Source organism: Ctenocephalides felis, unplaced genomic scaffold, assembly GCF_003426905.1.
Source record: "Ctenocephalides felis isolate EL2017-DRISC unplaced genomic scaffold, ASM342690v1 CF-g0.4_SCAFFOLD_01886, whole genome shotgun sequence".
Lineage (NCBI taxonomy): Eukaryota > Metazoa > Arthropoda > Insecta > Siphonaptera > Pulicidae > Ctenocephalides > Ctenocephalides felis.
The window spans coordinates 131,536,538-131,670,464 of record NW_020538040.1 but is presented as its reverse complement, the minus strand read 5'-3'; the positions used below and the strand labels follow the sequence as shown (position 1 = coordinate 131,670,464).

General features: G+C 29.6%; 5 protein-coding genes across 6 annotated transcripts; all 5 read right to left on the bottom strand.

Moving 5' to 3' along the window:
* Positions 1-2,655: 2,655 nt before the first annotated feature.
* On the bottom strand, positions 2,656-9,654 carry LOC113377816 (phosphofurin acidic cluster sorting protein 1-like). Its single transcript, XM_026618241.1, has 7 exons — positions 9,393-9,654; positions 8,811-8,992; positions 8,505-8,721; positions 5,738-5,927; positions 5,202-5,507; positions 4,797-5,127; positions 2,656-2,755 (listed from the first exon to the last, which is right to left on the bottom strand). Exons 1-6 carry the CDS (start codon positions 9,503-9,505, stop codon positions 4,849-4,851), a joined length of 1,287 nt encoding a protein of 428 aa, XP_026474026.1. The 5' UTR covers positions 9,506-9,654; the 3' UTR covers positions 2,656-2,755; positions 4,797-4,848.
* Positions 9,655-12,445: 2,791 nt separating this feature from the next.
* LOC113378082 (sodium/potassium-transporting ATPase subunit alpha) lies at positions 12,446-47,687 on the bottom strand. Of its 2 annotated transcripts, XM_026618594.1 has the most exons (15): positions 47,498-47,687; positions 31,559-31,582; positions 31,426-31,437; positions 27,583-27,660; positions 24,802-24,936; positions 24,572-24,742; positions 24,240-24,377; positions 22,424-23,767; positions 22,138-22,349; positions 21,879-22,062; positions 20,937-21,152; positions 19,741-19,835; positions 13,849-14,023; positions 13,412-13,644; positions 12,446-13,337 (listed from the first exon to the last, which is right to left on the bottom strand). In XM_026618594.1, exons 2-15 carry the CDS (start codon positions 31,580-31,582, stop codon positions 13,217-13,219), a joined length of 3,138 nt encoding a protein of 1,045 aa, XP_026474379.1. In that variant the 5' UTR covers positions 47,498-47,687; the 3' UTR covers positions 12,446-13,216. The 2 variants fall into 2 exon arrangements, with proteins under 2 accessions (XP_026474379.1, XP_026474380.1); XM_026618595.1 differs by lacking the exon at positions 27,583-27,660 and having other exon boundaries at positions 31,426-31,582.
* Positions 47,688-64,673: 16,986 nt separating this feature from the next.
* Positions 64,674-73,638, bottom strand: LOC113377183 (syndetin). The gene is made up of 14 exons (XM_026617406.1): positions 73,559-73,638; positions 73,297-73,497; positions 72,603-72,917; positions 72,272-72,460; positions 67,815-68,021; positions 67,475-67,749; positions 67,144-67,333; positions 66,789-67,034; positions 66,449-66,712; positions 66,025-66,345; positions 65,797-65,955; positions 65,577-65,698; positions 65,057-65,246; positions 64,674-64,951 (listed from the first exon to the last, which is right to left on the bottom strand). The coding sequence occupies exons 1-14, from the start codon at positions 73,604-73,606 to the stop codon at positions 64,832-64,834; spliced, it is 2,847 nt and encodes a 948-aa protein (XP_026473191.1). The 5' UTR covers positions 73,607-73,638; the 3' UTR covers positions 64,674-64,831.
* Positions 73,639-76,707: 3,069 nt separating this feature from the next.
* Positions 76,708-84,280, bottom strand: LOC113378501 (DNA mismatch repair protein Mlh3-like). Its single transcript, XM_026619041.1, has 9 exons — positions 84,267-84,280; positions 84,018-84,209; positions 82,677-82,789; positions 82,381-82,536; positions 82,182-82,320; positions 80,116-80,327; positions 78,647-78,766; positions 78,393-78,551; positions 76,708-76,831 (listed from the first exon to the last, which is right to left on the bottom strand). Exons 1-9 carry the CDS (start codon positions 84,271-84,273, stop codon positions 76,775-76,777), a joined length of 1,155 nt encoding a protein of 384 aa, XP_026474826.1. The 5' UTR covers positions 84,274-84,280; the 3' UTR covers positions 76,708-76,774.
* A 43-nt stretch (positions 84,281-84,323) lies between these two features.
* On the bottom strand, positions 84,324-94,316 carry LOC113375910 (DNA mismatch repair protein Mlh3-like). The gene is made up of 8 exons (XM_026615851.1): positions 94,180-94,316; positions 92,009-92,125; positions 88,561-88,791; positions 87,975-88,418; positions 84,810-85,023; positions 84,646-84,701; positions 84,394-84,462; positions 84,324-84,332 (listed from the first exon to the last, which is right to left on the bottom strand). Exons 1-8 carry the CDS (start codon positions 94,273-94,275, stop codon positions 84,324-84,326), a joined length of 1,236 nt encoding a protein of 411 aa, XP_026471636.1. The 5' UTR covers positions 94,276-94,316.
* Positions 94,317-133,927: the final 39,611 nt, after the last annotated feature.

Here is a 133,927-nt window from a genome sequence, read left to right as displayed (position 1 = left end):
GTATATAGGTTTATTTCATAAAAACCTATAAAATGGCCATTTTATACTTGTTTATCTTTGAAAATGACATCAAAATAATTGAAATACCAAGTTGGGGCCAATTCTATATGGAAACACGACCATACCCTTTAATTAATTAATTAAAGGGTATGGTCGTGTTTCCATATTTACTTTAAAGTAATAAATTATTACCGATAATAAATTGTTAATATATCAATAAAATTGATTTTTTACAAGTCAAAACGTTCAGAAAACTTTCAAACGTAAAAATATGTAAAATTTTTGATTTTTGCGATTACTGTATTAGTTAAAATGTTTAACCACTTTCAAAAAAAAAATCCTAATACTTTATACGTATTCTCTGGTACAGTATGAATCAAATCAAGATGTAGTTTGGCATGACGTATTTGCCATACCAACCGATATCCGGCCCTAATCAAAAGTCCTGATATTGTCATTGTTATAATCCTCGCATGTGAGAAAAAAATCTCAATGAACCTTTAATGTATTTGTCAACTGTCGGTACGTCGGCTGTTTCGTGCATGTGTTTTGTCGAGTAATACCAGTCGTAGAGCTTTGTTTTCTGTAGTCTGTAGTTCCAGCAAGTTTGCCTTGGATGTCGAGTTCCATACTAGAACGTATCGTGTCGGTCCAGTGTGGAACGCGAACGTATCTTAGGTTAGATGGCCGAGAACGTATCGTTATGATTAGAGTCAGGTATAGTGTCCATTTGTTCGTAACCCTCAACTAGTCTTTGTGGCTCAAGAGAGGCCTCAATAGATTTAACATCCCAAATGCTTGTTCTCGTGTTCGAGGTTGAGTCTTCGGCACAGGTTCAGGTTGGTCAAGGTATTTGACTTTTGTTGGACCATATTTTTACTGGGAAGCATATAGCCTATACCTGAACCTATACTTTCAGGTAAAAGCAATGTCTGTCCGACGCGAGTGTCGTCGAAGGAATCTCCGATTCGAGGTTCATAGCTGTAATCACTGTCTAGAATTACTAGGAACTTAATATTAAAGTGTTACAAAGTTTGTTACAAAAACTTAATTTTACTACAAATAATTCTTTATTATTTGTTTGAATAATATTTTTTATTATTTGTATTATAAATAACTCAATTTAAGTTGAGGGATGGATGTTATGGTTTTAGGTGATTCATTTTGTCAACATTAACTATAACATTCCTTTTTGAAAACTATATATCGAGTGTACACAGATATCTACAATTACAAGACCTACACTATTTGTACAAAAATCAAATTATTTATTGTAATTAAATTATAATTGCATAATTGCAACTACCTCTTTAGTGTAAGATCAAATAACAGTTCATCTGTAAATTTAACATCACACTCTTCCCTGCGGTATTCCAAATTCAGTACTCATATTCGATTTTCATTCAAAATTTTCTATTATACAAAAATGAGTATATATAATTAATAATATACACAATCTTTATGTTAAAATATTAAGACTTATGATACACATCCAGTTTATCTGCTTATATATTTACAGTGTTGAAAATTTCCTAAAATTAAAATTACACTAAAGGTAAAGTTAATGAATATTGTCAAAAATGATAAGAATCATTGCAGTCAGTAAATTTTATCTCAATACTATTATCGAAAAAAAAAAAAAAAATCAGAAACCATTAATGAAAAATGAAGCTTTGTGCAGATCCATTCGCAACACTAAAATTACTGGTAACACAGAACATATTTATAATAAATACTATAATAATGATAATACAACACATATTTTGTATCTTTCAATATATTAAATATTTTGAATTATTTGAATCTTTATGTAAAAATCAATGTATATATGTCAAATAAAACAAATTTTCAAATTAAAAAAAAAAATTAATACAACACATATATCTTTATACTCTTCTGTTGATGTATTTTATAAAAATTCACGGGCATTTCATTATTTAGCAGATCTCCCATAATGAAAATCTCCATTTATAATTTGTGGCACTGAACAAATATTATATAAATGTTATTAAATCAATTGTAAGAACTTCTTTAAACAATTTTCATTTGAGAAATTATCGAGAAAAAAAAATGGTTTACCTATTAAAAAAGTTTTAAAAAAATGCTGACTGTTAGAGAAATCATTATGGTTCCAACAACAGTAATAACAGATATTAAGTAATTAAGGCTTATGTGACCACATTGTTTGTGCGTCACCAATTCAGAAAACATTAGTTAAAAAATATTAACAAACACTTTTGGTAAATTGCTTTTTAAAACATTACACATAAAAATGTCACTAAACTAACATCAAATATAATATGTGCCAATAATTATATGAGTTTCACAATATAACTACATGAATCTGACACAATCCAATAGCAAATGAATGACACAATCGAATAGCACTGTAATTGTATATACTTAAATCTGTGCCAGCTCGTTCATATTTACTAATATCTGTTTTACTTATATAGAACTCATCTCCGTTGGTTCTGGTTATCCTCAGTATTTACTTGGGGTTGCATCATATACATTTTAACAATTAAATGTACATAGAAAGATTATGCTTTTTGTTTGCTATTCGTTATTCTAGTATGAAATCTTCCATTCACATTTTTCCATACTCATTTGATCAGAGGAATAAAACTGTGACATTCTTTTTTTTTTCAATTTTTTATTTAGGATCTCTCTGCTCGAATTTTATACCTCATTTATACAAGTCCAATGGCCTCATATTTGAAGTCAGTATGAACACTTCCATTATAAAATAATTCTGTAATTGTAAAATTTAATGAAAGAAGAGGCAAACAAACAATACAAGAAAAAAATATTCCATATTTAAAGTTATATATATATATATATATATATATAATATATCTATAATATATTATAAATATATATATATATAATATATATAATATATTATATATCTATTATATACCTATATTCTACTATTCTATATATATATATATATATATATATATTATCGAGAATTTTTTGTTCGACGTTAAAACATATTGAATCGCATAAAAACAGCCAATGCGTAGAAGATGATTTGAATGAAATGTATGAATTGCTAAAAAAAAGCAAGAGAATAAATCAGCATATTTATAACTCAAAGAATCTAAAACAATTTAAAACAATGCTTTACAAACAATGGACCTTAGAAGATTTTCCGAATTTTGTTTTATCTTTTTAAATTCAAATTGTGTAATTGAACGTAGTTTTTTTTGCCTACTTTCAGAAAGCTATCAAAATGTAATCTATTTCTGTAAATCTGATTTCCTATTATGCCCCCGATTTATTACCCTTCCTCTAAAACATACAATTAGTTACTTAGGTTAGTCATACAATACCACTTGTCGCGCTTACGTATGCTTTGCTTCGTGTATATTGTGCGTCATAGAAACTTGTTTATTACGTTTACCTTATTCAGTTTTATTTCAAATTGTTTTTGTTTTCCTGCAGTAGTATAATGTGACTGTTGTCTTAGTTGTAATTGTTAGCATGTGTGTTTTTCCGCAACCCACAATTCTTTTCCCACACGGAAAAGCGTGCCGTTGAAGAATGTTGTGGTAGACTTTTTTGTCCATTATACCCTCAATTTTCACAATGTCCTCAGCAAATCATCACCAGACTAACACTAATCCTCGACGTTCAAAAATCGTTCTCTCACAGCCCCCGAATTCGCGAAAAACTCAACTCCGCGCGCAAAGCACAAGTATGGGTTTCAAATGTACAGCGTCTACAAAATTACGGCTTCAAAGGATGCGTCGCCTCTAAAAAAAACATTACTATGCAAGCAAAAAAAAGTGAAAATTGAATTGGGCTAATAAACATAAAAATTGTACAATTGAACGATAATCTAAAGTCTTGTTCACAAACGAATCAAAATTTCAAATTTTCAACAAACGACACCGAAACGACGTCGTCGTTTTGGTTGACGAATGCATGATAAAACAATGTGTGATCCCCCATAGTCAAGCATGGTGGTGGTTCAGTGTTAGTCTGGGGATGATTTGCTGGGAACATTGTTGGTGACATTGTTAAAATTGAGGGTATAATGGACAAAAAAGTCTACCACAACATTCTTCAACGGCACGCTTTTCCGCATAGGAAAAGAATTGTGGGTCGCGGATTCGTTTTCCCGCAAGATAATGATCCTAAGCACACTCCTAAATTCCTTCTCAGTCAAAGAAAAGTAGAAAGAACTCAAATATATGGAATGGCCGGAGTCGCCGGATGAGTTGCTGTGGGACGTGTTGGACAGACAAGAGAGAAAATTGCAACCAACTAATACGAAACAGCTTTGGACGTTCCTACTGAATCGCTGGAATGAAATAACGACGGAACCATTGCATAAATAAGAACAGAATAAATTGAACAGAGCATAGCAAAATATTTGTGAAATATAATATGTTTTGCACGTTTCCGAGGCAATAATCATTATTGCTCGGATTATTGCCTCGGAAACGTACGCATAAACTACTTTTTCCGTGCAAAATATATTATATTTCACAAATATTTTGCTATACTCTGTTCAACTTAGTGTATATATGATAGTGCAAAATTATGTGCCATGCTCTAGTTACTGATGTAAGACCATATTAATATCCACTGATGATGACATAAAATCCTATGTCGAAAAGTTTGGAAAAAAATTAAAGATTAACTTCTAAATCTTTGCCTTTTATTTGATGTATTGCCCTTGAAGAACTTACTCATTTTTTCAACATCAAAACTAACTTCTTTAACATATATATATATATATATATATATATATATATATATATATATAAATATTGAGAACTCACCAATTGTTGCATGCAAATGCAATAAAAACTATTTCAGTTGAAACATATTGAACTATCCAAGATTGGTTGCATCGTAAAGCAAACTTCGAGAGCTGGAAAAGAATGGCCTGAGAGAAGGTTTTGGTGTTGAACCAATTGACATTGTATCCAATTCAGGAGCAGAGTCATCGGCTTCTCCGCAAGACAAGGATTCTAACTCTTGAAATAATGCATCAATTTCATGTGCACCCTCTAGAGCTCCCTCTTCTCTCCCTGCTACACCAGCCTCTAGTTCCTCTGGTACACGAAAACGTCGTAACAGTGCCACAAATTTTTGTTTGAGGTTACGTTGCTATTAAGATGAATTTATAAATAAATTCTTGCGCGCATATAGATGTATACATGAAAATAATCTTTGATCTTTACCCGGCTACTTGGCAACTTTGCACCCTTTCTTGAGTGCTCAAACTCGCTATCACTATCAACAGCATGCGCTCCCATAGCTGCATCATCACCAGTGTGCGCACCATGTTGTAATTTTCTGTAAGCCAAACCTTTACGAGTTTGGCTAACACTAGTACGACTGACATTAGCATCATATAGCTGCTCATCATTATCTTCTGCCGAACTGAATTCAGCTTCCTCATCATCATCTGAGTATTCAGCCACTCCTCGATCAGCTGACATAGCACAACTGTTTTGTTTGTCGTGATCCACTGGTATTGATGATACCTATAAATCAATAATCTACATGTTCACTGTAAAACATTTTAATACACTTACTTAATAAAATAACTTCTAGCCAAATATTCATAGAAATTAAATAGTAAATGCATTGTAGAATCAGTCAAATGTTTTACACAAAAAATTGTATTCTTTTGAAACATTCTATTAAAAAGTGGATATGAAAACCAAAACTAAATATATTGCTATTCCAATAATATATTTTTAAAAATAACAACCTGGTATGCAGTAAGCCGTGCGAGTGGTCCACATTTTCGGGCACTTTTTCCATCACCTCCTAAATCAATCTGCATATCGCGAGATCGTTGTAAAACCTGATCCATACGTACTGAGCCTTCACACAATGTTTTGTACCCCAGAATAGTACGTGACTTGTATTTTTTACGCCGTTGAAGAAGAATCTGTAATCTTAAAGTAAAGGATAATATGCACATTAAAAATTCATAATTATATTTATATGGTAGATTACAAGATTTTGATCAATAAACTTTTAGAACTAGGAGTGGAAAGCATTCTTTTCAGCATTCTAAAGGATTTTCTGAACAGAAAGAATAACCAGGACAAAGATTGGAAATTCCACAAGTGAAATATGCAAATTAACATCAGTCCTGGGGCCATACTCTTCTTTTATCTATGCCTGAGGCCCTTGTTATACCTTGTATATACAACCAACTTGAAAAAGGAAACTTAAATATACTATACGCAGACGATACGGCGATAGTATATGCAGACAAAGACCAATATAAGCTAGAGCAATATATAAAAAAAAGGCATGGAGACATACTCAAATTGGCTATTTAAGAACAAATTACCATTAATACTAAAAAAACAAAATACATATACAAATAGAAGTAAAGAAAAAAATAAATTGAAGCTTAAAGTTAACAAAACTGAAATTGAAGAGGTAGACAATATAAAATATCTAGGACTCATAATCAATCAATAATTAACTTGGACAGACCACATAAAGAGAATGAAAAAAAAAAGATAGTTTCACTAACAGGAGCACTAAAGAGATATACACTACTTTGGAACTAAATGCAAAATTTTAGTACTGAAAGCGTACATAATGCTTATAATTATGTACGGAATTGCAACATGGAGTCAAACCACAAAAAAATATAGAAAGCATTCAGAGAATAATAAATAATAATAAATAAAGTATTAAAAACAACTTATAATCTCCCCTATTTCACCCTAGTTCGATATGTAACAGATAACCTACCATTAAATAAAATTTTAAAAATAGAAAAGTGCAAATTAATACATAAGATAATAATAAATAAAGTATTAAAAACAACTTATAATCTCCCCTATCTCACCCTAGTTCGATATGTAACAGATAACCTACCATTAAATAAAACTTTAAAAATAGAAAAGTGCAAATTAATACATAAGATTAAACATAACAAAATCAAAACATGCACATCAATAACTATAAATAAGGAAATACACAAGTACAATACTAGACAACAGGAAAATTATCATCTAAAGCAAACAAAAACAAATAAAACACTATATGAAGTGCTATAAAATTATTCAATGGGCTTTGAAAAAAATAAAGATGACTAAAGAAGAGAAACAATTTAAAACTATGTTAAAAGAATATTATAAAAAAATTAGATAAATAAATTAGACCAGAACATGAATGTAAAAATGAATATATGTAGTATTGTATGATTGAATTATAAAATAAATGATATAAAATGTTGTAATGACCATATCATATGTATATATATATATATATATATATATATATATATATACACCTAAGTCTGTTTTTACACGGTAGATTGGTTCCAGAAGAAGCCGTGTAAAAAAAAAACGTGTAAAAAAAGACATTGATCTTATACAAAAATGGGTGATTTGTTCCTAATCTCTAAAACCTATTAAAATTAGTCAAAAACAAGAATTTTTAAGAACAAGAATTCATGTTTATTTTATTAAATCAAATATATAATGCTTATTTTCACAAGCATAGTAATTAATGATAGAAAAGATATGCACTCTAATCTTAAAAGTAATATAAATTAAATGTATGGCAAGTTCAGGAACTAAAAAACGTTGTAAACGAAAAGAATAGGTTGTTCAATTTTTAAGGTTTCCCTAAATTAGTGCTATTTACATTTGCTTTGAGCAGTAAAAATTGTTTGTACGCGCTAAAGGGGAATTCACGTAAATCTTTAAGCTAGTGTTCGCAAACTATCGATACTATCGATGGTTTCAGACTTTTTTCTTTCATAAATACTTTTTTGTGATATGAACATACTTCGCAAAAATTAAATTTGACAAAAAAATTTAAGTACATAAAATTTCAAATCGTGCTAAATGGAATAAAATCGTGTAAAAAAATTAAAATTATTCAATTTTCAAACAGTGTTATATCAAAACCGTGCACAAAAAGATCGTGTAAAAACAGACTTAGGTGTATATATACACTTTGTATAGACCAGTGTTTCTCAAAGTGGGCCCTCCGGTGGGCGATTGTAATATCCTGGGGGGCGATAAGAGGCTCCTAACTAATTTTTTTTTATGTATACATTGTTTTAAGTAGCGTTTTATTTGTTCTCACTAGTAAAATTTTCTAATTTAGAATGTAAGGTTACATGAACTAATATATCACACTATAACTATATTTTTAAAATTTAAAAAAAATGTTTTTTAGAGATTTTATAGGTATAAAAAATTTGGTAGGAGAGCGCTACAAAAATTTTGATCTTCAAAGGGGGCATTGGAAGAAATAAGTTTGAGAAACGCTAGTATAGACATTTTGTACGATCTTTCATACCAAGCACTTCTGCCTGTCTGATATGTATAAAATTTATATTAAAATTCAAATAAAAAAAATAAAAAATTATATTGTTAGAAATATATGTATCAAAAATAATGTTTCAATGGTACTCACTAGTACTAGTACTAGTACAGTAATTTTGTAAAACTGTATATCTGCAACAATTTACAAAACAATTATTACAATGTACATACCTGTTTCCATCTCGTTTTATGAAATGAGGATACTGCAAACTAAAATGTAAATCAAGTTCTGCTTCTAATAAAGTAGATTGTCCAGCTAAATTTGAAGATTGCAAAGAAGGTTGAAGTGTTGACAACAATTGTTGCTGGTAATTTTGATTACCTCCAGTTGCATTTACACTACATTGTTGATTTGCCATTATTGAATTTTGAACATTGATTGAAACACCTAGAATGATTATCAATTATTACTACACTATATACATTACAAGAAAATTCTGTAATATTTTAAATCTATATCAAGTGTCTATTACTTGCCAGAGCTTTGTTGTGATGGATTGTACGATTGTGCTGGCTGTAAAGCTACAGCACCTAAGGATATCTCATGTGATCGCAAAATGCGTTTTGAACTTTGCATTTTTACAGCCAAAGACACGCTTGTTACATCAGCGGGAAGTGGAGTTAGAAGTGTGAGTCTTGTAACAGTCAAAGAGCACAACCTTAAATTACAAAAGAGCAGTTTCTAAAGCATTTCAAACATAATCTATAAGTTTCAGAATGATTCCGTCACAATAATAATATATGAAAACTTCTAAACTTCTTCCAAGTAAGTGTTTTCTTTCAAATTTTGTACAAATTTTATAATAAATATTCGCACAATATATACATATACAATGTTGTTTTTGGAAGAATAAAATATAATCGAATTTCATTGAATTCAATACAATAAAAGCCCTATATTAAATATGGAACAGTAACAACAATATAACATAAAAATCATTAAAGTTGTAATACAAATAACATTGCTAAATTATTATTGTGTGTATACATTATATGAAGTGTGTATGTGTGACTATATTTATCTGTCGTGCATTTGGAGATTGATTGATGATTTTTAACCTGGGAATACAATTAGAAGGGGTCCTATCCACTTCCCAGGCTGCAAAAAGTTTCATAGGAACAGGTTTCATTGCGGTGTTTGACATTTTATATTCAATAAATGAACACTTCATTCGATCAATCTACATCGTTTTTACAACTTTTATTGAGATCAGCACTTTGATCCATACTGCGCTTTGAAATTTCAATGAAACTTTCAATTCAAACTTTAAACTGCACTACAAAAATAATGATTGTGATTGCACTGTACTGTTATATCTGATAGCTGTCAAAGGGCTGTCAAAAGCGATGCTACGCTAATCCATAGAGAGAGAAACACGTTCATGTAGCTAACAAAGCACAGCCCGCACAGCCCTTAGCAGAGCATTATCCAGCCGATAATTTTGCTGGTTATTTAAAAAGCTAATATCTTTTTGGTTCATACTTACTGTTAAAATACTAAAAAATATATGCAATTAAGGGGTTAGGAGTACTTAAAGTTTTTGAAAAAACAATTTTTGTCGCAGTCGCAATCGCAAAAAAATCGAAAATGAAAATTTGTATATATTTTTACGTTTGAGAGGATTCTGAACATTTTGGCATACCTTAGAAAAAATTGATGTATGTGTATGTGCATAGATAAACATGCATAAGTATAAGTGTGTATGTATGTGTGTGTGTGTGTGTGCAGATACAAATTTTTATCGACGATTTCGGGAACACGGTTCAACAGATTTCAATTATTCAACTAGCTGTAAGTGGAATTCTGTCTTAAGGCAATTAGAGCATCGTGCCTTAAGGCAAATTGCTGGAACTTCCCGTACCAAAAATTATTATTTTTTTTAAAAACGATTAACATTTTTGAAAAAAATTTACTTCGAAAAAATAATATTTTTGAGAAACTATAAATTGGACAAAAAATTACTTTTTTTTTTTGAAAAAAAAATGTTTTCTTTATTTTGACATATTTTGGAAGATCTGAACTTTTTTTCAAAGCAATCGTACTGCTTTAACTGCATAGGGACAAAATATAAAGCGCGTAAGCGCCGCGTCGCTGTCTAACGCATAAGCATTAGTACGGAACCCATAGGAATGTTAACAAAATGTATACTTATTGTTAAAATCTCTATAAAATATCTGATAATTTGATGTGCATATGTCTAATGATCATTTTTGACCGCCAAATGGCTCATTTTTTTACTTTTTCCTCCACATTTCCGAAACCGCTAGACCTACCTTCATGAAAATTTTATCGATTCTTCATCTTGTCAATACAAGTTTTTGAATTATTCAAATCGGACGCTCCGTTCTCTTAAAAACTGAGTTACCGTTTTCGGCACTTCTTGCCCCGTATCTTCGGAACGGCTAAACCTGCCTTCGCCAAAAACTAATCAGCACGTCTCCTTATCAATACGAATCGAATGTTTTTTGAATTATTCAAATCGGTTGATTCGTGTTCCCGAAACCGTCGACGAATATTTGTATCCGCACATACATACACACACGTACATACATACACACACACACACACACACACATACATCCATTTTTTCTAAGGTATGCCAAAATGTTCAGAAACCCTTGAAACGTAAAGATATATACAAATTTTCATTTTCGATTTTTTTGCGATTACTATAACTTGCCCTACGGGAAGTTAAAAAACATTCGATTGATTATTGATATTGTCTAGGGCTGTTGATAAGGAGACGTGCTAGTTTTTGGCATAAGCAGGTCTAGCCGTTTCGAATATACGGGGCGAAAATGCCACAAACGGTAACTCAGTTTTTAAAAGAACAGAGCGTCATATTTAATAATTCAAAAAACATTTTACTTGTATTAATAAGATGAAGAATTTATCAAATTTTCATGAAGACAGGTCTAGCGGTTTCGGAGATCTAGCGAAACAAGTAAAACTGCCATTTGGCGGTCAAAAGTGATCATTAGGCACATCAAATTATCACGTATTTTATAGAGATTTTAACAATGAGTATAAATTTTGTTTACATTCCTATGGGTTAGACGACGACGCGGCGCTTACGCGCTTCGATATTACGTCTCTATGCAGTTAAAGCAGTACGATTGCTTTGAAAAAAAGTTCAGAATTCCCAAAATATTTCAAAATAAAGAAAACATTTTGTTTCAAAAAGTCTTTTTTGTCCAAAAAAAGTCAACTTTTGACAAAAATTTAAAATTTCTCAAAAATCTATTTTTTTCAAAGTATTTTTTTTCTTTAAATTTAATCTTTCTTAAAAAATTAATTTTTGATACGGAAAGTTCCAGCAATTTGCCTTAGAGCACGATGCCATGCACCACTGAAAAATACAAGCTTGGCCTGAACATTTTGCTTTATGAGTTATTTTAGGCAAAGTGAATTTGTTTGTGGTATTTGATAACAAAATTATAAACAACTAAATAATTTATTAATAGTTTACTAGCAAAATTGAATACTTATATCCTAAAACAATTCTTGAAAATCTATTCATTTACCAAAATATTTGAATACACACAAATATTAGCTACCTTTAATTAAATTTAGAACTGAATAAAAGCCCTTAGCACATAACGAAGTAAAATATAAATTTAAAAAGTCAAAATTATTCTATAACTTAAACAATTATTCCTACAGAACTTTGCATACAAGTACATCGCTTAAAAAAAATGCTATGAAATAAATTTCTAATGATAAAAGTAATATTAATAAAACACAATTTACAGCTCTCATTTTCACTTTATTTTAACCATTTGCAACAAACCAAATGTTTTTCAAATTGATATATTCCAAAGAAATCGAAGTGGATCTTGAATTTTAACAAATTACTGATGAAGGTTGTTTATCAGTACACATTTGTGAAGTATGATTACATTACAACATTAAATGAAGAGACAAAATAAAAGTTGCGCAATAATATTTACAGATAACAATAAAACTATGATGTATGATCCCTTGCTGTAACATGGCTTTGACTCTGCACTTTTCTGCATATTTTAAAATCTACTTGAGGACCATTGCCCTTGGCTTTTTAGAAATAGTATTCCATTCACATCTAATCTATGAACTATGCCTTTTATGACTATCGACATTTTTTTTTTTATTGAAGATTCTTTTTTTTTTTATTGAAGATTCTTTTTTTTTTAAAAAAAAAGAGAAAAAGAAGAAAATAAATTTAAACATAATTAAGATTTCACATCTTCAAAAGCATGAACTCGTTATATTCTACATGGTCTAGTAAAAGTTCAGAAATGACATTCTTACAGTGACTTTATATCTATATTAAATTTTTACCTTAGATCCTAAGGACCGAATACTGCACATAGCAAAAATGATCTAAAATGAAAATGGATTTCAAAAACTAATGCCTAAAACAGAATTTAATGCACTGTTTGTAGCAGTGAGTTGTCTATTTACATGCAATGCATTAGGAATTGCATTTCAATGAATTTACTAATGCGTTGCATTTAATTGGAAAAATTTGTATTATTGCCTTATGTGATCAATAATACATTGAACTTTTTGCTCATTTTTTCTGCTCTACAAATCAGGTATAAAGGTAGTTGTAACTCAAAATAAAATAAAAACCCAAAAATGTTATCGTTACTACCTGCCTTTTTATCATCAAGATTTGCAATGACATTTCTGAAATATGGGTTTTAAACGCCAAAACATGTCTTAAATCAAAAACAATCTTAATTTATTAACAGAACAATTTTTTTAAAATAATAGCAACCATAAATTGGTATGATTGAACAACAATTAACAATATTTCAATGTTAAATTGGTTGCTATCATATTACTGCTCAATGAGACTAATTTAAAAATTTTATATATTCTATATGCAACATTTTTCTTAATAATATGTTTCTTGTTCTAACCAACCACCAGGGTTGCGACGTAGGTAAAATCTTCTAGTCTCATCATAGATGAAGATGGAAATCATGAATGGCAGAGCAGGCAGCCACCAAACAAACCTGGAGAAAAGATATTACTCAGTGCGCTGCTCTATTTATTATTACCTCATCTGCACCATTCACACAATACATACTTCAGTGGGAACATCCTCAGTCCCTTGTCCATTCCTGGTGTGTATGACAGGAATGCTGCTAAGGCAGTTTCAAAAACTAGACCAAAGTTGAGAGCCCAATTTCTCATTCCCTGGTGTAACAAGGAATTACGGCGCGTTTTGCAGACAATCAAATCAGCCCATTGTACAACGACAATAGAGACGAAGAAGGCAGTGTGGCAGGTATATTCAAGAGTCTTGCGATCTCTGTATGTCTATAATAATGTAATTGATTATTCAAATTCTAAAACCTATCTCATTTAATATTGTTTGAAGATTTTTCAGCTGAATGAATAAGGTAGTTGAATGAAGAATGTATTCAAACCGGATAAAAAAAAAATAGAAGATATGAAGTTATATGAACTGTTGGCCATGAATGGAAAAAAAAATCAAGCTAAATCTATTAAAGACAAACTTACCCATTCTTGTCCATAAGAATCTGTTAGATCATTGACAGCTTTCGAGTCCCATTGTTTTCTAATTCCAAACAATTTCATGGGTAAGAATCCATTTTCAGCCATGATTACAAAGTATACAAAGAATCCAGCAGCTGCTTGAATCATTCCGATTTGCCCATAAGCCATAGAGATAAGTCTGTGAATTAGTAATTACAGTAAAACAAATGATTCCATAGGAAAAAAAAAAGAAGAAAAAAGTCCTAGAAGATCCAATTTTACGTAAGCGTGATTTTGCACAGATGCAATAAAATTTAGTTATTCTTGAAATGCGATAAATCGGTTTAATTCGTGATAGTGAAAAAGTAAATAAACCCTTACAAATCATGGATCCCCCAGAACAGTGCCGATTTTTTCATATTCAAATATTGTAAGCACAAGCACAAATTAAAAAGTATTATTACACATACCAAATACAACATATATACATAGCAGCATGCACAATAAATAAATGTACTCACGTTTTTTTTGAAACCATTATGTACTAAACCTTTTTTTTATATATAGTTACATATTGTTAAAAGTACCTTCACCAAGGATCCCAGTAACACATAAAACCAATATTAAACGACGGGTAATTAAACACTATCCATAACATATTGACTGAAAAATTTGACTTAAATTGAGCAATTTTATAGTTTTAAAAAGTTATTTAAAAAATTTGGTTTCGATGCTGACCGAAGCGTCCAATCACAATCGTTTATGTATACAAAATGTCTCCAATAAATCATAAAAGATAAAATAATTTGAACACAAATATGTTCAAATTTTACATCTTACCTTGAATCTCAACATGTCAGCTTTACTAAAAAAATGAAAGAAAAAAGCATCAAATAGTTAAATTTCCCACTATCTATTTGGACAAAAAAAAAAAACAATCAGACTTAAATAGTCAACATCGGAGCAGAGGCAGGAGTTTCGTTCAGGATAGGAACTTAAAAAACACAATAAATTTAATTTTGAAAATGGTAAATGGTAAATCATAAATGCATTAATAAATGCATTTTTCTCCTCCGAGTGTCACCTTGTGTTGTGTTTCTAAAACGTTGCAAATTTAGAATTGTATTAAATGATACAATTTGCAAACCGAACTGGGAGGAAAGTAACTACAGATTAACACGTCAACTAAATGTGGCTACTGTATTATGTGCAAATAAATAAAATCAACACAGTTCCCTAACAAATGCAAAAAAAAATCTAATCGTTAACTAACAATGACTAATCGTTATTAAAATTAAATTGAAAATTCTAAGTATCTTCTACACGCCAGTTATTTGGGGATTAAGGATTGGTGACGAATATTGCATTAGAGTGACAAATTTCAACCCAGTGAATGCTTTGAAGTTTACTCGTCTACGAAAATTTTAGAGATCCTTAAAAATATAATTAGAATTGCATTCTTTCATAGACATTCAATATTTGTAAAAGTTTGATTCTACGAAATTAGTAAATTATCTAAAAACAAGTATGCTATAAATATTAGAGCTATACGAAAAGTCCAAAAAATCGTTCTAATCATAATATATGCGCAGACGAGTACACTGTGTTTTTTTGTGTTTATTTTATTTACATAGAACAAACATCACTGTTTTTATGATGTAAAATAATGATTTGCCACAATAATTCATTATATCACTGGTCACCAAAAATCATGAAATCAAAAGAGTCAACCATGTTTGTATAACTCACAATAAAGAAAAAACATCAACATGATACTATTTACATGAAAGACGAACGCGTCTGTGAAAAAACTTGGCATGAGTATCTCACTGTCATTTGACAATTTTCCGATGAAGTGTAATGAGAAGCATCAATGCATTTCAAATAGATTTTCTTTGTATTTAAATCTAAAACCACTCTATTTGAGTCATTGTATCAGTAACAAGTATTTTTTCAGTAATCATTGACACTTCTCATTAATATTAGAAAAACATTAATGAAAACAATGAAATAACCGATTAAAACTATCGTTCAAATTCGCATGATAATCCAGTTAAAATCTATAAAAATATTCATTAAACCCCAAGCCTTTATACAACATTTTCAGAATGCGCTAGTGTTTAAAAAAAAAAAAAAAAAAAAAAAACTTGAACCATGTTAAGCTGGTAGATTGAGTAAAATTCGCATAACGCAAATACAATTTTCTGCATGTTAAGTTTGTTCGAAAATTATATTACTAAAATGTAATTATCATTATATCAAGTAAGTATTTTTCTTGAAACTCTTCAAACTCTTAAAACAAACCATAGGTTTTATTAACGCTTTTTGTATTGTTTATTCAGGAATTCTAGCAATCGCAATACTTGGCGATGTAAAAATTTTAGTAAAATTTTAAGTGTTATTTTAACCGATGCAAATGTTACATACATGCATGCACCAACACAGTTACATATACAGATACTCATACACCCGCATTATATATATATATATATATGTATATATATTAGGGTGGACCTTAATATTGATATTTTCGAATTTTATTGCTCCCAGGGATTTAAATGTTTCCAAATTGATAAATATTCTCTAAAAGTTTTAGCTCCTAATATTAATTTTTAGATAGTGCGCAATTCAATTAAAGCTTCGTATGAAAATAGCATGGAAAATTATGTATAACTTAGCGACAAATGAATTAGAAGTGACAATTCGTGTCATCTTTTATTGAAAATTCGACGCCCTATAAAACAAGTTTTTTATAATTTGTTTTGTAGAGCGTCAAATTTTGAATAAAACTCATTCATTTGTTCGCTAAGTTATATCTAAAAAACATGTTTAAAATTTTCGAAAAATTTTCCATGCTATTACAAAACTTTGATTGAATTGCGCACTATCTAAAAAACAATATTAAGAGCTAAATCTTGTAGAGGATTATTTATCAATTTGGAAGCATTTGAGCCCCTGGGAGCAAGGAAATTCTAAAATGTCCTAATATATATGTATTATGTGTAATATGTATGTGTGTGGTTTCAAATATATAAAAAAATTAACTCAATAACAAATCACAGCAAATATGGTAAATTCTCAACCTGTTATTTTTTTAGCGATTCTGAAAGTGTACACAGGCTTGGGGCTCGTCATGTTAGATGAAAATTATTTAAGATGTGAGAACCAACAAAAAAAATTGATCATTCGGCTTTACAAATATAGTGCCAGCTACACAAAGATAATCAACCATCGAAATATGGACTCGGGCGTGTTTATTTTTTTTGTGTTTTACTGGGGGCTGTGCAGGATCTGACCTTCTATTGACCAAGTTATCCCTGTACGGGTCGCGAGGCTGCCTTTTCATAATGTCACTTTCAGGAGCTTCATAAGCCAGAGAAATAGCAGGCACCTTTGTCGAAGAGAGGGTGCAAACAACAGAATAGATGTTAGTCAATAAAAAAAAATAAGCAAAAATCTCAATTGCATTAAATATACCACACTACTGTTTAATGTAATTAGCTCCCGCGCACATCTCACCAAACTTGATTGAAGAGTATCGAGTTTGGCAAGAAGTCAAGATGGCCAAGGATCGCGCAATACACAACGAGTTTTCTATCAGAACAAAAGCGTCTCGATATTATTAAACGATTTTGGAAAACATGGTTATTCCTGTATAAATCTTTGTCATGCTTTCAAAACCAAATATGGTACACAATAATATTAAAAGACGCAATCATTGCGACAAAATCGTTGTGCAGAACGCGAGCCACCCGCGATTTTCAAAGCAGTATTACTACTGCTGAAAACAAAAATTGCAAACAAAAATTAATGAAAGATTTTAGTTTATAAGAACTAAATGAATTCTACAAAAATCCAGAACTATTCCAATATTTTCAGCTAATAGATGAATCTGCAATTCAAACAGTAATGAAGAATAATAAAGTTTACTAATCATGAAAATTATCAAATTAATACGAACAAAGAATTTGCAACTTTAAATATCTATAGTGTAGTTGATTTAAGTAGAAGTAGTAATATTTGTGAGTATATCAAGGTAGTGTGTGGATGTCTGAATGTATGTGGGCAATTAGGAAGAAAATAAACATTGCACAGGTACATTAAGGAGTCAAAATAGAATTTAGATGTGAAATGCATGATAAAATATGATTTTACATGAAACGAGGTTCTGTAATGTTTCAATCGACTATTGAACAGATCGTATTCTGCCCCCCTTTATTGATCAACACTTACCTTAGTCTACACAGCAAATTAAGTAGTATACAGAAACAAATATTTCCAATTCATACTAATATCCAATCACGAAATTAAGACAATTATTTTGATAAATATTTGATATTGAGCATACCAAATTCTGTTTCATCATTACAAGTTGATAATGAATAACGATGTGAAACATTAACGGAATGATCAATATCAATATCACAATTTGGCATTTTTTCTCACATTCATGGAAAATTTCCATAATTGCCATCTTTTTAGTCAAAATTTTGTTCATTAATCTGTTTGGTTTCTAAAAGTGTTATTGTTGGGATCAACAAACATCAATTGTAAAAATAGAATATTAAGAAAAAAATCCTATGTAGAACGCTTTAAAACGATACTAAATAAAAATTTATATTGTGAGAGTCTGTAAAGTAACATTAATACTTTTGAACAAAAAAGTGATAAAGATGACAACTATAGCAATACAGTTACACAATATTGAAAATACACAGATATACATCGAATAACAATTATGCTGTTCACTGAGATGATTGAAGAAATCATGCTTGAATAGAAAAAATTAGTACAACGTGATGAAATGAAGAATGCAAGTTGTGATGAAAATTGAAAGGCCAGCAAAATCAAGAAGATCGAAATCGAGACAAGATGTTGAAGAAAAACCCGTTGACAGTAGTAGTTGTTGAGAGTTCAGATATGACATTTACATGCATTTAGCATTTAGCAAATGTTTAATACCGAAAATTAATCAATTGTAAGAAATTCTCATTTTAAATCATTTTAAGTTTGAACGATTAACACTTGACACCGTCGACATAGAGGACTGTTACCTCTCGTTAACCAGCTTGTCTGTGAATGGATTTCTGGGCTGGCGCTTCATAATATCAGATTCGGCTTCCTCGTAAGCCAATGAGATGGCTGGCACCTTTTTGTGAATTCATGACATTGGCGAACAGAAACAATTAATTTCACACCAATATTTGATATAATTACGTTTATTATAAAAAACATGCGTCAAATTCATCATATATATTAGAATTGTCCGAGAAAATAGACAGGATATGAATTATCACTTCATAGAATAATTATTCTGTGTATTATCATAACAATTTTCCTTTGACAAGTCTAATATAGAAGAATGAACATGATTGAACATTCGGATCGCCTTTCATTAGAACTATTCTGCAAAACATGGAATGCATATAGAGTTCCAACCATATTTGCTTTATATATAATTGGTCTAAAATCGTAATCTCAATGATAAATGATTTTGTCGATAATGAAAATGTTATTCAATGAAATGAGTAATGGAAATAACGATGAATAACTTAAATTGGGCAGAAATAATCAGAACTGTTTCTTGTGGTGTTGCGTATTCAGTTTGTTGTTTATGTGTGATGCAAATGTCAAAATATTGCGTTCAAATACAATTCAAGTCAAATAATTATCATCATAAAAGTTCAAACATTGGATATATGTCACCAAATATAACAATCATATGCAAAAATGCATATTCATTATTCTATTGCCTCCACCTCGAGCTCCATCACCTGTTCATAATTATGTTAAGCATTAAAATCAAGCAGTAGAAAGTTATGATTAGTAGAAGGCAGTAAATGTGCGCACTCAAATCACAATAATATAGTCTTATTAATTTGTTATTAATATCAATTCGACTGGACTAGTTCACACCTGGAATTTACAAGTTTGTCATTGACTGGATCTCTAGGCGGCCTCTTCATGATATCAGCTTCAGCATGTTCGTAGGCCAATGAGATGGCAGGCACCTATTTACAAATTGTTATTTGACAAATATAATTTATATATGCATAGAGGAATGACAATCATCACGCATTCACACAAATTGTATAATGGATTCAAATAACATACCTTTTTTGATGGTAATGTAATGGGGAATCATATAGCACTAATTTATTGATCCATACATACATTACATTTGCTGTAATTGTATGCATTACGTTATTCACAAACCCTGCAACTATTCATAATTCTCGAGATCTAATTTGTTTTATTTATAGTTATCTGGGCTCGGTATGAATATATACTGAATGTGCATAGAATCGTGTTGAGATTTTAATATTTGTGCTTGTGAAGAGTCAAAATTGCTTAGCCATATGTAGAAGTCTGACATGCATTATCATTTTAAAGTATCGCTTGTTGATTTCATTGATATAGCCGTTTGTTGTAAGTGAAGGTTCATAGTAAAATGAAGCTATATTGCAGTATGAGAGAAATTCATATAAAAAATAATATTCTGCATTATCCACAAGTTGTACTAAACAAACTTATCTTTTCAGCTACAGCTAGATACAGTAATGTTGGTAACAACGAAGAAAAAAATTAGACATTCCGAGAATTGAAAATCTATATAGAACTATCTACATAAAAACGCTAAAAATTCGTTCATTCTAAAGTACTATTTCATAAACTTTGCAAAAAACATGAGAATGGCAGAAATAAACCATACACTAGATAGAACCACACAGTGATACAAACCAGCATTATAAAAAAAATATATATATAAGAAATAAGTACTAGTAGTGATAAATTAAGAAATATTAATAAAGATAATGCGATTTTAATATAGGAGCACCTCTCATTTACAAGTTTGTCGCTGTAGGGATTGCGGGGTCTGCGCTTCATAATATCGGATTCGGATTCTTCGTAAGCCAACGAGATAGCGGGCACCTAGATGAAATCCGCCAGTTTATGGGTTAAAAACAACCTGATCATCTCATCAATAAAACATTTCGAAACTCTTTGATATATAAAAAACCTAACTTGCCAGAAATTTAATCAATTTGTTCTGTTCTATTCTTTTCAATAATATTATAACTTATTCTAGTATGTTCAAAAGTAAAACTCACCATGTCAGTTCCCAAGTCAATGCACAAGATTGTTACAGTTCCCAAAGGTAGCGGGATATCACATAAGATGAATGCCAAGAATGGTGAAATTTCTGGGATATTTGAAGTCAATGTGTAAGCAATAGATTTCTTCAGATTGTCGAATATCAAACGACCCTCTTCCACACCAGTGACAATAGATGCAAAGTTGTCATCTAATAAAATCATGTCAGCAGCCTGAACAAAAATAAGAGGACTGATATTAAGGATTTAGTAAATTGTATGGAATATAGGTATTGGAAATACCCATATAATATATAAAGTTACAAATGACAATGTGCCATTTAATAATCGTACAATGTCATTTTCATTAAACCGAGTTAATAATTTACATTATTAGCTATTGTATATATATTGTATAAGTAGTTTTTTTTTGTTTTTTTTTTTGTTTTTAATTGATATATGAATAGGGTAGAAATAAAATAAAGTCAAACAAGAATTTAAAAAGAAACTTAAAAAAAAAAATATTTTCATTTTTTATTTTAAAAAAACAACTATTCACGGAAAAGCAAAAATACATCAGATCGCAAAAATCACCAAATCGCACTTTTGAACAATTATATAATAATTATCCACTTAAAAGTTCAAACTTTTAAGCTCTATGAAATAATAATCTATATTATTTCTATAGACTATAAACTCGATATTTCTATAGTCTATAAAAAGCATTGTTATGCTCACATGCATAGATATATATGAAATACAAAAGAGCTAAAAATTATCGCTTGTGTATGTAAATAAAGAGGCGAGAAAACCGAATATTTGCTTGTGGCTCGGCTCAGGCGAGAGCAAATCGGAACACTTTCGGCGCGAGAAGGTCTCGTTCAGGATGCTTAAGTGGTTAAATATATAATGATTTAAATCTAATATTTATTAAAAAGATTATGTTTTAATAGAACTGACCTGTTTTGATACATCAGATCCGGCAATACCCATGGCAACACCAATATCAGCCTTTTTCAAAGCAGGTGAGTCATTCACACCATCACCAGTTACGGCGACAATAGCACCCATACGTTGGCATCCTTCAACAATAATCAGCTTTTGTTGAGGAGATGTCCGAGCAAATACAATTTCAGTGTGATACCTAAACAAAGAAGTTTCAGTTTTGCTACATTTAAATCCTATCAAATGAAGAAAATTGACTTTTTTTAAATCTTACCTAAGAATTTCATCGAGCTGATCAGAGTTGAGTTCCCTAAGCTCAGTTCCATGTACAACAGCTGCCTTGGCTTCTCGTGGATTTACCTCTGATACAGGAATATTCAATCTTTGCGCGATATCTTCTACAGTTTCATTACCCTCTGAGATGATACCCACTGATTTAGCAATGGCTTTTGCAGTGATTGGATGATCTCCTGTAACCATGATAACCTACAAGTACAATAATATCATCGGTGACAGAACAAACATTTGTGAGCACTATCAAAAAAAAAAGGAATGGTCACCTTGATACCAGCAGATCGGCACTTGGCAACAGCGTCAGGTACGGCAGCTCTAGGAGGATCAATCATAGACATGAGTCCAACAAATCTAAGGTTTTCAATTGGGAAGTTGGGATCATCGCTGTCGAATTTGAAACCTAAGGGGAATTTGTCTGTAGGCAACATGAGATCACAAAAGCCCAATACACGCTCTCCAAGACCGCCCAATTCCAGATATGCATTATTGAAAGCTTCTTTCATCTCTTCGTCCAGTAGTTTTTCCTTTCCTCCAATGAAGATGGTGGAACATTTTTCTAAGATTCTTTCAGGAGCTCCTTTCATAACCATTACATGACGGGGGTCTGACGCATCTTCAGTTTCGTGAATGGAAACCTGGTATTTGTTTGTGGAGTTAAATGGAATTTCACAGACTTTCTTATTTCGTTTTCGAATAGACATAACATCTCCTAAAGCCAGTTCCATACATTTGAGAAGAGCAGCTTCAGATGCATCACCACTGACTTCTTTTTTCAAGATGGGTACACCTTCCTGACCTCCTTTGAATTCTGCTCTGTTGCACAAAGTTGCAATGCGCGCCAAAGCTTTGAAACCAGGGCTGGTTCTGTCATATACGACTCCAGATTGATCTTCAGTGGTGTCGGCTTCAATAATCTGGTTGTCAAACCACATGTGGGCTACAGTCATTCTGTTCTGGGTCAGTGTGCCAGTTTTGTCTGAGCAGATAGTTGAGGTAGAACCAAGAGTTTCTACAGCTTCAAGATTCTTGACAAGACAATTCTTGGATGCCATACGCTTAGCAGTAAGGGTTAGACATACGGTTACAGTAGCCAATAAACCTTCAGGGACATTAGCGACGATGATACCAATCAAGAAGATGACAGCGTCTAACCAATGGTAGTTCAAAATAATTGCAATAACAAAGAATGTTACACCTAAAAATACAGCGACTCCAGTGATGAGATGAATGAAGTGATGAATTTCTTTAGCGATTGGAGTCTCCCCAGTGTCCAAGCCTGAAGCCAAGCCGGCAATACGACCCATGACAGTGTTGTCTCCACAGCTGATAACGACACCTTTGGCAGTACCTTCGACGGCGTTAGTAGAGAAGAACGCCAAGTTCTTCGTTTCTAAAGGATTTTCATTTGTAAACTCGGGACCTCGAGATTGAGGTTCTGATTCACCAGTCAAGGAAGAGTTGTCTACCTTGAATCCTCGGCTTTCAATAATACGGATATCTGCAGGTATCCTGTCGCCGAATTTCACTTCTACGACATCTCCGAGTACTAAATCTTCCGCTCGTAAGGTTAACTTTTCACCTTCACGTAATACTGTTGCAAACTGTGGAACCTGTTTTAGAAGACAAGACATAGAATCGTATTTACCGAAATTATTGATTCAATTCAAGCTACATTTCGGCGAATGTTTAAGTGTAATCGACTGCATATCAGTAAAAAAAATAGGTTTTTAGTTTTGATTAAAAGAATCTATGTTTAACTTTTCGAAACGAAACCGGGGTATTAGAGCGAAATGAAACCTGAGAAGCGTATCGTAAGCTCAACAAGGTACCATAAAATACGCTCAAACCGGTTCGTCAGTTTGAACCAATTAGAAGCGGTTTGATCCGCTGTTGACATGATTTCAACCAAAACAATGCGGTTCACACTAGTTAAAGAGAAGCTGTCACGTCACACTATATACCATATTTGCATATTATAGAAAATATTATTGATGTTTTACAGGTTCTTCTGTAATGCAGGACTTAAATAATTTTCAATCGGTATTAAATATAAAAAATCACATTATCAAATCTTCAGCTTACCATGTTTTTGAAACTTTCCATAATTTTGGAACTCTTGGATTCTTGGTAATACGAAAATATACCAGTAACTATAACTACAGCCGCCAATACAATACCAAGATACAAATTATCATCTGCTGGTTCTTCCACAGTACTAGCCTGTTAAAAAAATTGAACAAGTAAATTACATAATTAATAATTATCTATCTAAAGCAGTGATTCTCAAAAGTAGTATAAATTTAAAAATTATATACAGGTACTAATATATAAAGGTAAGAAGAGAGATACCACTCAGTGAGTAAAACTTCTCAGTACCAGAGCAAAGTAATTAATTTAATTAGCATGATACTAACTTGGATGGAGTATGCGACAAAACATAAAATGGCACCGATCCACAACAACAAGGCGAATCCTCCAAACAAGTTCTTGCAAAATTTGACCCATTCTGGTGTTTGTTTCGGCGGGGTCAAAGCATTCGGTCCATCTCTTTCTAAGTTTTCTTTCGCCTTGGCGTGACTAAGACCCTAAAATTGCCACGAGCGTTAGAAAAAACAATCGAATTATACAACAAACTTGAACCTACATTTTCGGGGTGAGTATTAAATCGTTGATATAATTCTTCGGGTGATACTTTGTGAAAATCGATATCTAATTCTTGTTTCAAGTCATCAAGCTCTCCTTCCTTCCTTTGCTTTTTCGTTGGCGTTTTACGTCGCGACTGTGAAAAAAATCAAATGTATTAAAAATCCTTGAATTGTATTTGTAATATTAGTCATATATAATTAATAATATACATTATAAATACAAATTTACATTAACATTACAAATATATATGCTTTACAAATATCATAAATAATACATTAGGTTAGATAATTTTAGATGAAAGTTATATATGCAATATTCATATAGTCAACTTTGAGCAAAGTTGATGTAAAATTGACAAGGAAGATGATTTAAATCAAAGATAAGTATATAAGCTGGATGTGCAGTAATCTTCGCAATCTAACTAATGAGTATTGCATATTTTTAAATATACCCGAAACATTTTTAGAAGTAATTAATAATGTACAGAATATAACATGCTATATTATTTATTATAACTGAAGTTTTTATTACCAAATACCGATCAGACGATCAAAAAAGCTAGATGTTAATCCGTGTCGTACAAACAGGGAATATAAAATCCAATTTTAAAAAATCTACAAGTAATTTCACCCTGTGACAAATTACAAATATAGACCAGTAATTCTTAAAACTACATCGTGTTTTAACAAATTTCCAGTATTAAAACATATGAAAGTTTCGAATTATTAGATGAGTAAACAAAAAAGAATCACTGCTCGGTGTTAGTATAAAAGTATGATATACACAAAAGTTTTCAAATTATTATTCTAAATACTTTGAATAAAAAGCACAAATTTATTTGAGCTACATATACCTAAATACAGATTTTTTTTACAGGAGTATACAAAATTATTCTTACATCAATATTTACAAAGAATTGACATAAAATACTTGAATAGTACTCTGATTTAACTCTTTGGGACGGGACGGTTCAAAGTGAACCGAGAATTGCCAGCGCCAATTTCTACTTAACGACAGCAATTTTCGTTCGTAGCCAACTCGAATTCTGGACATATATGTATACACACAGATTTTCTACGGAATACATAAAATGTTTGCTTATTCCTGTTTATTACCCTCGTTCATCGACATGTATTTAAGATGAGACATCCATGCGTTTTTTAGCTCTAGCAACTGTCTCCGCCAAACGCATATTCGAATTCGGTCAATTTGATAATTTGCGTTAAATGCATATGCGGCCCTCGTGCCAAAGAGTTAATTTGAACTTTAAGGTTCTTTCGTATGATGCAGTCAACTGATTTTGCTTGCAATAAAATTATTAATAATTAACAACCAAATGTATCGCATCGGACGAAAGAGCTTTAAATATTTTAGTATTTAGGAAATACAGTTATATAAATAAGACTAATACATAAAGGATTATATTCTACAATTATAATTTAGCCCTTTATTACTGATATTTATTGTCTAATATTTGCAAAATACACATTAATCATCATTGCTCATAATGATCGCATAGTAGATGATTTCTCGGAGCTTAACAGCAAACTCTTGACAAGCGTCAGTTTACGAACTAATGAATTTGACTAAAACATTGCTTAAAGTTTTGATCTGTAAATGCATAAAAACTAAAAAAAAAAACTGCAACAATTCCAATTTATGGTTAATGTTTAGGATTGATTAAGGTAGGACAAATAAAATTGTGAACTTGTCTCTACAGTAACTAACCTTGTGCTAGTATAACAATTACTAGTCACTTCCTCAATTTTTAATTAAATGTGTAACAGTAAATTAGCACTTCCTTGAAGCAATAATAAGTGAATTTTTTGATAGAATTGAATTTATTCGTCTCTGGAGTAATAGTACATTTTAAGCAAATTCGTGATAGTACTATAACTCGTGATGTCGAAGCACATACATATTATTCTTTCGTTGGTGTTGCAAAAATAACTTGCTTAAGGTCTTGTCTCTTCAATAAATTACACGTGTTACGTAATGACTTGTACTGTATCTATTGAGCATCAAAAGAAACGTTAACATGAATACGTCTTCAACAAAGAAACAATTACATTTTCAGATAAAATTTAAAAATAAAGATAATTTTAGCCATTTGTTTTGAAAGAACCTGCTGCCTACGCTTGCATTGTGAAAGAGGCAGCGGTACAGAGGCGATTAAGAATTTCGACCCTGGATCGGGGTGCCCCGTAGAAACGATTCTGATTGCAAGCCATGTAATGAATGATGACCCTTTAACCGGTCTGCTCACCTTATTCGTGGCCAATTTAAATGTCGTCTCGTTAATTCGTAAATTAGCCTGCACAACGAACGGACGCCATTATATGTTACCGCATGCGCGCACTCGTGGCCTACGATCGATAATGTTTCGAGTGTGATCCGTTTTAAGAATCACGGAAATATTGATTTTTATACGATGGCTATTAGACACGCACTCTTTATTACTTCGGATAAATCTTTAAAAATAGGAATAACGGCGGCGGTGCAGGCGAGAGAAAAGTCTCGCGCTTCTCTCTGGCGATATTAGAACAGGACACGTAACATACTTTTCCACGTGTCACAGTCACGTATTTGTTAATTTTGGCACCTATATCATGCAGAAGTAGTACTATTCGTTCCCCAAGATTAATTAAATAAATTTACACCTTTAAGCAATGTTAATTCCCACAAACGTCGTACATTACGCAGCTGAGAGTGTTAGTAATGGTTTATCAATAATTTTAGCTTCCGAGTGTTAGTGCGTAAGTTATGTTAAGAATTCTACCTTGTATTGACCGTCTGCTGTCAAATTGTCATCTATGGTAGGTACTGTAGCCACGCGATACGAATCGGAACGCCCATGCTAAAATAACAAAAATGTGGGAAAAATAAAACACACTGAAAAACAAAATTAAAAAATAAACAAACAAAATACATGCTTAAAAATAAAATGATTGAAAAAAAACAAATAACATACACATACCTTTTTGTATATTACGTGTATGTGTTCATACATAAAAATATATGTGTGTAAAAACTGTAATGAATAAGCACAAACATGTTCACATACATGCATACATTCGCATACATTCACAAACGGACACACACACAGATATATATATATATATATATATATATATATATATATTAAGGCGGGTCGAATTAAAAGCCGCTGAGGCACATGATTTTCGGATTCTAGGGACCAATATAAGAAAGTTAAAATTCCATTTTAACCCATTAGAGTGCCGTAGAATCATATATCACATTTATGTAGTATATTTAATAATACAGTAGAACCTCGATTATCCGGACCTCGATTATCCGGACCTCGGTTATACGGATTCGCGATTATCCGGACATAATCGCGTCGGAACTTGCATATTCCGCCCGCGCCGCGGTTTCGCTGCCCCGCGCGGCATTATCGCTTTATGTAGTTCGTTTGCAATTTTACTAGTGTTTTCTGACGTATACATACATTTTTAAAGGGTGGTGTTATACCTTAAAGATAAAATAAATATTATAGAATCATTAAAAAAGGCGAAACCGGCCGTAAGTTAGCTGATAGGTATGTTGTAGGTACATCCTATAGGCGATATTAAAAAGAATGCCGATTCTATTTTGTCGCACACTTGCACAAGTTAGATAGTGAAGAGGGTAATGAAAATCGGAAAATGATGAAGAGACCGAAAAATGAACTCTTAGAAGAAGCTCTTTATTGTTGGTTTTTACAAAAACGATCAAGAGAACAACCGATATCTGGACCTTTGCTCTGTGAAAAAGTGGTAGTTTCAGCAGTCTTCCACGCTGTGGGCCAATAATTATATTGAAGGATGGCGTTGAAAATATTTGTTATATATAAAATACCTTTTGTAGGCAATTCTTTTATCATTTTTGGAGTAATTTTGTCCATACCCGGTAAAAATCTGTTTTTCATCTTTTTTATTTCACATAAGACATCATTTGGTGAAAAATGTCCTAGCGGTGTTGAAAGTATGGGTTGATTTACGAAATTGTTAATTAAATTATTCTGGGAAATATTTCGAGCGCTAAAAATGCTACTTAGATGAAAAATTAGTCGGCGATGAATCGTTTGTGGCAAGTAGTGGATTGAATTTTGTTGATATTTAATGTATGTATTTGTTATTTTTGATAAACAAAACATTATTCTTCATAATTTGGATTATCCGGATTTTTTTTTATCCAGATGCCTATCGACAGCAATTAGTCCGGATAATCGAGGTTCTACTGTAATTATAATATTTAACCGAATGTGAAAAAATTTAGAAAACGTGACTCTGGCGGGGTTGGAACTTGTGAATATGAAACGTGAACATTTTGTTCGACTTGTAGGCGCATATATACATAAACACACACACACACTAATATGCATACAAATATACACACATATTTACGTACATGTTCACTAATCTTAAAGATGTATATAATCGAACTTTATATATGCCATGTATATGTACGTGTATAACTTATACATTTATGCTAATTCGTATGAATATATATATAATATTATGCATTTGTATGAAATCCACTCGCATATTGGAAAAAAAATCTTGCGTTTATGTTATGTATAAACGGGTGTAAATCTATGTGGGATTAAGAAAATGCATGCAGAAATTTACTAATATTTGCCAAAAAAAATTAGTAATTTTATATTCCGATATGATTATTATGAAAGTATTAAAATCAAACTTTATCAAAAATAATATTTTTATCCCGTAACCCAGTGGTTTCCAACCTTTATCGCCCCCCTGCTTTAACAAAAAAAATGTTGCGCCACCTCTTAATTTTTTCAACAGCTTAACTATTTAAATACTTAACTGACATTATCAGACTACAAATTAATATGCCATATTATGTAAAAATATGCATAAAAACTAATAAATTTTGTTTATTTTTAATATCGTTTCAAAAATGTTGGGCTATTTTTGATAATAGTATTCTTGCCGAGATGTATGTGGCCCCATTAAAACAGCCAGGCGACCCCCCTGAGGGGGTGCGCCCCACAGGTTGGAAATCGCTGGTTAACCCTTTCGCTACTGGAGTGCTTTCCGCAGGAGTGTCGCCGCTGTACGGGAACAGCGTGCAACTGAGTAGAGCGCACTGAACGCACAGGCACAACGGTATTTTTTATACAGCGAAAGGGTTAAAGATCATCTCACAAGACCAATAAAAAATTGTGATATTTGTATTAAGTAATATTGGTAAAAAGTTAATTTGTTCATTTCGTCGAACATTCGAAATTATAAAAGTATTTTTCACTAGGCAGGAATACTCATATCGGAACACAAAAAAGTAAAGTGGAATTTGCAGGCGCAGAAAATCGTTTAGATTTAGTTGTGTTTAAAAATTGTTCTTTCACACCTCAATTTAATTAAAATTAATTAATTATAAATTAATTGCTTCTAACTAAATGTAATTTAGTAATTTTAAGCAAGGGTTACGACAAAAAAAAACAGACAGCCTACGCTAAACCCTGCTTTTCGAGGTGCAAAGCACTTGAGACATACCTGCCAATCCTCGAGATAGTTTTTCGGCTTATTAAAATAATTCTTGGTATATAACTAAATGATCATAATCACATAATGAATATATTGAACAAACAAGCTAATAGAATTCACAGAACAGTACGCAACGATGAATAGAAAACCATTAACCGGAATGACAAATGACACTTGTAAATAATATAATGCGAAAATTAATGAAAAAAATAATGCTCTCTAAGTAATGTTCACAGCTAACCATAACCAACAGAAAAAGCAATCGCGGTGTAAAATAGTCAGCAGTCGTAAAGTAACCATTTGGAAAACCGTTGTCAACAATTATTAATTGAATGTCCCGCTAAGGCATCAAGTAGATCATTACCATATAAAGAAAATAATTATCAAGGCTGATTTGTTGTTGTTGAAGTCCTTGAGAGCTTCCTTTTCATCTATTAGAAATCGCTTAAGCTTAAATTATCAATTAATAGAATAGAAATATTCATATTCAATACACTCATTCATTCATAATCAACTCGGTTATTGGATACTTTTTACTATTTATATGAAAGAACTATCACTGCTAGTCAGCCAGTTGGAAATAAATAAGATAGATAGGATGAGTAGCCAATTGGTCAGTCAGTCAGATCTACATAGGTAGGTTAAAAGTCGGTCAGTCAGGTATGGGCAGTTAGTCGAAGATAATTAGGCTGTTAATTTTGTGCGTCGGATGATAAACACATGCTCAGAGACGTATTTATCACAATCAGGACACAAGGATATAAATAATATTCGTACTTTTTTGGTAGTTGAAGTGTTAAGTGTCACCGTAAAACTTCTTGTAATTAGTTCGATATTACTTCTTCAGGGTCAGAGTTGATTATCTTTTGCATAACCATACGCAATTATTATATAACACATACATCGCATTAATATTCAATTAATATAATATAGATTTACAGTTAGAAATAACTGAGACAATCTATAAATTCATATTTTTTAATAAGAATTATAATTATTGACTAACTATAATATAGATATGTTGCTATATATATATTTAAAAGATGCTGAAACAGAAAGATCAGTTTGCAAAATTTTAATTGGAAAATGTTAGATATTTATTATATTCTTACCTTATCATCCATGTTTCTGGATAGCTGACTCACAAACTAACTTCAATGGAACCCCAACTCACACGTCAAGGATTTTGATTAAATACACGTGCAAATTTGAATAATCAAAATTAAACTTGTCTTATAATAAATGTTCCACACATTTGTCCTCCTGCATCTGAAAAATATTGATTTTATTAGATTGTGAAATTTACTTGAATTAATTTACAAATTGTTTTGAATTTTTTTTTGCGATAACCTTTAATTAAACAATTGAAATTCGCTTGTACAATTGGCGACTACGATTATATAAAAAATTAAAAATCAAATCTTATTTAAAGATAAATCAAAGGATATATTTAAAAGTACTATTAGCCTAACAGCGAATATAGTAATTAATAACTTGAATATAATTACTATTAGGCACATTATATATATATATATATATATATATATATATATGTATGTATATATATATATATATGTATATATATATATATGCGACACTTTCGTACAACTCGTCATACGACATTTTCGAGATAGAAGCCTCCAAAGAAGCGGCTCATTTTCTTCGTCATACGAGCGAAGTTCAAGATATGGCGAGTAACAAGCGAAACGTAAAATTATGGGGATGCGAATGAAACAAGTTGGATTTTCGTATGTGAAGTGGCATTTAACTATCATAGTACAGTCATTTAAGCTTAAATTAGGCAAGAATCTCGAAATTAGAGATACCCAGGTCTCAAAACCTACATATGGTAGGGTATCAATACCATATGTAGGTTTTGAGAGAATTTTAGAGTGTCAATATACAAGTATTTACAGACTTACAGCTGGATATCTCGAATTCTGAAGTGAACTTACTATAATGACCGGACTAATCATACAAATATTTAAAGTAAATTATTTTAAAATTAAAAAATTCCTATATAATAATGTGTATTTGATGCAATGTGGGATAAAGTTGAAAAGTTTGTGTATAAAAATCACCCAGAGAAAGATGCAACTGGTCGAGCATCAGAATTCTTTGACAAACATGTTCAACTCATTTTCGATATACAATGCTATAGTAAGTTAAAAAGAATAATGCTCAATAGATAGTTTTTTGAATGCAAAAACTAGATTAATTTGGTAATTTTTTTATTTGCTATTTGTTATTCTTATTTGCTATGAAGCAATAGAGATTCATTTATTTTTATCATGAAAAAAAAAAACACTGCGCTGGAACGAATCAATGGCATTTCAATGTATTTATATGGTAGAAACTGCTTTGAGATACAAGATATTAGACATGCAAGCGTGATTATGAAACGAATTAACTCAGAAGGCTCAGAGGTACCATCTATGATAGCTTGTGTTTGATTCAATTAATGTAATCAAATGACTATTTTAATGTAACAATCTGAAGTTGTAATTAAATTATTTCAAGTCGATATTTAGTGAAGATACGATTTTCTCCACTAATATCTCGTGTCAAATATTCTTATGTAACAATAATGTAAATTTCGATTTCAACTTTTAATATGTCTAATTATGAATCAATTGGCATATAAGATATTAGTTACAATATTGAAAGCTATGACTACGTTGGATTAAAAGAACGTATGCCGTCAGAAGCAAATCTTATATTTGAGATTACTTAACTAGCGTTCGTACGCGTGACACTGAAATAAATTAAGACAAGGGCGTATTGCCAAAACGTCGCAGTGCTATCATTTCATATTACGAGATGAAATTTAAAAATTAGAGCAAGGATTATTCGTATTTAATATTTCCTCTCGGCTAGTCAATCGGAATCTCAATAAGAAAGCCTGTAATATTCCGTCATTTATATTTATATTACATTTGATGTGATATATAACTTATAACATATATAACTAAAAGTCGAAGAATGCGCCATTTTTTGTACATTTAACTCGGTATCTTCAAAATGGCTGGACCTGCCTTTGCCAAAAACTAATCACCACTTCTCCCAATCATTACAAATTGAATGTTTTTTTTAGATCATTCAGGTCAGATGCTCCGTTCTCTCAAACTCAATTTCTATTTTCTGCACTCTTCGCTCTTTATCTCCGTAACGGCTGAACATGCCTTTGCAAAAAAACTAATCAGCACATCTTCATATCAATAGGAATCGAATGTTTTTTAAACCATTCAAATCGGTTGATCCGTGCGCCCGAAAACGTGAACGAAAAAATGCGGACACACAAAACACATTGTATTCCAAAATGTTCAAAAACCTTCAAAACGTGGAGAAATGCAAACCATTACTATAATTACCATACGGGAAGTTAATAATGTACACATGTACCCTGCCAGGACTTAAAGACAAGTCAGACTATAAAATATGTTTAAGAAAAACCGATTTGATTTAACCGCAAACTGGTCTTGGATCATTACACTTGTCTACCCCAATTTCATATTGAGAAACTTGTAATGATTATTTAATTCAATCACAAATTGATATCACCAATTAAAATTTATCAATATTGAAAAATGTTCTAAAGTGTAAGTACACATTTAATTTTCCGAATCAAAACTTTGTATCAATTTTCAAGGCAAAGGAAGAGATAAAATTTATTCTTATCTTGAACAATATCTCCAACCTCTTGAAATTACGCGAGTGCATAGCAGTAATTATCGTAATAATATCTATAAATCGTTTTATTATCTATTAAACGATGCAGATAAATCGAGCAATGGAAAATATTTGCAGGAAGATTTAAAGTTAAATGTGATAATTCGGCAACCAACGCGTACATTATAACTTCAGTGAAAAATTTTATATCCTAATATTTGTGTAATTTAGATCACAATTTGTATCAAGTTTAGTCACAAAAATGCAGCAAGATATTGAACGCAAAAGCGTCAATTATGATTTCATATTTTCTTAATAGTTTTAGTATCATGTTATTAGGTCTACCTGAAAGTTCTGTCCAAAATTGTCATTTTCGCCAAGTTTATGGCATGATTTTTACAGCTCAATTAATACATACCAGTTTTAAGTGGTAATATAATCGAGGAGACTGACTAAGTTCATTTACGGCACTAAATTGTAAACGAATTTTAACGAAGAAATGCTACAGAATCATGTAGACATTTATTAAAAATGATTGGTGGAGATGTTTTTGATAGGATAGTCCAGTCATTATAGTAAATTCACCACGGAATTCAAGATGCCCAGCTGTAAGTCTGTAAATACTGTATATTGACACCCTAAAAGTTGTCTCAAAACCTACATATGGTAGGGTAAAACCATATATAGGTTTTGAGACAACTTTTAGGGTGTCAATATATAGTATTTACAGACTTACAGCTGGGTATCTCGAATTCCGAGATTCTCACCGACAGTCTCAATGACTGGAGACTAGGATATGCAAAAGATAGTATAAAAAATTCACAACAGGTCGACATTTCAGTTCCGGGAAAGCATCTTTGATCGACGACGATGTTGTTAAGGTAATGTTGAAGCAAGATTCTTTTCTGACGACATCGTCGATAGAAGAAAGGTTGAGCTCAAGAAACCATTTCTGACCATATATTGATCAGATAGGATTTTTGTGTAAGTATTCAAGATGCGTACCAAATGAAAGTGTCAGAAAAATTTGGATGATCGAGCTGCCATATTCTGGCCTTTGCTTGTTCAGAACAAAATCGAACTTTTTTTGGACCCGGTGATAACTGAGAATGAATCACATTTTAAACGGGCAAAAAATTAAGAAATGGAGAAGATGTCAAGCACTGGTTCAATTTTTCGCCTCTAAAAATGAAACATTTTTCGAAAAAATGATAAATTACTTTGACGCTGTCCAGAGATCAATACTAATAACGGCAATTATATCATTATTAATGTAGTTATTTGGCGAAAGAAAAAAAGTAAAAGCTTATAAAATATGGCAATACTTCAGATTGTTATAGAAACTCCTTCATTGGCTGGATTGAATGTTCACTAAAAATTACAAGTTCGTGATTTTTTCATTTTATTAATAAATAAATTTAGTTTTACTTGCATAGTAATTATACGTTCAATTTTATAACGAATTATTTAACAACCGCAACTAACAAAAATTACAATCTTGTACGCAAGAAAATCAATAATCGATAAACAATTATATCTTGCATTTATTTTTGAATAATCATTCAACTCATCTCATTCATCAATCACTCAATCATTCAACTTCAATAAACTGAAATTAAAAAAGCTCACATCTTTTATATTTATATTATAATATTAGTTCATATTATTCAAATTACTATAGTCAAAGATGTTACTGTATATTTTATATATATTATTTGTATCAATTCAATTTGAATTTGTAAGTTGACATAGAAATACTCGGTTTTACAAAATGTATACTATGGATGGCCTCGTGATATAACTTACTAAAAAATAAAGTGACAATTACATTTAATATGAATTTAAAAGTAAAGCGAGTAGCACTTTTGGGGTTCCTGAAACTACAAAGGTTATTTTGAAGTCTTGTATACCAATATATATTGATCAAATACTAAAATATATGAATAACTAGTGGGGCGCATGGCATCGTGTCTTAAGGCAAATTGCTCTAACTTCCCATACCAAACACTATTATTATTTTAAGAATACTAACATTTTTGAAAAAATATAACTTTGAAAAAATTAGATTTTTGAGAAACTATGAATTTGACAAAAATTACTTTTTTAATTTTTTTTTTTTTTTGAAAAAAGATGTTTTCTTTATTTTGACATATTTTGGAAATTCTAAACTTTTTTTCAAAGCAATCGTACTGCTTTAATTGCATAGAGACAAACTGTCAAAGCGCGTAAGCGCCGCGTCGCCGGCTAACGGATGAACATTGGTACGGAACCCATGGGAATGTAAACAAAATTTATACTTATTGTTAAAATCTCTATAAAATATCTGATAATTTGATGTGCATATGTCTAATGATCATTTTTCAACGCCAAATGGCAATTTTTTTACTTTTTTTACTAGATCTCCGAAACCGCTGGACCTGCCTTCATGAAAATTTGATCAATTCTTCATCTTGTCAATACAAGTAAAATGTTTTTTGAATTATCAAAATCGGACGCTCCGTTCTCTTAAAAACTGAGTTACCATTTTTCGCACTTTTTGCCCCGTATCTTCGGAACGGCTTGACCTGCCTCAATCGAATCGAATGTTTTTTTTAATTATTCAAATCCGTTGATCGTTGTTTCCGAAATTGACGAAAATTTGTATCAGCACACACACACACATACACGCACACATACATCAATTTTTTCCAAGGTATGCCAAAATATTCAGAAACCTTTGAAACGTAAAGATATATAAAAATTTTCATTTTCGATTTTTTTTGCGATTACTATAACTTGTCCTACGGGAAGTTAAACATGCACTTAACTCGCTCAGATAAATTATATTTTCAATTGTTATTTTGAAAATAATCCGGTTTACAATAGAGCATTATAGTAATACATATTTAATTATATATCAATTTGAAATTCAAATTACGTCTCAAGACAAGACAATTTAAATTATTCTTATACCATTAGTTTAATCTTACAATTGGTATATAAATCTGATAAATGTAATTCTATTCCGGTAATTATTGCTGATTGAAAGTAATTAACTAAAAAATTACCATAGTAAGCATAAAATTGTTTTCGAAGAACAAATATTGATTTAAAACGCTAAAGGTTTTTATTGTAATTCCAAAACAGTAATTTTCGATGCCACACCTTGTATATACTGAAACATTTAGCACGTTAATGTAAATTTGCGTCAACTTTGAGAACCAATGTATTTACGAGGACGAGATCGTGTTAACATAATTGTCACGACTTCCAACATCCGAGTGGATAATGAGTTCAAAAATGCGACGAAGGACTAATCGCAACGTTCATTAATGTTGTGTACCAATAGGTATCAACAAAAACACAAACTTGCCTTTAGAATAGAATTTAGATTAAAAAATAGCATATTAAAGCAATTTTAACAAGTAACATATTAAAGCACCAAAATAAAAATTTAATGATAATTCTCAGTTTTTTTTATAACAGAGCGATATTTTGATTTATTAAATATCAAGTAACATTTGGGATGTATTAAATATTCTGCGCAGTTAGGTTACTAAAAATTGTATTAACAAGTATGGCGAGGACATGTCACGTAAGGGGAGTATTCTTACGTAATCTCAAATATACAAAAATAATTCATAAAAATATCTCCGTATGATAAATTCGATTTTATTTATTTACCGTGTTAACAGAATGTTCTGCACTAATAAGTAATAAAAATATAAGAAGTCGGTCCTTGAAATATACCTAAAATATATAAGATTTCACAATAGGCTTTAGTAAACGTATCAAAATTGATCTACACATCAGAACCGATGACTATCCAAAATTATAATTAAAATGATAGAATTGGTTGGTTTTAATGTACAATTCAGATATTTTTATAAATTCTAGCGAAGAATATAGTTAAGGTTACCATAATTATTTATAGTGGTGGGGAATACGACATCTCAAACATACAAAATGTATAAATTTTAAATTTATTGCAATAAATTTAGTTACGACACCCTTAAATATTAAACTGGTACTTTCAACTATAAAGATAACATTAAAATGATATTTTTGAACATTATAAGATTAATTTTTCAAGAGTCTATTTCAGTGTTATTCTTGTTATTTCTAATTCATATTTCAGCTTTATAGAATGAATAGTCACGTATGCTTATTTAGTTTTTGATAAAACAGAAAATGCAACAAAATAATCAAACGTTCTACTTTTACAATTAGTAAAAAAATGTCCAAACAATTCGTACAGTATGCAAATTGCAAATAGTATAATTAAGAAAACTCAGACAGATATTAACATAAATATTTCCAAAAATTGTTTCTATTATACACAGACAACAAGCAGTGTTCGTAAACAAAACGAGTTTCATCTGAAACCACTTTTTTCGCTTTTCAAATGCGATGGATGAAAAAAAATCAATTCATGTTATAGGATTTAACGAGCACTTTGGAATAATGAAGTTGCTTGAAACACCACACCCGAAAATTGATAATGTTATGTAACACAATCGTAATGAAGGTGCCTGTTGTACAAATCAAGGTAGTTTTGCAATTGTAATCGAATAGTTGCGAATTAACGTTCACATAACAAATACACGAACTTACCAACTAATTTAGCCACTTTTTAACAACAATCAGTCTAAATGTTTAAATTTAAAAATGTCTTGTACGTGCATTGACAATTAGATTTCACGTGTATCACCATAAATATTTTAACAATTAAAAATTTATTTAAAGTTGCTAAAAAAACAAAAAAACACGAGACTCTGACCCCATAAGCAACGCGTGATGTAACAACTCGCCTGGAACTGGAGTATGCCATGTTGAAAATATCGACCGAAATTTCTACCCCACTTTGGTCCTTTTTAGTGAGATGGCTAGTGAATATTTTACGAAACCCTCAAGTTATTGGAAAAAATATGAAAACGTTTTCCCTAAAAAAAAAGTGCTAAGAAATTATGAACTTCCTGCATTTTCTTGTGCTGGAACAATTTACTATTCACGAAGAACTTTTAAATATTTTCTTTGAAAATAAACGTTTGGAGTTGGTGCTGATAAATATACGAACTGCGATGTGAAAAATGTTTGGCGTTTTGCTTGAAATACTACACATGAGTTATGAATTAACTTATCTTTTCCATTCCTATGGTTTCTGCGTTACCAAATAGAAAGAAGAAACAGGAATATTTATATGAATTCGTTTCCTAGATTAAAAATTAGAATGTATGAATTGTAATTGTATGAATGTATGAATTGTACGAAAAACCCGATTGTTCGGCATTTTTTCAAAAATTTCTATTTTTTAAAACTGTTTCTTCAAAGCAAATAAAAACGTTCGAGAGTTTTATAATGTTTTCGGGGTGGTTCGGAATGATTCGAAAGGACTTGCTATTGTTCGGTAATCATTGTGTTCATGGTAAATTGCGTCGTGTCTAGGTTCATGAACAAAGTATGTTCTACGAAATACGTAGCCCCTACGTTCTACAAATAATTTGGCTGTTTTTCTTAAGTACATAATACTTTTACCTACTGGATACAGGGGCACAGAATACATATATCAGTAGATTTAACCACCTAACTATGCAGTAACCGTGCTTTTAAAACTTGAGCCTTGGTTTGAACACCAAGAGAGAAGAATGCACCTAACACTAACTCTTAATCAGAAACGACAAATCATCAAACGTCTAAAAATCATTTCTGTTTTTTGCAAAAATTAGAATTGTTTTTAGTTAAAAATGTGAAAATATTTTAAATATATATTATAATAAATGTAAAATAGGCTTTGTTTTTTGTATTTCCTACTGATTTTGTAGTTCAATTATTAACCTAATTGTTTTTATAATTACCGCCCTATAGTCCGACACAGAGGTCCTAAGCAAGCCGGACTAAAGGACTTCTGTATAAACTACATGCATGCAAGCACCAAACAATAATGAAGGACTGAAGGGAATAAACGCATACGTTTTATTTAATACGCAATAGCACAATGTAATAATAAAGTAAGAAGGATTACAATGTGTTAGCTCTTCTATTATATTAAAGGGTTAAATACACACTGAAACCGAATGACGTAATCACAAATAAAACCAGTAACGTATATACAATGTACAATCGAATTAATACTGCTGTAATTAATCTATTTTAATCACCTCAAAAATAAGACATTTAATTACTTTTGTTCCGATATTTATGGATTAGATTTCAACAGGTTACGTGCATGTATCATCGCTTTTAATTATGTGTACCAAATTTAAAAATGATATTAACACTTTGGGGACGGCTGTCCACCTCAGTGGACAAATATACTTTGCGAGGCACAGGCTATTTTATAAACTGTGACTCAGTTTGCATCGAAAAGTTGAATAAATTACATATAGCATTGATAAACAATATTGTATTTTGAAAATAATTTTAAGTTATTTTAGTAGTATTTTTAGCCTTTTTTTTTGCTATATGGTATTTTTTTTAATATTTAAAACGACCGAGCGCTTTTAAATATGGCAAAACGACTGGTAAATTTTGTGAATTAATCAGTAGTGAAGATGAGATTCAAATAGACATTCATACAGACAAATTTTACGAAATTACTATTCGCACCGAAGATAGTAATGAATGTGATGATGATATTATCCAACCAACAAAAAGAAGTTCGACAATTAAATGAGTTTGATATACATCAACAAACACCCCGACTACAAATACCAAGCAATATAAGACATCTAAGAGATTATTTTACTTTATATTTTACAAATAAATTATTAGACAATATAATAGAAAAACCAAACCATTATGGCAGCAAAAAAATGACCAAATATACTGACTAATGGTATATTCTAAATGCGAGTGAAAGAAAAAGGGATTGTATTGTCTGTTCTGACAGAAAAGACACCAGGAAGAAGGCGGCAAACAACATTTTATTGTAAAACATGTCAAAATCAACCAGCTATGCATTTTGGAAATTGTTTTGAACGTCATCATTCTTTATAAAATGATCAAAAATAAATTAATATTAAAAATGTATGTCCTTCAATAACCGCAAATTTTTACCAAACAAATTGCATAACATACACAATGAAATCAAGTTTACAGCCGGTAAAGTATATTGTTTTGAAATCGGTGCCGCCCCGAAAGTGTTAAGACTGCAAAGCTTCATGGACTTCGAGAAATACCAATAGTATATTTCGTATATTACCGTTAATTTGTATTGTATGAATCCTTCCAGATGTTATAGCTCTAGCAGAAATTTAAATATGCAAATTATGAATTAGAATCGTTATCACGATCGCAGGTTGTGTAAGATCCCGAACCACCGCCGCTCGACTCGGTAGCCGCACCGGCTCAACGTCATAGTCGCGTTCGCGCGTTATTCGCGCTCTTTACTAAAAATGTATTAATTGAACTACCGAGCGAGAATTATTATTAACTAAATAAATAATTAACTAAAATCGCTCTTACGGTATAACACACAATATTAAAGAGCCGTACGACATCGACAAATCGACGCTAAGTAAAAATCATTTACTTTTGTTTATTCAACTTAATGAGCGACAGACGCAAAGTGGATCTTAATGGAATACAAACAAACAAACAAATATGGAGGCGCAATTGATTTCCCATAATATTAACTATCGACCTTTTACATTTATGCATTTTAGGGACTGCATGGTTTTGCAACATTTATTTATTGTAATTTACACTCATCGCCAAAAGAGATATACATAAAGAAACAAAGTTCCACTTTTAGTAGTTAATCTGGTTTAAAATTTAACTAGCTGTAAGTGGAATTCTGTCTTAAGGCAATTAAGGCATCGTGCCTTAAGGCAAATTGCTGGAACTCCCGTACAAAAATTATATTTTTTAAAAGATTAACATTTTTGAAAAATTTTACTTCAAATTTGACAAAAAATTACTTTTTTGAAAAAAAAAAATTTTTTTTTTGAAAACAAAATTTTTTTGAAAAGAAAAATGTTTTCTTCATTTTGACTTATTTTGGAACTTCTGAACTTTTTTTCAAAGCAATCGTACTGCTGGAACTGCATAGAGACGAAATGTCAAAGCGCACAAGTGCCGCGCCGCCGTCTAACGGATAAGCATTGGTACGGAACCTATAGAATTGTAAAAATTTTTCATACTTATTGTTAAAATCTCTATAAAATCTGATAATTTGATGTCCATATGTCTAATGATCATTTTTGACCGCCAAATGACATTTTTTTTACTTTTATCATTAGTTCTCCGAAACCGCTAGACCTGCCTTCGTGAAAATTTGATCAATTCTTCATCTTGTCAATACAAGTAAAATGTTTTTTGAATTATTCAAATCGGACGCTCCGTTCTCTTAAAAACTGAGTTACCGTTTTCGGCACTTTTTGCCCGTATCTTCGGAACGGCTAGACCTGCCTTCGCCAAAAACTAATCAGCACGTCTCCTTATCAATACGAATCGAATGTTTTTTGAATTATTCAAATCGGTTGATCCGTGTTCCCGAAATCGTCGACGAAAATTTGTATCCGCACATACACACACACATACGTCCATTTTTTCTAAGGTATGCCAAAATATTCAGAAACCTCTGAAACGTAAAGATATATAAAATTTTCATTTTCGATTTTTTTGCGATTACTATAACTTGTCCTACGGGAAGTTAAAAAAAAATTTTTTTTTGATATTTTTCAAGTTAACTGCTTAAGAATACATGTACAAGGGTATTTAAAAATTTGAAATATTTTCGACGACCATAATCCTCCTCCGTTTCCTTCCTCCGCGAAATTTTAAACGCGTTTTTCTCGAAATTGCCTTCGTCGACATGATACCCACGATTTCCCATACTCTGCTAGACCGATTTACTTGAAATTTTTACAGAGTCTTCTTTATAGATTTCTCTTCAGTATGAACTACGATCAACCACAAATTTCGAGTTGTACTATTTTGGAAACATTCGAGATCATCAAAAAAAGTTGTAATTTTTTTTTTCAGGCAGTCGCTATTTTCCGAATAACAATCATTTTAACATGTCCGTAGATCATATGATAGCGACATTACTCCCGATATACATATATATATTTTTTCTACTTTGGATTATTTAAAGGACTGAAAATCATGGGTTATCAGGTGTGAATTTTTGAGATCCCCCCCCCACTTCATCACCGTTTAGAATTAAAACCATATGTCTACTTTTTATATTTTTATATTCTGTGTTATTTAGTTAATAACTCGTAAAAAAATATAGTAAAAACATTGCGTGCCTTTTATTTCACAACCTTTCCAACATTGCAAAAAATTCATGTGTCCAGACCAGAATACCCTCTTAAGTTAAATTGGTGAGTCAATTTTCTCGTAAAAATAACTCAATAATAATGAAAGCCTTCGCTACTTTCGCTCATCTTACAAGTTTCCATAAATTGTTAAAAAATTATTATTCAAAAATTTACTCACAATTGGTCTAACTAATTGACCACTTTCAAACCGTGATGTGTAAACTTATTCAGTCGAAAGATATAAATTCCTGCGACAGTTTATTTAACTGATTAAGAAGATAATGGAAAATCAGTAGCAAGAGAACAAACTTTAGATAACTTGTGCTAATTAATAATTATCGATAATCGATTTATTGATGTCACGGGTATCACAATGTTGGCGTCATCTCAGACAATATATATTTTTGTAATACAACTCAATAAAAACAAAAGTGAAACCAATGGATCGGATAACAATTATGTTATGTTAGCAGTCTCCAGTGGTAACATAATATGTTTCTAATGAGAGTATATATGTGTAAAATATGGTTTCTCGGTGCACCTATTTTATTTTGACAAATCATGTTTTCCTCTCAATGATGTTGGCTCTCAAAAAGCCATCATACCTATCGTGTTTATGAGAGCATTTCTTTGAATTTTTTATATGTACTATAAAAGTCTGAGAACTAACCTTCAAATAACACAAATGTCAAAATAACAATTCCAATTCCAACCTATTCTATTCATTAGTACAACGCATCAGTACCTTTTATTTTCAAGTCTTCTTAACACATTTTACAAAATTCGCATTATATAAGTTTTGAAAAGAGAACTTATTACAATATAGCAAGTAGAATTGTTAATTTTACATCAAAACAAGACAAATTCTTGGAAGTCTCACAATTAGCAAGTAATGAACATAATATGAATAATCTATTCACAGAACAATTTATCATAGAAATGATTATCATTAAGTCCAATGAATTATCTAAAACACAGTATGTGCTTTTCCAAATTATATTTGTATGAACATTTTTAATATAAATTTTATTTTATAAAGATGTTATATTTCAAATAAAAATGTGTTTCATAAAAAAATTCCATTATAAATTATAGTAAATAGATACATATCGCTCATGTATTGGTGTTATATACTCATTTTAGACAAAAATCGGAGCTAGCTTATCATGCAACTACATAAAGATAAGTTGTAATTATTTGATGTTTCTAATTGATAACGTCGAGACGCTAATGTGTTAGACGTAGAATTTTGCAGAACAAATCAACAACAATTATGAAAATGTTTAAATTCCAAACAAGATCCACAAAAGATCATTTACGACAATGTCATTGTTAGGATACAAAATGATATATCAATATTAGTCATATCGATATCAGTCAATATTGTAGCTATGTAATTTTTTTGCATTAGAAAAACTGTACAATTTACTAATACATTTTATATTGAATAAGGTTGTGCAAGTGCGCAAAGTACCGCAAATGGCATATTATATAAACGACCTTGCAATAAGTTACATTATTGAAATGTTGCAGGTGAATATTATTCAGACAGCGTTCAGCTTGATCAACTACAGTTTGGAGTTTTCCAGACGAAACAGATTTCGTGGCTTGCAAATTACTTTAAAAATCCGCGACATTATTTGTTTAAGGGGGTCTTCCTATGTGATGGGTTGAAAAAATCGATTTTTTTTTCATAAATTGCTTCCTTAACATGTCTAGAATACGGTAGTAAAGCGATTTTAGAAAATTCGAAGTCGTTTTAAAGATACAGCAGGTAAAAGAAAGAGCGGTTCGGAGCGCTTTGTAACGGAATTTAAACTTTAAACGCGTTTTTCTCAAAACTGTGTTTTTCAAACTTTCCTCCATTGTATCTCAGAAACGGCTGGATCGAATTACTTGAAATTTACAGGGTACACTCAATATATTTAAGCGCATGGAATGAACTATTATCAATCAATTTTCAAAACTTCGATTTTTTATAGCAAAAAACAAAAAAACGCCTAATTTGCAACTTTTAAGCCTACAAATTAAAACGCCGTTTTTTTTTTTTTTTTCAGATAAGCCGATCAGCCGGAATCGTGGAGGAAGTGGGAGCTCTTTTTTTCGAGGCGGGGGTGTTCAGAGCGCTGTAACTCTAGTTTGACTGAATATTTTTAGCTGAAATTTTATATTCATACTGTCCAAATATGTGATAAAAAAAACTTGAAGCTCTAAATATTTACTGGTCGTAGAAAAAAAATCCTAAAATATCCCTAAAAAACAGGCCGCCACATAGGAAGAAATGTAAACCTTAAAATGTAACAAAAGTGCTGATCAGTTCTTTTATGGAATGCATTCATATACTCGAAGGCATTTTTCTAATCAATTTTTCTTCCCTTCAAATCGTTAACACTTTAGAACATGTAAACGCGGAAACTGGACAAGAGACAAAAATGTGATATTGATGCATAAACGAGTCCGACTCGCATGTGACTGTACTTTAGATTAACGATGATTAGCATCAATCAAATGCGTTTGATACGCCGCTGGCACAGATATAAAGAATTTCGTTGATAGCGGAAGATTTGTTCAAGATAAACGCAATATTCGACGAGATAAAGGTAGAAATCAAAAGGAGTTTGTGCGACAGATTTCTGAAAACAAATCAGAACATGCATTGTGTAATAGAGAAATCGATCGATACAGAAGTCAATAGGTATAATGACTGATGTAGAACTTAATTCTTGCAGGAATGGATTAAAATAAATTACCATTGAAGCTCTTTCATCTAACATAAGATATTGCAAATTAGCATTACAAATTAACTTTTACATATTACAAAACTGAAATCTGAATATTATGTGACAAATTATATTTTTCAAATTGTATGTCCCTTCTCGTTATGCCATTTTCGCCATATGTAGCACCTAACGAAGGCAGGTACATAAGTTGCGATAATTTATATAAAAAATAGGTAGTCCACACATACATATTGTGTGTATATATATATATATATATATATATATATATATATATATATATATATATATATATATATATAACAAATGTATTCTGAGTGCATAATAGATATTAATTTGGAAATATGAACAAACAACACTTTTTTGAACTAATTTATTAAATAATAATTTTCACAAACGTTTCGAGACTAGGTTTGTCTCATCATCAGTGTGTTATAATTTGAAATTTAAAATATGGAAATCTAAATTAGACTTGTAATGGATAACACAAAATGCTAATTAAGATTTCCATATTTTAAATTATAACACACTGATGATGAGACAAACCTAGTCTCGAAACGTTTGTGAAAATTATTATTTAATAAATTAGTGCAAAAAAGAGTGTTGTTTGTCCATATTTCCAAATTAATATATATATATATATATATATATATATATATATATATATATTTAATGGATAAGTCATGGATGTTTCAATAACTTGTAGTATGCTTCTTTTCCGAACAATTAATTAAATAAATAAAAAGCAATTAATTTTTTGGTGTCTATAATTACAAGCATTTACCGAGTCGAGTGAAGTCAAAAATTTTCAAATATTCTTAAGTATTCTTTTAAGAGTGCTTTTGGCAAAAAATTAGTGATATAGATTAATAAGATCAATATTGCAAAAAAAATCTGATGATGGAATGTATCTAGTTCCGAAACGTCGTAATTTAACATCTACAAAACTAATTGTTTTATTTGATTAATTGTTCAGAAAAGAAAATATACATATATACATATACATATATATATATATATATATATATATATATATATATATATATTATACATACATATATACATACAAAAATATACGTACTAAAATGCATATAAGTAATCAATATATGCGGTAAAAATGTACATGCATATGCAATTTATAAGTATATACAGTAGTGCACATAAAATGAACTGTTTATGTAATATGCCGATGATATTTTGTCTGAAAATTTTTGCAAATCCATGCAAAAATATCTATATAAAAATAATTGACATTTGCATATATTCATATGTACAAATACAAATATATATATATATATATATATATATATATATACACATTTTCATACATACATAAGAGTGCAATTATTGAATATTGTCATGTAGATATTTGTACATAGAATATTCATATAAAACTGCATATACACGTGGTTATATGAATGCACGTTTATAAATGTTTGAAATGTACCTACAGAACACGGTGCATTATGTATATTATTACGTACGCATTAAAGTACTCAAACCACAGGTAGATATACACTAGGAATTCCTACCTGTAGGTATGATGATATTGAACTGTCACGAGTGCACTTAAAATAGTTGCATTATAATATTAATTCGTTGCACTTGAAAATTTAATGCTGAAATGTCGAAATAGTCCACACAGCCTACAAGCACGTAACACACGTCAACCTCACTGGGAGCAAATGTCGGACTGAACTCGAGAACTGACTCGGTGCATTCGGCTGTCGGCTGTCGGGCGATCGACTCGCGACGTACGTAGCCAGCTCGGCCGGTTCGAAGTGGGAGCAGCGCCGGTCGTGCCGTCTCGTTCCGTCGGGAAGACTTTCGAACGGGCGCGAAAGAGACGGACGACGGCAGGAGCAGCGCGCGCACGACCCGGTGCGTATCGAACCGGCGCAAGGCCTTCGTGACGTCATACTGCGTCATTAGATTTCTGGCTGATGCAGTAGCGCTAAGTAGACGCACGATGGAAGTGAATCCTAGGGACAAATGTCGACGATGTCGATATTGTTGGGCGACCAGCACCTGACACTCGGTCGCAGGTCAAAACAACATCAGATTCCGACAAGTGTAATAAACGTTGGAATCGATCTTATTGGAATCCTATAAGCGCGCACTCTCGTACGAATAAAAGCGTTATGTAATTCGTGCATGCATCCTGATATACAAAATTCAGCAGGCTCGTGGTGCATGGCATCGGGCCTTAAGGCAAATTGCAGGAACTCCCCGTATCGAAAATTATTTTTTTCTTAAAAGATTCAAATGTTTTTTAAAAACTTTGAAAAAATTTGATATTTGAGATTGTTTAAATTTTTGAAAAAAAAAGACTGAAAAATTTGAATTCAATTTTATGTTTTGAAAATTTTGAATGCTTTTTCAAAGCATTTTGGTATTTTTGGTTACTTTTTATATTGGATCTCCGAAACCGCTAGACCTGCCTTCCCAAAAATTTCATCAGTTCTTCATTTCGTCAATGCAAACTAGCTGTAAGTGAAATTCTGTCTTAAGGCAATTAAGGCATCGTGCCTTAAGGCAAATTGCTGAAACTTCCCGTACCAAAAAATTTTTTTTTTAAAAACTATTAACATTTTTGAAAAAATTTACTTCGAAAAAATAAGATTTTTAGAAACTATAAATTGGACCAGAAATTACTTTCTTTTGAAAAAAAATTTTTTTTTTAATTTTGTTTTTTTTTGAAAAAAAAATGTTTTCTTTATTTTGACATATTTTGGAAAATCTAAACTTTTTTTCAAAGCAATCGTACTGCTTTAACTGCATAAAGACGAAATATCAATGCGCGTAAGCGCCGCGTCGCCGTCTAACGCGTAAACATTGGTACGGAACCCATAGGACTGTATACCAAATTCATACTTATTGTTAAAATCTCTATAAAATATCTGATAATTTGATGTGCATAAGTCTAATGATCATTTTTGACCGCCAAATGGCATTTTTTTTTTACTTTTTTCATTAGAAAACGCTAGACCTGCCTTTATAAAAATTTGATCGGTTCTTCACCTTGTCAATATAAGTAAAATGCTTTTTGAATTATTAAAATCGGACGCTCCGTTCTCTTAAAAACTGAGTTACCGTTTTCGGCACTTTTTGCCCCGTATCTTCGGAACGGCTAGACCTCCCTGCGCCAAAAACTAATCAGCACGTCTCCTTATCAATACAAATCGAATGTTTTTTGAATTATTCAAATCGGTTGATCCGTGTTCCCGAAATCGTCGACGAAAATTTGTATCCGCACATACATACACACACGTACATACATACACACACACACACACACACACATACATCCATTTTTTCTAAGGTATGCCAAAATGTCCAGAAACCTTTGAAACGTAAAGATATATAAAAATTTTCATTTTCGATTTTTTTGCGATTACTATAACTTGCCCTACGGGAAGTTAATAAAATGTTTTTAGAATCATTCAAATATTTCTATTATTGGCACTTTTTGCTTTGTATCTTCAAAATCGCTGGACCTGGCTTTGAGAAAAACTAATCAACATGTCTCCCCATCAATAAGAAACAAATGTTTCTTTGAATTATTCAAATCGGTTGATCCGTGCTCATGAAATCATCGACAATAAATTTGTATCCGCACATACTACATACATCCATTTTTTCTAAAGTATGCCAAAAAGTTCATATAAAAATGTATATAAAAATGTCATTACCCTACGGGAAGTTAACACTTTGGGGACGGCTGTCCACCTCAGTGGACAAACATACTCTGTGAGGCACAGGCCATTTTATAAACAATGACTCAGTTTGCATCGAAAAGTTGAATAAATTACATATAGCAGTGATAAACAATATTGTATTTTGAAAATAATTTTAAGTTATTTTAGTTGTATTTTTAGCCTTTTTCTTTGTTATATGGTCTTTTTTTTAATATTTAAAACGACCGAGCGCTTTTAAATATGGCAAAACGACTGGTAAATTTTGTGAATTAAGCAGTAGTGAAGATGAGTTTCAAATAGACATTCATACAGACAAATTTTACGAAATTACTATTCGCACCGATGATAGTGATGAATGTGATGATGATATTATCCAACCAACAAAAAGAAGAAGTTCGACAAAATAAATGAAGAGCGGGAAGATATTAGCGCAGTGATTTCCAACCTGTGGGGCGCGCCCCCCTGGGTGGGCGCCATACCGTCCCAAGGGGGGCGCGAAGCTATTTCAAAAATAGTATTTTTAAATGCTGAGTAAGTGTCAAAAACAAATCAACAAATTACTTAAAGTACTTCTAAGAGTGTTTGAGCTCAAAAAAGAAATTGCTATATTTCTTGTGATAACAAAAGAGACGGAGCAATCTTGTTTTAGGACACAAAGTTCCTCGCAAAATTTGCGTATTTAGTTGATATTTTTCAAAGACTTAGCGATTTAAATAAATCAATGCAAGGATCTCAAATTCGTGCTTTTGTTCAGAAAGACAAGATTACGGCTTTTATGAAAAAATTAGAACTGTGTATAGCTAGTATCAAATAACTTTATAACTTTAACATGTTTCCCACTTTTAAAATTACTTGTGTTACTGATGAAGTAGAAGTAAGTAAAGATCTTATTATTATATCAGTCAAATGACTAGTCTACGAAACCAATTTTCGCATTGCTTTATCTAATTACGTCCAAATACGAATGGATTAGAAATCCATTTACCATTGAGAAACATGATGATTTTGGTAATTCAAAAGCGGAGCAGAAAATGATAATTGATTTATCTAGTAATAGCACATTGAAGCAGATGTTTCAGGACGAAAATATTTTGTTAAGTTTTGGTTACCAGTAAAAGACGATTTTGCTACTTTGACAAATAATGCTTTAGAAATTTTATTACCATTTGTGAGATCTTACTTATGTGAAACAGAAAATTCTTATAATAAATAGTTATGTTTGTATGTATATTTTTTATAATTTCAGTTATGTTAAGTATATTAAAATTAAATTGTTAGAAAAATAAGAAGGGGGGGGGGCGCAATATTTTTTTCATTCGAAAGGGGGGCGCAAGGAAGAAAAGGTTGGAAACCGCTGTAATTAGCGAATGTGCCGATTCTCCTTCAATAATCGAGTTTGACATACATCAACAAACACCCCGACTACAAATACCAAGCAATATAAGACATCCAATAGATTATTTTACTTTATATTTTACAAATGAATTATTAGACAATATAATAGAAAAAATAAACCATTATGGCAGCAAAAAAATGACCAAATATACTGACTAATCAGTGGCATATTCTAAATGCGAGTAAAAGAAAAAGGGATTGTATTATCTGTTCTGACAGAAAATCACCAGGAGGAAAGCGGCGAACAACATTTTATTGTAAAACATGTCAAAATCAACCAGCTATGCATTTTGGAAATTGTTTTGAACGTCACCATTCTTTATAAAATGATCAAAAATAAATTAATAATATAAATGTATGTCCTTCAATGACCACAAATTTTTATCAAACAAATTGCATAACATACACAATGAAATCAAGTTTTCAGCCGGTTCAGTAGATTGTTTTGAAATCGGTGCCGTCCCGAAAGTGTTAAGTTAACATTAAGAATATTATGCACAAAACAAAACGAACTTCGTCCTCCCCTTACAGTAGCTTGTCAAAACACCATTGTTCTCTACAAGTGTAGCAAACATCATTCTTACCGGAATCCTATATGCACAAACCGTTTTGAAAAAATTGAAAATTATCAGAATAGGCAAGAATAGCACTAAACAGACAATTGTTCTCGCCAAGTATAACGAATCATTCTTAGCGGAATCCTATACGCACAAACCACTTTCATAGGAATGAAAAAAATTCAGAATATGAAATAGCTAAAAACCCTCAAATTCAAGACTTTTCTTTTTTGTTCAACTCATATTAACACGAGACTGTTTTTTTATTTCTAAAATTCATTACATTGCTAAGACAGATTTGAAACACATACCGAGAATTTTTAAATATTTTGCAAAACGAGTATACAGTATATATTATACTATACCATGCCATACTATATATAGCATACATTATCTTTAGATATTTAAAAACAAACGATGCCAATTATCATAACAATAATAAAAGAAACTGTGCATTTCTCATAAGATGTTGCGGAAGTGTGGATTTTTGGTAGCATGTTTAGTATAAAAAATGATTATTTAGATTTAATATTATTTTAACTTCTTTTGGTATTGAACGGTTAATTAAACGAGTAATTAAACAAATGTCATATTAATACTGCAGTCAATTAGTTTTGCTTTAAATTAGTTATTAGTTTAAATATTTGAATATTTATAAGAGTGACAATAAATGAATGCATAAATGAAGTTTTACAAATTACGATTAAAACCTCTTATAAAATTAATACTATTATAAAGTAGAGTAATAGATTGGAAAGATTTTTCTTACTGTTGCAGAAAACATTGATTTAAGATACGATATACTGTATATATAAAATTATTTATTAACTAAAGGAAGCACCTTGCAATTAGATCTCCAGAAAAGTAATTTACGTTGGCCAGAGGATGTCTTACCGTTTAAAATGCGGGTCAAGAATAAATTGGAACGAGCGCTGTATTTAATTATATAAATTTTAAGTATTTTAATCTACTTGTATAGTTTTATATAAGAATTAATCCGGCAGAGTTCAAATTTTAAAAATTGAATAAAAAAAAATCTCTAAATTGCCCCTTTTATTGTTTAAACATTTATTTTTTATATATCTTGCAATTTTTAAACTGTTCGCCTAATATAAATAACATATCTGACCAGTTTGCCAAAATGAAATAAGCAGTAATGTTTTTATCATAACGCGCTATAATAGCATGATAACTATAAAATCGCAATTGACAAAGCACAGCTTTATTCATTTTATTTCAACAATTTAAAAAATTCTATCAATATAAATAAGATGGGAAAAAAATTATTTTTTATTGCATCCAAACCCTTGATTGCTGTAGATTAGGTATTAAAAAAATAGGAATTAACATATTCTAATTCAACTCCTGCACTTTCAATGTCAAATTAGGAACGTACGTACACATATAAAAAATCCGATACTCAAAAACAAATAAATTACTAGAGGCATAATTCATTCTATTTTCAAATTTGTCATATAATAAATACTTTAAAAAGAGATGATCTCTTTCACTATCAAAAAATAAATTCTACCTACATGAAATTGTAGTCAATTAACTAAAAATTCCAAATCAGATCACACATTCAAATAAGATTCTTATAAACAAAAATATTTTAAATCTGTCATTCTTATCAGAATTTTACTTATTTGAATAATATGTAAATATTATGAACAAATATTATATTTGTAAGGTACATAGTATAATAAATATTCAGTTAAGTCTCGAAAAAACGAAATAATGTTTACGATAAGAGATTTAAAAATGTACACATGTAACTTATACATACATATATATATATATATATATATATATATATATATATATATATTTGAGTGTTAATTTGCAGCCAATAGAACTATTTATTTTCGACACGGTTGTGTGTCATCATTCAGAATTTTTTTTTTGATATTTTACAGTAACTAAAAGAATTAAGAAATATATATATATATATATATATATATATATATATGTATATATATATATATGTATATATATACAGGGTATCCCAGAACTTAACGTCATGCCGAAACGGAGTGATAGTACACCTATACCCCGTTTTATACGGTAGATACGTTCCAGAAAAAACAGTGTAACTCGAAACATTCACTTTTATATGAAACGTGCTAAACGAAAATCACTATGAAAAAGCTCTTTTTGTCAGTATTAAATATGATGTATAACGAATAAATTGAACGAAAAATAAATATTAATATATTTAACCCTCCGTCGGTCGGATATTTATTTACCTTCGAACGGTCGGAGTAGTCTGGCTGGACCACATATTTTTTCGTCCTGATTTTTTCATTGATCGGCAGCTAATAAAATTTTAGGAAAAGTCCAGAAATTTCAAGTCGATAGGATTACTAAAAGTATTTTTTTTTTAAATTGAAGTCGAAAAAAATCTGGCCAGACCACTCCGACCGACGGAGGATTAAGGGGGTTGTTCTTTTTTTATTTTTCTTTGTTTCGGTTTTGAGATTTTTTGATATTATGAAAGATAAAAACCTTAGAATCATTTCAACAAAAAAAATCATCTCAATATCTATTTTTTTGACGAAGTTATAGATATATATATCTCTATATGTATGATCCTCTGAAAGCGTTTTTTTATCGCTCCGCGAGCTATTGTATGCCAGATTCCTCTTTTTCATTATAATACCTCATGCACATGACCTTTTTAATGTGTCAGCATCTTTGAACACCATGGTGTATTTAGTACATTAAATTAAATGGTGTATTCAGTACATTATATTAAGAACTTTAAATACGTTTTTCTCAAATTGACTTTTTTCAATGCGGTGCCACAAATTAAACAAAAACTACAAGTCGGATCGACTTGCATTTTTTTTTAATTTGTTCACCACTGCAATACCGAGTCCCCCTACCTCAAACAACTTGATAACATTACGCAAAAAAATTTTGCGAAGCTTCTCGCCCCAAAAAAAGGCCTTTTTTGACACGTTTTTTTTTAAATAGCTGCCATTTTTTTCCTTCTTGCTTTTTTTCTTTTATTTTGGTAGGGGGACTGGAAACAAACTTCTTCTTCAACGTAATTTCTTTTTTTTTGTTTCGGGCGATGCGCAACGGATTTATCTGTGGCACCGCAAAAGAGATCGATTTTGCAAGACCGACTTTGGCGCCCCCTGGTTAAAAAATGACGGCGCAAAAAGAAAAGAAGAAAATCACGTAATATTCTATGATTTTGTAATTTTTGTTTAAAAAAAACCGCATGTCGCTATGATAAATAAATTTCGAGAAAAAACAAAAACAAATACCTTGCATTTTTTGTAACGAAAAAAGAACAACCCCCTTAATATCAAACTTATTTAAAATTTATAAGAAAACTATTTTCAATATTGCATTTTATTTATAGATAAAAATTAAAATGGGTTTTTACAGATATAACCTTTCTTTTACTTTATAGTTTTTTATTTTCATCTTTTGCCATTGCCGAACTATATTTTTTTATAAATTTCGAAAAAAAATATTCTGTTATTTGCTCACCTTGAATAAATTTACGCTATCAATTATATATAAACACTAATTAAAAACAAAGTTTAAAAACAATGATACTCTTTGTTTTGATATATCAAACAAAGTAGCTTATGCACATACAGAATTTAGTTTGGATCATAAAACATTGAGTTCCCATCTCATCTAAATATTTCCATCATAGACATAGATCCATTTTTCTTAAAGTATGCCAAAATACTCAGAAACCTTTGAAACGTAAAGATATATAAAAAATTTCATTTTCGATTTTTTTGCGATTACTATAACTTGCCCTACGGGAAGTTAATAACACAATTACCACCAGTTTTCAAGAACTAAAACTTTTTGTTGAACTATAATTTAAAATATTTAAAATCGTTCGACTTTGAGAGGACCTCCTTTGAAAAAAAAGAAACTAAAATGTGTTGGCGCATCAAAAGTTGCCGCTTTTGATCAGGGTTGTCAAATGACAAAATAGTTGGTAATTTTATTAATGACAAATTTTGAGTAAAAAATAAAAACTGAAAAATAGTACGAATAGCCGTTAGGCTAACGAATTTAGTTAGCATTCAGTTCAAATGTTTTTCTTTCGTGTACGACAAGCATTTAAACTGATCGTGATTAAAATGCACTAGCAAAAATCATGTCATTTTTAGGTTTTTATACTTTGGCTTGAAATTGTTCAATTATAAAACTATCAACTATTTTACCATTTTACAATTCTGATTAAAAGGCTGATTCTGTCGTAAAATAGATCAATGTTGTGGCTATGTTATGTATCAATTTTCATATAAAGTGGTACTAAAAACTGTCAAAATCCTATGTGGTTGCTGTGCAGTCAGGCTTTTTAGATAGAAAACCTAACCTAGAAAATGCATGATTATAAAAAAAACGTTATTATCATAACTGGATCTTTAAGATGGCTTGATAACATATGAGGAAAATTGAATTTTACGTGTAAAACGCCTGATCACACAGCAAATACATGGCATTTTGACAGTATTTAGTAGTATTTTGTTTGAAAACTGAAACGTGACATAGCCTTGCCAAAACATTGATCTATTTTACGGCAGAATCAGCCCATAAATGCGCAAATGTTTTATGAAACTTGCCAACACACTTTAGAACATTTTTTTAGAACAAGTAAGGCTTTATTTAAAGAGCCTATAAAGGAATTCATATTTCAACAAGAGGTCTTAATTCCTGAAAACTTGGGGCAGCTGTTTTATTATTATTACTGTGATCCTAGAAATGTTAATAAAAACTTAACCACAATAACCAAAAAATAGTCATAACTTCACCAAAACTATAGGTTGCTCATAAAAGCTCATAATTTCCAAACAACTGAAGTAATTTTTGTTTCAATTTTTTCAGGGGTTTTCTATATCATACTCAATTGATTTTATCCCATGTAGATAGATGATCAAATAAATATAATTTAAAAAAAGCAGGGCAGTTATAGTCGATACTATCGTTTCGGCTTGACGTGAAGGTCTGGGACACCCTGTATCTCTATATATTTACATAAATGAAGAAATGATATAAACAGAATTTAGTAACAATAAGTCGGAGAGTCAATCGTACTTGGAATATTATTTCTTTGAAATCTGTTTTTTACAATTTCTATCCATCAATAAACACTAAATGATTAACGAAATCAATGGAAAGGGTATTATATATGCAACAATCTACATTATTTTCAATATCGTTATTGAATAATATGAATAAATTAGCTCGATGTCTCAAGTTGTTTGTTTAGACGCAGTTTTGAGAAACTGTTTAACATAAAAATAACTGCGTTCATAAAATTCAAAGAAATGAAGAATTAGAAAAACACGACAGATTTTAAAACAAACAGATCTCTTCATACCACAATGCCGTTTATGGTACAGCAAATTATTCATATTTTAACATTTAATCCTAATATAAAAGATAGGGTAGGGTAGGGCGGTGCACAATGATCCACAATTTGACTTTGAGCAATTATATTATGGAAACCGAATCAATTACAACACAACAAATAACACATGTCAAACGAACAACTATCTGACCATCAGCAACTCATCATTGTAAAAATGTGTTTTTTGCTGTTTTTCAAGAATTTGTCAAATGATCAGCTTGTTACCCCATACAATGGCGGGGTTGAATGGGACGGATAGAGGGCAAACATGTTCCAATGTCTTATTTTATTTTTCAATTTTTTTTTACAAAATAATAGCTACATTATTCAACCAATGCAAAATATAAATGTAATGGGTGCTTTTTCACAGCATATAACTTTGATCTGGTATTTAAATAAATAATAAATTTTTCAAAAATCAATAATTTTTATAATTAAACCAGTTTCCATAGAACTTAATAGTTCACTATGTTCATTGAAACCCAGTATTCTATCGTTATACCAAGTAAATCGACTAATTTTAATTTTAACAAACGTCAAAAAAACTACTCATTTTCTCAAACTTTGATGAATTTTTAAAATTAAACTACTTGTCGTAAAAGGTCATAATATTTCAGTAAGTTTTATAAGACCATGATATATATCGCCAAAAAAAGTTTCATAAAAATCGGCTTAAATTTTTTTTAACAGTTAATTACAAGAAAACGGCTCAGTAGATTTTCACTTGAAACTAATCAGTATCATTTCCAACTAATATCTTTCGAACAGTTTTTGATTTTTTGAAATCGATGCGGTAGTATGAGCTTAAATGTGGACGAAAAGTTTAACACTTTTTTTCAAATTACAAAGAAACGGCTCGGCAGATCGTCTCACAAAACTGACAAACTATAGTCCTCATTGAATTATATATATAGTCCATTTTGAATTTTCAAAATCGATTCATAATTGCGGGCTAAAACGTGGACGAAAAATGTTTCACTTTTCTACGATTTACAAAGAAACGGCCCGGCCGATCGTCGCCGGTACAGCCGTTTTGGAGAAAACGTCGATTTACGGCAAAAAATCTGTTCACACACACACATACTTTTTTCCTTTGGTCTCATTCGATTCAGAATGGCTTGAAACGTCGAGAAAACATAAAATTTGTGAATCTGATTTTTTGATGAAAACATAAACTTCTCCTTAGGGAAGTTAATAAATTAAAAGCTTAAAAAAATTCGTATAAATTGGGACCCAGGATTGGCACTTTGTAACAAAAATCATTACAATTCAAAATTCCGTTTTGGAAAGTGTATATAATAAAACCGAATAACGAAATAACGAATTTAGATTTAGATAATGTTTCTGTATCAGAAAAAACATTTCGTTTTTGAAGTCTGATAAATTTAAAACCGGTTAAATGTTTGATTAGTTTTTTTTTCTATTTTACTACTTGTCTTAGATGACAGAAGAAAAAGCAATGAAACCACTTTGTAGAATCTTATGTGTAATTGCAGTGCTTAGATAAAAAGACATTGATTATCAAGACTATATTAAACTAAGACAATTTTTTTAAATAAATTATAGTAACTGATTACAAATCTTTACTGGGTAACCTTATGCAACTTTATTACAAATATAATGTAAAGTAGGGATATTAAAAGTTCGATGCATATAAAACTCTGTATATTTAACTTCCCGAAGGACAGTTTATGGTTCCACCAGAAAATCCGACTTGCTAATTTTATGTTGTCTCGACGTTTCAAGTCACTTGGAATCGTTTGAGACCAAAATTGGATAAACCTTATGTGTGTGTGCAGTGGCGGCGTTTCCCAGCCAAAAAATCGTTGCAATCCATGAATCGCCTTATAGTTTATATAAATATATAAATTATTAAAGTAAACGAGATTTATTGCTAATCAAATGATGACAAGATGTACACATATTTTAAATAAGTAAAAATAGAATGAGTGTTAGAAAAAATTCGCATTGAGCTGAAAATTTGTACAGGTGTTAAATAAATCATTACAAATGAAAAGTCAAAAGCCCCCTTCGATCCGACCGATTTTTTTTATTCAAGATCAAGGGTACATAAATCTGGTTTTCTCTATTTTCCGAGAAAACCATAAGAAATATCAAAAACATATTTAAAACAAACATTGTTTATTATAAAATTCTTTACACGAGTTTGTACATTTCGCCGTTAAAATCACCGTTCCTGAGATAATGCATTTGAAAAATTGAAAAATTGATAATCTTCATAATATGCAGCCTGTATACGTCGTCGAATGTATTAAAATTATAAATAAAAATTAAGAATCCACTGGTCTGTGCTTTAATACAAAATTCAATGAGACTTTTGAAGTATCAAAATTTAAAATCAGCTCTTAATTACCTTCCTGCCAATATCCGATTTTGCGGAATTCGAAAACGGTTGAACCGATTCCAAAAATTTAAAAGACACTCGATGAGAATTCAGGTTGACTAGTTTTTCACGACAATCGGCTGAACCGTTAAAATTAGTATACAAAAAAGTGCATAGCAGTTCATCCACGTTTTAGTAAATAATCCGGAACCAATTTCTGAATGATATTTCTGAATATGCTAATTTCAGTATTAACATGATACAACTTTGTTTTCAATAGTTCCTATTATTTAAATTTGCTCATTTTGTTTTACAAAACTATTTTAACAATTCTTTTTTAAGTTTTATATCATCACGATTATTCTGATACTTCATTCGCGTTTTTATACTGCCCTTATTTATTATTTTCCAAATTTAAAATTTAACTAGCGGGTATGGCATCGTGCCTTAAAGCAAATTGCTGGAACTTTCCGTGCCAGAAATTAATTTTTTAAAAAAAGATTTATTTTTTTTTAAACTTTGAAAAAATTAGGTTTTCGAGAAATTTTGAATTTTTGAAAGAAAACTTTTGGAAAAACATTTTGGAATTTGGAAAACTTTTTTTTATGCTGAAATATTTTTAAAATTTTGAACTTTTCATGCAATCGCACTGCTTTAGCTGCATGGAGACGAAATAGCAAAGCGCGTAAGCGCCGCGTTGCCGTCTAACGGACAAACGACGTTACGGAACCCATATAAATGTAACAAAATTGATACACAATATTAAAATCTCCACGAAATATCCGATAATTTGATATGCATATGATTAATTCTAATGATCATTTTTGACCGCCAAATGGCTTTTTTTTACTTTTTTTAAATAGATCTCCGAAACCGCTAAACCTGCCTTTCCAAAAATTTAATCTGTTCTTCATCTTGTCAATACAAGTAAAATGTTTTTTGAATGATTAAAATCGGACGCTCCGTTCTCTTAAAAACGGAGTTACCGTTTTTGGCACTTTTTGCCCCGTTTCTTCGGAACGGCTAGATCTGCCTTTGCCAAAAACTTATCAGCACGTCTCTTTATCAATACGAATAGAATGTTTTTTGAATTACTCAAATCGGTCGATCGGTGTTCCCAAAATCGTCGACGCACATACACATACATTCATTTTTTTCTAATTGTAAGGTATGCCAAAATGTTCAGAAACGTTTGAAACGTAAAGATATATCGAAAATAAAATTTCGATTTTTTTGCGATTACTATAACTTACCCTAAGAGAAGTTAAAAATTTTACACAGTGGATATTAAAAGTGTTTTTACTTTTGAAAAAATCTCAAGACGTAAACCAATTATAAATCCAGCAAGTTATATTATCATGCTTTAAATACCATGCCATATTATTAAAGTATTACATAATTTTATTGCAGGGCTTAGTGTCGTTTTAAGTAATCCTGATTCAGATATAAATTTAGCGAGTCGGATTTTCTGGCGAAAACACCGTTTGTGTTTCAGGTTTCTGGATAATAATAAAAAAAAGACTTATCTCAAATCTAAATTTCAAGGGTTATATTTCAATATTGAATTGATATTGAGTTGTAAGTGGTATTTTGTCTTGAAGCAAGTAGCATGAACTTCCCCATATGTCTCAATAATCAATTTAATCAATAATAGTTTTATTTATATATGAACTACCTGTCTACCTGACCATCTTTCTATATGTCTACCTGAACGATTTGTATGTGTACACCTGACCACCTGTTTACCTTACTAAACCTGCCTACCTGTTAGCCTGTCAACCTGTCTATCTTTCTAGCTCTCTACCTGTCTATACGTGTACATTTCTACCTCTCTATCGATAATTCTATTTGTACATCAATCAATAATATTAATTTGTAAATATTATTCTTTGTTTTTCTGCATCTCCAAAAACAGCTGGATTTGCCATCAAAAAAATGTTATCAATTCCTCATTTCGTCCATACAAGTAAAACTTTTGAATAATTGTAATTGGATAATATTTTCTCTCAAAAACTCTAATTTTTGCACATTTTGATCCGTATCTCCGAAACAGAAGAACCTGCCTTTGCCAAAATCTAATCAGCAAGTCTCCCTGATCTACTAATTGAATGTTTTTTGAATCATTCAAATCAGTTAATCCGTGCTACCGAAATCTTCGACTAAAGTTGGTATCCACACAAAACACATACTTCACACATACATAAATACATAAATTTTTCTTAAGGTATGCCAAAATGTTCAGAAGGCCTTGAAACAAAAAGAAATACTAAAAACTTTATTTTCATTTTTTTGCTATTACAGATAATATCTATTTATTATAGAAATCTATTAAATATTAAAATCTATTCTTTTCGCTTCTTTATATACCGAATTACTGTACAGCTTTGTGATGTTAAAATATATTATAGGTTATTTAATTTCGCACAAGTTATTTAAATATTCTCTGTACATCATACATGCGATTTAAAAGTTACAACAGATTTATTATATCTATTATATAAATACATATTTGAGTCATTAATTCACATCTAAAGTAGTATGCTATAATTTGAATACTGAGAATACTGAGTTATAAACTAGCATGAGAACCTAATGTCGATAATCCTTATTACATATTTGCATTTCATTTCACGTAAGGTGTAATGTAAATATAAAATTGCTTTTTCGTCTATCGATGGCATTCTATATATCGACACTATATATATTAATAATATATATCTTGGCTATAGTTTAAATATCATTTACAGGAAGCATTTCTCTCCTAGTGTTTTGTTGTGCTAATAAAAAGCATGTATGTAATTTCAATGTTCTTTTTCTTTTATGTATATTAAAGAAACCATCATATGATCTGTAAATAAATATAAGAAATATAACCGAGATTACTGTACATTAATATATGTATATATATATATATATATATATATATATATATATATATATAACAAATGTATTCTGAGTGGATAATAGATATTAATTTGGAAATATGAACAAACAACACTCTTTTTGCACTAATTTATTAAATAATAATTTTCACAAACGTTTCGAGACTAGGTTTGTCTCATCATCAGTGTGTTATAATTTAAAATTTAAAATATGGAAATCTAAATTAGCATTTTGTGTTATCCATCGAATACAGTGTATCAAATACAGTGTATCAAATACAGTGTATCAAATACAGTGTATCAAACGACTTGTGATGTAGATAACACAAAATGCTAATTTAGATTTCCATATTTTAAATTTTAAATTATAACACACTGATGATGAGACAAACCTAGTCTCGTAACGTTTGTGAAAATTATTATTTAATAAATTAGTGCAAAAAGAGTGTTGTTTGTTCATATTTCCAAATTAATATATATATATATATATATATATATATATATATATATATATATATATATATATGTGTGTGTGTGTATGTGTGCATGGTATATATAGCCAAATAAACGCTGATGAAATCACGATTTAGCATTAACTTGACTTGTTCATGATGAAGATTTGTTGAAAGAATATATCTCAAATATCATTCTATGCCATATTCAAGCAGACAAAAAACTAATCTTTTGTAGATTTTTAATCTTTTGAAAATTCCAGGGCTAGCAAAAATGCAAGAACTATTTGCAACTACATATAATATATGAATACAATATAGAAATACATATGCATATCGACATAAACATATAAAAAAGTATCGATGTTACGCCGATTAATAAACTATGCTAATAAATAAATAAATAGATAAATGAATATATATATATATATATATATATATATATATATATATATATAACTTTGAAATACTTGAAAAGCCTCGATGAAAACGAGTTTAATATTATCATTGACATACCATAAACATAACCTTTGACTTCACAAATATATATTTCTCCTTTCTTGATTAACTAACAGCACATTTTCTAGATGGTAAATAAAACACTAATGAATTAAAACAATTTCTTTTTTTATTGTATATAATAACCGTCAATATGTTTTTTTTTCAATATATTTTTATAAAGTTTAAAAATTTATGCGCGTTCAATTTTGACATATAAAACACTATCGTGTTTTGACATGACCATGAAGTTATTTTATATAGGAGAGTTTTAAATTTTAGTCATTATCATAAGTGAAGATGGTATGGGATGGTCGATATCATATATATATTTATTTTTCTGTAATACAAAAATTTATTAATTTAACGATTAATTTTTTTTATATAGCAAAGGAAATGCCTTTATGCATCCCAGGCTGGTGTTTTGTCTGAGTATATCGGACTCAATACCGCCCTGGTATAACTGACTAAAACCTCCGCTTTGCCCCTGCATCTGGTTCCCACGGAAACCGGTGTTAGGCATTACTTCGTGGGGGGAGAATCTAGAATGTTAGAATTCTTACCTTAAGTTTATAATTGTGCGAAGTCCCATTTGCCCTTTCTCTTTCCATTGAACGCAGGCCAAGACAAAATTGACGCAGGTCAAAATTGTAGGGCAAAGCGGAGGTTTTAGTCGGTATTATACCAAGGCGGTATTAAAATAGGTATAAACAATCCATTGTTCTTTAAAATATACGCTCATATGAAAAGTACATATAAGAAATATGTGAATGAGCATCTACACCAGGATGCATACCATGAACCTTTTTGTCCATGTCAAATATCTTTAATGTCACAATTGTGACATTAAATCATCATTTAAATGATAATGTTTCAAAATTAATTAAACTTTGATGTATACTATATACCCTTTTTGTCATGAAAAGGATTCATAGATTATGCTTCTGCTTTCAGTTAGAATATTCAGTGCAAACTCTTTCAGAGAACTTTATTTAAATTTAGTTGAAAAATTGTCATTCAGATGAAAAAGTTTGAGTTTAAGGCGTTTAAATTTTTGTATATTTTTGTTGGTTTTTTGTTTTACTAATGATTTCATGAATTAAATGGGAAAAAATCGAAATTGTCAGAAAATATCAATTCATTGCTTATACCAAATCTCATCTATTTATAATTTAAATTTTAGACATAATATTAATTATTAAATGTGTGTGCTTTGCTTATTCAATGCTATAGTGTATTTAGAAATCTATAGATTACAACACCAATGAATAATATATATTTTCCTTCAATAACATTTTTAAATACATAATACTATCTGTAAAGAAACAATTCAGATGAATTTTATACTTATAATATAGTAAGCAGTAAAATATTTTAAAATAAATTTTATTTTAATCTGTTATAATAATAAATACATATATTATTTATATAAAACGTTTTTCTTAAATAATTTATATGAAATAAACAAAATCAGTTTCTTTATAGTGGCTGCATAATGCTAAAATTTATAGCATCACATTAATACTTGGTCAATACAACATTTTATGTACATACTACATTATTTATGAAATATATTCGATTGCAACTGAGATTCTAATATTATACGTATTGATTCAACAATGAATATCACTAACTAAATGATACTATTTCAAACCTTTTGTTTTCTTCTTTCCAGATCTTCTATAATACTTAATAGTTTCAATTTAGCTTTTTTATTATTGGAATGTATACAAGTGACCAGACCTAGAAGATGTTTTGCAGAATATTCCTGTTGGATAAAGTATATTTTAATTTTAAGAAATATTAACAATAGCAAAAATAAAAACCTAGCAACACTATGAATAAAAAAAGAAAATCTCGTAGTTTATTTTACCTTATGTTCAGTAATAAATTCTTCCAGGCTTGTTTCTGATAAATAGTACGCTTTGACATATGTCTCGACATAATCTTTATGAGGAAGTGATTTAATACCTGATAACTTTACTAATTTTGACCAGAACTGAGTAAAATCTAATTGCATTAGAGCCCTCCCTCCAGTGGAGCACCTTTTAACATTGGAATACCTATTAAAACAATATTCATCATTAAAGTGACTGAGATGTGAAAGTGTATATTATGTTAATATATATATATATATATATATATATATATATATATATATAACTGTAAACTGTCAAAAAAAGTGAAATAATATTATAAATATCAATCTAATTACAACTATATAATGGTTTGAATTTCTGATTCAATAAATATATAGAACTCCTGTATTAGTTATATTTATTAATAAACACATATATATGTTTATTATATATATATATATATATATATATATATATATATATATATGTTCATTATTATAAAATAAAAAAATCATATAAATACTGCATACATACCCTTCAACAAGTGTGTGTGTAATTACATGTGCAATATTTTCCCACAAGGTTTTTATAACTTCGACTGGTATAACAAAATTGATTGGAAGATTTTCTAATCTCATAAGAAAAATTTGGATGTCCTTAAACAAAATATGATAATAAAAAAAACATTGCTCAACAGTACCATAAATAATTATGACTTAATTTCTATTGAGTTCATTCATTTTATTAAACTCACCCTTAGTAAAGAATCTACATAACTGCTATGCTGTATCATAACATCAGTAACTTCCCAATTAACTTTAGATATAGATATTAAAGCTTGCGGTAAGTCAAAAATTTGTGCAACAACACACATATAAACAGGTTTTCTCAGATCTACTGCTACATTTATACTCTAAAATATTCAAAATAAAATTATAAAACACCACATACATCTTCCACCAGATTTCTTTCAACTGCTCACCTCCGCATAAAATTGATTGAGGAGATAATGATTTTCCTTAGGAACCAAGGATTCTAAATATGGCTGTAACATTTTGAATTGCTTTCCAAGAAAAACCAAGCTTTCTACTGCAATAACTCTTTTTGCAAGTCCATATAAATTTTCAGGTTCACTCAAATCTACATGTGATAAAATTTCAGGTTTATTCACTTTATCACGAGGTACTTCTTGAAAATTAGAATTTTCTTGGGAATTGTTTGAAGTTTCATTGATGAGGCTACTTTGTATTCGTTTCAAAGTGTTGTTTAGAACAGTGGTGTACGAAGAAGTATTTGAAACACTCTGTAATAATGGTTACAGATTAATATTTGACCAATAAGAAAATTGATTTAGGGTTCTGTCTTAATAATATTATAGAATCTTAAAAGTATTTCATTATTCTTACTGAATCAGTAGCAAAAAATGTATGAACTGCAAATAAATAGTAATCATACAGTCGACACATGGAAATTATTATATCAAAAGCAATTGATCTTAAAAGACGAGACATTTGCAAATAACGGCTACAATGGCGTAATACTATAAGAGTTGTATTAGTTAGTAATGCTGATGAATTATGCAAATCCATATTATCATTAGACTTTTCCTCATCACTAAATGCAGTTTCTTGTTCCTCACTGTCTTCAGATAGGTAAGCTGAAGCTTCATCCTGTGTAAAAGACATAGTATAATCATCAAAAGAAAAGTAAAACATATCATAAATGTATATTTAAAAAAAACTTTACAGGTATGGCATAAAAATCCTCTTCACTAATTGTATCATCTAACTTGTAATCAAATGGTGTTCCTCTCATGCTAAATCTCATAAAAAAGTGACCACTTGCAAAGCTTCCATCTTGAGAGTGATTTGAAGAACAACTGTCACTCACTGATGAAACATCTCCCAATTGTGTTATTTCTATTTCATTTCTATTACTACCATTTTCTTGATGTCTGAAATGCTTCATTATATGCGGCATGGATTTGAATTCCTAAAAATTGAGAATATTGTTTATTTCCTATACAACAGTACTCTTATGCCAGCTTTCAAGCATAACACTAATAATAATAAAAAGTGAGATTTTTATTGCTATGAAATACCTGTAATTGCAATATATTAAAACTTTGTTTCACAGGACATAATTCCCAACTCTCATTCTCCAGAAATATTCGAAGTTCTTCCAACCGATTTGCATGATAAGTTTTAAAATAACTTATGCTATGTCTTCTGATCAAATCATATAGTTCTTCAGATTTGCTTCCACAAAATTCTTCGCCTATTTCTATTAAACTATTATTAAGTAAAATCAGAATAAATTCAAAATCAATATAAATTAAATGTGCCAAGAGCCAGCAGTTGATCAACCTCATGTTGCCAGAAATAATATAAGCTTGACTGACTGCTGGTCGACAATTAGATAAACTATCTCACCGATGTACAATATTCAAAACCTGCAGAAACTGCTCAATTTTGTAGGAAACCAGATCCGCACTACTGAGAAATATTGCAATTTTGTTTTGTACATCATGCCATATTTTTGACTGACCACTATTTAGCTTTGTGTGGATATAGTTTGTATTAATGTCACTTGAAGTATTTTGACTATTTAGATGCCAAGACATTACTTTATGATAGCTAGCTAAAATGGTCCAAAGTGATCTACACACATCAACAAGGCACTGTATAAAATCTTCAGAAGAAACACACTAAAATTTCAACTTTCATGTTATGCGTTCAGATATAATTTTCTCTATGACTGACCATAACATACCTGGCAAAGTTGTTTGTACTGTCTTTTTTGGTCCTGCTTTGAAACTTCTGGTCTTTCTGCATAGCCATAAACAACACTGAAAGCTGTACTGTGAATAGCTGATGTAAAATGCATATGCAATTGATCAACTGCTATTTGCGTTTTACCTAGTACTAAATAAGCTGCCTGAATTTTAGTATAAGCATTAGAATCGAACATATAACAAATCTGAAATATAAAATTCAAATGCATTACAAGTTAAATCAGTAAATTATACAAAAGATTTAATTAAATCTAACTTTCTGATTTGATTCTATTTGGAATGCAATGCAAATATGCGATTCTCAACCAGATTCTCAATAAGAATACCATTTATTTCTGAACAGATTTAATATCAACAACAAATACAAGCTACAAATATAATTATTTACCGCGAAATATTCCCGAAAGCCGCAACAATTTTTATTATGCGTCATAATTAAATTAATATCATCGATTTCTAACTGGTTAAGCAAGAAAAAATATTATATATTATTATAAAGCTGTAAAAATATAAGTTAGAAAAACACAAGAAAAAAAGTTATGTACAAAACAATATATTAATTCATATATAAGTATTCAAAGAAAAAGAATATACATAGAAATATTAAACATTTGTTTAATATGATAATCCTCAAAACATTTTTTAACACATAAAATACTCTAACAAGATTCGCACATATAGAAAGATTCTTTCCATTTGCTGTGACTTTGACATACTTTGCATCCTTACATCGTTTCTGTGGAAACTTATTCTTCCCCAAATTATGTATTCTTACTATCCAACGAGTTTCCGTATCTCCTGAATGTCTTGTTTTTGGATATCCCGAAAGTCTAGTTTTTGGATCAACATTTACTATATTTTTAATCCAATTTCCAACAAAAAAGAGGTCAATTTTATTTTCTTGTTCAATTCAATATCTTGTATATTACAAATGAATTAAACAATGCGCAATTCAACACAAACATATAAGCTTTTTTTGTATTAATCTGGCAAATCAACACCATCCATATCATATTCAATATATGACAGTTTCTGGCTTTTAAATTACTCCACCAGTTTTTCTATTTGATTTATTTCCATAAGCAGAGCCTGATGTATTGTCGAGATCATTCTGACATACCTCACCACTTTTTAACTTTATTCTTTTATATTGTTAGGTAACCCACAATTCCATACGATTTTTATTATGAATCACGTTTGAATCAATATCATTAGGTTCTAACTGGTTGAACAAGAAAATAATATTTATTGAAGTAAAACTTCATTAGGCGCGACTAGGGTTACACCCTAGTATCCGTACAAATGCTACGGAAATTGCGTTACGCCCGAACTGTACGTCATTCGCTCTCGATGAAATCATTTCAATATGCGTCGATTGTGATTAGTCGTCGTGTATGTGAATAGAATTCTGTCGTTGTATGCGCACCGGCATCAACATTGTATGCGTACCGATATCAACAAGAAAATGGACATAGATATATAAACATTTTAAAGTTACATCGTAGTACAAATCTTGATTTAATAAAAAAATGCCTGTACCAGCAGAAGAATATTTTACCCTGTTTTTTGAAAATAATAAAACAAATTAAATATTTGTGCCGTGTACTAAACGTAAGTTTATTGATGAGAAATTATTTCTATATTATCTGTAGTTTCTATAAATCTTTAAAGTTATTAAATTGGAAAATATTTTTAAGCAAGACAGATATTACAGCTGTTCAAAGAATGAGATTATATCGCCAGTGAAAAGTAAAAAAAAATACAAGCAGTCAATGAGTATATGCTAGTTTTAATTACACAAAGTTCTTACAACACAATTACATGATGAGTGAAGTTGCGAAAACAATATCTGCTTAGGCGATGTTCAACATAATCCACTGTGTGAACAAGTATTATAAAATTTATTATACAGCAATTACTTTATTTCTCTAATGAAGGTTCATTTCTAAATGCTAATTACATTGACAAACCGATCATGCCATATTTGAAGTATGACTTTAATTACATTATTGCTTTTAAATATACATATTTTTAATGCTATTATAAATATATAATTCATAATTATATAAATGTGTATAATGGTTGACACTAATAAATGTGTGCATCCGGAGTGTTACCATATTACTAATAAATATTATTCAAAATTGTTATATCAAGTATTAATTTTTGCTTAAATGCCATCAGTAACAAATAAGTTTTACTTAAATCGCGTGTGAACCTTACGCGGACTCTTTTTAATATAAAGCTGTAAAAATGTAATATCTAAAATCATAAGAAAAAAGTAATAAATGAATAATAAGTTTATTTATTATATAACTATTATTACAAAAGATAATATACATTGAAAACTAATAATTTTTTTTAATGTGATAATTTTCAAAACATTTTCCAATAAATACAGGAATCTCACAATATTCGCACATATAGCAGGTTTCTTTTCTTTTGCCGTGTATTTGGCATACTTTACACCGTTTCTGTGGAAATTTTTTCTTCCATGAATTGACAATTCAAACTTGCCTGTGTACTTTCATATCTCCTGAAAGTCTAGTTTTTGGATCTTCCCGACAAACTCTTTTTGGCGGAGCTTCAGAAATTTTTGATTCCAGGGAAACATTTTCTTTATTATTAATCCAATCTTCAGCAACTTGCAACAAAAAAGGGCTAAATTTTATTTTTTTTATTCGGATTCAATTTTTTGTAAATTACAAATGAATTGAACAATGCACAATTTAACATGAACATAAAAGCTTTTTTTGTCCATTTGACACTTTTTCTTATAATTGAATTGTAGGAAAGATATTAGTCTGCCAAGTCAACACCATTCATATATTTATTATAATATATGATCGTTTGAAGTTTTTTAATTGTTTCTCCCGTTTTTCTATCAATTTTATTTGTTTCCATAATTCGATCCTGATGTATCGTCATGATCATTCTGACATACCTTTTATCCTTCCATACATAAATTAATATTTCGCTATTTGTGTAAAAAACATGTTCTCCTCTTTTTAACTTGTTTTTTTTTATATCATTAGGTAAATCACGATTCTCCCTTATAGTACCACATACCCTAATTTTGTTCTCTAGTAAATTTGCCGTCAGTTCCACACTGTTATATTAATTGTCCATGTAAACTTGGTGCCATTTATTTACATAGTTCTCTAAAAGATCTTCTACAAGGTTTTGTAATTTCTGCCCACTTCTTGTGATATAGGCACTTTCAGATTCGCACTACATCCTGACAAGCATCCCGTACTTCGATTTCATGCCTGGGTAGTACACCTGGAAACTCTTCTATGGGGTATCATTGACGGCCTCTATGGGGTACCATTGCCTCATACAATGTAAAATTTTGTTTTGGTTTATAAATTGTATTAAATTTATTTAATAAATATTCTATTATAGGTTTGATTTTGACTAGCCTATGTGTATTTTCTAATATTCTATCATTATTACAGAAATGTAACGATTGTAATATTTGCCTGAATCTATTTCGAGACATAACTTTTCCAAAAATTGGTGTCTTGATAAGTAAACCCATAGACCAATAATCGTTTAAATTGCTTTTATTCACCTATCCCATTAAAATATTTAAAGCAAGAAATTTTGCCTATTGTGGTATCTTCCCATTGTTTTATCGTCTTTGCAAATTTATATTTATTGACATTTTGAAAGTTATATCTGTTCGTTTCCTTTACAAGTAATTCAAAAAAATCACCTCCACTAAACAAATCTACTGTATTTTCTATAATTTTCGAATCCTTTGGAAAAACTTTAATACCATCATTACCTAAAAATTCATTTATGTCCATATCAATATCACTTTTGGACCATGATGTAAATGTAACATTGTTAAATTCGTTATCGGAATCGCTCTCCTTCGAATCACTTTCAATAGGTAAAACTTTTTCACTAATAATAATGTATGACTCATCACTTTCACTTATATTATTTTCATCTTCAGATAATATATCGGCATATACTATTATTATTAGCAAATATTATTATATTCAACACCCTGTTGTTTCATTATAAATCATGTTAAATAGTCAATATTTCAATATATATAATTAATTAAAAGCTTAAATCAACTCAATGATGACCACACAAGCACTGTTACTCAGTAAAAGAATGTACTGCTACGTCACCGGCTACAGCAATTGGAATAAGAGTGACGTATTACTACATCGGCAGATATTGGATAGCGGACAAATAATGACATAGCACTACATCAGCGGCCAGTAAGGAGTTAAAATAACTCGACTCTATGATGACAACACAAACACAGTTACTCAGTTAAAGAATGTACTACTACGTCAGCAGCTACAGCAATTCAAATACAAATGACATATTACTATGTCAACGGCTATTGGTTAGCAGACAAAAAGTGATATAGTACTATGTCAGCAACCAGTAAAGTGTTAATATCAATTACCTTCCCAAGAGCAACATCCAACTGTTCTTCAGCCATAACTAATGAATCTTGAAACTTGCTGGCTAAAGCTGCAACAGAAGTAAATTGTTGATAGTGTGATGCTTCCTCCTGGCATTCAAGTAAAAGAGAAATTGCCTCTGGATAATTCCCATTGGCCAACATTTCAGGAATCCTTGCCTCAGTGCTTTGCTATTAGATTAATTCAATTGTGAGTAAAAATTGAAAAAACTTAAGAAGAAAATGTTTTTAATATACTCATTTTTATGTTTTATAATTTATATCTCATTCATGCAATAAGCAAACCATTTGACTTTTATAAAAATATATTTACCAAATTTCGAATAGTGTTTAAAGACAGCAGTAATTCTTGGACTAGTTGTCTCTTCCTATAATTAGCTAATATTCCTAGACTAGCAGTTGTGAATTGGACTTTAGCAAGAGACAAGCTGTTACGACCTTTCTGACAAATATCTATCGTTTCTTCCAGTTCCCTTTGAATTTGAAGTACTTTACCAAATTCAGTATTGCAATCAGTTTGCTTTTGCAATATCAATTGCAATACTTTATTTGACACTACTTGATGTTGTAGTTTGAGTTTAGAGAAATCTTGCATTATTCTGGCACATTCTAGGTGTTCAGGTAAATTCTAAAATAAATATTTATGATAAAAGTAAAATCAAGTAATACAATGCTTAAATATAAGATGTATTAGAGATAAATGCAATAAAATAGCATTAAACAAAAAGACATTAAATGCAAAAGAACTAACATGAGTATTACTGTAATGTATCACAATCAATATAGACATTTTAATATAAATTATCATAACTATCAAATGTCAATACTAAAACTGCATGAACCAGAATCACAATTCTTTTTTTGCACTAAATTATGAATTTATTGGCAACGACAGATTCAACTTTAAATGCCACAATAAAACTATTAACCTACAAAACATGGAAATGTTTCAAACATCAGTATTGTTAAAGTTGTACAAATGTTTATAAATAGCTTGTAATATTTACATCCAATTCATATCTCCTGGCATCAAACTCTTCATCATTTTGGAAATAAACATCCTTAATACTATCCAATACAGCTTGATCATCAGGTTGATCTTCTGCAGCAATAGATTTACTATTAACACTAACAATCTGAGATTCTGTATTGTTTTCAAAAGCATATGAATCAGAAAATCCCATTGAAGGAATTTTGGCATTTACACCCTGAAGAAAAAAATAATTTTGACCAGGAAAAAAAAATTAGGTTCAGTACAAATTTGTATACCTGTTTATGAATAAAACCTAATACTTTATGTTTGAAATCATCCATCATTCTTGAGTATAAAACATATTTTAATTATTTTTAAAAATACATATTAAATGTCATATTATGTTGTTTGTCAAAGCATTGTCAACTTTCATTTTCAGACACCACACCAGTCGTACCACTGTTTGAAAATGAAACGAATTAGAATTAACGGGGTTGCGCAATCACACAATCCGTTTTTGCCCGACATCAAATTTATCCACATCAGGCTACCCTATGACAGTATTCGATAATTCGATATGCTATTCGATATTTATAAAATACATATGCATACATACATTATACTGTTCTTTTATCTATCTTCTATTAAAGCAAATTGCTGGAACTTCCATTAGCAAAAAATATATTTTTTTTAAAAAAATTAACATTTTTGAAAACATTTTACTTTAAAAAAAAATAGATTTTTGAGAAACTTTAAATTTTTGACAAAAAATTACTTTTTTTAGAAAAAAAGATTCTTCTTTAATTTGAAATATTTTGAAATTCTGAACTTTTTTTCAAAGCAATTGTACTGCTTTAATTGTAGAGAGACAAAATATCGAAGCGCCGCCGTCGCCGTAACTGATAAACGGAACAGTGGCGTCGGAAGCAATTTTTAATGGGTGAGCTCGTTTTCTTAAGGCATTTTTTTAGACATTTTAGACAATATAACATTTTGAGATTGATGGCTGGACTCAGCCCACCAGCACACACGGTTCCGGCGCCACTGGAATGTAAACAAAATTCATACTTATTGTTAAAATCTCTATAAAGTTTTCGATAATTTAATGTGCACATGTCTAATCATCATTTTTGACCGCCAAATGGCATTTTTCTTTGCTTTTTTCACTAGATCTCCGAAACCGTTAGACCTGCCCTCACGCAAATTTAATCAGTTCTTCATCTTGTCAATATAAGTAAAATGTTTTTTGAATTATTAAAATTGGACGCTTCGTTCTCTTCAAAACTGAGTTACCGTTTGTGGCACTTTTTGCCCCCTATCTTCGAAAGAGCTAGACCTGCCTATGCCAAAAACTAATCAACACGTCTCCTTATCAACAGCAATCTAATGCTTTTTGAATAATTGAAATCGGTTGAACTGTGTTTCCGAAATCGTCGACAAAAATTTGTATCCGCACGCACACACACAAACCATAGACCTTATATAATACATATGTATATAAGGTCTATGACACAAACACATACATCCATTTTTTCTAAGGTATGCCAAAATGTTCAGAAACCTCTGAAACGTAAGTATATATAATAATTTTCATTTTCGAATTTTTTGCGATTACTATAACTTACCTACGAGAAGTTAATAATACATAAATATATTATAAAGTTTATAATAAAAACCGACTAGAAATAATATCATCACAAATATTATATTATCATTTTACTCAATTAAAATTATTACTCAATGTCTGTTGACAGTTGCAGCAGGGATACTAATTGAAAAAAATGCATTTAATTAAAAAATTTATTCAATTTAATTTCATTAAATTTAAGAACATGTATATTCTTATATATAAAATTCTTCTGTACGGGTACCCGTACATCATACAGGTATCAAATCATACACGTGTATGATTTAATACTTCTCCTAAACGGTTATTCGGATTTTGATCATTCTTTTTAGAGTTTGTCAAAAAAAATTTTTAAGAATTAATGAGCGATAAAACTATGGTAATATTGTATTAATAAATGGCAAAAATTACAAAAAAAACACTTATTATTGTTTGACATTGAAAACATTTGAACTGTCATCTGCGTCTAGAAATGTCGATTCACTTGAAATTTGAATTTAGCTGAAATTATGAGCCTAGATAGAATATAATATACAAGAAAAATGTAATGTCGACATCATTAATGCCAAAAAGCAGCTGAACAGAAATTAAAATAATATAAGATACAGTAATCGTTTGGCAGATTAAATTATATAATTCAGTTTAATAAATAAAGCAATAAGTCCAAAATTGCAAACACATTTCTTTTTTTAAACTTATGCGTGTCACATTTTGGTTTACTTTACTAAATTATTTAACAATACAAAAAAATATTTCTACTTATTGAAAAAATGTTTGTTTTGTTTCAGGTGTCAAAAATTCATTTCTTTGGCATTGGATATGAAATATTAGGAAGTTGATCTTAGATTAAAGAGTACTCATATGAATTAGATTTTACAAATTAATTCACCTAAGACTTGAACATAAATAATAATGTTTATTAAATTATTAGTAAGAAAAATGAAAATTAGAAATTATAATCTAGTATATCATCATATAGTCATATAGTCATCTAGTACATATATATAATTCTTGTTAAAACAAATTTGTTTTTTATATTAAATAAAATGATTCAACTTCTAACAATACATTTTACAAACTTATTTGTACTTTATTTGGAAACCCAACTAAATCTAACTTGCTTTTATATACTAAATTTTAACTCTAATCTAAAGCCTGGCCTGGTGCACACAACGCCAGTATTTCTTGTAACATATTTTCTGTCAAGTCTTTATCGTATTGTAACGCAAAATGAGCGTAAAGTAACGTAAAACTTGACCCTAGCATTTTATTATTTTTTATTATTATTATTTAATTTAAATATTATATATTCGAGATAACATCATGACATGGATCTATCCTAATTCATATAGGTTTTATGGTTACATTCCACTAAAATAGTTATCCGGCGTCGGATGCACTGGGCTTAGATCCTAATTTTTTGTTCGAACTACAAGAACCAATTTTCGAACTACAGTAAAACTGAAAATTAAGATGTTCAATATCATGTGTCGATTTTCGATTGAATTTTATCTGACACTAAAAATCTTGATTGTAATTATTACATTAATTTTATAATAAATGAATCAAAATTAGTACATGATTTTTTACCATACATCTACTTTCGCTTTTATGTATATAGTTCATCTTTAACTACATACATAAAAATAATTTTAATTAATTAATTATATATATTAATATATTGAAATAATTTTAATTAATTAAAAATTAATAAATAATTTTAATTAATTAACTGTATAAATTAATTATCAATTGTATCAAAAATATTTATACATAACTATTATTGTAATTATGTAACATTATCTTCTTATTGCAGATCATGTATTTATGCATTGATTAAAAAATCATTTTAAAAATTCATGAAGGCCTAATACTGGAAAATATTTTATTCCTGCAGTTTCATTTCTAGTTGCTTTAATCTCTGCAATTTTGGTTTTGAAATCTAATGAAATAGAAACAAGGTAAATCTATGTAAAAAAACGCATATATATATATATATATATATATATATATATATATAATTGAAATTGTATCCAAGCATACATACATGCACACACACATTCATTTTTTCTAGGGTAACCGCTTCAGAAGCCGCTGAAACATAAAGATACGCAAAATTTTCAATTTCTATTTTTGGACGATTACAATACGTTACCCCACGGGAAGTTAATAAAATAAGATATTGGACCAGTTTGCACTCTGGCCGTCCCATATTACCCTGCCTATGATGTAAAAAGTTACAATTTTTTGAAAAACAGAAAAAGAAACATATTTCTACAATCAAGAAGTAGCTGGGAGATGATTGTTCGTTTGATGTGTGTTATTTGTTTTGATATAAGCAGTTTGGTTTCCACAAAATAATGGCTCAAAGTATACAAAAGTATACAAAATTATTGTATATGATAGAGTCATCTATCCGATTATTAAGTAATCATCATTTATAATTCAACATTGTTGTTTATATTTAATTATAATTTTTCAAAAATATTTAAAAATATAAGTATATTTTAAAAATGTTAAATGACTGTTAAATTCATCATCGCTTATTGTTAGTTAATTAAGCTTAACTTAGTTTTTCTTTTTAATAATTACATATAGATGTCAGCATAAAAATCTGTATATCTTCACCGCCTTTAATACTATAGTTCCTGTATACATACACTAGTTACATATAAATAAATATACTTCGTGTAATTATACATATTTCATTATTAGCTTAAAAATCAAATTAGTGGCGTATGGCTTTGTGCCTTAAGGCGAATTGCTAGAACTTTTCGTACCTTTATGAAATATTCGAGTAATATTAAATGTTTTCAAATAGATTATTATAATTATTTGAAGTATTATATATAAGTAATGTTTAGAACTTTAGCTAGAATTAGAATTAAAAACCGAATAATTTTTCGGCATTCAAAAAAAAAAATGCGAATTAAAAAAAAATCTTTCCCTAAAAGCAATCGTTTCGTTAACACAAGCAGAAAGTTTTTTAAACCATTCAAATCGTAAGCTTAGTTCTCTCAAAAACTGACATTTTTGTACATTTAGCTCTGTATCTCCGAAACCTGCCTTTGCCAAAATCTAATCATCACTTTTCCCCATCATTACGAATCGAATGTTTTTGGATCATTCAAATCAGTTGATCCGTTCTCTTAAAAACTGTAATTTTTAGCACTTTTTGCACCATATCTCCGAAGCCGCTGGACCTGCCTTTGCCAAAAACTAATCAGCACATCTCCCTATCAATAGGAATCGATTGCTTTTTGAATTTTTCAAATTGGTTCATTCACACGCCCGAAATCGTCGACAAAAAATTGTCTCCACACATACACGCACCCACATCACTTTTTTCTGAGGTATGTTCAGAAACCTCTGGAACGTGAAGATATGCAAGAAAAATCATTTTCAATTTTTGACCCATCACTATAACTTACCCTATGGGAAGTTAATAAGTATACATATAAGAAAGAAAGCATTATTAAATGTAAAAATATAATTCCTCATACCAAATTCAAAGGACATCTGTCAACGCAAGCGAGCGTTGCCATATTAGATCTGCCGTGAGCACAAATAAAAGGTGATCGCCGTCCCGCCAGATCCGAAATTAATTCCATACATTTCTCCATAGAAATTGCCTCATTGAATTTTATAGCCCCTCTGCACGCCTGTTACATATTTGTTTTACATAAGATTACGATTTATAAATCGCAATAATTACAATTATTTATACAATTAATAATTAAATTAAAAATTAATTTACTTCTGTATTTATTATGTCAATTAAAGGTTTCGAAATTCCGCAATGAATTGCTCCAGTCTTGAAAATGGCGTGATATTGATCCCAAAGAACAGATTTCACTATAGAAATAAACGCGTTGGTCTGAAAATGAGTATTATTCAACATTTGTAAAAAACTGAACATATTAAGTATATAGACATGAGCCGATTCTGCCGTAAAATAGACCAATGTAATGGCAAGGCTATGTTACGTGGCAGTTTTCATACAAAGAGGCACTAAAAACTGTCAAAATGCTATATATATATATATGCTGTACAGTCTGGTGTTTTATGCATAAAATGTAACTTCACTCGTATGTTATTATTCCACATCACAAAGATGCGGTTATGATATGATTCCTTTTTTGACGTTTGTGTGTTTTCTAGGTTAGGTTTTCCATATAATACGCCTAACTGCACAACAACCACAAAGCATTTTGACAGTTTTTGTACCCAATTATATAAAAACTGCCACGTAACATAGTCTTGCCATAACATTGGTCTATTTTACGGCAGAATCGGCCCATAAATGTAATTTCCAATAATTTTATATGCTTTTAACTTCCTGAAGGAGAAGTTCATGTTTTCATCAAAAAATTCGAATCGCTAATTTTATGTTTTCTCGGCGATTCAAGCCATTCTGAATCGAATGAGACTAAGTTAAGAAAAAGTATATGTGTGTTTGTGTGTGTGTGTGTGTGAACAGATTTTTTTACCGTAAATCGACGTATTCTCAAAAACGGCTAGACCGATTTCTAAAATTTAAAAGCCGTTCGATGTATCCCGATGAGAACCATCGTTTGTCAAGTTTTTTGTTTGGCCGAACCGTTTTTTTGTAAATCGCAGAAAAGTGAAAAATTTTTCGTCCTCGTTTTAACCTGGAAATTGACCTGACCAAAAAAAAGTTTTTGGTAAAGATCAGCCGGGCCGTTTTCTTGTAATAAAGTGTTAACAAATTTTTTTTCGACAATTTTTATGTTTTTTTTAACGGTAGATACCATAGTATTATAGATCATACTAAAATAATTTTTAAATCCTCCAAAAACTTGACGATTTTTTTGAGATAAGTTGATTATTACACGTATTGAGAATTTCATGAAACTTTGATGCAAAACAATTCAGGATGACTTGAAACGTTTAAGAAACAGCATTGACATTTTTTGTAGAAACCATGGCATTTTTTGCATAAACTTCTCCTTCGCAAAGTTAAAAATAAGGTCAAGCATAAGCATAACATATTACAGTCTAAAATTGATTTATTCATTTTTAGATGATTTTTCTCATTTTTCACTAAATATTTTTTAATAATATTACTATTTAAATTCTAAACAGGACCGTCGAGGCTCGATAAATTATTTTCTCATCGTCATGATTGTTAATAAATCAATTTAACTACTGTCGGGATATAAAGACATTATCAGATTGATATATTTTTCATCATTAATTACTTACGGATTTATTGCGAATAGTCCTGTACAGGCACAAGGGCACACGATTGAATCCTGCAACTTTTTTATCGATATTTAAGTTCCAGTGAAATCCTAATTTTTTGAAATTCTCGGAAAAGTTTTCCAAAACCATGAGATGCTGCTCTATTAATTCTACTTCCAAACTTGTTCGTAATTCGCAGGACAATAATATTTTATTAGTTTTATCTGTGTAATCTAAAAAATATGTTTTATGTCACCGTTTGGAAACTCTGTAAGTGTATTGCGAAAGTTAAATTTTTAACAAATTTTTGGTAATCCCGAAATACCGGTATTATTGTATCAATACCAATATTGTATCAATACCATATTGGACAAAAATCGTTTGGGATCCCGGTATTCGGGATTACGGAATCCCGGTATTGTAAGCCCTAGTTGTGAATACTGTTTTTAGTTTATCAAACGTTAATACAATTTTTAGTATACGTTATTTAAATGTTGTATAAGATGTATTGTTAATTTTAAATTAGATTCTACAGATGTTTTTATATAACCTCTATAATGGCTTATATGTCGGTGAGGTAAAAAGGACCAACTAAATTTTTACCCTGAAAAAAATGTAATAAATGAAAAAATAGTAAATAAAAATGTTAATTTAGTTAAAAAAGCAAATTTACTACTAATTAGTAGTTGTTCCAACTGTGCTGATGAATATTTCTGACGAAATACAAAGTTATATACAGTGTTACATTTGTAAAAAAATGTGCATATGAAGTTTATATTTTGCGTTGGTTGAATATTGTAGCTATTATTTACGGAATCCTTTTAAAATTAAAAATAAGACATTGAATCTGTTTGCCACCTGACTGTCCCATTTTAGCCCGCTTATGGGCAAAAGGGGCAGATGACAAGTTTTAGAAAAATAGTAAGAAAATACTTTTGTATAATTAGCAATTTTTACTGATTATTTACATTGGTTGTTTGTTTGATATGTGTTATGTGTTCTGATGTAGTTTAAACAGTATAATTGCCTACAATAAAATTGGACCTTTGTGCATCACCGTACCCTATTTATATACATATACATCATGTACATCAATCGAGAAATTTAAAAGTAATAAGCGAAAAAAATGTAAATGCATTTACATTAATTTGCTAGTTTCAGTTGCGTTCAGTATACAGAATTGATGCAGAACATTATAATATTAAGGGGCACAACTAGTGTGAAATTTTCAAAAAGTCAAATTTTCAATTTTTCCATATTTCGATAGGTTATATCTTTAAAACATAACATACCAAAATTTTAAATCGATATCTTATATAGTTTTTGAGTTACAGCCAACCATTTTGAGTATGTATATATATAGTATATAGTATAACGATCATTTAATCTTTAAACGTGTTTTTCTCGAAACAGCATTTTCCGAATTTGCTGCAGCGATTTCTCAAAAACAAATGATCCGATCACTATCAAATTTTTTTTACATGTTCTATATATAGTTCTCCGTAAAATGAACTATCGATTTTTTGATCGGATCAAAAATCGAATTTTGGCAGTCCAAAAACGACCAAAATTTTGGGTAAAATTCGACTTTTTTTAAAAAAACGCCGTCATTTTGTCAATTTTTGATTTTTTTTCTTTATCGTAGTTCATTTTACAGACAATATTATCTAGTTTAACGAGATTTTTTTTTAAATTTCACCACGTAGAAGGCTGGAATTACTGCAGCAGTGAAGGGCATTTTTTTGTCGCGCCGTTGGAAATCGACGATAAATATATTCCTAAAATTATAATTTTTTTCTTCAAAGATTTTACTATGTATTCTTAAAACATGTATAAATATATTCCTAAAATTTTGAAATGATTGATAAAGTAGTTTTTTTAATATAAATTCCCAAAAATCACCTTTTTTAGGCGATTACACTAGTTGTGCAATACAGATTATTCAATTTTACACTTTGCAAGACATTCATATTTGACGAGCGAAATAAAAGTTACCAAGTATATAGATGATAAATGGATGTATATCGATAACACTACAAGCAGTACAGCGGGTCAATATGTGCGAATTTAATAATAATTATTTTTACCATCGATAAGTTTTTCCACTCTGATTCTCTCATGAACAGCGTGTTGATCAAACAGAGCTAAAACTTTGGTATCTGCTGCAACTGTGCTTTTGTTGTATAACAAACATACAATAAATTTATTATCGAGCTGTCCTAATACCTAAAAACAATATACACTTCATTTAATTAGTTATTAATAATTGTATTTACATTGACAAACCTGTATTTTTTCAAAAAGACTGCTGTTAAATGAAATCCGTTGCAACAGACGATATGATCGATGGGTCAACAATTCATAATTATTAGCTTTATGCACTTTTGTCTCGTACGTGTGCAGATTTTGTTTTGTTAGAATTTGTAAGTCTTTGAAACTCCTCTGAAACAAACAGATGATACATTATTACACCACGGAGAATACTTAATACATTATTAATACATATTTTCCAAATGTATCATTTATATTAATCGAAAGATTTATAAGCTTTAAAATATCGAATCAAAGTTAATTATACTTACATCAATGCCAAATTTAATACTAGAGTTGCAATTCATGGAAATATTATGTTGAATATTTTGTTCGCACATTTCCTCATTAATTTCTGCCATGTTATCGATTATAGGAGAAGTTCCTGTAAGAAATAAATAAGTTTCTGTAATACAAACAAACAACTTAAATTCAATTTAAATCTATAAGTCCATCTATCTGTCACACTGTTCAAATTTTAGTAAACAATGCCATTAATAGTAGACAACTGGTGTATGCTTTCAATTATTAAATATGTTACAAAATCTGAATAAATTTAAAAAGACTAGAATATTTTTGAGCATTATAATCCCATATGAAACTTGTATGTAAAATATAATGTTTAACTTCCCGTAGGGTTAGTCATAGTAATCGGCCAAAAATCGAAAATAAAATTCAGAGGTTTCTGAACATATTGGCATACCTTAGAAAAAATGGATGTGTGTGTATAGGTGTATGTAGTTTGTATGTATGTATGAATTATTCAAAAAGCATCCGATTGCTATTGATAAAGAGACGTGCTGATTAGTTTTTGGCAAAAGTCGGTTCAGCCATTTTGGAGATACGAAGAAAAAAGTGCAGAAAATCGAAATCGAGTTTTTGAGAGTACGGAGCATCTGATTTGAATGATTCAAAAACATTCAATTCGTAATGATGAGGAGAAGTGGTGATTATTTTTTGGCAAAGACAAGGCCAGTCATTTCAGAGATACAGAACTAAATGTGGAAAAATGGCAGTTTTTGAGAGATCGAACCACCCGACTTGAATGATTCAAAAAACCTTTTGCTTGTATTGACAAAACGATTATTTCTGGGGAAAGTATATCTTTTTAAAAATATATTTTTTTTAATATCATAAATAATTCGGATTTTAATTTTATTTCAGTTAAAATTCTAAAGTTCACTTATATACTTGAGATAAATTATTTTAACTTTGCAACTCAGTTTATATAATTCTTAGAAATATGAGATAAGGTCCTTCATTCCGCTTGATTAAACTTTGTTTATTCACTTTTCATGTAAACTTATCTAAACGTCATCGTCCAATTTAAAAGCTGTTATATTTTGTCTATAAAATACGAATAATGAAAGTTACAGTATTTATAATAACATATTTGAAAACATTTGATATTCTTCAAATATTTCAGTACGGAATGAGAAGTTCAAGCAATTTGCCTCAAGATACGATGCCACCCACCACTAGTTTTATAAATTAAATCTTCTATAAACATTGTCTAATAACAAAACTTTCTACAATATCTGAGTGTAGTTACAAAATCTAAATAATAAAGATCTAAATGATATGTGTCATAAAATAAAATTTAATAACTTTACCTTTTGGCAAAAAAGCGAAACGCCTATTGATAAGAAATAATTTTTTATCACTTTTTTCCTGCTGAAAGTCAATACTTTTTGAAACAGAACCCATAAAATAAGGAGAATTTATGGAATTAGTATATTTTACTACTTCTAGTCCAGAAGCTTCAAAATCTTCTGTTATAGGTAATTGGTTGAAAGGAGCAATGTCTGAAAATTTATTAAATATTATGAATTTTTATTTAACATTATTGAAAATATATTTACTCGTCATTTCCTGGCATTGCTGTTTGCTAAGCAATTCTGTATTCTCTGTCTGAACTTCTAAATCATCTTTTTTTAAGATTTCTTTGAATTCATGTTTTTCCAAATTATTGTCTTCATTTTCGACAACTTGACATAAAATATTTTCCAAAAACTGTTCCTCGTCACTCTTACTATATTTTTCCTGGTGGGCTTTTTCCTAAATTTGATTATGTAATTTCATTGTCTATGTGTATTAAAATAAATCATGAAATTTTTGCACGTTTGTCTTTTAGTTCAAAAATGAATAAAATATTATTTAAGCATTATTGGTTACAGAAACAAAAACTCACATTTCATGTTGTTTTTAAAAATTTAATATAAATATATTTTTTATAATTACCTCAAAATGAAATAACTCAAGAATATCCAACTTGTCAATTTTCAGTTTAATATCTTCTAAAAAGCAAATTCAATGAGTAGTTGTTTGCTCAATGCACACAAACACAAATTTCTTAATAAAAATTAAATATTTGTAATCCACAATATATTTGACATAAAATATACCTTTCGATGAAGAAGAATTTAGCACACTTTTATTAGTTTTCAATTTTGCAACAATATTTTGCACAATGTCCACAAATACTTCGTTGTATTCAATTTTAAATATTGAATTAGACACATTGACAAATGCTATAAATTTATAAATCGGACAAACCATATTAATTATGTACACAGGATACAATACATCGTCTGGTGTAAAATTTACAAAATTACATTCCTAAAAATAAAATAATTAAATATTTTCAAACAAACTTATAATGTCTGATATTGTATTAGTTGAATGTGATTTATTTAACATAATTAATTTTACTTCGTATTCTCAAAATGTATTTATTTTACGTCACAAAACACAGTACGGTATATGAACGGTGAATATCCTAAACTCGCTAATATTATTAAAATCTCAAATAAATTTTTATATTTAAAACACTTTGCATAGCCTATAATATTTTTGAATGTTCGTTTAGGTCATGGACTAGATAACTAAGCAAAGTTCCATTAAAATAGTCCAAAATTTGATCAAACAATTAATAACAACGGCTCAGCCAATCTTTACCAAAAATTAATCAACACGATTCCTAATTAATATCTTTTAAAGAGCTTTTAAATTTTTAAAATCGGTTCGGGATTGTAGGTGAAAACATTGACTAAAAAATTGCATTCATTATATAATTATAAAGAAACGAGCAAATAGCTTTTAAATATTTAAATTCCATGCTTCCGTTTTCTGAGAAAACAACGAATGGTCAAAATTTGACAAACATATACTCTTTTCAGTGTGTCAGCCGACTCAGAATGACTTTGAGCGTTGAGAAAACAAAATTTAAGCAAACAAGTAATTCGGATATTCTTGCAAAAATATAAATTTCGGGAAGTTAATAAGTCTATAAAAATAGGTCGTTTCATTCTTCATAATTAACTTGGTTATATAGTATTTCATTAATAAAATTTATTAAACAATTTGTATGTTTTATTAATTTTATTATTAATATTTCACAACAATATATGCAAAATTGCAATTCACTTAATTTGTTATCATTCTTAACCTTATTTATTATATTATTGAAGTAAAACTTCTTTAGGCGCGACTAGGGTGTAAATCCGTACAAATGGAAGTCCGTTACGCCCGAACTGTTCGTCATTCGCTCTCGATGAGATCATTTCTATACGGGTCGATTGTGATTAGTCGTCGTGTATGTGAATAGAGATCTGTCGTTGTATGCATACCGGCATCAACGTTGTAAGCGTACCGATATCAACAAGAAAATCGGCATAGATAAATAAACATTTTAAAATTACATCGTAGTACAAATCTTGATTCAATGAAAAATGCCTGAATCAGAAGAATATTTTACATTGTTTCTTGAAAATAATAAAACAAATTAAACTTAATTAAATTAAAATTAATTGATTAAAAATTATTTCTATATTATTCGTAGTTTCTATAAATCTTTGAAGTTATTCGAATAGAAAATATTTTTAAAGCAAGACAGATCTTACAGCTGTTCAAAAAATGAGATTATCTCGCCAGCGAAAAAGTATGATGAATGTATGTTAATTCTAATTACATAAAGTTCTTCAAACACAATTATTACATGATGAGTGAAATTGCGAAAATAATATTTGTATAGGCGTTGTTTAACATAATCCACTGTGTGAACGAATATTATAAAATTTACTAATCAGCAATTACTTCATTTCTCTAATAAAAGTTAATTTCTAAATGCTAATTACAATGACAAACCGATTATGTCATGTTCGAAGCATGACTGTAATTACATTACTGTTTTCAAATATTATACATATTTTTAATGCTATTATAAATATATAATTTATAATTTATCATTATATAAATATGAATAATGGTTGACACTAATAAATGTGTGCTTCACGAGTGTTACCATATTACTAATAAACATTATTCAAAATTGTTATATGATGTATTTATTTTTACTTAACTTAAATTTGCTACTTTGTACAGTAGCAATTAAGTTTTACTTCAATCGCGTGCGAACCTTACGCGCACTCTTTTATTATTATTATTACTTTTTAATTATCTTATCATTTGATTCGAATCAGATGTCGAATGACTCGTATGAGTCGTATAAGTTGAATGATTTGGATAAGTCGTCAAATTTGGATAAATCAAATGATTCGCATGAGTCGGTTCATTTTCATTCGAATCAATGGTAGGATAACTCATATAATTTAGTACATTTTTTCATATTTATAATTATTAAACAAATGTCTTTTATATTTATTAAAATTTAAGTTCATACATACTCTATCTCAGTCAGACAAGCGCTGTCTAATGAAAGACATAACACTTGATTCTCTAATCTATTTCACAATTGTTTTAAATATATAAAAATAATAACGATAACATCAATTATTTCCTGTATACAAATAAAATTATTTTGTTATCTAATTTCTAATATGTTTTTTAGGTTTATTTTGCATTTAAGTAAATGTGTTTGATTTTATTTTTTAATTTTAGTTTTTGTATTAGTATTCATGTTTTTATTTCTATAAATTTATACAGTAATATATTTTTCATTTTTTTCGATTCAGAAATAGGATGACTCGCAATCGGCTTACCCCCATAACTTAAAATGACGAGTAGAGCCCGCGTGCGATGGCTAGCGGGGCGTCCATTAATCACGTGAGCGAGTTTTTAAGGATTTTTGGACCCTCCCCCTCCCCTTTGGTGATTCATGGTGATATTCGAAATTAATCCCCCTCCCCCTCCAAACATCACGTGTATTTTTAGTTACGTGAAAAAACTGTACAATTTTTGAATTACGGGCATAGCCCGCGTACGATAATCGGCCCAAAAGCAAATATTACGCATTACGGGCACGGCCCGGGACGGTAATCGCAACTATTACAAAATATTTATTTATACAAAACTATAAAACACAAAATTAGTTTTATTTTTGTGATAAACTGTACACTATGTAGGAAAATAGTCACAAACGCTGCGCCGGCTTGAACAACTTTGGCCCGATATTTTCGAATCTAAATTGTAAGTTAAGGTGTTTATAAGATTGTTAATTACTTGATTAGAATGATTTGAATCACTTGATTCGACTTGACACATACTATTAAGCACTATGTGAGATAATAATCATCATCATTACCTAAATTGAGATATACACATACACATACCTTCAATTTTTCATCCAACGAAAAAGAATCATTCAAACTTCCATCATTTATAATATCATTTACATGAGAATTTAAAACTTTCTGCATCTTTTTACACTCGACTTGTCTACCATTTATAAATATGAGTTGTTGATTTTTCAAATTTGAATAAAATTTTCCAAAAAATGCCGAAACATTAATATCTCTCAAATGTCTAAAACGCATTGTTGTAAATTCTTTTGACACGTTATGGTTGTATATCTGATTATATCTATCGGGAATTGTTTTGCAAGATGCAAGACGCAATAAATATTCATTTTTACTCCGATCGTACAAGGAAAATGATATTTTAGGGAATATTAAAGCCAAATTTTTTATTGATGTTGTCATATTTTGTACTTCAATAAATAAATTAAAGTTTTTCTGACGCACTGGCTTATTGTAGAACAAACCTCCAATAACAACCTAAAAATGTTAAAAATTATTAAATTATTTCTACTTTCATATATATTTAAAATAAAGTATTATATAAGTTCCAATGTTGGAACGTCATATGAAGTTTTATCTTAACTTAAAGATCTCACGTAACACTATAAAAAGTTCTTACCGACGTCCCTTTACTAGGTCGTCCTACTTTAATCTTCAACACATCATGATGAGCACCTTGATAGAATATTTTTTGATATGTTTTAGCATGCTCTTGTTTAGATGTTATGATACAAGTCTTAGACAAATCTATGATAGTGCACAGAGCTTCTCCTTTATATCCACAAAATTTTGGAACTTGCTCTAGACATCTTACACTTTTCAATTTGCTTGTCGTGTACCTTTTCCCTACCTTAAAATTTTTATAATTTTTTATTTCAACAAATTTTATAAATTATAAATTTTATATACACACACACACATATATATATATATATATATATATATATATACATATATATATGAATATAAATGTTTATATATTTATTAATTCATAAGCAAGCCACAATAAATAATAATTAAAATTATTGTACGTTCTTGCTATATGTTTATATGTGTTAGTATGTGTATTGTATGTATGTTCATTTAAAGTTCTTCTGGGCAGCTAATACCATTTACGACTTCATTTTTCTGAACTAAAAATCTCATTTTTTCACCATATTATAAATTCAATTTTTCATTTTAAATATTTTTCTATGTGGTACACGTCTCGCAGGTATAAGATGTCTCCTTCTTCAGACACTTTGAAGTATTATAATTCCCAGTAAAATTTTAACTAGACATTTACATTCAGTATTTTGATATATATATATATATATATATATATATATATATATATATCCACATATATACGATGTGATTGTAACAATCATGAAAATATTCTAAAATTGTCCAAATGCAAATTAAAACTTATGAGCATTTAAGTACAACTTTCAGCTTTCGTAAAACTATGACATTTTTTTTATTTTTGTGGTTATTTTTATTACTTTGTATATTTAAACTTTGGAGCAGAAACCGTAAATAATATTTCTAGTTCCACATTCAAAAATAATTACACAATTACCCCAAGTTTTCCAGTATTTATTAATTCATAGTTATTCATAGTTATTTTTGTACAATTCTACGTGATTCTACGTCATGATCACATACAAAAACGAATGGTGTATGGCATCCTGCCTTAAGGCAAATTGCTGGAACTTCCCGTACCGTAATGAAATGTTCGAGAAATATTAAATGTTTTCAAATTGATTATTATAAATACTGTAACATTATCGAATATTTATAAGAACTATATAAACTGAATTGCAAAATTGAAATTATTTGTTTAAAGTATATTAGAACTTTAGTTCGAATTAAAATTAAAATCTGAATTATTTTCAATAAACAAAAAAAATTATGATTTTTTTTTCAATAGCAATTATTTTGTTAAAACAAGCAGAAAGTTCTTTAAATCATTCAAATCCGACGCTTCGTTCTCTCAAAAACTGCCATTTTTTGCACTCTGCTCCGTATCTGCGTAACGGCTGAACCTACCTCTGCCAAAAACTAATCAGCACATCTCCCTATCAATAGGAATCGAATGTTTTTGAACCAATCAAATAGGTTGATCCGTGCGCCCGAAAACGTGAAAGAAAAAATGCGAACATACAAAACACACACACACACATCAATTTTTTCTGGGGTATGCCAAATTGTCCAGAAACCTTCAAAACGTGGAGAATTGCAAACATTTTCATGTTCGATTTTCGACCCATTACTATAACTACCCTACGGAAAGTTAAAAAACAAAACTAGTGGGGTCCATGGCATCGTGTCTTAAGGCAAATTGCTGGAACTTCTCGTACCGTAATTAAACATTCGAAGAATGAAAACATTACTTTTGTATGTGTGAGTATAAATAGTTGGCTAACGCCGTATTTTGTGCAACGCTACGAATTAATTGTAACACCTAATATATAAACACCTATAAAGTATTTAACCATTTTACAATCCTGATTAAATGGGCCTTTTTTTTTAAACTTACCAATACCCTTTAGTATATTTTTTTAAATAAGGGCCCCTTGAAGCCGACCGATTTTAAAAATTCATAATTCAACAAAAGGTTTTGAGGGAATGAAAACTTGAGGGAATTGTGACATTCTTTTTGTCTGTGGTCCTAGAAATGCTATTCACGGTTTCGGATCCAAAGTATAAATAAATAAAAGTAATCAACAGCAATTAACTACGATAACCAAAACATAATAAACAATTTCACCAAACCTCTATAGGATGCACTTCAAACCTCAGAATTACCAGTTACAGTCAATATTTTCACCCCGTTTCGGCTTCACGACGACTTCTGGGTCACCCTGTATATCCAAAGATTCAATTTGGCTTTGAACAATTATATTTTGAAAACCAAACCATTTATATCACAGAAATAATACATATCAAACCAATAAAATTTGACTACGTTCAGTATAAATCCCAGCTAATCATTGTAGAAACAATTCAAAAATTTGTAACTTGGTCCACTTTACCCCATAGGCAGGGTAAATTGTGAGATAAGAGGCCAAATAGATCCATTTTTTTATTTCAATTTCAAAAGTGATTTAACCAAAAAGTAGCAACATTATTCAACCAATGCAAAATATAAATTTCAAGGGTGAATTATTACAGATATAAAACGGTAAATAACCTTGATCTTGTATTTTGTCAGAAATATTTATCAGCAGAGTTGGAATAATTATTTATTTTATTTGTCTCTTGTAAAATTGCATTTTTTGACTTGATTTACTTTTTTGTTTGCTATTTCTTATTTCTTACACATTAGCAGGATAAAGGTTCAATTGGTGCTTTTCCCCACCCAGATGTAAGCTTTTATAGAGGTTATGTAAAAAAAACTGTTGAATATAATTTAAAGTTAACAAAACTTCTTATAAAACAATTAAATAATGTATACTTAAAAATTATATTAAGGTCTCGTAAACTAAGCAGCAGTGCTCACGATCACAAAAACTAACAATGAAAGAAAAGACTTTTATTATGGTTTTTCAAACATTGCAGTTTTTCTCCCGATAACAACTTCGTAAAAATCAAGGTGAAGGCTGGTTATACACCTTTTTCCCTTCACTTTCAAATATTGTTAAAATATTCTTAACTTTACGTCTTGAGGTATCGGTGGTGAACCTTTTAACTCGCTAGCCTTTAAGCCTCGCTCTACCATATATTTAGTTTTACACGAACAATTAAGTATTTAATTCATTTATATTATTTGTTCATGCTCATATTAATTTGCAATTGGGGGTTTTTGCACCATTCAAATTGTAGATCCGCTGATGATGACGTAGAATTGTACGTCAAAACATATGAAATAATATAGATGTTTTAAAATCTTTACATTCTCTATTTCACTTGATATTATGCCCTCTCATAAGTAAAGTAAAACTCGTAAGTAAAAGAATTTATTCATACATTTCAACATAAAAATTAATTATACTGCATACACACATAGACCATACTCTCTCTCTCTCTCACACACACACTATTCATTATATATATATATATATATATATTTCTTTATTTTTTACCATTTTTAGGCCATCTTTAGAAATACCTTCTCCATTATCGAGGATTTGCAAATAAAATTTGTTCAAATCAAATCTAATAGCAATGCAAGTAGATCCTGCATCTATGGAATTATATATCTAGAAAAATGTTTAGTAATGGTACATTAGTTTTCTTAAATTAAATTGATAATTGAAAAATAACAAATTGTTAAAGAATCATACTCAAAAATAAAAAATCCTTTAAAATCTAAATGTTGCAATAGAACAACTTAATATCAATTTTGATAATGCTCAAAAATACCTTACGACTCTTATTACAGACTATAGCAAATAATTATTTCATAATTGCTGGAACTTCCCGTATCAAAAATTATTTTTTTTAAAAAAGATTATTTTTTTTTTAAATTTTGAAAAAACTAGAGTTTTTGAAAAAATTTGAATTTTTGAAAAAAATTGACTTATTTGAATAAAAACTTTTCGGAAAAAATATTTTTTTTAATATTTTGAAATAATATGGAAATTTTGAACTTTTTTTCAAAGCAATCGCGCTGCTTTAGCTGCATAGAGACAAATTATGGAAGCGCGAAAGCGCCGCGTTGCCGTATAACAGACAAACGACGTTACGGATTCCATAGAAATGTGAACAAAATTTATACGTATTATTAAAATCTCCATAAAATATCTGATAATTTGATGTGCATATGTCTAATGATCATTTTTGACCGCCAAATGTCATATTTAACTTCCCGTAGGGTAAGTTATTGTAATCGTCCAAAAATCAAAATTGAAAATTTTTACATTTCTTGACGTTTTGAAGGTTTCTGAACATTTTGGCATACCTCATTATCAGAAAAAATGGATGTGTGTGTATGTATGTTTAGGATACAATTTTTCGTCCACGTTTCGGGCGCACGGATCAACCGATTTGAATGGTTCAAAAAATATTCGATTCCTATTGATAGGGAGATGTGCTGATTAGTTTTTGGCAATGGCAAGTCCAGACGTTTCGGAGATACGGAGCAAAGAATGAAGAAAATAGAAATCGAGTTTTTGAAAGATCGGAGTATCGCATTTGAATGATCCAAAAACACTCAATTCGTAATGACGGGGAGAAGTGGTGATTAGTTAGGCAGGTCCAGCGCTTTCGGAGATAGAGAGCTAAATGTGCAAAAAATGTTTTTGAGAGAACTGAACGTCCGATTTGAATGATTTAAAAAAACTTTCAGCTTGTTTTAACAAAATAATTGCTTTTGGAAAAAAAAATTGTTCATTTTTTTTTTTTAAATATTTTTTTTTGTATATAGAAAATAATCCCGATTTTAATTGTAATTCTGACTTAAGCTCTAATATACTTTGAACAAATATTTTCAACTTTGCAATTCAGTTTATATCATTCTTATAAATATTCGACAATGTTACAGTATTTATATTTATATTACAGTATTTATATTTATACAGTATTTATATTTATATTTATATAATAATGTATTTGAAAACATTTAATATTTCTCGAACATTTCGTTACGGTACGGGAAGGTCCAGCAATTTGCCTTAAGGCACGATGCCATACATCCCACTAGTTTTTTACTTTTTTTACTAGATCTCCGAAACAGCTAAACTTTCCATCCCAAAAATTCAATCAGTTCTTCATTTTGTCAATACAAATAAAATGTTTTTTAACTTATTAAAATAAAACTGAGTTACCGTTTATGGCACTTTTTGCCCCGTATCTCTGAAACGACTAGACCTGTCTTTGCAAAAACTAATCAGCACGTCTCCTTATCAATAAAAATCGAATGTTTTAGAAATCCTTAAAATCGGTTGAACGGTGTTCCCGAAATCGTGGACGAAAATTTGTATCCGAACACACACAAAAACACATACATACATCTATTTTTTAAGGTATGCCAAAATGATCAGAACCTCTGAAAGGTAAAGATATATAAACATTTTCATTTTCGAATTTGTGCGATTGCTATAACTTTTAAATTAAATATATTATATTTTTTGAGCATTCCAAAATTGTTAATTATTCTTAAATTGCAATAACAATTGTTTTCACGGAAACGATTTACACATTACAATATTTTTTCGCGTGAATAGTTTAAAAGATAAGACACACAAAAAGTTGGAATAACTAAAGCAAATAAGTTATATTTTGTTATTTATTGTACAAAATGAAAAACACATACCAATTCCATCATACATTCCGATATTTTTCCGAAACCAATTCCGGAGCGTATAGCCTTTTGTACGTTATTTGGCAATTCAATAATGTTATTAGCCATTATTACCGGATTTTGTACAATTTTTTACTCTTAAAATAATGTTTTTGTGTGCCAAAATGTTATTTTCTTGCTTCTTTAAACATTCGCCGGCAACTATACATCGAACTTTACTGAAATGTCAAGTACGCAGTGTTGCCAACTCCCCATTTACATGAATTGTCCTGCGTGAAGGTCGGAAGAGTTTATCCCAGTAACAACTGAACAACTTCATTAGAAAAAACTTAAATAATTAATACCAAATGTAATACCAATAAGATGTAAATTCTAAAATCTTCAAAGTTTACGCAAATATGAAGTTTGAAAAGGTGCACTTTCCATATTTACATAACGTGAAGGTCGGAAAATAGTACCGAAATTGTAATTAAAACTAGTGGTGCATGGCATCGTGCCTTAAGGCAATTTGCTGGAACTTTCCGTACTACAATTAAATATTCGAGCAAAAAAATTAATAATCAATAAATATTGATCAATGATTAATAACAATTGTTTTAATACTGAACTTCCCGAAGAAGAAGTTTGTGTTTTCATCACAAAATCCGATTCGCTAATTTTGTTTTCTCGACGTTTCAAGCCATTCTGAATCAAATGAGAACAAATTTAGAAAAAGTATGTGTGTGTGTATGTATGTATGTGTGTGTGAACAAATTTTTTGCCGTAAATCGACGTTTTCTCAAAAACGGCTAGACCGATTTCAAAAATTTAAAAGTCATTCGATGCACCTCGATGAGAACTATTGTTTGTCAGTTTTGTGCGACAATTGGCTAAGCCGTTTCTTTATAAATAGCAAAAAAGTGAAAAATTTTTTGTCCACGTTTAAGCCCGCAATTCAGAATCGATTTTGAAAATTCACAAAAACTGTTCGAAAGATATTGGTTGGGAATCGTGCTGATTAGTTTTTGGTAGGAATCGGCCGGGCGGTTTTCTTGTAATAAAGTGTTAAAAAGTTTGTTTTCGGCGATTTTCATTATTATTTTTTTGGCGGTAGATACCATAGTCTTATAGATCATACTGAAATATTACGGCCTTACGATAAGTAGGTAGTTTAATTTTAAAAATTCGTCAAAATTTGAAAAAATGTGTAGTTTTATTGAGGTTTGTTAAAATTAAAATTGGACGATTTACTTGATATAACGATAGAGTACTTAATCTTAATGAACATACTAAACCATAAAAGTCCTATGGAAACTGGTTCAATTATAAAAATTATTGATTTGTGAAAATTTGCTTTCAGAAAATACTCCGAGTTAACGTGTTCGTTTTTTTCAATTATATGTAATAAATCCACTCAGAATACTTTTAATCACTCATAAATTAATTCATTTTTTATTGTTTAAGTCGATTTAACACATATCGGGAAGTTCACGTAACTTGCCTCAAGGCAAAATACCAATACGAACTGGTATTTTTAAAGAGATAATTATAATTACTACATATTTTTTCGTTCATATAATATACAGTGACGATCTTATCATTTAAAACACTTGAAAATGTTTACATTAAGAAGAAATTTTAAATGAATCCATCTGAGGATATATTTCTTACGAGTAGAATAACGCATATGAAATATATACAGTTTTAAACTGAATTGTCAATTTGAAATTTATATTTGAAATATAAAACTTTGTATATTTTTGAAAATTTTGAACTAAAAATTTTTCTGAAGATTTTGAAATTTGTTTAAAAAAAGTTTTCTTATTATTAAAACATCTATAAAATATATGATAATTTGATGTGCATATGTCTATTGATTATTTGAGACCGCCAAATATCATTTTTTTTACATTTTTCTCTGTATCTCCGAAACCGCTAGACCTGCCTACACAAAAATTTAATCAATTCTTCATTTCGTCAATACAAATATATATAATATATAAAATGTTTATATATACCTACTATATAAAATGTTTTTTGAATCATTCAAATCGGGCGCTCCGTTACCTCAAAAACTTAATTACCAGTTTTAGCACTTTTTGCCCCGTATCTTCAAAACGGCTGGACCTGTCTTCGCCAAAAACTAATCAGCACGTCGCTTCATCAGTAGGTATCGAATGTTTTTTGAATCATTTAAATCGGTTGATTCGTGCGCCCGAAATCATGGACAAAAATTGTATCCAAATATACACACGCACTCACACACACATACATCCATTTTTTCTAATTATAAGGTATGCTAAAATGTTCAGAAACGTTTGAAACGGAAAGATATATAAATATTTTCATTTTCGATTTTTTTCCGATTACTATAACTTACCCTACGGGAAGTTAAAGATTATTAATAAACGTTAAGAAAAAAGTAAGATTAGGAAAATTTAAGAAATAAAGGTAAAATATGTTATGGCAGAGCGGGGGTTGAAGATCCGCGCGTAAAAAAGTCCACCATCTCAAAAATATTAAGTCAATTTCACAATACCATCCATACCATCCAGTAAACTTTTAAAAGCCCAAAGTTTCTACGATACTTCTGAATTTGCCAAGTTCGATATCAAATAAATATTCGATATTAAATATCAATTCGTTCATTTTGTTAATGAATTGCCTACCTACTGATTTAACTTTTTTTTCAATAGTTCTAATCATTTTTTCCTTTTTCCATATTTTTTCTAATTTTAATTTCAAATTATTTTAACATTTACCTATCCTAAGTTTTTTATCATTACGATTATGTTTATATTATATTATTTTCATTATACTGCTCTTAATTATTATTTTCTAGATTTGGGACTTAAATAAAAAATTGCGCAACAGATATTTAAAGGATTTTTATTACCATCAGAAGAATCTCAAGATCTACAAGCCTTAAATAAACTATCTCAATATCACAACATTTTATTTTAAGTTATTACATTGCATAATACTAATGTTAGGCTTAATATGGTTTTAGTGTTGTATTTTACTGTAAATTAATTTAATTTTTAATTCATTTTTTTTTAAATTCAATTAAGATAATTTATTTTCTCTGTGTGTGTTTTTTCGCTGTTTTTCAAACAGTTATCTCAGGCCCAATGTTTTATTTTTAATTTTAAAGAGATTTTAAGCGCAGCTGGAATAACTATTTATTTCAATTTCATCTTGTAAACTTGCTTTTCTTAACTTAATTTACTTTTTTATTTACCATTTTTATTTGTTTACACCTTGGCCAGGGTAAAGGTTATGTTGGTCTTTTTATCCCCACCCACATGTAAGCTTTTAAAAGAACTGTTGAATTTACCTTAAAATTAACAAAAAAATGTATAAAACAGTTAAATGACATATACCTACTAAAAATTATATTAAAGTATCGTAAATTGAACAATTAAAAAAAACTAACAACTTTATAAAGAGTATACTTTAAAAACGGCAATGTTTGAAAATCCATTTCAATTTCATTCAGATAGCAACGTCGTAAGAATCAAGGTAATGTCTGGTTATACATCTTTTTCCTTCTTGCAAATATTTTACTTGTTTTTGAGATATCGGTTGTCGACCTTTTCATCGGCGGACTTCGAGCCCCGATCTACCCTATAATTTTCTAGTATATATTATTTAATAGATGTATAAGATGTGCAAGATGGTTTACATGTGATTAGGGTAAAAAAGACCATCTAAAACTTTATACTGACGAGAGAAACAAGTAAATAAAAATGTAACATAAGTTAAAAAAACAATTGTATACAAGATAAACTAAATTAATAGTTAATTCAACACTGGTGATAAATGCTTGTGACAAAGTACCATATGAAGGTTGTATCCAGTGCGATATTTGTAAATATTGTGCCCATAAAATATGTATTTCGCACAGAAGTTGTATTGACTTCATTTGTAATAATTGTATTCTGATATAGAATGAGTCTGATTATAATAAATTAGCAAGAAATACCTACGTGAGCAAGATTTATGATAGTAGTAAAAAATGATATTTTTTTGTTTATTATGTTTAAAAATACATATTTAAATTTTTATTTTTAATTTTATTATTCAACCTAAAATTTAAGCTGCATTGTATTAATTAAATGATGCAGCTATCATCCCTTTTGGAAATTATAAGACCTCTTTGAAATTAAAAATAAAATGGCCAATCCTTTTGCTCCATGACTGTTCCTTGTTACCCCTATGAAGTAAAAAGGTACAAGTAACAAATAGCAATATATTAGCTTGGAGTTCGACTGAACTTAATCAGATAGTTGTTTGATATGAGGTATTTGTTGTGATGTAATTGGTTTGGTTTTCACAATATAATTGTTCTATAATAGTTAACTTAAAAAAATCTTTTTTTTCATCTTCCAAGAGCAATCAGAACCTTATGTCCTGAAAGTTGTTGGGCTGAAACTTCTACTTGCGTCGTATTTTAGATAGTAACCCAACGGTTGATCCATTTAGTAGGGCTCATTATTCAAATTGGTGCTGCAGTTCCCACGAATGATTATTTTCACTTGGAAACATTTTTAAGATCTATATTGCCAAGTGAAAATCAATCCGCCACTACTGAATTTGCCTTTATCAATAATTGATATAAATATCACAATATTAAGTTATGAAAAAAAAAACAACATAAAAGCCAAATATACCAGATCCATATATATATCATTTACATTTTGGGAAACTGGGGAGGAACTTTTACATTCATGATATTTTTTTTCTGACCATTGAAAGAATTTATCGTATCGTTTGCTATTTATGTTTTTTAATATGAAATACAAACTGGGTCCAACATTTTTATGTGATTTTCTAATTTCGTTTCTACGTTTAATTTCATTTTTAGTGTTGATATTTAAGCATTTTTATGGATCATTTGTTACATACCACGGAGCGTAAACTAAAGCGTGCAGTGTTGTGGACTGTGTCCGTTGTATTACTTAAATTACTTTTACTCACAGTTTAATGCGAATTGTCCAATGGAGTATAATAACTGTTTTATATGTAAATAGTTTAGTTATTTGCAGACTTTTCGCAAACTTGCGTACATAGCGATGACGCTGTTTCGATCCAATTTTACATTTTCCAGTGACAAACAATACTTTTCTGAATATTTAATGTTTGTGCAAGAACAATAACACTATAAAAAACACGTTTCATATGTTTTGAATAATAATCGATAGTTTATCAGAAATTTTGTGAAAAAATGCGCTGTAGAATGGCAAAAACATACAATGATATGTATATGTTCTTATCGGTTTACATTTAAAGTAAATCTTTTTTTTTAACTTCTCGAAGGAGCGGCTAATGTTTTTGCCATAAAATCCGCTTTGCTAATTTTATGTTTTCTTGACGTTTCAAGTCATTCTGAATCGTTTGATATCAAATCTGATAAAAGTATGTGTAAATCGATTTTAGACCTTTCTTCGACGTTTTCTAAAAACGACTCAAAAAATTTCTCAAAACAATTCCAAAAATGTAAAAGTCATTCGATGTAATTCGCGTCGAGCCGTTTCCTTAGAATAAGCAGGAAAATGTCATTTTTTGTCCTGAAACGATTTTAAAAATTCAAAAACTTTTTGAAAGATATTGGTTGGTAATTGTGCTGATTAGTTTTTTGGTAAATTACGATCGTGAATAAATGCTGAATTTTTTTCGACGATTTGGATGACAACTTTTTTTGATGATAAAAATGATAATTGATTTCAAAAATTCATCAAAGTTTCGGAAAATGAGCAGCGTTTTTGTGATGTGAGCCAATATTTGACCTTTCGTCGCGTTTTTTTCAAATACCTTCTGAACTTGGTTTTAAATTTTAAAATCTTTCGATTAAACTCCATAAGAACTCGTGTTTAGTTAGGTTTTCGATTCGCGATGATTAGATTTTGGCAAAAATCGGTCAAGGCGTTTCTTCGACATTTTATTTTAATTAAACTTTACATGGCGATAGAGTTCATGATTCAAACGATCATTCTGAAATATTAAAAGCATACTAAAAGTGGTTGAGTTATAAAAAGTCATCAAAAGGTGGAATAGTGGATTGCGATTTAAGAATATAGCAGTGCGTATTCGCAGATATTATAATTAATATTTCATATAATATAAGTCTGTTTGAGAGATATCAATTCTAAATCCGAATAATTAGTTTTAGTTATAAATTTATTTAATAGTTTAAAACTTACTTAAGTAGCCAAATCTCAATTCTTATTTATTAATTGGATTATTGATCAGGATGTTCGTGCAAACTGCCATAAGACAAAATGCCACTTACACATAGTGTTATTTAGTATTTAGCTAATATTCTTCGGTTTTATGTATATTAAATGAATATTTTTGTTACTTAAAAAGAATTTCATCTAACAGGTCTATATAATCATAAGTTCTTGTTACTTGTATCGCCGCAAATTCATATTTTACCAGACTCAACATTAATTCGATTTGTTAAATTTAAATTGCATAATTATTACGTATTGGGAAAAGTAGATGTCGTTTTGAAAAGTCACTTGTAGGCGACGCAGGGTCTGGTGTCGCAGGTGCTCAGTTGGACCTCACTGACTTTTTACAACCGGGTAAGGGTTAAGTTAGGGTTCAATTATCCCAGTCTTGACATTGTGGTTAAAATATTCGTTAAATCGCTCCAATTTCTTAAAACGTTGGTTTAATTGGAACTTTTCAGTGATTGAAATTTCGTTGTGCCGTTATTCCGTACGCGCGCGCCTTTAAAGTGAATGCGTGTTCGGAAAATTAGCTATTGGGCAAATAATGAGTGTACACATAGCATAGACAGCAGCGGTCGGAGTGCTGAATGCGAGAGCAGCGCGGCACTAGTTTCGCGACAGCGGCGGTGGCTCGGCGGCGACCGTCGTGCGAGCCGAGTCCGCCGCCCGAGTGCCGACTGGTGGCAAGAGCGCGCGGCCGAAAAGTGCATCGTGCGTCTCTTTCTCGCCGTCAGCCGATCGGCGATAGCACTGCGCGCGTTGTACTCGGCGGTAAGATTTAGTAAGAAAACTGAATAAACGGTAGGTAAAAGGCAATGATGGCGAAAGGTATTATTTTATATATTTTCAAATAACAAGGTTTATTTCTTAGTGGTTATTTATCTGTCAAACGGAAGTGACACTGCCGTTTGCAGGGCACTGTTCGAACATATTCTATCAATTTTCAGTTAGTTTCAGACAAAATTGAATACGACATTTGAAATTAGTGTAGTTATTTGTCTTTTAAATTGTTATTTTTATTTTATATGCCTTACAATGATCAAAAGGTGTCGATTGTTAATGGTTCTGTTTGCTTTGTGTTTTATGCAAGATTTAGTTAATAGCGAAAGAGTAACAGCTAAGAAAAAGAAAGGTCAGTTTAATTTAAATTTTATTACTACTATATGCACCCAAAAAATAATAACTAATCATTCATTGCACATTCCAATAAATTAAAATATATCCTATTGTATATAATATTTCTTCTAATTAAATGTTACAAGCAGATTTTATGTTAAATTACGTTTCAATAGAAAGTAACTCTTGTAATTTGTAAAAATTAATGTTCACCGTTTATGAATAAGATATTGCGTAACAGTTTTTAACGTTCATTTCATTCCAAAACGGGCATTGTCTTTATATTTCTAATTTAACGAATTTTAATTGCAAAATGATAACTTTCTGCATTAGGTCAGAATTGTACTTGGAATTTAACTGAACTAAATTCTTTATTTTTCATATATAAATAAATATATATATTATTTCATTAAAATAAATATTTAATAAATATTTTTTTAAAAACATAGCAATTTTTTACGTTCATTTTCATCCAAAACAGGAACTGCATTTGTATTTTCAATTTCACAAATTTTAATTGCAAAACGATAACTTTTTGTAGTAAATCATTTTTCATTATATACATATAATATATATATATATATATATATATATATATATATATCGTATATATCACGTCGGGGTCACCAATGTGGGAGTTGTAATGATTATGACAATATATTAAATTATAAACTCCCGACATATAAAAATATATAAAATTTATTGACTATAAAAATATTACGATATCAAAAAATACCATGACATGTCCCATTGTTTTTTACAAATCAAAAACCAGCCTGCTTGATATCCCCACATATACATATATATATATATATATATATATATATATTTCATTAAATTAACTATTTTTTTGAGACATGGCAGTTTTCAACGATCATTCCCTGCCAAAATAGAAATTGCTTTTGTATTTTTAATATAACGAATTGCAAATCATAACTTTCTGTAACAAGCCATTGTGCTTTGGCTTTATCTGAACTTTTATATATATATATATATATATATATATATATATATTTCATCATATTTACTTTTTATGCAATTATATAGGTATGCCATTGATATATAAATCTACTAAAATATTTTTTTTATTAAAAGTAAAACATATTTTATTATATATTCAATTGGAATAAGAAATTCCAAAACATAATTTTATTGGCCTTAGATATATATATATATATATATATATATATATATATTTATATATATATATATATATATACATATATATTAATATACCCATTTTCATTGAATGGAAAAAAATCTAAATCATTGAGTTTATTCCTCGATCTAAAGTATATATATATATATATATATATATATATATATATATATATATTATATATATATATATATATATATATATATATACAGACATGTGTATGTAATTATATTATCTTCTTAATTTTTATTAATTTTAATTACAAGCACTTGCTTTTACTTTTTCTCACACACATTTTCATATAGCATAAACATACATATATGCAAATATAAATATAAATAAATAAATATATATATATATATATATATATATAAATATATTGGTCCTCAATATGGATATTTTCGAACTTCTTTGCTCCCAGGGGCTCAAATGCTTCCAAATTGATAAAAATAATTCTCTGAAAGTTTTAGCTCTTAATATTAACTTTAAGATTGTCCGCACTCCAACCAAGTTCATTGGTTTTTCTTTTTAAGTGAATACTTATTTTATAAAATATATCAAATTTTTGTTGTAGATTTTTCATTTATGATCAAAATACAATGCAAGCAAATACAATGTTATTCTCAAAATTTTGATTTGCTTGTCGCTAAATTATAAAAATGGAATTTTACCCATGCTATTTCCATAAGAAACTTCGGTTGGAGTGCGGACTAACTTAAAGTTAATATAAAGAGCTAAAACTTTCCGCGATTTTTTTATCATTTTAGAAGCATTTGAGCCTCTAGGAGCAAAAAAAATAAAAAATATCCGTTGAAGGACCGCCCTATATATACTCATACATACATGTACCAATAATATTATTAAAAATTAGAAATCCTACTTAAGTTTCCTAGATTTGTGTTTATATATGTATATATTAATGTATGGTTATATTTATTGCTATACAAGAAATACAGCGTATTTGTACCCTCAGTACAAATATTGCATTTAGCCCGATCGTCTGGATCGAATCAGACCATATTGTAGACCATATGCAAATATTTAATATTATTTGCCAAATGCACATATTTTTCTATAAACTTATGTTCCAACGTCACCGAATGTGATTTGTGTTAATACGTGTGTGTTAAAAATTGTAATGATAAACAAATGACGACACTTCAAGAACATGTGTTGTAAATATTTTCCGACCTTTTAAAAAACAACAGGAATTATAAAGAAGCAACAATATTGCGATTTTAATTATAGTCCGCCCTCAACAGTTTTCCTCGGAATTTAGTAATTATAATTATATATCACCGTTCGAGTTGATATTTATGGCTCTGAATTGAAAGAAATTCTTAAATTTTTAAATCAGTTAAAAAATAATCATAAATTTTAAATATGTTAAAAATATTAACATACATATATAAATACCTATATATTACATATTTATATATATTAATAATTTCGATGTTGAAATATGTGAGTCTAAATTTTCAGGGCAATATATCAAATCAAATAAAATTTGTAGAAATGTATAAAATCTTTATTAATTCTATACGTTTCGACATATTACCCTAAATGACATCCTCAGTGGAATGTAAATTCATTAATTAATGTTTCTAACCCAACAAACTAATGATAATAATGTTAATATAATAATAATACTACTATTTCTTGTCAATTTAAATAAAATGAATGAATGAAAATGTATCATTTTAATTGTTTTTTTATTTAACTTGACATCATTTTTCTGAACAAAAAACCTTATTCTTGAAATGTTTATTTGACCCAAATAGTCGAAATAAGAAGGAATAAATAGTGTAACTATTTATTATGTACGTTTTGACACCGTATGTGTGTCATCATTCGGCAAGTTAACATGCTCATTTCATAAGAAAACTTTGAGTTAAATAGAATATAAAAAAATGTAACAAATAATAAAGTATAGTAGTTTGTCATATGATTCTTAATTAGAATGAATTTTCACTCAGTAATTATGTGACAAAATACTTAACTACTTTTTTATCTTTTTATCTTTTATTTTAATTCATGTCTAATTTTTTTTATAAAACGATGTGTTTAAATTTGTGTGTTTTTTCCTGGTTTGATATTGATAATTTTCTAAATGATGACACACATATAGTGTCAAAACGTACATAATAAATAATATATATATATATATATATATATATATATATATATATATATATATATATATATATATATATATCTATTATATATATATATATATATATATATATATATATATATATATTTGCCAAAATATTAAAATTATATATGTATATATTTCAATATAGATTAAATTTCGTTAACAAATTTTAATTATATTACGATCAAAGAAAATCGGTTGCTAATACACATTTACGTCTAATGTTTTATCAATTATTTTATCAGGTCAAATTGTGCAAAAATATGCACAGCATTGTCAATGTCAATTTTGCATTAATTAGAAAAAAGCACTGAAATATATAATATGTACGCAATAGTTCATAAAATTATCTAAATAATTACATATTTTTGAAATATTTGCGTTGAAAACAATACATGCTTTTAACCAGCATTAAAACAAGTATATAACTGTATGTATATACATATATATATATATATATATATATATATATATATATATATCATTATACATGTATATATTCTCACAAATAATTAAACGTCTTGCAACACTTTCTTATGTAAGAAGTTACATACTTTCTGTACACCGGTACGATGGTTTTATTCGGCTTTCAAAAACTAATAAAATTGAAAATTGAAAATATTAGTTAAGATTCTAATATTCATATATACATATGTACAAAAACGGATTCTCAATTATACAGCAAATAATCTTATATCCCAGCCCAGTTCGATTTAATTGATTACATTAAAATAGCATACATAATATTATTATTATTCTACTTCATGATTCAATTTACAGTATTTTATTGAAACAAAAAAAAAAACTGAACAAATATTTAATACTTTATAGAGATTCAGATTTTTTTTCATAATAGATGTTTTTTATTTATTTTACATTGTTAGTTCAATAAATAAATATTTATACCAAAATTGAATGAATTAAACTAAGAGCAAACCAAAAGTAAAAGATTTTTATCATCAAATACCCAATATATATATATATATATATATATATATATATATATATATATGTTTTTGGGTCATTTTTACCCATTGGTTAAAAAATGTGATTATTAGAATAGCATACGTTTCTAGCTTTGTTTTAACCCATCATCAGACAAATTAAAACAAAACACAAATAATGAGAAAAACTTAAAAATATATATACATAGTTATAAAACAAAAAAAAATAAAAAAACAATTTTTTAAAAGTACAGTTTTATGATCACACTTTTTTGAACTTTTTTCACCATTTTGAACAACAACATTTCATCGTATGAATTTCATCATCTGAGAAAATCTGACACTTATATATATATATATATATATATATATATATATATATTTTACGACATGTTGCTGTTTTAACACATTTTCTCAATTTTTACAATTATAACATCAACGAGTATTATCTAATAAATATTTTTTATAAACTTCAAATAAATTTGATAATAAAAAAGCAAAATATTGTAAAAATATTACTAAAAACGCTGCTAATTAGTTGACATTCAAAAAAAAATAATACTGACAAAATACAAGAAAGGCGTTGTAAAAAATAAAGCATTTTCTTATAGAACAACAATTCATTTTATATGAACAAAACTACAAGATATTGATATTTCTTCCTGTTTATATGAAATAAAATGTGCACCTATATGCAAATTGTATAATTTACATGAGGTTAACCGCTAAATTTATTATTTTACGTGGATCATATGAAATCTTGTAACCAGAACAAATGTGACGGATAAATCGTGAGAAAATGAAATTTGGTCCTGTCACTTCGTTACTTCTCATATGTGAGTGTGGTCAGTTAGATAATCCAAGAAAATGTTAAAACTCAATATATATTGTCAAATTTAAATATATTATTAGATTTCCACATTGATTAAAATTTTTGTTTACATAAACCTCGGTTTCTAAATTCCGATTGTCACAGGTTTGTGATTTTAATGTAACGCTATTACAATATTTGAGAATACTAAATAGGAAGTATTATTTTTTTAATTGCGTTCGAGCGTAGAATTTCAATCCATTTAATGCGATCATTAAATTTATAGAAATCGGCAATAATATGATAATGATAGAGAATTTGTGCGTTCTAATCTAAAGCAATTTTTTTATGACCCATTGCTCCACTGCCGAAATAAATATTTCGCGAGTTGTTTGCATAATTATTACACGAAATTTGTAATGGAGTGGTAACTTCATTATCTAATTTATTTATATATAAAAAAGCAAATGGTCGTGAAAGGAAAGAATTCGAAATCCTTAACAACTGCACGTTAAATAAATTAAAACAGACATTGATTAAATGAATAAATAAAAAAATATGGTAATTTATCTACAAATGAAATAAACTTCTTCACGCGAGAAAATGAATACGTATATATATATATATATATATATATATATATATATATATATATATATATATATATAATATTTATTATCTATCATTTAACTTTTATTTTCTTAATAATAAAAAATTATATATAATTATGTTTATTATATAATAAAATACATGGGGAATATTTCCCTAGGGCTGAATTGATCTCCAACTCGATTCAGAAAAGAATAGAGTCAGAAATTTTCCATTGTCATTTCACACCGCAGGTATCCAAAATGGCGATTGTCCAAGTGAAAATAAACATCGCTACTGTACGACGTCAGAGCGGGGTTCGAACTCACAACTCCGTGCACACGAGTCCGTGAGCTTAACCATCACATCATCCAAAATAAATAAGTATGTTGCCAAATATCGGTCCTATTTAGAGATTGAAGTTGACAATTGCGATTTCTCCCCATTTCAATTATTTCAGCATATTTAACGAGTGGTTAAATCAATCAGTTTGTCGTCGTCGTCGTTGTTAAAGTTAATAGAAAATTCCTGGCCGCCGATCGTCTTCGTTTCTAACAATATGTTCCATTGCCCCCGCGACCGCGGCGATTAAATATAAACGGCCGATGCGTTTCACTGTAACAGGATATTGCGAGTAAGCGATTAGCGATTCCGCGTGCGATGCCGAATGACCTTAGGACCCGAATTGGCGGCAAGGCGCCGGTCACCCGATTGCCTATGGCCGATTGCCGATAACACACTGATGATAGTGCCGAGCGGGAGCTTTACACAGGGGGTGGCTTATTTTCGACGAACATCATTTATATGGAATCAAATCATCCATGATGATTCGACCAACAGCATAGGGTAGGGCGGGGCTAGTTGAGCAAATTTTTACTTAAACGGATGTAGCTCCTCAATGAAAAGTCTCAATAAATTGCTATATGGCTTAATGGATTTCTTGTTTATCGCTTAACAAAAGTGTTAATACTATTTTTTGGTAATAAGTAAAATTTAAAAGCTACATCTGTTTAAATGCAAAAAGTCAAGTATGCTCAATGTACCCCATAGGTGGGGCAAGTTGAGCACTAAGAAAGTATAATGAAATCATAAGTTCAACGTCGATTAGTGATGAAATAAAATAAGGTTTTAATAACCAGTTCTATATTTATAGTCTTTATTGACAAAGAAAACAAAACATATAGTAATTTTCTTTGAATAATTAACCAAAAGTAGAATCAACAAAACAAGATCGCATCTTAGGAATTATTTTACCATTATATTCAGTAATTTTGATTAAAATCATTATTTCTTAATATTATTACTCATAGACTTAGCTTAAATCTTAAAAATAATAATTAATTTCTGGAAGTTAATGGTAATTGTCTTAGTGACAGAACAAGTTTAGCAACTATGCTCAACTAACCCCAACTCGGAATTTCAAAATAAAAGTGAGTTTATAGAAAAACCGTGAGAGTTATACCCAGAATCTCTGTGCATATTAAAAGTACTATAAATATATGGAAGAATAACATTTACCTCATTAAAATTAAATAACATTTGACTAAACCAGACAAAAACTCGTGATGAATTACTTTTTTACTTTTTGGTCTCAAAATAAACAAAACGCCCGTGAGCCTCACTCATTTGTCCAGCGGCCACTAGTGGTCGCGGGGTGTTTATTTCTCCCAAACCTCTACCTTTCCGCCATATAATGTTTAAACGGACAGTGAATAGTTTTCGAGATATTTCGATTGCTCAATTTGCCCCTATGCTCAACTAGCCCCGCTCGACCCTACTCACGGAATTGACTATTATAGTATATCCCCATCTAATTTGAATATCTTCCAAATAAAAATTCGATAACCAGATAAAATTTAAACATTTTTCCCGCCTCAAACCTGAAAATATTATTTACGATGACATATTTTCACTGCATTCATGGAATTTTTAAATAATGACTTTATTATTGAAATGAAAATGAAATAAATTATTGTTATCGTAACAACATAAAAATTATCAATGCTTTCAATTCGCTTGTAAATGAATTCATAAATATAAAGTAACTGAAATGAAAAGAAAAACGTAGGTGCATTTGTATTGTTAACGCGTTCTAGCGGAATGAAAAATTTCTATCTTCCGCTGCTCCGCAATTTATTGGCATATAAAATTGTAGAAGACATGTCGTAATGCATTCGAAGCACAAGTTGAATAAAAATCCATGAAATAATAGGATGTATACCTCGACTGAAAACATATTTTGAAAATCCGCATTGGAAAATTATATTGGCATTGCTAACAATGCTTTTCTTGCAAACAAACATTTCTTGCTTTGAAGAAAGGTTTCATAGCTATATGCATGCACTTATGTACTTATGTACAAGTGTGTTTATATATTTTATACAAATGTGAATATCTTTTTATGCTTGCTATGTGTTGTATACTCAGAATAAACTCAGGACTACATTTCTGTCGGGCACGAATTTCAATTGTTATATTGGAATTTTCTTTCTCATCTATTTGCATTGCACTATGTTCGAAATTTGCATATATTCATTCATTGTACACAATGAACTATTTTTATTCCAATGGAATAAAAAACTAGATAACGATAAGAATGCTGATAATAAATACGTAAAAGAAATTTTAATCATATATTTTACAGTAACTCAGCAAAAAATCTATTTGAACATATTAACATTTCGGTACGAAAAAATAGTAATATATAAGTGTAAACGTTAATTTTTTTTAATTTTTTGAAAATGATATAAAAACCTTAGTATTTTATATAGCTAATAAATTATTTCTAATTAAAAACAAAGTTTAGTTTAAATCTTTTTTAGACCATATATAGAGAATATTACATGATAGTCAAATTTCCGTAAATATACTGCTGGTCGAGTCATCAAAGATAATTTGATTCCATATAAATGATGCTCGTCGAAAATAAGCTACCCCCGTGGAAAGCTATCGGCAATCGGCCATAGGCAATCGGGTGACCGGCGCCTTGCCGCCAATTCGGGTCCTAAGGTCATTCGGCATCGCACGCGGAATCGCTAATCGCTTACTCGCAATATCCTGTTACAGTGAAACGCATCGGCCGTTTATATTTAATCGTCGCGTTTGCGGGGGCAATGGAACATATTGTTAGAAACGAAGACGATCGGCGGCCAGGAATTTTCTATTAACGTTAACAACGACGACGACGACAAACTGATTGATTTAACCACTTGTTAAATGTGCTGAAACACACCAAATAGGTGGCGTGAAGAAATAAAGATGGGCTAATAAAAACACAACAGAATTAAAAAATGGGGATATAGAATAAGTGCAAGCAGAGATTTCAAGTAATAATTTCGTGATTTTGCAAAATGTATTTACCACTACCATAACTTCCAAACTTACAACTTTCATTTAAATTGGAGACCACGAATCGGTCACGCATATTTCACGGACCTCAATTTCGAGTACAATTTTATAACCGGCCAATTTCGATGCTAATTGGTCGTTTATTACCTATTACCCATCCTTGTACATCTCAAAAACCGTTGTGTCGTTTTAATGATTCTTCTCAAATTGATGTAGAAATTAAAATCCGGCTGAGATCTCGTTCTCGTTGTCGGTCACGGTCAGCCACGGCCAAAAATCTCGTTTTGTTGGCAGCTGGCAATTTATTTATTATTTATTCCTTGTTTTGATGTCTACATATTGAAAAAATATAATAGTGAGGAGCTTGTGGAAAGCGGACGTAAAACTGATTTAAAAAATTGAGAACTATAATGGTATAAAAATGAAATATTTTCGATAATATGATAACACTTCAACCAATCATCAAAAAATTACAAAAAAGGTGATAACATTTCAATATCAGATAAAAAATATTGACATCAATGCTTATTTCAATTCTTTTAATATAACCCTTCTTATTTTTTTGGATCCCCTATAGGTCGCATGGCTGCACCTTCTCATTCTCATTACTTCATGCAATAAAGTCTGAATATCTATTAAAAATATTCTCAATGGTAAAACGATTCAAACTTTCTTATAAAAATCGAAAGTTATCATCTATACTTTTCTCATTAATCTGTCTATAGAATGTAATTAATCTTGTTAATTACCAATCAGCAAATACAATCAACTGGTCGATCTGAATCTATAGGTTTTCGCGAGTTTTTGTATTAAAACAATTCTAAGTATAAGTTCGCGCGGAAGAAAGTTTAAAAATTAAAAAAAAAAAACTGAGCAATAATAAACTTGTATAATACTTATTGAATAACAACATGATTTGTGAATTCATATTCTGAATATGTCCATTGTATATTTTTATTCCGCAAGTTATGAAGATTTAACTTAAAATTTAAGCATTCCGGGAAAACATATTGCTAAAGAAAAAACATTCATCATGTGACATCACTTCATCATGCTGAACTTGTACTTTCATCTAAAATATTTTATACCCAAATTAGCTGAATATAGGTACTTTTTATAGCTCAGCAAAAACAACGTATTTATGCCTTCATTGATTCTCATGTAATATTCTTTAACATTTTTATAGCTTTTACAGCATACTTTTAAATCGCAATTAAAAATAGAAATTTTATTTGAAATTTAGTTTTACATTGTTTATAGATTATTAACCAATCGGTTAATAAAAATGTGGATTAAAACAAAGTCGTAAAAAATAATATATATTTTTTCATAAACTAAAATCCCTAAGCAACTCGAGATTTTTAATTTTTGAATAAATCACCGATTAGTATAAATGAGGTATAAAAAGATTTTTGAAAATAAAATATATCACTCTAAGGCACTTCAACAACTTGCTCAAAAATTTAACAAAATAAATCTTGGGCTGTTCATGTAGGACAGTTGTAAATATTATATTGAAAAAAATTTTAGGCTAAATGTAAATGGTTGAGTCGTACATGATTTAAGGACCATTATACTGTCTATAGCGATCAATCAATAATCTATGTGAAGAGATCAATTTTACCAACTCTTAGAAATCAATTTCATCTAATGTTAGATATCAATTTAAACTTTCAGAAAACTAGTGTTGTTTATGTCGTTTCAATTAATTACGTTTTGATAAATATAATCTATACTAATAGATCAATTATAACATATACTAATAGATCAATTTTAACAAATTAACATATCTCGTCAGAGAAAACTTAATATATAATCAAAACCAGTTAGCGTTCATCAATAAAAATTTCATTGATCGATCTCGCATCGAAGAATGTGTGTAATGAAGAATGTTTCTAACGGATTTGGTTTTGTAATAAAAAAATGCGACTACAATTTATGCTAATCAGACAGAATTCATTAACCAATTGCTGTACAACTTTTCTCAACATTTTTAATGAAATACAGTTAAAATTAATGGATACGAATTTTAGTTTTATCGCCGAATTATGAAAAAAAAATTATATATCCGCTCATTTATAAATTCAAACTTGTTTTGAATTATTCACGTGCAAACTTTCTATTTTTATCTGAAATACACTTAAGAATAAATTATTGAATATTTACTTGAAAGTTCGTATTAAACCCCAAAATCACTCACCAAAATAATTAAAACTATTATACCAATCAAATAATCATCCGATTATCTGATTGTTAACTCTATCTGTATTACTATGGAAACTTCTGACAAATTTTATAGAATGTTTCTAATCCAAAATAATAATCTATTAATCACAAACCGTATAAACAAAATTTATAAACATTGCTAAAATGTTCAAATATGAATTCAAAATGTAATATTATAACTTTTTTAGAGATTTTGACAGCTTTTTTGAGCTTTTAATAATTTTGAAAACTTTGAGAGTTTTTTGTCTTGCAACTTTTGTTTTGTACGGATATGAAAATTTACCAATTTACATAAAACAATTAAATGGTGTCCAAAAGACACGACGAGGGTTCTAAGCGTAAAATTAAAAAAAAACGAATGAAACGAATTTAAGAAGGACAGTTGCCGTAACTATTCCTCTACCGAATCAATTAAACATAAATCTACAGAACTGTTGCTCATTATTTCACAATCAGGCATTTCCTAGAAAAAGCGCGGTGTTACAAATTATTCCGTATTTGGGGCTAGTTGGAACGTCTACCAAGTTGAGTAGTAACGACAATAATACCACTGATAATTTATTCTTCAATTATTTCTAAGAAAATTGTCTTGTTTCTAATTGCAAGTAATTTTTTTCATGAATCAATGCCTCTAATCAAGGTCTCTATGAATTTTTATTATAAATTGACTTAAACTACAATTAATATCATAATACAAATCCTGTAACAATATTTTTCTATGCCCACATCTGAATAACTATACATTCTAATCAATATTCTTCACCTGAATCTGTATATAATTTTTGAATGGTACAATTAGCCCGAAGGATTTGTTTTAACTAACCCCAGGTGTGATTTTTTTACATTAATCAAAATAACTATTTATACAATTTAGCAATCACAAAAATTGTTACACGCTATCTAAGATTGATAAATTTGTAACAAAATAAGGTATATAGAATTTAAAATAAGTTGATAATAATAACGCAAACCGATAATTTATGATAGGTCAATTTTATATTACCTATCAAAAATGACGGACCTGCACAGTTCTGTTTATTTCGTTGACTTGCGGGACAATATTATGCAGAACGGTTTACAAGTCCAATAGAACCAAAAAATATTTTAATATAGTTAAAAATCATATTGAAAAACGCTTGTTACTAGTTATCCTCGTCACATATAGCTCCTAGCTCCCCTATTTGGGGTTTAACTGTTAACCACAGAAGTATTGCACTAGTAACAACGAAAATATAAAAAATACCGAATTATTATGTATACCAAAAAGGAAATTTTTACGATATTCAAGAATTCTTGTATGAGAAATTTCTATAAAAGCAAGGCACCCAAGTGTCATAGGTTTAGGTAGTTAGAAAATACGAAGCAATGTTCGAATTTTTTTGCGTAAAAAGGTTAAACATTGTTATTTCAGACTGTATCACTTTTCCTGAACATGTAACTTCTATCTAAACTTGTAAAATCCTTGAATTGCTTGTAAAACAATGGTACTTTCGAAATGCTCTATCATTACATGTTATAATACTCACGCCAACGGACACACGGGCACGTAACAGAAACTTACTCGCACACACGTTGCGGATAGAATTTCTATCAAATTTGTATGATTACGGATAGAATTCGTATTAATAACTCATAATTTTATTAATAATACTTCTCAAAAAAGTTATATCACGAGGAAAAATTTTTTTGGCAAAAATTATACTAGGATAGGGCGGAGCAGAAAGGCCCAATTTGACTCTGAGCAATTGTATTGTCAAAACCCAACCAATTATATCACAACAAATAACACATATAGAACAAACAACTATCTGACAATATTCAGTAAAACTCCCAGCTAAATCATTATTGTAGAAATGTGTTTTTTGGTGTTTTTCAAAAATTTGTCACCTGGTCTTTTTTACCTCATAGGCGGGGTAAAATGGGACGGCCAAGAGGCTAACAGGCCTCTTTTATGTTTTATTTTTCCATTTAAAGAGATTTTACGAAATAATAGCTATATTATACAACCATTGCAAAAAATAAATTATATCGGTACATTATTTAAAGAGATAACACTGTTTATAACGTTGATCTGGTATTTCGTCAGAAATATTTATCAGCAGAGTTGGAATAACTATTTATTTAATTTATTTTTTGTAAAATTGCCTTTTTAACGTAATTTACTTTTTATTTATTATTTTGTATTTTTTACATCATTACCATGGCAAGGGTCCATTTTACCCCTCCCTTGTGTAAGCTTCTATAAATTTTATATAAAAGAAACTGTTGAATCTAATTTAAAATTAACAATATAGCATATAAAACCATTAAATAGCGTACTCATACAAATTACATTAAGATCTCGTAAACTAAACAATAGTGCTCACAACAAAAACAAACTAGCTGTAAGTGGAATTCTGTCTTAAGGCAATTAAGGCATCGTGCCTTAAGGCAAATTGCTGGAACTTCCCGTACCAAAAATTATTATTTTTTTAAAAACGATTGACATTTTTAAAAAAAATTTACTTCGAAAAAATACGATTTTTAAGAAACTATAAATTGGACAAAAAATTACTTTTTTTTGAAAAAAAATTTTTTTAAAAAAAAATTTTTTTTTAATTTTTTTTTGTTTTTTTTTTGTAAAAATTTTTTTTTTTATTTTGACATATTGTGGAAGATCTGAACTTTCTTTTCAAAGCAATCGTACTGCTTTAACTGCATAGGGGCAAAATATAAAGCGCGTAAGCGCCGCGTCGCTGTCTAACGCATAAGCATTGGTACGGAACCCATAGGAATGTTAACAAAATGTATACTTATTGTTAAAATCTCTATAAAATATCTGATAATTTGATGAGCATATGTCTAATGATCATTTTTGACCGCCAAATGGCTTATTTTTTTACTTTTTCCTCCATATCTCCGAAACCGCTAGAGCTACCTTCATGAAAATTTTATCGATTCTTAACCTTGTCAATACAAGTGAAATGTTTTTTGAATTATTCAAATCGGACGCTCCGTTCTCTCAAAAACTGAGTTACCGTTTTCGGCACTTTTTGCCCCGTATCTTCGGAACGGCTAGACCTGCCTTCGCCAAAAACTAATCAGCACGTCTCCTTATCAATACGAATCGAATGTTTTTTGAATTATTCAAATCGGTTGACCCGTGTTCCCGAAATCGTCGACGAAAATTTGTATCCGCACATACATACACACACATACATACATACATACACACACACACACACACACACACACACACACACACACACACATACATCCATTTTTTCTAAGGTATGCCAAAATGTTCAGAAACCTCTGAACCGTAAAGATATATAAAAATTTTCATTTTCGATTTTTTTGCGATTACTATAACTTACCCTACGGGAAGTTAATAACAACGAAAAAAAATATAAATGGATTTTCAAACAATGCCGTTTATCTTCCGATAGCGACGACGTCAAGGTAATGGCTGGTTATACCTACATCTTTTACCCTCTACTTTCAAATAGTATTATTAATTTTTTAACTTTACTGGTTCTTGAGTTTAAATTCATTTTTATTCATTTATTATAACTACAAATAGTTCATTGTGTTCAGAATTCAAAATCAATTTTTTATACAAAGTGCCGGGATTCGATCTCGGTACCTGCTTTAGGCCAGTCGAGCATTACTGCTGCATTATGCATTTCTCCCATATAAATCTAGATATTATACCGCATTTATTTGACTTTTTATCAATTATGCCAACTCGTATAGAAGACGTTGATTGACGTTTCCATGCACCTAATATATTAACTTATCATATTCCGATTCGTTTTATTTTCCATGGATTATCGTTTTTTCTTTGACGAAGTTCTTTGACAGTTATATATTCTTATATAGGACATGACCAATACCATACACAAATCAGAGCGTACTTTCACAACCTTTTGAATGAGCTGACCACTCAAATGGAAACGAAAACACACAAAAAGCGATTAATTCGAGAGTGAATTTTCAATCTTCAAAGTCAGGGGACATCAACCTTTAGTAAAAGCAACGATTTTGATATTATCAACATAAAATATTTATATGAAACTAATAAAACCCAAAGAGTACGAACCAGTAGTAAATCATCTTTTATTTTATTGCTCTGAGTTTTGAAAGAGGCTTTGCAATATTTCTAGGAGGCACAAATAACGTAAAACATGCATTTGAGCATCTATTAATTAGAATTTGGTAATTCTGGTTAAATTACCAAATTTGTTAAACTATCATGCCAACATGCTCATCTGTTTACCTATCTACCTGATTACTTCTATACATGTATATTTGACTATCTATTTACCAATAATTTGTATATGAATCAATAATAATGATTTGTGAAGATCATAATTACTAACAAATGTCGATATTTGCATTTTTTTCTGCAACTCCAAAATCATTGGAGTACCTGTACCATGTACCTGCCTTCACAAAAACGTAATCGATTCTTCATTCAACACAAGTAAAATATTTTTTGAATCATTAAAATCGGATACTCTGTTTTCTAAAAAAAACTGTCAATCCCTCTCTATTATTTTGCATGTAACTTTAAAAAAGTGTATACATTGTACATAAAAATCACACCGTGAAATTGTTGTATTCGCTACGCCATCAGATTTTTTTTTAAAATTTTCATCTTCCATTTCATATATCCTTTAAGGTTATATTATTTTAGGAGAGCAAATAATAACAATACAATATCCATAAAATTTTATGATCGAAATTCTGAAAACAAATTAAATTTATGAACAGAAATCGTACATCAAATTTCTTACAAATGCGGAAAGAGATGAGATGTTCCGCAAGAAATTAGTTACATACATCATGTGCGCGTTTATGAAGCATAAAAGTCATTCATTAAAATGAAAGTAAATTATTTTATCTATAAATCTAATCTGTCAATTCAATGAACTAATAAATTTTTTAAATAATAAATATAAATACGCAATTAATCATTTGAACGTTGCACAAAACTGCATTAATATTGTGATTAGATATATCTTACTAGAATCGTAATTAGTTATTAGATATAGTATAGGAAAAGTCTTTTTTAAGCACTGCAAACACGTATGCTTAAACGTACTCGCTTATTGTTTTATGTAGTAGTACATAAATTAATACATTAATTACGATGTAGTAGTACATTTTTTTATATATATATATATATATATATATACTTATATATTATAGATTTATTTATAAATGAAAATCTGTATCCATACATACACGCGCACACACACATACATCAATTTTTTAAGGTATGCCAAAATCTTTAAAACGTAAAGATATTCAAAAGTTTTCATTTGCGATTTTTGGACGAACTTACTCTACAAAAAGTTAAAAAATCTTTAGTTTTTTTATACGTTTCGATATAAGATGTAATACCATATCATCATCAATTATGAGAATAAGTTGTATATAACATATTGTGGATTTGGATAATTGGTTTTAATCATTTTTTGAGAAAATTAAAATATAGACGTTTTCACATGTTTAAAATTTAGTACAACTACAAATACTAATTAATTTACAATTCCTGACAGTATAAGTTTTACGGTTGGTACTAAATCCTTTCAATCATAAGTTTTTCTACTTCCCGTAGGGTAAGTTAAAGTAATCGCAAAAAATCGAAACTGACAATTTTTGCAAATCTTTACGATTCAGATATTTCTGAACATTTTGGCATACCTTAGAAAAAATAGATGTATATGTGTGCGGATACAACTTTTCGTCGACGATTTCGGGAACACGGTTCAACCGATTTCAATTATTCAAAAAACATTCGATTCCTATTGATAAGGAGTCGTTTATGGTAAAGGCAGGTTTAACCATTTCGAAGATACGGGACAAAAAGTGCTAAAAACGGTAACTCAGTTTTCAAGAGAATGGAAAGTCCGATTTCAATAATTCAAAAAACAGTTTACTTGTATTGACAAGATGAAATACTGATTAAATTTTTAGGAAGACAGGTCTAGCGGTTTCGGAGATCTAGTAAAAAAAGTAGAAAAAAATGCCATGTGGCGGTCATAAATGTTCATTAGACATATGCACATCAAATTATCAGATATTTCATGGAGATTTCAATTTTAATAATTCGTATAAATTTTGTTTACATTTCTATGGGTTCCGTAACATCGTTTGTTCATTAGACGGCGACGCGGCGCTTACGCGCTCCGATATTTTGTCTCTATGCAGTCAAAGCTGTACGATTGCTTTGAAAAACAACTTTCAAAGTTATTTTAATCTTATTAAAAAAAATAATTTTTGGTACGGAAAGTTCTAGCAATTTGCCTTAAGGCACAATGCCACGCACTATTATTTTTTTTTGTGGTCTCTCTCACGGGTTAGTGGATAGAGCTATGGAATTTAAATAAACGACGAAGTTCGCCACCCGTCTCGGACAGCCTGATGTTAAGGAGTAGTGACATCGGTTTTCACTTGGAAATATAATTAGCAATATCTTTCGAAGTAAAAATAGCCCTTATCCGGAATTACTACATCGATAAGAAAAAGTTATTACTATTGCAGAAACTGTAAATTCAAATTTATCACATACAAATAGGACAACCGGTTGGGCTGGCTTCTGAAAGCGACATAGTTTGTTAAGTCCTAATCCTAATATAAAAAAAGGTTATTAGTCACAAACTAATTTTGTAATATTCACAAAATTACAATAATAACAATTATGATATATGTACTATATATCATATATATTATATAATTAAATACTTATGTAGCGGGTATCTGTAACAGCAACAGGCATTTTTCAATAGGATCTGTAACTAGTAACAGGCGTTTTTTAATATAATCTTAAACGGTATTAAAATATATATTTATTAAAATATATTTCTGGATTGAACATTTAAACCGTCCTGCATAATATTATCAAATATACCGTCCCGCAGGCCGACGTAATTAACAGACATGTGCAGATCCGTCATTTTTGGCAGATAATATAAAATTGATCTATCATAAAATTTCGGTTCACTTTAATCGATATTCTTATCGATTAAATTTAAATTTTATGTATCTTATTTCGATTCAAATTTATCAATCTAAAATTATGTGTAACAATTTTCGTGATTGCTAAATTGCATAAATAGTTATCTTGATTAATGTAAAAAATAACGCTTGCGGTTATTTGAAATAAGCCTTTAGGGCTAGATGTAATATAAAAAAAAAAAATTAACCATATAAATTTAAAAAGTAAACAAGATTTGGAGGAATGTATAGTTGATGTGGGCAAATGTAAATTGTGTTACAGGAGACACTATATCTTTTATTTGTATTATGATAATAATTGTAGTTTACGTTGATTTATAATAAAAATTTATATAATAAGAAACATTATATATATATTATTTATATTAATTATGGTTTGCCTTGATTTAAGAAAGTAATTACTCAGAAACAAGTCAATTTTCTTGAAAATGAGCAAAGAATAAATTATCAGAGGTATTATTGTCGTTTTTTCGACGTTACTTCTTGACTTGGTAGACGATACAGCTAACCCTGAATAGGGCTAAATAGCTAAATAAGACTAAATAAAATAGAGCCCTAAAATAAGTTATAATTCGCACCATTCTACTGTTTTGAAATTATTTTTACTTGATTCGGTAGAGGAATAGTTACAGCAACTATCCATTTTTATTTGGTGGAAAAAACTTAGATAATTTATTTTAAAATCCGTTTGTTTTTTAATTATCTTCAGACTTTCAATGAGAAAATAAAAGTGAAGTGAAAAGAAGTCTGTGATTTTCCTCGTTTCATTTTACTTTTTAGTTCACCCATCATCATTGACGCTTATCGGAGACGGTGCAAAGCGTTTTGTACTTGTGATCAATGAGTCTGTTTGAAAACGCTTTCTAAAGTCCATGGTTTCGATCAGACCTTCACAATATCTTGGTCGTGATTAATTAAAAAAAAATAAAGATTTCATTACATTAGCATCTGGTCTATTTAATTTTTACCATTTTTAAACTTCCGGGTGCGAAGGGATTTGAATTGTCTGTCAAAATCGACAGTGGTACACATTTTTAATCTATGAATGATAAATCAAATGGCGTACCAAGTATTCAAGGTGTTCGAATAATGATAAATATCTGATAATATTTATAATCAGACAAAAGTATTAATGTTCTTTTTGGTTGTATGAACATATAGATTTATAATTTTTGGACCTTAAAAATCGTTATGTTTCAAATTTACAGTTGATGTTAATGTTCTGTAAAATGTTTTTAAATATGAAACTCAAATCATTATGGTTTACAATAAACCAAAATCTACGCCTGCTTTAGCAAATACCTAATTGTGGAAAATATTCACAACCACCAATATATAATTTTTCTCATACATTTAATGCCATGTCAAAGCATTTATATAAAATTTAATTTAAATCTGTTGCATTATTTTAAAAATTTGAATTTTTATGAAAATGATGGAAAATATTATTTTTATAAATCTACGAGAATTTTGGTGTTTTTTGCTAAAAATCATAATAATAGCACTATTTGATAATAAACCTTGATAAAATAATAATTTCAATTCAACATCTGAAGAAAAGCCTATTTGTATAAATGTAAAATTTGCGTCACTATTCGATCTTAGATATTTTTTATCGATATGTAAAGAAACTTTCTATTCAACACTAGTAAAAAATGTTCTAAATAAAAACGAACAGAGATCCCCATGGCATTGAAAGTTGCGCAATGTCATCGATTGTTCTTTGCGACTACAATTAATCTAGGAATGTACCAATACTTTTGTTGAAAGTTTAATACATTAAAGTTTATAAATAATACTCTTTCAGCAAAAAACTACACTAGCGTATAGAATCTTGTAGTTCTACCATATCAAATATACTTCATATGTTTCATATATACGTCTAAGGACATTTTTTTTACCGTCAAATGGCATTTTTTTTACATTTTTTCATTGTGTCTCCACAACGGCTAGATCTGCCATCCCAAAAATTTAATCAGTTCAATGAAAGTAATTTTTTTTTGGAATCGCTGAAATTCGATGCTCCGTTTTCTCAACAACTCAAAAACTTTTTGCCCCGTATGTATCTTCAAAACGGTTGGATCTGCCTCGGCCAAAAACTAATCAGCACGTCTCCCCATTGTGTAATCGAATGTGTTTTGAATAAGTCAAATCGGTTGATCCGTGTTCTCGAAATCGTCGACCAAAAATTATATCCACATATACATACATAGACACACACATACATCCATTTTATCTAACAATAAGATATACCAAAATGTTCAGACGGATTTGAAAAGTAAATATACATGGTCTGTTCAAAAAGTACCCGGAATTACTAATAATTAAATTTCGCGGGTCTGGAGTGTCTGATTGTCAAAATTTTTTTTTTATTGTGTTGGTATACATGCCCCTAAAGTATGATGAAATTTTCAGCTATATTCACTGTTTACTTTGTCTGTGGTAGTCGCTAAGGTTCGACGTGTTTTTCTGAGCTCGGCGATTTTTACAATGGAAGAATTGAAAAAGTCAAAGAATTTGTATTAAATTTTGCGTAAAAAATGAAATAAAGTGTTGCAAAGTGCAAAAATTCACCAGATATGGCTCCGTGTGACTTTTTCCTATTCCCAAAGTTGAAGAGACCCATGAAAGGACGGCGGTTTTCCTCGATTGAAGAAAATCGCCGAGAGTGCTCAAGGACATATCAAAAAGTGAATATCAAGGGTGCTTCGAAAATTGGAAAAAACGCTGGCATAAGTGTATTATATCTGGGGGGGACTACTTTGAAGGGGACCACATTAATGTAGACGAATAAATAAATATTTTTTTGAAAAAACGAAAATTACGAAAACTTTTTGAACAGACCTCGTATGCAAAAATGTTGATTTTCAAATTTTTGCGATTACTTTAACTTACTTACGGAAAGTTAATAATTCAAAATAAATTTTAATATGTATTTCGCTCATTTTTTTCTCATTTATTACCATTCTTCCACATTTCAATATATTTATTATACAATTTCACATAGTTGATGAATTTAATAATAAGGCAGTGATAAAAAAAATCATAAAATAATGTAACGTGCACAACTAATAATAAAATGAATAATTGTATGTATGCAGTTGTATATGTATTTCTATATATGTGTTTATGTAAGTGAATGTGCAGAATCCTTGAGAAACTCTCTGATCTAGTATAAACAATGCGGAATTTGCATATATTATCTATTATCGGCGAATATATCATCGAACACAATAATTGGTAGCAATAAACTATTAACGGAGCGGCCGTGCCGTCCCGACGGGGTCAGTGCGGTGTTGTCCCAGCGCGACGCCTCGGTTGAGGTTGAGGTACTTCGCGAACCGAAAGGAACCCGTTAACTATGCTGGATGATAACCCTACAGAGCCGGGAATCGTAATGATTAGTTTGAACCCGTATTACGCCTGTAGTTACGTATCATAAAACAATAATTTTATTTTGAAATTCGATTTAAGAGTAAACTGAATCGAGACTTTCGATATGGAATAAGGTAGCTTCATACAAATTTTTCAAATGCCTCCTTTATATTATCAATTTGTACTCAACTATAATCTTACTTTCTATTGCGGTTGTCATTTACATATAAGTATTTGATTTATATATACATGTATAATTTATAAAAGACTCGTTGATATCAAAAATCAAAATATTCAAACAGAAGCATTTTAGTGTCATACCCAAATTTATATATTTCCTTTTGCAAAGATAGAGCTCTATCGGTTTCATAAATTATAACATTATAGAATATTTAATGTGTACAAATTCCTCAAATATTTTAATTATATTAGTCGAGCGATTTGAAAGTTGTAAGATACAATTAACTAAACGCATGAATGAGTTATCAATTCATTATTAAATAGTACGTATGGATAATATGGGTTAAGATAAAACAACGACATACTAGCCATTGCTATAAATTCCTTTAAAAAATATTATAATTAGTTAGTAAAAAACACGATGGCCACAAGTTTTTATTAACTTCTAGTAGGATAAGTTATAGTAATCGTCAAAAAATAGTAACTGACAATTTTGGAATATACTTAGATTTAAGGCTTCTGATCATTTTGGCATACCTTAGAATAAATGGATGTATGTGTGTATGTTTGGAAACAATTTTTCATCCACGATTTCGAGAGCACGGATCAACCGATATGAATGATTAAAAAAATTTGATTTGTATTGACGGGGAGACGTGCTTATTAACAAAACCGCTTTGGAGATATAGAGCAAAAATAGCAAAAAATTAAAGTTTTTGAAAGAAGAAAGTATTCGATTAAAATGATTCAAAAAAACATTTGATTCGTATGGAAAGAATTACATGCTGGTTAGTTTTTGGCAAAGGCAAGTCCGATCGTTTTGGAGATACAGTAACGGAGCACAGAGTGCGAAAAACAGTTTTTTATATACTTATTATTATTAAAAATATGAGAAAATGCATGTGCTCTACGAAATATGAGACAAGACCCTTCATTCGAACTGGGCGTGATATTACATATTTAAATGCATTATCTAATTTGAACATATTTAAATGCAATATCTAATTTAAACGTATTTAGATGCATTATCTAATTTAAACCTCGTCGCCTAATATATAAGGCTCTTACATTTTGTCTATTAAATACAAACAATTAATCTTACAGTAATCTATTTGAAAATATTTGAAACAATTAATGACACTCTATTTAACACGTATTATTTAAGCGAGTATGAATCTTTTCATTTCAAAATACAAGTGAAAGGGGCACTGAGGGCACACAGGTACAGGATCACGCACCAAGTCTCGCCTGTGACGCACACGGCCACGGCGAGAGCAACCCTTTCCTATTTTAATATCAATGGAAGTAATTCTAGCATACTTATGCATTTACATTTGAGTGATATGCAAAGATAAAAGTTGTACTTGATTGTTAAAATGGTAGAATATTATTAGATCTTTTGACCAATTTTAGTAGGTGCCACCAAATGAACGAAAATGTCTGTCCCTTAGCACCGGATACTAAGTCCATCTCAGTGGTCAATAGAGTGTTTTGAACTTTTTCCGAATCTCCTCCAGCCGCCCGTCTAGGCACGTACCGTAACAACTCGTTCAGAAAGGCGCTCGACCGGTTCCGAAGGTGACGAATTGAGTCAGTGTGTCATCACGCACAGATCTAATGTCCGATGATGATAACAAGCGGAAGAATCGGTGGCCAAAAATTAATTAATGGACCTTTGTCAAAACAGTCGGTTCCTTTATTTACTTGCCTAGTGGTGCATGGCATTGTGCCTTAAGGAAAATTGCTGGAACTTCCCGTAACAATTACATTTTTGAAATAGCTTTAAAATTTGTTGAAAATTTTGAAACTATTTGATTTTTGGAAATTTTGAAATTAACTTATTGAAACTTAATTTATTGAAAATTTTAAATGTTTTTATATGAATTTTTTTCAAATTTTGAACTTTTTTCAAAGCGATTTAGCTGCGTAGAGTAAAAATTTCGAAGCGCGTAAACCCCGCGTTGTGTACAAATAAATATTGGTACGGGATCTCATAGAAACATAAACAAATTGTATACTTATTAATCAAATCTCTATAAAATATCTGATAATATAATATGCATATGTCTAATGATCATTTTTGTCCGCCAAATGCAATTTTTTATGTTCTCCGCCAAATGAGTTTATGTTCTCATAAAAAAATCCGATTCGCTAACTTTATGTTTTCACGATGTTTCAAGCCATTCTGAATCGAATGAAACCAAATTTGAGAAAAGTATGTGTGTGCGCATGTGAGCCAATTTTTTATCCTCTCGTCGACGTTTTTTCGAAAACGGCTGGACCGATTCTAAAATTTAAAAGCCATTCGATGTAACTCAACAACGATTTGCGTTAGTCGGTTTTGCGCGACTGGCCGAGCCGTTTCTTCGTAAATAGCAGAAAAGCGAAAAACTTTTCGTCCACGTTTTAGTTCACAATCCTGAATCGATTCTGAAAATTCAAAAACCGTTCGAAAGATATTGGTTGGGAATGACACTGATTAGATTTTGATTAAAATTTGCTGACACAAATTCTTGTAATTAACTATTGGATTTTTCTGCTTTTTTGACGATAGTTATCATGATCTTCTAGAACATACTAAAATGTTACGCGTATGACAAGTCGTTTAATTGTAAAAATTCATCAAAGTTTGAGAAAAAGACCAGAGATTTTTTTGGCATTTGTCAAAATTAGACCTTTCATCGACGTTTTCTCGAAAACCCCTGAACTGATTTAAAAAATTTATAAACAATTAAATGTATCTCGATGATGACTATCCTTTCTCAGTTTTATTTGACGATCGGTCGAGTCGTTTTCTAATTCATTGTCATTTAACCAAATGTTTTAATTACTATACAATTATTATTTAAATAAGGATGTAGTTCTACTTCATTTTTTTTTAAATTCTTAAAATTTCAAATTTGATTTACGGTGATTATGAATTCATTATTTAATCACCATAAAAATGGTGAACAGGCAATTAATAATATCTGTAATAAAAGTTTAAAAGATCTTTCGTAATATACAGTGAATTCTATGTGTACCATTTTAAACCGTTCTAAAACCCTTTAATAGGGCATGCAATTCATATTCGTCAATTAATTTTATTTGACTCACAATATTTTAAATACGAAAAGTTCTAGCAGTTTTCTTTAAAACAAAATGTCATATACTATTAACTCAAATCATGAAAGTGAAACACTGACCAACATTTGTTAAATTCGGTAATATGATACAGAAACAGATTATACAAAGTAATTGTATAACAATTTTGTAATAAATTCCATAATTTATAACCGGCAGAAATTGCTACATACTTTCGATATTCATTGAATTATAAAATGATATTTGATATAGATTCGAGTGTAATATATGTTATTATTAAATGAATATATATACACACATACCTACACACACACACACACACATATATATATATATATATATATATATACATATATATATTTATATATATGCATACATACAAATATACATATGTAGTATAAATATATATTAAAATAATTTATTTATCGCATTCAAGAACGTAGAGACGACCTCTATAAATTTTATTTTCAAGCAAAAATATATTAATGATTTTATTATATGTTCAATGTTCAAATTTAAATTTTATGATAACACTCATGATTAAATAATAATAATTTCCTGCTGTGTTCATTAGAAATTATTCTAGCACCTTTAGTGCATTATTTTTGTTACTAACAAATAGAATCAATTAAATAAATGAATAAACTAAATGTTATGATTAAATATACGTAAATATTATAAAACTATGAGATAAAAGACGGGTGGTAAAATCTGAAACGCTTTTGGGAAAAGAAGTTTTATCGATTCGATTTCGATTATTTTGTTCGTTTATTAAATAAAGTAAATTAAATAAAAAATAATATTTTTCAATATAAAGATGCCTTAATTACGTTAGAGTAACTCGCAAAAATAATTTATTTGCAAAATGAATCATTTAAAACATAAATATAAATATAATATATTATGATTTAATATAAAAAATAACATTACATCACAATATATCTATGTGAAGTAGAGCAGGGTAAAAAAGTCCATCACCAATATCTCAAAAACAAATAAAGTTAAAATTTTCTTAACAACAATATTTAGAAGTAGAAGGCAAAAAAATTTACGATAGTTGGTTTTTAATACGTGTTATGTGTTGTGATGTAGTTCATTTTATTTAGACAGTGTTATTACTCAAAGCCAAATTAGATTTTTTTAGTACCTCGCCCTATCTTATACATAATTTATAACTTTTCGTGTACTAAATAGTATCTAAATTAGAAAAAAAACTTGTTCGAAACTTTATACTGTTCTGTAAGTACTGCATCAAAAATTTTCAGAGCAACAAACTCTGCTCTAGACTAGACAATAAATATAATTTTCGGCAAGACCGGATACAAAAGTGACATGTTTTTCATCATTGCAATTCTATTAATTACCTATGCTTTATATAGTATATACATAATTAGATGTATTAGCATTTAATATACGGCATCCGGCAGGATCGTAGGCGTTCGATCGAATAACAATTAGAAAGTATTATAAAAATAAGAATGTAATTCTTGTAATGCAAATACTCTAATCTCATTATAGATAAAACTCTAAACTAGACTCAAGATTGCTGAATTTTGGCAATCAAGTTTTTGAAAATAGTAAATTTTTTACCTTTTATTTTTACCAATGTTTTCAATTATTTTAAAATCTCAAATCAACTTTTTTGTTTAGTAAAAGTCTTAAATGCAAATGAAATGGAATATTTATTTATAACGGATTTGAATCGATCTAAATAAAATTGGAGATCTGAATCGATCAATTTGATTTGTCATGTTAAATAAAAAAACGATTTGCAATTGTGATGACTATAAGAAATTCACAATTTGCTTTAAATATTCAAAAAGAATGAGTCGGTGCAAATTATATAACGTAATTTGAAAATTTCCAATTTGCGTTTGATTGAGTATTTGTAACGACAATTTTTTTAGAATTTATTTTAAATTTATGTTATGTTAATTGATATAATGTAGTTAGAACATAACATAATTTTGTTAATTGTGCGTTTTTACTTAAATATAAAATAGCCAATTGCTTAAAGACACAAGTATATATGTGTTCCTCAGTATCGAAGTGTTGACAACATAGTTACCTAACGTACTGAAATTTTTGAAGAAAAAAAAAACCCTAAAAATATTAGCACTTAAGCGTTTAAATGCTCGAATGTGCATCTACTCAAGTGTCAAAGTGCTTTACTACCCAAGAGAAAGTAAAATCAGTTTTTCAAATGTGACTTTAAATGAGTATTTTTTTTAATCAGATTTACTGACTAATGACTTTATTATTCGATTATATGTTATATTTTTGTATCTATATATTTTTCCACTTTAAAACTTATTATAAAATTTTGTTCAATTTTCTTTAAAAATAATTAGCATTTATTTCAGACAGTCAAGAAGTTCACTTTCATAATTTTTGTTAATTTTTATAAAACTGAAAATAAAGGTTCAAAATTATAAATTGAGCCTGTTTTAACTCGCCTTTTTCATAACAGCTGCTACTTTTGCTCTTTCTTCATATAAGCTATTTGATGGGTGGTTGTAATTTTATTATCAAGTAAGAGCAAAGATTCAATATAGACCTATACTTTTCAAAACCCCGGAACAATCCGAACAAAAGGTTTAAATACGGGACAAATATTGCTTTTAAAAAAACCCGGGACACAGTTGGAAGTCCGGGATTGTCCCGGCCAAACCGGGACGTTTGGTTACCTTATTATTTAAGTTTGGCCTGGCACAAATCAGTCCAATTAGTAATTTCCATTCGAAATTTTATATCTCAAATTCAGTGAAAATTTCAAGTGAAAATCGAATTTTGTGGGCAATATAATCGATACGCATAGGAGAATGGGTTGCCCCTCTCAATCTTCAACCATGAGCTTATAAGACAAGTAGTTCTAAGTAGTTCTGATTTTTGAGCTTTTAAGTATATAAATGTATAAAGATATAAGCACACAAGTACATGGAATAATAGTATCATACAAATATAAGCATATATGTATTTGTAAGGTGCCAGAGCAAAATTCTACGTATCATAACTAATGCGGTATATTTCGAATTTGTGCCAACATAAGGATTTGAAAATCTCAACAGTCAACGAAATGATCAAAATTAGAAGTTCAACTTTCTACAACAGATTATTGCAACATAACAATCCTACAATTCAAGCGATTCACAGCACCTTGAGAAGATATACAATTTTGTAAATAAGATATTAAAGTCTTGATTAACAAAAATAAATTATAACAAAAAAAAAGGATTTGTATATTTTACGCAAATAGGTACTTGACACTAGATTTACGGATGCTGATCATATACCTAAGGTATAAAAGGTCTAAGACAATTTAAATGAAATATTTATAATAAAAAAATAACAATAAACATTTTTTACCATTTGGTCAAGTTCATCAACGCCATACTTGTATGTACCAATGCATATAATTTTATATGTATCTAGTCATCCAATTTTTATCGAGTCAAATTGACCGGGTCCGTAAATCTCACACTAGATTTCGTAAATACTGGTATATTGTCATGTACTAAAATTATGTAATATAAAGATATCTAGGTATTTGAGCACTATTGTACGTGCTTGGGTATTTATTGTTGGACACATAGATACTGTCGCAGTTAGGCTTAAAAGGCTCAGACACTTGAGTACCTAACACCCAAGAATTTATATGCATAAATGCATAAGTACAAAAATTTATGTATATACAAAAAATATAAAAATAAAAGTGATTGGTAATTGTTAGATTATCTGACCACTATACGAATATCGTGAGCTTCTGATCGGTAGAAATAGTCTTTAAATTAATATAAGACATTTTCATGAGAATCGCCGTTGACAATTATTTCCGAGCACTTGTGCCATAGGTTGTCGCCCCTGGATTGGAACGCGGTGATACGAAGCAAGGAAATGTGAGAGAAAGCGCGACCATACGTATATTCGCATTAGCTGTCGTTTAGTGTTTTGCTCAAATCATACGACTTGGATAAAGGAAACATTTGCTTTAAGCCGTTTGGAAAAATTACCAATTACTAACAGCTATATGAGTAAAGTACATAGACCGCAAATGTACGATATTGGACTTAACGATGGATCTAATGTCGGATGTAACCATCAGTAAAGGAGGATTCGCGTTGGATGCAAGTTTATCGAGTATCTGCATCTATTTATTTATTGACAATACCGAGCACTTGATCTTATTTTATACAAATTGCTATAAGTATATATGATATATAAATAAAGTCAGTAACTGAACTTCAATGACTAATAGGTCTATACTTGGATGAGCTTGCTCCATTGTCTTGCAGTAATATAAAAGAGCTTAAATAACAGACAAGGTGTGTTTAGGTTATGTCGACTTGCAATTTTGAGTACGTTTAGGATATGTCACCAACTTCATTTATTCCTGAAGATATGTATTGTGAAATGTATGTAAATTATCTCATCTCGCGATAAATAAATAGTAAAAGACAAAGTTTATCTGATAATATGTCTATTAATCTAAAGTAATGTGTAGAACGTCACAAACAGTGAATGCTTTTCGACACTAATTTTCTAACTCGATTCTGTTACATTTACTATAAAAATCATAATTTTGACAAACCCATGTTAACTGAGTACACCAGTTTACAGCATAGTAACTTTAAGAGTGAATTATTGAGACATTCATTTGTTATTTGTTTCGTAACATCTACACAGTTTAATACATATATATGCATCACAAATTAGTATAGAAATAAATTACCCCCAATAGCAACATCCAAGCCATTACTATAACCTGATTGATCCATAGCGGCTAATAAAACAGAATAAAATTAATATTATTATTGTTTAAGTAATTATCCTTTTTTATGAATTGTTGTAACTTTTAATTATTTTTTATTTACTGAAGTGCGTACATTTTTGGCAATTGTCAACCAATCAAATGCATCACAAATTAGTAATAGAATTAAATGTTGTTTCATGTTCTCTAATATCAAAAGGGCCAACCGTAATTTGCGCCTTTATTTATTTTTTATATCGTTTATAGGCTTTTAAAATTAATTATCTGCAACCTTTGATATGGCATAGAAACCTAAGAGAACTCATTTTACTTTTAAATTCGTCGTTGAGGATTAAAATACAATCCAGGCGCGTAAATTTATTTTATTTACTTAATACGTTTATGTTTTAAAGTATTTAATTAGTATATGTTATTATTGATTACGTCTTTCTTCTGAAAAAATAAATAAACTAAGTGACATTTATCTTAAGGCAAGTTTCAAGAACTTCCCGATACGTATCAGTAATCGACTTAATCAATAAGAATTGTGGTTCAGATAGTTACGTAAAATTTTCAATTATTCATTACGAAAATTATTTTTTTACTAAAAAATAATCAATACTATTTCCAAATGATATCTTCCCGATCTTATCGTCAAAATCAGAGGATTTTTTGATAAAACGTTGGCGAAAATGTTTCCCTTTTCTGCAAATACTAAAGAAACATCTCTACCGATTGTCTTGGAAAATGCAACTACTTTCGATTTCAAAAGCATTCGTTTTTGAAAAAGCATCGACGCAAGCTCAAAAATGAGTTCATATACACACACAAACTTTCGTCGTATGGGGTCGTATGATATATTACGCCGAGAAAAACATAAAATTGCCAGGTTGAATTATATGGAGAAAACATAAACTTCTCCTTTGTGAAGAATAAATTCGCAATTCGTAAATTCGGGTCGTTTGTATGAAGCTGAACAATATACATCTTATTGTTAGTCAACATCTACAGCAAAATGGATTCTTCAACCCTTTCCACTCGCTAATTTCGAGATTTATATGAATTTCAGCATCCGAGTGAAAAGGGTCAAATGTCAATAAAAAATAAAAAGTATACATGATCAACCTTTTCTAAACAATAATGGATTATTGTATGTACTAATTTATCCCATACAATTGAATGACCTTTGCATTTCATGTAAATAAAATAGTCAATATTTTATTAACTATTAAAGGTTTCCATCCGAATTGACTTTGATACTCATTGTCAGTTATAGTAGTCAAAAGCATATAAGCAAGGTGACAGGTTATCCTAATAGCCCAGCAAGAAAATTATTAGATCAAATTCATAACCAACATATATAAATAAAAGAATCCTAATGATCCATTTTAAGCCCATCAGTAAGTAAAAATCCATTTTATCTTTTTTTGTCTTTTCTATATCTATATCTAGTCTAATAATTGAAAGTGAAGAACTGCGTAAGTGGACAAACTTAGATTTTGTTCATATTTTATGAAAAATTGATTCAATGTTAAATGGAGGCAGATCAAACAAATAAAAAGACGTATTATTAGCTATCAATTTTCCAAGCATTAACTTTACATTACTCACATTATTCGAAAACAATTCGACCCGATTAGTTTGAAAGCTATTGATTTGTTAGATTAAATCAAGTTGCATTAAAAATCGCCCCGCATTCGATTGTGTGAACAGTTGTGGAGCACCAGCACCTCCCACCCATTCATTCATAAGCATTTTTATGTTAACTTTCAATAACATAAATGAAAGTTTGGTCATTTCCAAACCCGTTCCAGTTTCAATTACACTACAATAGTTAGCTGTTCTGATTAAATAATAGAAACTTGCGGCTAGCGGACATAGATAAGATACTTTATCTCAAGTGGTGAAAGATCGACAAACACATGGAATATATAATAACAATAAATAGCAAACAACCGAATGATATCGGCATTTTTTCTTGATCAGAATACAAGTACTTACTTAAGTTTTGTGAGCGTACCAGAATACTCATAGAATACTTACGATTATATAAAGCATAAGCATAAGTACATAGGAAAGTGAACAAATACATGAGAATTTCCAGTATATTTAGTATCTTAATATTAAAGTACATAAATACATACTAAATAATGCAATTAGGCATCTGTATATCAAAGTACTTAAAAACCTAAAAACTTCAGTAAAAAGCATACATAAACATATACAAGCACAAAACTAAAGTATAATCAACAACATAAATACATCAGTGTATACATATATATTTATATATGTATAAAAAATTTCTGTACGGGCTGTATGATTTGATACTTCCCCTAAACGGTTAATCGGATCTTGATAATTCTTTTTAGAGTTTGTCAAAAGAAATTTTTAAAATTAAATGAACTATAAAAAATAGTAATATTGTAGAAATAAATGGCAAAAATTACAAAAAAAACATTTATCATTGTTTGACATTGAAAACATATGATCTGTCATCTGCTAGAAATGTCGATTTACTTGAAATTTGAATTTAGCTGAAATTATGAGCCTAGATAATATCAGAATATAAGACACAAGAAAAATGTAATGTTTACGTTATTATTGCCGGAAAGCAGCTGAGATGTGACAGAAATTAAAATAATATAACGTACAGTCAACAGTATATGTTTGGCAGATGAAATGATATAATTCAGTTTAATAAATAACGCAATAAGTCCAAAATTGCATATACATTATTTTTTTAAACTTATGCATGTCGCATTTTGGTTTACTTCACTAAATTATTTAACAATACAAAAAAATAT

Coding starts and splice junctions, on each gene's coding strand:
- LOC113377816 (XM_026618241.1), bottom strand. CDS start 9,505: ATGAAGTGTTCATTTATTGAATATAAAATGTCAAACACCGCAATGAAA. Junction 8,993..9,392: donor CCTTCTAATTGTATTCCCAG/GTTAAAAATCAT, acceptor TTGTAATTTAAG/GTTGTGCTCTTTGACTGTTA. Junction 5,508..5,737: donor CACGGCTTACTGCATACCAG/GTTGTTATTTTT, acceptor ATTGATTTATAG/GTATCATCAATACCAGTGGA.
- LOC113378082 (XM_026618594.1), bottom strand. CDS start 31,582: ATGCAGGAGGACAAATGTGTGGAA. Junction 23,768..24,239: donor TGGAAAGTTTCAAAAACATG/GTAAGCTGAAGA, acceptor CTTCTAAAACAG/GTTCCACAGTTTGCAACAGT. Junction 13,645..13,848: donor ATTCTTATGGACAAGAATGG/GTAAGTTTGTCT, acceptor ACATTATTATAG/ACATACAGAGATCGCAAGAC.
- LOC113377183 (XM_026617406.1), bottom strand. CDS start 73,606: ATGATGGATGATTTCAAACATAAAGTATTAGGTTTTATTCATAAACAG. Junction 66,346..66,448: donor CATTTTTTGCTACTGATTCA/GTAAGAATAATG, acceptor CCATTATTACAG/AGTGTTTCAAATACTTCTTC. Junction 65,956..66,024: donor TCAATCAATTTTATGCGGAG/GTGAGCAGTTGA, acceptor TGAATATTTTAG/AGTATAAATGTAGCAGTAGA.
- LOC113378501 (XM_026619041.1), bottom strand. Junction 82,790..84,017: donor TTTCGCTTTTTTGCCAAAAG/GTAAAGTTATTA, acceptor TATTTCTTACAG/GAACTTCTCCTATAATCGAT. Junction 76,832..78,392: donor ACAGATGTCCTTTGAATTTG/GTATGAGGAATT, acceptor CTATTTCATTAG/ATTTCAAAACCAAAATTGCA.
- LOC113375910 (XM_026615851.1), bottom strand. CDS start 94,275: ATGGCTAATAACATTATTGAATTGCCAAATAACGTACAAAAGGCTATA. Junction 92,126..94,179: donor CGGAATGTATGATGGAATTG/GTATGTGTTTTT, acceptor ACATTTTTCTAG/ATATATAATTCCATAGATGC. Junction 88,792..92,008: donor CTAAAGATGGCCTAAAAATG/GTAAAAAATAAA, acceptor AAAAATTTTAAG/GTAGGGAAAAGGTACACGAC.